At 39.2% G+C, this 144,179-nt stretch overlaps 3 protein-coding genes across 6 annotated transcripts; 1 reads left to right on the top strand and 2 right to left on the bottom strand.

The window, feature by feature from the left end:
- Positions 1-45,600: 45,600 nt before the first annotated feature.
- Positions 45,601-77,164, top strand: LOC103057634 (putative beta-1,3-galactosyl-O-glycosyl-glycoprotein beta-1,6-N-acetylglucosaminyltransferase 7). 4 transcript variants are annotated; one of them, XM_007421824.3, is made up of 8 exons: positions 57,220-57,763; positions 58,144-58,267; positions 60,894-60,972; positions 71,466-71,630; positions 72,044-72,177; positions 72,825-73,879; positions 75,841-75,936; positions 76,815-77,164. In XM_007421824.3, exons 6-8 carry the CDS (start codon positions 72,898-72,900, stop codon positions 77,009-77,011), a joined length of 1,275 nt encoding a protein of 424 aa, XP_007421886.1. In that variant the 5' UTR covers positions 57,220-57,763; positions 58,144-58,267; positions 60,894-60,972; positions 71,466-71,630; positions 72,044-72,177; positions 72,825-72,897; the 3' UTR covers positions 77,012-77,164. The 4 variants fall into 4 exon arrangements, with proteins under 4 accessions (XP_088010403.1, XP_007421886.1, XP_025030246.1 ...); XM_088154277.1 differs by lacking the exons at positions 57,220-57,763; positions 58,144-58,267; positions 60,894-60,972 and adding exons at positions 45,601-45,759; positions 48,495-48,576; XM_025174478.2 differs by lacking the exons at positions 57,220-57,763; positions 58,144-58,267; positions 60,894-60,972 and adding an exon at positions 66,560-66,668.
- On the bottom strand, positions 47,589-103,326 carry RTF2 (replication termination factor 2). The gene is made up of 9 exons (XM_007421826.3): positions 103,172-103,326; positions 102,506-102,600; positions 102,307-102,400; positions 101,341-101,480; positions 91,371-91,449; positions 52,217-52,330; positions 49,906-49,960; positions 49,205-49,291; positions 47,589-48,524 (listed from the first exon to the last, which is right to left on the bottom strand). Exons 1-9 carry the CDS (start codon positions 103,238-103,240, stop codon positions 48,331-48,333), a joined length of 927 nt encoding a protein of 308 aa, XP_007421888.1. The 5' UTR covers positions 103,241-103,326; the 3' UTR covers positions 47,589-48,330.
- A 2,485-nt stretch (positions 103,327-105,811) lies between these two features.
- CASS4 (Cas scaffold protein family member 4) lies at positions 105,812-140,769 on the bottom strand. Its single transcript, XM_088154033.1, has 7 exons — positions 140,740-140,769; positions 128,996-129,421; positions 122,105-122,209; positions 115,041-115,190; positions 112,218-113,552; positions 110,968-111,045; positions 105,812-108,046 (listed from the first exon to the last, which is right to left on the bottom strand). The coding sequence occupies exons 1-7, from the start codon at positions 140,767-140,769 to the stop codon at positions 107,633-107,635; spliced, it is 2,538 nt and encodes an 845-aa protein (XP_088010159.1). The 3' UTR covers positions 105,812-107,632.
- Between the last annotated feature and the right edge of the window lie 3,410 nt (positions 140,770-144,179).

The following is a 144,179-nucleotide window of genomic DNA, read 5'->3' as shown; positions in this document are numbered from 1 at the left end:
CACATAGGCATAAACATCAATCTGATAAAGACTTTGACTTTCCATTTAGGAAAGCTTATTTCTTAATATTAGAACCAGTTTGGTGCAGTGCTTAAGGCATCAGGCTATAAACCAGAGACTATGAGTTCTAGTCCCGCCTAAGCACAAAGCCAGCTGGATGACCTTGGGCCAGTCACTTTCTCTCAGCCCTAGGAAAGAGGCAATGGGAAACTACTTCTGAAAAACCTCACCAAGAAAACTGTGGGGACTTGTCCAGGCAGTCTTCAAGAATCGGACATGATTGAACAGATTAAAAAAAAGTCTTAATATAGTAATTAATATAAGCATTCATCTCACTAAATCAAATGATGGTTTGTTTGAGTTTTCTTTAGCATGAAGTTCACATTCAGCTATTATGGCTTATAGACTTATGAGTTATGGCATCCTGTAGGAACTAACCAATTTCTTCAGCAAATCATGGCTAAAAATTCCCAAGACTTAGTGCAATGCATGGCACCAGTCTTTATGTTGGTTGCTAAGGTAACTCAAAACTTCTTTACTTGATTCTGGGAGAAATTTATGTTCTGAGGGGGCATAGGTGAGGTTTCTTCACAGGTGAAGTCAGTGGAGAAGCTGATGTTTTCACTAAGTTGACATCAATAGTTCAGCTTTACCTTAGGCTGTGAACCCATTCAAGACCTTTTCAATGACCCATCATAATTATTTAATCAAGGAATTAAATTTAAATAAATATGAGAATGCCATGAGGGCATGTACTTCAGTCTTGTTCATGGGGTTGGTAACTCCTGTTTTACAAGTCCTTGTTCATGGAACATAAAGCAGATGTACTTGGTTTCTTCTTTAGAGATTAATATTTCTCTCCACCACTTCATTTTTTTTTAAATGCATACCTTGACCTCCTACCTCAAATACATGCAGCATCCTAGTATGTTGGACTCTGTCACTATTCCTAAGAGTAGTGGAAATTTCCTTCTGAGGATAGAGGTGACCTGGGTCACCAATTTTCTGGAGAGCCAGACAGGAGAGATAATTACACCACCAGTAGCATTTAGGTGGACTCCTTCAGAGTTCCTGCTGGGCTTTTTAAATGCAAATACAGCTGTTTCTTTGTAAAAACAACGCAAAATACCCAGCCAGTGTCATTGAAATTTATTGTGAAATATTTTATGTTGCTAATTAGGTAATAATGATGGATGGAGAGAACATTTCCTGACTATTAAGTCAAACCTTGTGACCTCTGAGGTCAGTATCGGTTAGGAAGAAATTACTGCTTTTAAAAAGTGGTGGAATTTTAAAACAAAACAAAACAAAAAACAAAAAAATGACATTCCCTTTTAAGGTTTTTGAACCTTGACCATGCTAAATTGCAAAAGATATTATTTTGCAAGATACCAAACTATTGGCTTGTAAGTTTGTAATAGATTGATGCTATTTAGAAAAGCAAGGTACATTTGATGATGATGATGATGCTAATAATAATAACAACAATAACAATCAAACAACAACATCTGCCTATCCCAGGTCCTTGGGAAGGACTTGATAGGTGGATAAAAATGCCAAATCCAGTCTAAACATCTGGATGACTGTGCAATCATCCATAATAGTAATAATAATAATAATAATAATAATAATAATAATAATAATAATAATTCCTTCCTTCCTTCCTTCCTTCCTTCCTTCCTTCCTTCCTTCCTTCCTTCCTTCCTTCCTTCCTTCCTTCCTTCCTTCCTTCCCTTGATGTTTACGAAATCATTCAAATCCAAGTAGAATGCGTTCGCTCCTTATGCTATGGATTACCTTCCCCCAAGAGGTTAAGAAAACAGACCATCTCACTTGTAGCCCCCTTGCTCTGGAATAGACTGGCCCACCAGGTTAAGATGGTCACAAAAGCCTTTGGAGCAGGAAGTGTCACGTAATCAGAGACAGCTGTGGGAGGATGGATTGGTAGTTTGGAGCCAGATAATGTTGGATGAATGAATGAACGAACAAATATATTTATATCCCACCTTTCATTCAGGAGCTGAAGGAAGTGTATGTAGAGCTTTCTCTTCTTATTTTTCCCCACAGCTTTGTGTGGGAGGTTGGGCTGAGAGAGAGAGAGAGAGAGAGAGAGAGAGAGAGAGAGACTGGCCCAAGATCACCCCATGAGCTTCTGTGGCTGAGGGGGACCAGAACATGGGTCTCCCTGCTCATAGTCCAATACCTTAAATATGACTATATCTCATTGCATTTGGGACAAATAACCACCCCAGCAGTGCCTGACACTCAAAAGGGATTCTTGCTGTAATCAAAATTTTTATCCACCTAGCCCAGTTTTGTCTACTGTGATCAGAGTAGACTACAGTTCCATGCTGGGATGTTTTCCATCACTTTCTCCTACAAAGTTGTTTGCAACGAGATCCCAGAGGTTGGGTTTTCTCTGTGCAAGCATACAGGCTTAACTCTAGGATCCAGGCCTTCCTCTTCTCTTCCTTCTGGTCACTCTCCAGTTTAAGGAATGGCCTTCATGAAGCCTGTGTTAAAAATATAGCCTTGACCAAACTGATGTCTTCCAGATGTTTTGCATTATATAACCTTCAGGATGTAATGATGGGAACTGTGATATAATATGTAAGAGAAATGCCAGGTTACATCTGGGACTCTGGTCTATTCTTGATAGGGTCTTAGACAAGGAAAACGTTCTCCCATTATGCATTGTTGGGCTGTTAAATTTCCAAGCCAACCACTGCCTTACTGGCCTTGTAGTTGTTACATCTAAAAGAAAATTCAGGGGATTTACCAAAGGGTTAAAATGCTTAATTCTGAAAAATGCATGCACAGAGAAATAGACTGAATCAAGTATTAGCTTGGCTGCAAGAGTTCTAAGGAACATGACATAGCTGCTTCAAGACAGAACTGCATCTGCTCAGTGCTTGAAGGAAAGGCCGTCTGGGAATCCCTTTCCCAAATTCCATAAGAGAAGAAACAGCCATCAAATGTATTTGTCTGGTTGTCCAGTATCCTAGATAAAACTATTTGATGGCCTCTAAACCCTTCGTATTTCAACGGCCACCAGATGCAATTCATACGGCCAATGGCAAGGACATGTGGGTGTTGTAGTTCAAAATGTCTGAGGCGTACCAGATGGCTGATAGATTTTTAGACCTCCTAGAAAAGGGTGGCCTCGTTCCTGCCAGATTTATCTGGTATGGGTCTCAGTGAATGACAATGTTGGGCAGGGCTCAAACACATGCAGGATATGCCTAGAGCCTGCATGTTCTGAATGGCCTCTTCCATGATATTAAGCCAGGGACCTATTGCTGCAGGAAGCCCACTTCTCTCCTACACCAAATTTCTCCCATCTGTCTGGCCATGCTGTCTGGAGGATTAAGGAAGATGAAGTGTAACCCACCTGAAGAGCTCCCAATTAGGAAAGGCTACCTAGAAGTAAAGGGCATACTTTTCTGTTGCATCCTGAAGTCATTTGTAATAAAAGTTGGCATCTGACTCCCTGGAATCCACTCATCCCAGACACGTATGTCTTTGGCCATTTTCCAAGAGATTTTCTGCATAGGTTGTATGTAAGATGTAAGAAGAAAAAAGGAATACAGGGAGTGGCCTTCAGTGGCATGTCAAAAAACAGAATTGTGGTGGGTCTGGGTAGTTTTAAAGGTGGCTTTAAACATTTCAGGAAACAATGAAAGCAGATGCAGGAGTGAAGTGTACATTTGATTTTTGCACATCTGAGCAAAAATAGATCAAGTTGCTCTGTACTGTCAGATTACCGGTCCATCTAGTTCAGGGATAACCTGCAGCCCACTAAATGTTGTTCAACAACAACTTCCAGTATCCTTTGCCACTGGCCATACTGACCAGCAACTCAAAATTTAACTTCTTAAGGAGCGTCACAGAATGCCTACCTCTGGTTTAAACTGTCAAGAAGTGACATGCACACACACACACACACACACACACACACAGAGGACTGTGAACAGAACTCTTTCCTAATCCCTCATAGACATGCCGTCAATCAAACTTGAGATCTTTTGCACATGAGACAGGTGTTCTACTAGATTAATCATGTTGGGTGAACACCATCAACATATAGCATCTCTTGGTTCAATTTCTCATTAAGCTGTGTCAGTCCATAGGCAAGTTGCTGTTCCCTTCCCCTCAGTTTCCCTGGCCCTCAGGCTTAAGTTGGTATGATGACATTAGGCAAACATCTGTTCTTCACCTTCAGTTTCTGCTGGCCTCACCTGAAACATGGGAGTAATAATTGGGGTCACCACCTCTGACATCTTTAAATCTCCTAATGCCAGGAGAGCATCTGACTGTCCTTATCTGGGCTTGATAGCTGAGCAGAGTTGGGCCTGGTTAGTTCTTGGATGGAAGACTATCAGGGAATCCCAAGGCTTTCTTTTTCCTAGAAGAAAGCGGTGGCAACCCACTTTTGTATTGTGGCTAAGGAAAATTCATGGGTATATCTAAAAAATGGGTAGGAGCTTAGTTCACCTCAAAGGAAACATCACCTTTCTGTTAATGGAAGATGAGCCAGAGGGAGCTAGCTCCTACCTTGTACCATGCTTTGCTCCTCTCTGTATTCTATGGTGAAGGAAAGTGGATGCACAATAGCTCTGGGAAGCAAATACTGCTGCCTTTATCTCCTGAGGTCTTCATCTGATATCCAGTGGCCATGATATAGTGGTCAAATTTACAGCATTTATTATAAGGATTATTGAGATTGTATCTGCGAGGAATCTTGCATGTTGAAATGTATGCTATAAATGCCAAGGATCTGTGATTGTAACATCAAAGGGAGACCTTTCCCCTCGTGTTTTTTCCCACCATGTTCAGCAGAAGCTCATGGATAGTTCATGAAGCAAGTGGTGAAGGCATAAAACTGTCCTATTGTGAGTTGAGGGAAGGCCCATGTTGATACCTGGACAAACACTGGTATACCTGATGCAAACATAGATATACAGGATAGGAAAAAGGTGGAAGACTGGAACATTTTTGTTTTCATGGTGCTTCCTAGGCTATGGCAAACCACCTTCAGGGTGCGATAAGATCATTTTCAAGCAGACCAGCCCAATGAAGGACAATACAGCAACAAACAATCTCCCTTTATTTATCCAATGTTGGTATCTAATTTTACCTCACCACAAGTCACCTCCCACCTCTCTTAAAAAGGTGCTTCTTTCTTCACTGTTTCCCAGAATAACTGCATGCCATGGGAGTGGGGGCATTGACAAAGGGGAGTAAGATCTGCAAGATTGCAGGCACGGTGTCATGTTCAGAATCACAGCCCTTTATTATATATATGTACACTCACTGTATCCAGAAGGGTAAGGTTTTTGTTGTAACATCCCCTCACAGCACTGGTGTGTGTGTGTGTGTGTGTGTGTAAGCATGTCAAAATCTGCAAGATGGCAGATGCAGAATTGCAATCAAAGCCTCAACCTCTTTTCTCTTAAATCCATCCTCAAAATTCACTTTTCCATCCAGAGTTTACTTTGTAAATTCTTTGAGGCCAACATCTTTAAGACAAACTTCTTTCCTGTTTGCACATATGGTACTTTAAAGAGTAATATATGTTCGCTGCTGCTGCTGATTCTCTGGTGCCTTTCCTTCTGTTTCTCTAAAGTCTTTCCAGAAGAAGACAAAGATGGAGCTCTTCCAGGCTGTATTGGCTAATTAATTTTTTGCCATCATTGTTATTTGTACTGTTATGGCTGTTGCTGGTTTGGTAATGTTCTGCCAACTATTGTAACTACCATATGTTTAGATTTCATTATTTTAAATTGGTTTATTTACCGTGGATGTGTTAATTGTATTTGTACAGTAAATGTTTTAATTATCAGTTGTAAACCATGAGTCCATGGAGGATTTGGCAGTGTAAAAATGTAATAAAGGAATACATATTATTTTTATCATCATTATTATTACTATTATCATCCCTATTGTTATCTATTACACTATTAACCATATTTAAAGTTCCTTGAAAGAGCTCGGGAGTTCATCCTTTTTTTTATCTTTACAATTTAAGAAAGCATTTTTATAAAGGGTGCTAGGAGAACTGTTGACTAGGGCAGAGTCCTCAGTGTTTTCTATAGAAGGCCCATATAGCATGATAGACAGATGCTCCTGTGCAAACAAGTCTGTTCATTGGCCTGGAAGATGTAGCTCCATTAAAATGGCATGTATTTCTGTATGAATATATGTGTTATGTACGAGGAGTGTTCAGAGTTGCACACCAGAGTTCCCATAGCAAAGTTGATGGAACTTGCTCTAAAGCGTATGGCTCATTTTTCATTAGTTCTGATGCGGAGTTTAATGTGACCTCAAAGCCTGCATCCTTCAGTTCTCCACTATCACATCAAAAAATGGTGCAATTGCCCAAGGTATCAATTTACCTACCAGTCTCTTACCTTTGCACACATTGTTACCTTCTCCAGAGAAGAAAACAACACCCATAGCTTCTAAGCAATGTTTACAGCAACTCCAGATCTAGCAACGATCACATTCCTGTAATATTTCTTTCTAAATAGCCACATCATAAAACTTGCAGCTGGAGAGCTACTTTCTACAGTGACAGTAAAAAAAATGGGAAGATATGTGGAAAGAATCTGTGGGGGAGGGAAAAAAAATTCTTTTCTGAACAAACAAGTCAATAGGTTGCACCTCTGACCTCTTTTCTCTTTTCTTTCTTGCAGGTTGAGAGGCCTGATTATTGTAGCGATATTACTGAAAGAAAATCCAGGGTTGACGGACAAACCAAGGTTCAGTCTACAGCATATAGATCAAGTCCCTCTTGGGCCAGCATCATTTTCAGCAATGGCTAGTTGATGCCTCTAGGGACATTTTACATGGCAGAGAGTTGGACTAGATATATAAATCAAAATAATAATAATAATAATAACAATAACAATAATAGATGGTCCTTGTGATCCCTTACAATTCTCCAGTTCTATGATTCAATGGGAGATAATGGGCAAGCAATAGCCTTTCCCAGTTGTTTGTCTTCAGAAACTGCCTCTACACATGAAGATTCAAATAACTTATCAAAGCTATTATGTAAGTAGCATACTAGCAACAAATCAAATAAGAATAATTTGCTGAATTGTTTACTTACTTACTCTTTTTTACAGCTATCTCCGAACAGGTGTTATCATACTGCAGCATTATGATGCCCTACATCTGCAGTCTTAAAGCTTTCTGAGCTGGTGAGCACACTTGGAATTTGGAAACATGTGGCGGTTATTCTTGCCAAATGCCTATGGAAAGGAGAGACTTTCCTACTCCTAAAATTGGGAACAGTCATTTATCAGAAAACTACTTGCCAACCACTTTTTCTTCTTCCTGTAGGATACTTCCTAAGGTCCCCACTTAACTTCATCATTGTCCTAAGTAGTGCAGCATGCTTTCAAACAAGGTGTTGGAGTGCAAACACCTGTCATTTGGGGCAATCACTACTTGAGATCACCACACCTTTGAAGAAGGATGTGATAGAACTAGAAAAGGTGCAAAGAAAATTAAAGAGGAAATCAAAATGAAAAACTATAACAATTGGATTTCTTTAGCTTGGAATGAAGGAGATTAAGGGAGGGGGAGATGACAAATGTGTCTACAATTAGATATGCATGTCATAACATGAATAGAGACAAGTTTTCTTTTCCTCTGTATGTTGGAATTCTACTTTGACACATGTGAAGACCTGGATCTCTAAAGAAGGCTCTAATGTTGGGCAAGGTGGAAGGAAAGAGAAGAGGATGACCAGCAGCAAAGTGAATGGACTCAGATACAGTGGCAATGCGTGCACTATTGGAAGACCAGAAGGATCAGGTAAGGGGCAGATCATCATGGAGAAAATCTAGGTGGTTGCTAAGAGTCGACACCAACCTGATGGCATGTAATCAATCAATGTTGGAATTCAAGGTTATTCATTGCAATTAGATGCAGAGAGATGCAGGACAGACAGAAGGAAATGTTTGTTGTTATTTTTACACAGAGGGTAGAGTTAAATGGTGGATTTTGCTGCCAGCAAGTGTGTGAATTGCAGGCAATTTGTACGGATTTAAAAGGGGACTGGCTAGATTCATGAAGGATCAGACTATTCTTGGCTACTAATTTTGATGATTGTTTACTGTCTCCTGTATTGTAGGCTGCAGATCTTAAATGCTGGTTGCTGGGAGACAACAGTTGAAGGGGGCTATTGCCCTCCAGCCCAGTCTTTTAGAAAACAATTATTTGAATTTAATTATTTTGTTACTCTTTTATGTACAATATAAGGAAAAAGAATAGAAGAATACAGAAAAGCATGCAAAAATACATGTTATACACACAGAAAAATTAAAGCTTGACCACATGAAATAAAATTCATCAGTCCTTTCATCACATCAATAAAAACCCAACTCAGAAACCATGAATTCTGGGGCAGCTCCATCTTCTCAACACTGAGCAGTGATCTTCTTTGCTATCCCTCATGCTCAATAAGTCCATGATTATTCATATCCTGAGAAACCCTGATACTTCTATGTCCTTAAATATAACGCTTCTTGTAATACCACATTAACAATCTTACTGATTGCAAACCAAAATAGAATTTCAATAGAACATGTCCATATCATTTATATAAGTCCCCTCATCCATTTTATACTCCCAGGCCTAGTGAAGTTGATAATCAGTCCTTTAAAGACATTCTCTGGCGAATCCAGTAAACATGAAAAAGAATATTTTGTTGAATTAATCTCATCTTAATGTCATGAGAAATATATTTAATATTTTAAATAACCTTTACCATTGGTTTGCTAATATAGGATATGTGAACTCATTGTTCTAAAGTTCTTGCAAATATCTAATATCCACTTTAGTATAAGCTTTGATTGTTCATAAATAATTCTGAAGGTTTAGGAGTTTCTAAGTCATTCTCAAGTAGTGATAATAATATGGGGTTTTATTGGTGCTAACACATTCAGACAAAACTGTAAAATCGAGAAGTGTTTCAGAGAAATACTTTGCCATTTTAGGTTATAAAAATTATTTCTACCGTTGCTCAGGTGGTTTGAAGACTCCATGGGAAGTAAACCAATCTAAAGTACACTCCTAGTTGTTCATGACTTCTGTTCCCCACCCAAAAGTTTACCAGCTATTTTAAAACTCTGATTATCCTAATATGTAAGTTAGTTCCACAAATAAGGGTCAACATTATATTTTTGTTCCAACAACTTCAAAATGTTCCCTGCAGCTTTTAAAGCAGGAAATACTATAGAACTATAACTAAAGCCAAGCCCTTGCTATGATTTCAAAGGAATCTCACATAACTTTCTAACTATGCCCACAGTAGCTTTTGGAAATTTGAATTCCATAAAAAATTGGTAGTAATCATAGTAGTCATAGTAGTAGTAGTAGTAGTAATAATAGAAAATAATATGATAACCACAGTACAGTTAATCTAGGAGTTCTTTCCATAAAATATTTCTTAATATTTTATCTACTGCTGGAAATAAAGTTAATTAATTAATTAATTAAACAAATTTATATGGCTGCCCAACTCACACACAGTGACTTATTAACATGGGAATGCCTCTCATGAAATCAGTCTTGAAATAATATTTTTTCCTACATTTACCTTTCTCCATAAGTGCAATACAATTTTTAATATTTGTGTTGATTTTCGTCTGAGATTTTTAAAAAATTAAGATATTTAGAGTCACAAATAAGGAATATTCCTTTGGGATAACTATTCCCAAATATTTAAAATTAAAATTATTTAAGCAATAATTAAAGTCCCAAGTATTAGAAATCTCCATAGAAACATTGCAGCCTATAGAAAGTATATGGAGCTTGCTCCAGTTAATCAAATAACATGATAAAATACCAAGCTGTTGCACAAAATCAGTAAGTTTTGGTATATAGATGTAATTATACATGACATATCATAAGTATATAATAATAGTTCTCATCAGTTCTGGTCACTGTTGTACTGACAGTGTCTAATAAAACAGGCCAATTGTAATAGTCTGTCCAGAATCTGCTAAAAATATAATTGATGGTTAGGAATTCTGCTAATTCTTCATTTATCTAGAAAGAAAGCAGCTAGTTTACTGGTGCACAAAAATGTCATTAGGAAAAGGCTGAAAAAGTCTCCATTGTAATGTACTAAAAGGAAAATTAGGTTGAAAAGTGAAAGTATTTCAGTTGCTGTAACATTATCCTCTTACCTTTCAAGAAGTTTTATTAAAGAAGACCCTATGGAATCTAGTGATAAAGGGCATCCTTGATGTGTTCCACAAGATTTCTTAATAGAAGAAGAGATAATCCCATTTGTAATAACTCTAGCAAAAGGATTAGAATACCATGTGTTGATTCAGCTAATAAAAAACAGAAAAGCCATATTCAATTAAAACTTGTTTCAGAAGTTTCCATTGCACCACATCAAAAGCCTTTTCCACATTAAACAAACTACTACTGCTGATTGTGATTTTTCTGAATTGGGCCAATACTATCAGATGCTCTATACCCTTTTATAAAACTAGACGAGACAGATGAATAGTTGAAGATAAAATTATTTGTAATCTACATGTCAGTATCACTGTCAATATTTCTAAATCAACATTTAGCAAAGAAATTGGATTTTTAATAGTATCTATTATTTTTAGGAGATATAAAGGTTCAACTATAGAGGCAGCTTCATCATCTGTGATACTAGAAAGAGCAATTTATGTAAACATGAATTAATCTCTCCTTCTATTACACTTGTTTTGTTATGATATAGTCACGAATAATCAAAGTTGTTGATCTTTGAAGTCTAAATCAATGTGTATTTTACTCTGGGTGTCTGTAATAATGGAAATAACATTACATTATTTCTATTGTTTTAATTGGGAAGCTGCTAATCTAGGATTTTTCCTCATTCCCATTATTTTTGCTTTGTACAATTCAATAAATAATTTGTTTCAAGTACGTAAAAGATATCAAGTTCCTGCTTAGCATTCATAAATCCTTTTCATAAGTCTGGTGTGGGTCATCTTGCATATATACTCAAAAGTTTCTTAGCCTTTTCCCCCCCCAGATTGTGCTTCAAAAGGCTGCTCCTCATGAGGAAACCCACAAGATCTGAAGCGTTCTACAGGCTTCTTGTGAATCTGAATGCCAGGGACTGCAGAAGAGTCAGCGAGCTCACAGCTGCAGCGGAGCCTGCAAAAGGACATTGGGTTTGCAAAAGCCCTCACTCTCTCTTTTTAAATATAACTTTATTAAAATTTTTATAAGGAAAGATAAAAACTAACAGAAACAGATATATAGAATAAAGAAAAGAAAGGAAAAAGAGAGAACAAAGCCAAAAGTGCAGGGAAAAAAAGTAAAAAAGGAAGTTTAAAGAAGTAGCTTCTGATTTTCTTTATAGCAGTTATAAGGATACATATAAATTTAACTCTTACTCTATAGTTACATCATGATTTTCATTTTTTCTATAATCTATTTTTTTAATCATCAAAACCATAAATATAAGTTCACCTTTTTCTGTTTCACACAAAAGGTCTATAAAGGGTTTCCAGTCAACCATAAACTTAGATAATGTCTTTTCTCCAATTAAAGATGTCAATTTGACCCTCTCTGCAAGTTCCATCATCTTCACCATCCATTCCTCCACTGTGGCTAATGCTGAATCTTTCCACCTCTGTTCATATATGTAATAATCTCACTGCAGTTACCACGTACAAAAACAAAGGTCCATGACTTTTTTTCCAACTGTGTATCAATCAGTCCCAAAAGAAAAGCCTCTAGTTTCAACTGTATATTAATCTTTAAAATCTTCTGAATGAGTGCATATATTTGAAGTCCCTTGTTGTTGTTCACATTTCCAACATAAATTTGAAGTACATTTATACATTTCAGACAGTTTCTCTGATCACATATACTGATACATTCTATAAAAATTCTCTTTAAGATTATAACATAGTGTAAATTTTAGTCCTTTCAGTCACATATACTCCCATTGTTCCATCTGAATATTATATCCAAAGTTTTTAGCCCACTTCATCATACATTCTTTCACTAGTTCTTCTGTCTCAAATTTCAATAGAAGTTATTGCTAAAATAACATGTTCATCATTTGTACACACTTCTATTTCAAACTCAGTCTTACATTGCTCAAAACCAAAAAATCTTCTATCTACCTTAAATCTTTCTGATAATTTTACATAAGTAAACCATTGACAAGTGTATCCTTCTGCCACTAAATCTTCTCCCAACTTTATTTTATATTCTCCTTGACAAAATTCTAATATGTAGCCATAAGTTAGCCATTTGTGTTTACTTATCATTTCTCTTCTGAAATATTCTTTCTGGGGTGAGAACCATATTTTAGGGCACAACCTGGGATTGTATCTTTTCCATATTCTCAGTCTGGCATGTTTAACGAACTGATTTTTAAAATCTACATTAACCTTAGCTTTGTTGTACCATAAATACCCAGGCCACCCAAATCTCAGGTCATGTCCTTCTAGCCCCAAAAGCCTTCTATTCCTCAGCAACATCCAGTCCTTCATCCAAACGAAGAAATAAGCTGCAAAGTATAATTTCAAATCAGGTGAACCCCATCCTCCTCTTTCTTTTACATCTTGCAACACCTTATATTTAACTCATAGTTTTTTCCCCTGTCACACAAATTTAGATATATCCTTCTGCCAATGTTTAAATGGTGCATCAGTTGTTAAGACCAGTATTATCTGAAACAAAAATAACATTCTGGGTAGAACATTCATCTTAATCATAGAAATTCTCCCCAACGACAGTTGGATTTTCTCCCATCTTGTCATATCTTTCTTAACTTCATTCCATGTCTTAACATAATTATGTTGAAATAACATATAATTCATATTTGTTATAGTAATACCCAAGTATTTTACCTTCTTAAAACCACTTTTATTCAACAATTCTGTTTGATCTTGTGTCTTCATATTTTTATTAACATCTTTGTCTTCTGTTTGTTAATCTTAAAACCTTTTAATGCACCAAATTCTTTTAACTTTCCCATTAGTATTTCAACTCCCTTTAAAGGATCTTCCAAAACCAACACCAAGTCGTCTGTAAAAGCTCTTAACTTGTAAGTCTCTTTTTTAATTTTTACTCCCACAATCCTCTCATCCGGTCTTGTCTCTATTCAAAATGTCAGGAACCAAAATGAACAGAAGAGACAGTGGGCAACCCTGCCTCGTTCCTTTTTGTGTCTCACATGGTTTTGTCCCATCTCCATTAACAGTAATGTGTGCTTTCTGTGAAGTATAAATCGACTTTACCCATTTTATAGAATTCTCTCCAGAATTCATATCTTCCAAACTTTAAATAAGAAAGTCCAGTTCAAATTGTTAAAAGCCTTCTTTGCATCAGGCCCCCACTTTCTTAAACACATTTGGAAGACAATTATTTCAAAGTTAAAGAGAGATCTTAGATGAAGCAGAGCAATCAAGCCACCTGGTGAGTGATCCTTCACCCCAGATTAAAGATAAGAGCAAAGGAACAATTTAAAGGATTTAAAAATAATTAAAGGCAAAAAGCTTGCCAAAAGTTTAAACTGAGAAAGTTTAAAATGGATTAAGGGGACAGTTGAATTTGGATTTACTGATTTTAAAGTATTTTAAAAACAAATAATATCTATCTCCACGGGAAAGAGTTTTATTTGGACTAATTGGGGACAATGATTGGACAGTTTTGCAAAACAAAAGATAAGGAGATGTTGCTAAAGACTATCTGATTACAGAATTACTGTGTGCTGAATGGGGCTAAAGACAATAGAAGAGAATATCTGTAGCTCAGGGTTGAACTGTGGAGATGTTTCATTACCAGACTAGGTAACATCATCATGCTGGTGAGTGTGGGGTTTGCTCCCTGTTTATATACAGTGGCTTGCCCTGACAGTTTTGGTGGGGGTGTGGTTTTCTCCTTGGTAGTTTCTTGATTAGAGTATTGTTTTCTGCTTGTCTGGTGTTAAACTCTGCTTATCTGGGTGTTGGCTGCTGGAAAGGATGTGTTCTGGTCTTTTTGTTTCCTTCTTAGTTTTTTTATGTTCTCTTTGGAATGGTGGATAAATGTGGTTTATCTCTATGTATCTATTGATGGCTGATTTGTCTGAATGCCAGGCTTCCAGGAATTCCCTCACGTTTTTGGATTTAGCTTGGTCTAGTGCTCATAGCTTCCCAGTTGAAACTATGATTGAGTCTGCCAATGTGTTATGAGGTTAAGGAGTTTTCATCATGTCTTCTGACTGCTAGCTGATGTTCATGGATGCACTCTGCTAGTCTTCTGCCTGTCTGTCCTACATAGTGGCTGTTACAGTCCTTACATTGTATGTTGTAGATGAGTCCTGTTTTTTCTTCTTGGGCTACTGGGTCTTTTGATTTACTTAAGATGTTTTGGAGGGCTTTATTTGGATTGTGTGTTACGATGATGCTGTGTGGTTGTAATAGTCTGTTGGTTATTTCTGATATGTTTCTGATGTATGGAAGTGTTATGCTTTCATAGCTTGTGTTGATTGTGCTGTAGTGGGTTGAGTGGTCAGGCACTTTTTGATAAAGTTGCATCGGTATCCATTTTGTTGGAAGATGTTGTATAGATGGTCTGTTTCCTGGTTCTGGTGTTTTGGATTACTGCAGTGTGTTTGTACTCCTCTGAATAATGTTCTTACAGAGCTCCTCTTGTGGAAGGTTGGTTGTTACTTTGGTAATGGAGCACTTGGTTAGTGTGGGTTGTTTTTCAATAGACTTGTGTTTCTAATTTGCTGTCATTTCCTCTGCTGATGAGGATATCCAAGAAGCGTAGTGTGTTGTTGTTCTCTTCTTCCCTTGTAAAGACTTAACAATTTAGAGAAAGGAGGCGGGAGGCTCTCTTTTACTTTTATTTCCCCTTTCTGGATTAAAATGGACCTTTGAGGAATTGGGACAGAATGTTACAGCTACAATAACAGCATCAATAACTGCTTATGTGGCTGCATCATTTAAAAAAGATCTGAAAGAAGAGATAAAAAATAACTTTGAAGAATCTGCAGGACAACTGAGTGGAGAAGTGAAACAAATTAAAATCAAGGTGGAAATTTGGAAAATAAAATAGAAATAATAAACAGAGGAAATACAAATATTAACTCAAGAGATGAAAAATGATGCAGATTATGGATTACTATTGGATTTACAAAAGGAAAAATCTTGTTTGAGACCAAGAGGACTTATAGAACAACTTGGTGAAAATAGTAAGGAGAGGGCTGTTGAAGCCTTAAAAAAATTTAGGATGGGAGGAAGATTATATGGATGGAGATCAAGTTCTACCACAACATCTTAATGTCAAGTTAAGGATTAATAATGCCAGAATACTATGTAAGAGAAAGAAATACAAAACTGACATGCTTGATCAGGGATAAGACAATAAGTACTTTTACAAAATACTAGAAACTCTTTTTTGGACTTTTTGCTGAAAATGGATAGAACTGAGTTAATGATTTTTGGATTTACTGATCGAAAAGGGTTGAATATGGGAAATTATCTATGTAATGTAATTTCAAAGGGGGAGGAGGGATACTAAGTCTGTTTCCAACTACTGTAAAGAAGATAAGAAGTCCCTTCCTTCCTTCCTTCCTTCCTTCCTTCCTTCCTCCCTCCCTCCCTCCCTCCCCTTCCCTTCCCTTCCTTCTATTTTCTGCATTTTCTATTTTTTTCTTTCTATTTTTCTTCTCTTTATTTTTCTTTTTTCTCTTAATCTTATTTTGTATTATCTTTTACTATTGTTAAAATCTTTAATAAAAAATATTTTTAAAAAAGAGACAAGCCTCTCCTTAGTTCACACAAGTATAAAGTGAAGGAGGGGGGAGTACATTCTGACTTGTAAGATTCTGTTACTACAGCTGTTACAATAAAAGCAGTCCTGATCTACGGGCAGTATATGGCATTGGTTTCTTACTCTAGTCTACCTTGGTGTGCTAACAGTTACTGAGGCATGATCTGATTTTGCCAAAATTGCAATTATTGACAGACTCAACCAAAGGTCAAGAAGAATAGAAAAAAATAAAAGGAAAAGCATGTTCTTGTTCCAGAGAATTCAAAAGTTGCCAATCCAGGTTTGAGAGCTTTCCAAACTAATCAATTCAATCCCTTTGTAATGCAGATACTGAGCTAGATGGGATGTCCTCAGAGGGAGTCACAAAAAAAAAAAAAAAAGTCAAGATGGTGGCCACCCCATCATGCATACCCTGAATGGACTTCACTGAGATTACATACCTGGAATACAGTATCTGCTTCTGGGTACCACATTTCCAGGAAGATATTAACAGGTTAGAATGGGCCAAGAGGAAAGTGACAAAGTTGAGACAGAACCTGGAAGACATGCCCTATGATGACACTCTGAAGGTACTTGGGATGTTCAGTTTGGAGAAAAGAAGATTGAGGGAGATATGATGCCATTGTTCAGGTACATAAAGGAGTATCTTAGGAAAAATTCCATTGTCACAGAAATTAGGACTAGAAATAATGGGTACAAGTTTCAGCAGAAGTGTCCACAGGGTGGGAGGTTCAAAATCTGCAAGATGGCAGGTGTGATGTTGTGATCCAGGCTATACCCTTTTTGTATATGCATCACCACATGAATATTTGTTGTTGTTGTTTAGTCGTTAAGTCGTGTCCGACTCTTCGTGACCCCATGAACCATATTGCGCCAGGCCTTCCTGTCCTTCACTGCCTCCCTGAGTTTGGTCAGTTTCATGCTCATTGCTTCAGTGATGCTATCTAACCATCTCATCCTCTGCCGTCCTCTTCTCCTTTTGCCTTCAATCTTTCCCAGCATCAGGGTCTTCTCCAAAGAGATCTCTCTTCGCATTAGGTGGCCAAAATATCTGAGCTTGAGCTTCATTATCGATCCTTCCAATGAGCAATCAGGGTTGATTTCCTTTAAGATTGACTGGTTTGACCTCCTAGCAGTCCAGGGAACTCTTAAGAGTCTTCTCCAGCACCACAGTTCAAAGGCATCAATTCTTCGGCGCTCGGCCTTTTTTATGGTCCAGCTCTCACAGCCATACATTACTACTGGAAAAACCATAGCTTTGACTATGCGGATCTTTGTCGGCAAGGTGACGTCTCTGCTTTTTAATATGCTATCTAGGCTTGCCATAGCTTTCCTCCCAAGGAGCAAGCGTCTTTTAATTTCATGGCTGCAGTCTCCATCTGCGGTGATCTTGGAGCCCAAATAAATGAAGTCTGTTACTGCTTCCATTTCTACCCCTTCTATTTGCCAGGAATTGATGGGTCCAGATGCCATGATCTTAGTTTTTTTAATGTTGAGTTTCAAGCCAGCTTTTGCACTCTCCTCTTTCACCCTCATCAAGAGGCTCTTTAGTTCTTCTTCACTTTCTGCCATTAGGGTGGTATCCTCCGCATATCTGAGGTTGTTGATGATTCTCCCTGCAATCTTAATTCCGGCTTGTGATTCTTCCAGCCTGGCATTTCTCATGATGTACTCTGCATATAGGTTAAATAAGCAGGGTGACAGTATACAGCCTTGTCGTACACCTTTCCCTATTTTGAACCAATCGGTTGTTCCATGACCGGTTCTAACTGTTGCTTCTTGGCCCGCATACAGATTTCTCAGGAGACAGGTAAGGTGGTCTGGTATTCCCATCTCTTTAAGAATTTGCCACAGTTTGTTGTGATCCACACAATCAAAGGCTTTTGCATAGTCAATGAAGCAGAAGTAGATATTTTTCTGGAACTCTCGTGCTTTCTCCATGATCCAGCGAATGTTGGCGATTTGATCTCTAGTTCCTCTGCCTCTTCGAAACCCAGCTTGTACATCCGGTAGTTCTCGGTTCATATATTGCTGAAGCCTAGCTTGTAGGATTTTGAGCATAACCTTGCTAGCATGTGAAATGAGTGCAATTGTGCGATAGTTTGAGCATTCTTTGGCGTTGCCCTTCTTTGGAATTGGAACGTAAAGGTATAATGCTTGGATCACAACACCATGCCTGCCATCTTGTAGATTTTGACACCTAACTCTACCCACGTGCAGCTATCTGGATTTCACTCAAATATAAAGAAAAACTTCCTATGGTAAGACTGTACAACTATACAGGTAGTCCTCTTTCAGCAACCATTTGGCAGTTACACTGGTGATGAAAAAGTAACTTGATGACCAATCCTCACATTTATGACCTTCACAGGCCTGTAAAACAAAGGAAAGCTGAAGGAAAATCCTAAGCACAGTCACGGTTTCACTTAGTGACCAATTTGCTTAATGACTGAGTTGCTGTTCCCAAATGAGATTGCTAAATGAAGACTACCTGTAGAACAGTCTGTCTACAGTGGTTGTGGGTTCTCCATCTCTGGAGATTTTTAAGAAGCTGGACGGCTACCTCACAAGGATGGTTTAGTTGGTTTTCCTGCACATTGCAAAAGGTTGGACAAGATGATTTTGTGGTTGCATCCAACTCCTAACTCTGTGATTCTATGGGACCCATTTGGGCTCTAGAGGCATTCATGGAATTAAAGATGATGGTAAAGACTGTCATTTTGTAGAATTTTTAATGTGTTAAAAATAACCCAGGGCAGAGCACCTGTCTGGTGCCAGGAGAGATGTCTACAGGTACATTGACACCTCTGGATGTTATGTTGGAGACTGTAGTGATACATTTACCCCTATTAAAAGATAAGCAAATTAAAATACTAGGTTTTCTAACAGAGAGACCTCTGCTGTAAAAGACATATTATTTAAAAGGCCTGAGGGAATGAAAACATCTTCATCTATGTCAGCAACTTCCCTGGAAAGGCTGTTGCAGAACTGGGATTTTATTGCTGAAAAGGCTTTTTACCTTGACGTTCATGTTATTGGCAGGAACCTGAAGAGCAGGCTCCATTGGTATATCCTTCTCACTCTGGCATTGCTTTCTGATTTCACCTACATCTTTTCAGCTTTTGAAGCTCTTGGATGTCCAAGATCCCAATGCATGCCTCTTAACTTTACAGTTCTGAGATTATAAAGTTGCAAGGGAGCTACTATGAAAAGAATAAGAGCTACAACCTTTTCTTTTGGTATGTAGTGCTTTACCTTTATGTAAAGTTGTCATTCCTTCATTTACCATTTCTCCAAGGATATCAGAAAGTCAGCATACATGTCTCCTTCTCTGTGAGTAAACATTGAAGTAGGACACAACTAAGTCCAACTAATTCAATGAGCTTTGGAAGTGAGTGGATTGTTGAACCCAGAATCTTGCTGGTTCTATCCACTCCATTCTACCATAGGACAAAACACATAACTATGGTCCACATAAACCATGGACTAGCATACTTATGAAACCAGACACAGACTAGACCTCTGTATTTCCGGGCCCATCTTTATCATTTGCACAGCTGACTCACATCACATGCTGTCAAGCCAACTTTGATCTTGGCTGCTTGAAGCAAACGTTGCCATTCTCGATCAGACTTGCCATTGACACACTACTCATCCCATAAGGCTTTCTATTCTTATGATAAATTGTCATAAATCTCTGTTGAGATGTGTTAGAAATGTCCCCTGGGGGGACAGTTTAAAGGAATCACATATCAGAGCAGGTTTGGAGCCAGTCACCATCACCCAGGGAACATCCAGCATAATTTGGAAAGGAATACAAGCTCCTAAGAGGCTCTCTAAGTGAATACTTGATGTTCTGTAATGTCTGCACATAAAAGATGATGATGAAAAAAGTACAAATAATCTAATCCCCTCCGATCCCCTCTATTGTAGAGCGCTGAAGGAGCATCTTGTTTTGTGATTATGTGCCTCTAAGTGCTAGTTTAGCTACTTAATGAAAGATAGCTCTGTTCTCACATATTAGAGAGCTACATCTGGGCAGGGGATTCAAACACTAAAAAGAGTCCCTGAGCAAAAAAAAAATCCCCTCCCCACATTTTCTGCTGTGTCTCTCAGTTTTCCCTAAATTGGCATCCTTCTGATAAGTTGGACCAGGGTGATATAGTGGTGAAGGTGTTAACGGTAGGACAGGGGAGACCCAGGTACAAGCTGACATTCCATCATTCCAAGCAAGGCACAATCAGCTGGGTTCACACAATACTTAAACTAAAACCACAAAAAGTATATCACGGTTTAACATAATGTATGAACTGAATCTATTTTAGAGAGTTGTTTCTTGGGAGATAAACCAGCAGGAGTTACTATATGCACTGCCTTGAATTCCTGGAAGAAAGGTGGATATAAATCTAACACAAGCAAGGAAGGAAATAAAAAGGAATATCGTTTCCAGCTAGTATGGACAATATTGGGGATTTATGAAAGTTGTAACTCACATCTCTGGAGGATTACCATTTACCACTGAAACTTAGACACAAGAGATGAGCAAGGAGCCTTGCCTTTGATTTCTAGATTAGCAAAGGGCGGGGGGGGGGGGGGGCTGATCATACGTCCCTGGGCCATAACTCCTATTGCCCTTGACCATGCTGGTAATGGAGTCCACAACATTTGAACGACCAGTGGTTTTGAACTCCTGTCTAATGGCATCTATTATGATCAAGACATGACAAAACATGGTGTTAGGCAGATGTTGGCCTGACCCACAAAGTCTGTTCTCACTGCAAAGTGGCTTTTGGAAATGCAGTACTGAAAAAGCAACAGAGACCTAGAAAGCACAGCATTTAAGAGTTAAAAGCACCTCTTTTTAAAATAGTTCTGAAAAGGCAGGGATTCCACATAGGCAGGTGAGTAGAGAGGCTGGAGAGTAAGTTTTCTCTCTTGTACCCAGTTCTTTGTTAATGTATTGGAGGAAAGTCTTTTTCTCTACAACCAACACAGAAAGGTAGTAACAGGCATTCATATAGGCTAAGTCATAGTTTGCTTAATCATAATTTGTTGTAGAAATCACAACTGGCTAGCATCACACAAGATGTTAAGCAAAAAGCAAACAAACCATATAAGGGCTTAATGTAATATGTGAACCAGGTCCCTGTTTCTTTGGTAGTTACAGAAGATATCTTTGAGTCACGGTGGTTGGTTATGATGGAAGTTTTAGTACAACAGATCTCAAGGTCATTTAACTGAGGAAGCTGCCCTAGGTAAGAGGAATATTATGTAGTCCACTTTGAAAGTCTGGAGGAAATATGGGTCATAAATCTTTTTTTTTTTTTTAATCTTGAATTGTTTAGTGGGAAAACAATTACCTGAAATCAGTAAAGGTTAGTGCCTAGCTGAGAAATTATTTTCTTCTGGTAGTTCTCATCCAGTTTAACAAAGGAGAATTTGCTTCAGATTTTTTTTTTCCAGAAGCAAATGTCAGTGAAGCATGGATGCAGTGTGGTATCATTGTACTGAATTAGGAGATGGCTAAGGGGTGTGTGTGTATGTCTTGCCTTTATTGTACAGTCTCTCCAGCATTCTGCAACTTTCCTGAGTTCCAATGCTTCTGTTAAATCACATAGGAAAACATCAAGGAGGGAATTCCTCTCGTGGAGCATTTTCACTGTCACACTAAGAGGGAGTTCTTGAAAAATGTTTGCAGACGTTCTCTTTTACCTGGAAAAATTAAAAATTAAATCCTTCACCCAAGGTTGCTGCTCAGAGAAGAATTTGAAGGTCACTTGTGTTTAACAATAATAGATATTAATAATTAAGTTTTGCTCATGAGAGAGCCCTGGGTAGCCTTGGACACAAACCTAGGCAGAGAGATTGGAATTCTTTGGTATCTTCCCAGTATTTTATCCTCAGGACAAATTGGTTTCACTGCCTCCCCTCTCCCCCCACTTAGGTTTCTTGAAAAGAAGATAGGTAATTACTTTTTGCTGATCTCTGAGTGGAAAAGCCAACATGAGTGTGAAGCATGATTATCCCATTTTTCTTTAATTTGGTGGCGCCCTTAATGAACATTTAATGAAGACTGTGACATTTTAAATTGTCTGGAGCATCCCAGGATGAGCAAGATAACAGGGGCAGAGCCAACTCTGGCTGATTCTCTGTGGTCTTTAATTAGAGCTGGTGTGTGTGTGTGTTTTAATTCATTTAATTTGTACTCTCCGTTTAAATAACTCCTTGGCAACAGTTGAAAAGGATCACACTTTTTTTTTTAATTTGAAGATTTAGGCAGAACCTGGTGAACACTTGACATCATCAGACAAGAGTCATGGCACAATTTTGCAAGGCACCAGAAATCCAGGTTCAAAAAGGGCAAGGAAAGGGTTGAGGAATTCAGGTCAGAAGAGTTGCTAGAACAGCTTTCCAAATGAGCTGGGATGACACCGCCTAGAATTATCTGCCATCCCATGAGGCCTCAGATTGTAAATCTAGCAACCATGTTTTAGAGACAGAGAAAAAGGAGAAGGGTGAGAGAACAAGAAAACCCATTCTCCTGTATGAATTGCAGTTAGGGATGGGGGAAGGTTGACTTCAGGCATGATGTCCATCACAGGCAACAACTTGTGGCATGAGCTTGGGGTGTTCAGATGAACAAACCCATGCAAGGATGGAGGATGGTTAAATGCCAAATGTAACAGTGGAAAAGAAAACGACACAAGAGCCTGACACACCCAGCAGAAGTCTTCTTAGAAACTTTGGCTCCTGGTTGTCTAAGGGCAAGAAGCTACCTAAACATTTCAGATGATTGCAGGAATGTGGTTTTTACCTAAAGCTAATCCATAGTTTGCTTAATTATGGTTTGTTGAATCAGCCACAATGGCAGAATTCTTACCTTGGGCCAAGAATTAACCTTGGTTTGCAATCAACAGTAGTTGGCTGCATATGTCATACCAATCCAAAATAAATCAAACCACTTTATGACTTAATCCATGTACCTGGCTATCATCAGAGCTCCTTGCCATGAAGGAAACTAGTTGGCTATATGGCAACAATAAAGTGAGGAATTCCTCCTCTCTGCAATGTTGGATGTTGGGATGAGGCAAAACCTAGTGCATTTGTGAATGCTTATCAAGTGGTAAAGCCCTATTTTACCTTGTGTATGCTAATTTACTCTCATTGTCCAGGAGCCTTGGTTCTCAGTGGCTTCCTCCAGACCTTCTGAATCAGTTTCATGACTCACTGGATGCCTATAGAGTGCATGGAGTATTATGCTAGCATTCTCAGAATATTACTCTGGGAGTCTACCTCAAGGAACAAAACAGAACTCTGAGTAATTCCTATAACTCCAAAGCCAAACTATAGCAGGTCTCTTCCTGTGACTTGTTAAGAAGGGAGCAGCCCTTTCTAATCAAGGGCCACTCTGGCTAGGAAGATGGTCACTGCAAGCAATGAAATCTGAAGGTTGCTAGGTTGGGAAAGGTGTCTCTATACCAGGAGCATCTACGGGGGCATGGAGTGTTCAAAATCTGCAAGATGGCAGAAATGGTATTACAAGTGAAGGTTTGATCCCAACACCATGCCTACCATGTTTTGCCCCCCCCCCCCCAATGGCCCTGCTCTTTACACTCAATTCTGACAGAGCGTAGGTGTTTACAGATTAAACTGCAACTCCTTACTCATATCCTTTTGTTTCTTGCATTATCTGGGAGCAGCACCTGTGGAAGGTCAGTTCCAGTGACTTGAGAACTAACTTAAGAATTATCCTGTGGTTGGATTGGGAACAATTGGTTTAGGTCTTTGTAAAGCAAGGTTGCTCCATTTTTCCTCTGTGTTTTTAAGAGCAGCTTAATCAGAAGAAATCAGCCAAGGAAGGTTTTCACAACATAGTGATCATCATTATCACTTGCTAATGTCTGCACATTCAAGTGCTGTTTCAAAGGATTTGGATCAAAGCTGGCAACTCTAGTTATAAAAGAAGCAATTTGGGCAAAACGGGTAAGAGTTTTTAAGCTGAGAAACAATTCAGGCTTTTAAGACAATATGCAACTATAGGGATCTTTATTTTTTGAGCTGTCTGATGTTTCTCAAATTACAATTATTAAAACTACTAATTTTGGAAACAATGGCATATGAAAGCATTCAGAACTGTAGTATTGTGGGAAAATTTATCCCACCTCCCCACCCCCTGCAGGACATGATGTATTTATTCCATTGTAACTGTTCACTCTGTAGGATAGGATGATCTCTAGAGAATCAGGCTAAGGGCATAGCTGGATTTAGTATCCTGCTTCCAACAACACTGATCAGCTAGCTGTTTTAGAGAAACTGAGAAACAGAGCTTGGAGACATTTTCTTCTGCTATTCCATTCCTCTTGCCTTTGATATTCAAGTATACAGCTGAGACCTTCATAAAAATGTAGCCCATGTAGCTTTTGCAGTATTCTAGTCAGCCTTTATGGCTTTTAGAATAATCCACTCTGTTTCCATGTTTATAGTTTGCTGTTCCTCCTCTCATAGGAATCAGCCTTCTGTAACCAACTGGACATACTTAGCCCTAACTGTGCTGTTTTGGGGGTCACGCAGCGCAGCCCATCACAACAGATTTGTTTATCCAGCTCTGCAACGCTTGTTAGTTGCTATTGAATGTCACCTCTTCTATGAGAGTGCTGACTTTCTAGCAACAGAAGAATTGGGACTCACACTTGGATATCAAACATAGAGAATGAATCTGGAATCTATGAATCTGGACCTTTTGTGGGGTTTTTTTGGGGGGAGGGGGGTTCATTGGAAGACCCTTCTCAATGAGTATGTTTAAACTTCTTTTAATTGAAGTTAATTAATCTGAATTGGGGGCCATAATATCTAATCTGTTCCAAATCATAGTATCTGAAGACACAATGACTAAAATTCCATCTTTTTTAAATTAAGGAAACATGTTTCAAAGCTTGAGTACCTCCTTTGGATCTGTAGTCAGTGATTTTAAAAAAAGAGAAGGATGGGAGTTTCAATTTCTGCCAGACTGCAAAATTGGGAGGGGCGGTTAGGGCCAACCTCATCTTTCAATCAAGTGTATTCACACAGTTGCTATGAAGGCAAGAGAGAGATAAAGAGAGGTCATACCATTTTCCATCTAAAATAAGGAAACTACTTATCTAGCTACCCATAAAAAACTATAATCAACTACTTATGAAAAATCATAATCAACCTATAAATATACAAGGGTTTATGTGGAAGGGACAGGGGAAGGAAAGGAGTCCACTTACTTATCAATCTGTAGATAGTCCAGCTGGATACGCATCAGCTACCGAAACCTTGAACCTTGCTGATATACTGGGATCCCATTTGCCAGAAATCTCTACCAGGCTAGCTGCAAATTCTGGATGCTTTAGACCCAAAAGTATTTGGAGGATGGCAGACTTGTGATATCAGTTCTCACATTAGGGTAGAACTTTGGGCAAAAACCTAAGGCCACACTAGAATGAGACGTGGGATGCCAAATGTAACAGCACTGAGTTTAGGAATACTGAAGATCAAAGAGTGGGAAGTATATAACACAATTAAATCCAGAGCAGGGCCTTTCCTTCTGAGACAGTGTTTCTCAAGTTTAGCAACTTTAAGTTATGTGGACTTCAATTCCCAGAATTCCCCAGCCAGCATGGCTGGCTGGGGAATTCTGGGAGTTGAAGTCCACATATCTTAAAGTTGCCAAGGTTGAGAAACACTGTTCTAAGATCATTAGATCCTTCCTTCCTTCCTTCCTTCCTTCCTTCCTTCCTTCCTTCCTTCCTTCCTTCCTTCCTTCCTTCCTTCCTTCCTTCCTTCCTTCCTTCCTTCCTTCCTTCCATTTTTGTGTCATTCTACTCTAGACAGCTCCAAGCCAGAGTCCAGAATCTAAAGTTCTCTAATGTCCCCACTGAGTGATTTCATTAATTTTCATTTTCACTCCACTAGTTTGACTGATCTCTCATCAAGAATTCCATTTTCAAGAGAAAGCCTGTGCTGATGTTGCCATCTTATGGACAAAGCTAATAATTGCAACTCACCAGTATCTTGCCAATGCTCAGTGCTAGAGAGAGGCACATTTTGGAATGTGGAATTCCTGTTTTGCCTCCTTAACAGCTGTCTAGCTTGCAGAGCTGAATTGAATTTGGGCAAAAGTCATTAACACTGTTTGAAATTTGTATATGCACATGTTTATTCCAAGCCATAAATCAGCATTTGGAGACAGCCTCCCAAAGGAACTTTATACATTCTCTCTTTCAAACACTAATTTTGGATTAAAAATATCACTTATGTTAGCATTTATTACAAAATGCAATTACATGAAAAACAGTAGGGCTGTAACAGCTATTGAAACCGGTGAAATAATCTAGTTTTGATGAGTATAACAAGAATGAAAATTATGTCCTACAATTGGACAAGGGCTGGATTCATATAACCTGCTAAACTAAAATCAATAACCATACTATGGGTTAATGTAATGTATAGACCAAGTCCAGTGTGGTTTATTCCTTGACATATGAATAAGCAAACCATGGCTTAGTGAGGCAGTTGAATCAGGTCACTGTATGCTAAACCAACTAGGCTGGTTACTCTCATAGTAATTATAGTAAACAAGCTTCTGTTGCAAATCTTAAACCCCAATAACTATGTTATTGTTTGTTATGTAGTGTAAATTCAGTCAAAATAGGCTTGCCACTGGTGCATTTAGCTTGTGCTGTCTCTGATCAATATCCAGCATGGGCAGAAGGTAGATTTTGGGTAGTACAATTAGCCATAATACTCATGCATTTAAAATTGTATGCCGTTAGAAGCAATTGAAAACTGGGCTTCTTAAATTATGCAGTGCTGTAACTCATTCAAATGATACATGAATTTGTATGAGGCCCTATATTAATAAAACTGATGGTTTTATTAGGGTTAAGTTTGGGCAAGAAATAAATGCACCACTTACTTTCAATAATTGCATTTTAACATTTAAGTGATGGAAAGGAACAGATGCTAAAGGACCATAGGCTGATTACTGCAGGCAGACCATTTTCAGGGGACCCTTCTGTTTCAATGGAAAACACATTTATTCTTTCCCAGTTCTCACACTGCAGGAATAACCTGCCCAGTTAATTACCCATTCCCATGGAAAGCCTTCAAGCTTTCTTGGAGGGAAGAGTTCTGAACAAGTGTGCTACAGGTGAGTGAGTCCATGCCAGATGTTGGAAGTAGGTGGACTTAGCAGATAGAATGTAACTGGAGCCTGTCAAAATGTGCTTCTACAAATGCTGGTATGTGCAAACCTGAAAAAAAACAACGCCCTCCTCAAATTTGTTAGTGCCCTGCCAGGGGGCTGCAATGCATAGTTTGAAACCCCCTGAGCAAAGCCAACAGTATTACTAGAAAGAGCATTGCAAACTAGTTTGGGGATAGGCATAGCAGGCCTGCCAGTTGAGAATTTCAAAAAGAAGAACATTGTCAGAAATGAACAGGGATTTATTAGAATATACTGTCATTTGTTCAATGTATTTATCTACTGCTGTTCTAAGAAAGTTGTCTCTGGAATTCATGGCTGACATTCAGAGGACATCTGTCACAACAAAGTCTCATTGAAACTGACAAGACTTGAGTTGGCCATGACAATCTGCCTCAATGATTTCAATGACACTTCTCTTGAATAACTTAAAATGAATACTGTCCTACCCCATTTTTTTTTTTAAAACAACAACTTTGAAGTGTACTGTTACAAGAAGGGCATTGCTGAATAACATCTCCACAATTCATACAGAGGTTAGATGGATTTGCACCTATGGTTCAACAACATTGAAAATAAAAGGAACACTCCATGTTAATCATTACAATGATTTCCACAGCAACACTGATTGGATTAATATATCACACTAACCACAGTGTGTCTTGTTTTGATTTATTGCATTGTGTGGTACAGCAATTGTTGTTTACAATCTACATGTAGCACTACATTTGAACAGCATCCATTGTGCTTCTTTAAACAAACCATGGTTAAAATAAGCCATATTTAGTGTGATGTGTGAATCCAAATATATACTATGGAGTCCATTATACAGATGTTAATGCAGAAAACTGGGGCACAAGTGGGGTTAGGGATTTTAGGCCTTTGTTTCTTCTGTGTCTTTGTTTGCTACTTGTTGTTGTATACTGCCCAGAGTCACATCGTTTGAGTTGGATGACCTTTTCCATCTAGTAAATAAATAAATAAATAAATAAATAAATAAATAAATAAATAAATAAAATCTTTCACATTTTATTTGCATGACCCTCTTACTTATGATTTCCCTAAATGTAATAACATTATTTTTAGTTTAGTCTAAATATCTTTATTTAACTCCAATTTCACATGTTTTTTGTAAACGATAGAGAGGCTGGTAGTCAGCTATTCAACAAATTTAATAAATCAAGATAAACCATAGTTTATTGAATTATCCCAGTTTGGGGGGCTTGTACAACACACTGAACTATAAACTAACCACTTGAGCTAAGTTTGCACAATGAGCTAAGCTAAAAATGTGGGTGGCTCAGTCTGTCATGCAAGTAATTATATACAAGTGAGAAAAAGTCAGTATTAGTAGAATTTGCAAGTCAGCAAAACAGATTCTCAGGTTAGCTTGCCTGCCCCCCCCCCCCCCAAATCTGTGAGTGAGCTCAAAGTTTGCTTACACCCACATCATTCTGTCCAAGAGCTCATAACAGAAAAATGCTTATAAGATTTAAACCTGTGAAGGAATATTAAAAGATAATTATCCCTTTTCTTCCAATTACACTGAGCTCAGCTGAGCCTCCTAGGATGAAAATGTGACACTGGGAATGGCAGTTAAGCTCCAGCAGGTGTCTGTTCTGTTTCAAGCTTTATTTAAAAGCACAAGAACATTTGCTCCTGAGACAGTCCAGATGCACAGCTTTTGCTTAAGGCAAAAATCATCTTTCTTGCTCCAACTTTCCATACAAGATAATTGCTAACAAGCAAACGTGCATTCACAGCATAACTATTCTGCATCACACAGCTATCGGTTTGATTACCAGTGGAACCCAGTGCTTCCATTCCCAGCACATGTGTGTGTGTGTGTTTAATTCTTAGTTTAAAAAAGGCATTACATCTGCAATGCAAACCTCCCGGGAATTATCAGACAGCAGTTGCAAACAACCAAACATGATACACCTGGATGATTTTAGACTGGATTTTATTATGTTAGAGATGCCCTTCTTTTTGGGTAGATACACAAGTGAGTTGAAACAGCCCTTCTACATTTCTGATTGGTTCCCTCTTATTATTCTTAGATTTATATCTTACCTTTTCTTCAGGAGCTCAAAGCAGTACAGAGAATCCCCTTCTCCAATTTTCCCCTACAATAACTATGTGAGATAGGCTGGGTGGAGAGAAAATGGTTGACACTCACACATTGAGCTTCCACGGCTGAAGCAGAGGTTCAACCTGGTTCTCCCTGGTCCAAGTTCAACAGCTGAACCACTCCACTGGCCTTCTTGTTCATTTTATTGAATGGACTTATGCCCCTAAATCCTGCTCTGAGGACCCACTGTTTGGAATCCTGGAAAAACTTCCAGTGGCCAACATGAGAAATCTATGTCTACATTCCAACCAATTTAGTATGTTTAGACTTTTGCTTTTCCTGAGCTCTGCTCATTTCCCTGTATCTTTTTGCAGCTTATCAACCTTCCTCGGCCTTCTAAATGGTTTATGGCTGAGCTGACAGTTTGGGAAAAGTAGTGGATAGGATCCTAATTTTGATTTGATTTCATTTGCATTTACAGTTAACTAAAATTAAATGTAGTTGACATGATTAATCTGTAATAATGCATTTAGCGATGTTCTCCTTTTGTTATATTAATACTCAGGATTTGGTAATAAATTTGGGAGATATTGGGTAGATGCATCCAAAGATTTCAGGGTCTGCATGCAGCTCTGGGTCCCCAGGTTGGGTTTCTCTATTGTACATCATTGTTGCTTTCTTCTGTTTGTGAATCCTGCCCACTCTATGAACTGGCTTCTGGCTCCTGTTTTGTTTTCTGAGTATCTTAGATTTATAGAATACAAGCGGCCCCTTTTTAAATTGGTGCCTGTCACTGAACTGACTACGTGGATGAGCACGTCAATAGTTCTTCCATCCGAAATTATGCTGACAGCAACTGGCGCCTCGACATTGAGAAGGTAAGCCGTGTCACTTATGAAAGAAGCAATGTTGATCCTATAATCCAGCTAAGAACTTGACAATGAAAGGAGAAAAACATCCATCTTGCCACAGTGGAGATGCATTTGACCTTGTGGGAATCTCCATCACTCATAGGAAGCAGCGAGTTCTACTTCTGTTCTCCCATAAAATTGTCTTAGGTCACATCCACACATCCCCCTAACATTGACTTGAAGATGTCTCAATAACTGTTCTTTAGGGACACCGCTCCATGACCCTTCTCTTCATCCCCAGACATAGCTGAGGACAGCTAATACTGGGCTTTTCTGAACTGATGTGGAAGGAATATTTTCCATCTTCTCCTGACACAATCCTTGCAAAATACATAATTTGTGTGGCATTGGTGGTGACAGAAGTGATGAACTGACTGGAGCTGGAATCTATCCAGCTTGTATTGGCTGCTTCTCCTTTCCAGTAGTTGCTAACTTCCCTCCATGACCAGTTTGTGCTTCTGGACTGACATAATACAAGGAAGAGCAGCAGCACCAATAGCACTAAAAAAAGTGGTAGATAAGGACATATTTAAAGAGTCTTGCCCATCAGACTGAGAGGCAGGTTGTTTAGACAGCTGCACTTTCCTTAGCAATCTTGGTGCTACTATCAGGGATGACTTAATTTAGATTCCTGAACCAACTGATGCTCTAAATGGCTCCTTCCACTTGTATGATTCAATGAACACACCTATTTCTTGTTTATATACTTGAGGGTCTCCCTGTTTGTCAGGATTTAAGTATAGAGATCTCCATTAGAGAATCTATTTTGAAAGCCCTCACTTACTGAGGGACACCAGGATGGGGCCTGTTCAGTGATAGTTCCCGCTCCATCATGGAATACTTTTGCCAGAGAAGACTTCTTAGTGCCTATTTTGTTCTTTTTGGCTCTAGATAAGTTACTTTTATCCTCTCAAGCTTTTAGTCTGAGAGACACAAAGCAGAAGAGAAAATATTTATAAACACTTTTACCTCTGTTATATTTTTAGACATCTTGTGATTCATGCTATAACCTTGATTACTTATAGTTGGTTTCTGGTTTTGATTTGTTTTGTTTTGCTGTTCTAAAATTGGACTTCCATGAGTTTTTACAATTTTGTTATACATCACCTTAAGTATAAGAGGAGCAGTACATCTTAGAAACAAATTAGTATAAAATCTGATAAATTATCATAGCCATCAAGGTTGAAAGAGTTTTAAAAATGCATGTTATTTTTTAAATACTATCTAGACTAAATTTAGGAAAAGATGACCCACAAAAAGTTTACCCAGCACTTTTCTTCACAAGTACCTTCCAAAAGCTATCTACTTACTTGATATCAATAATACCAAGAGGTCACTTTCGCTTATAAATTTAGTGAGACTGGCTTGTGTGGCCAGTGATGTTAAAAAATAATGCACAAATCAGTCCCATAAAAATAGCCAAAAACCATTTGTAAAAGCAAAGAAAATGGCTCCTCATGTCACAGTATGGAGAACACTATAACAGAATGTTACAAATTGCTCAAATTTGGTCTGGCCCAACAGTGTTCCCTAAAGCACCTGGTAGATTGACCCCATACTGAGAAGGATGAATAAATTGAATTCAGCTTTTGTTTCCCCCTGTGAGAAGGCAGGGAGAAGTGAGGGCCTCAAACGAACCATGTTTGCTAGGGGAGAGCGCTGTGCACCATGGGGCAGCCTTGGGGGGACGGCAGGAGGGAGGATGGGCAGAAGGCACACTCGCACCAAAGTGGAGAGGGACGGCAGGAGGGAGGAAAGACTGCAGGCAAGAGGCACGATCGCACCAGAGTGAAGAGAAACGGCAGGGGGCGGCTGTCGGGTCAAGTGGGGATTGGAATGTGTATTGCGCTGATTGGATTCGGAAAGTGGAATGTCTGCGGTTTTGCGGTTAATTAGCGGCGCTCCGGGGCAGTAAAAAAGGTGAGATTGTGAGCCAAGCCCTCGCAGGAGGGGGAGGACAGATAGGGGGTATAAAAACCTGTCAGACCTTGCTTCGGGGTTCCTCCATTGCTGCGGGAGGGACCCACCTTTGCAAACGTGCCCAATAAAAACTTCTGTCTACTGGACAACCGAACCCGTGTCTGTCGTTTTCTGACAAAATTGGCGAGCCAGCCAGGAGTCCTCGACGTGGACCGGACTGTGGGGAACCGGTGAGTAATCGGCCGTAACACCCCGTTGAGGTGTCTCCCGTTTTCCCCGGAGTCGGGTCCAGGACGGGACTCCAATCGCCAGTCAGACAGAAGTAAAGAGGAAGTCGGCCGACGAGGAGACCTCCGGGAGGTCTGGTGAGTACAGCCTACCCATAATCTCGGGGAGATTAGCGTGGTTACGAGGCGTTGGACGCCGCAAGGGGACAGAAGAGTCCGGGACCTTCTGTAAGGTGGGAAACGTAGTCAGGAAGGATGGGTAAGGCGCAGAGTAAGAGTGTAAGGCCAGGGGCCAGTGGGAAAAACGCAGTAGGGGGAATCCCCACGGATTCTCCATTAGGACAATTGTTGCAACAGTGGGAGACACCCTGGTTGTGTCCATTCACCAGGGGTCTGGAAAAACCGACCATGATAACTTTGTGCACTAAAGAATGGCGAAAATATCCACTAGTGGACCCCGAATTCCCTACCATTGGAATCCCCAGTAATTACTGGGTGACCCAACTAAAAAACTACATTGTGGAGCATAAAATGTTAACACAGGAACCCTATGTGGAAGTCTGGTTCCATGTTCATTGGGAGGGGCCTCGACCCAAGTTAGCCAAAATTTTTGTCCAAAAAGAACAGGAGGATGAGGAGGACCTCTGGCTGACTAGACCTCAATGGGGGCCGCTACCTCCTCCTCCTCCTCCTCTTCCTATCGCTCCCCCACCGGCGCCCCCACCCTATCCCGGGCTGCGGAAAGAGCTGGACCAGCTGAACCAAGACATTCAGAACTTGCCCTTTATTCTAAGGTCGGCCAGTGCCTTCCCCGTCCGGGAAGTCCCGAACGGAACGAACGCACAGGGGGTGACCATCACCAGTTACGTAACGATTCCCATCAAACCCAGTGAGTTGAGGGAATTAAAAAGGACCCTCCCTCGTATGCAAGAGAACGCCCATACCGCCGCCGAACAATTGGAACTTTTTCTCGGCCCGGTGGAATACTCCTGGGGGAACTGAATTACATTTTAGCCCACCTCTATACGCCAGAAGAGAGGGGCCAGATTTGGCGAGCTGCGCTCGGGGCTTGGGAGCAAAGGAATGCAAATGTCCCAAATGCCCTGGCCGCAGATACTAAATTCCCTCTGGCAGACCCAAATTGGGATCCCAATAATGCTGAACATCGGGAGAACATGAGAGGAGTTTCCCCCTGTACGACTAGGGGGGTCATGGTTCCCCAACCGGGACCCACGGGGAACCCTTGGTAAACATCACGGTGGGTCCCACCGGCGAGGAACGGCAGTTCCTCGTGGACACCAGAGCCTCTCGAACATCCCAGGGATTGCGAAATCCCGGGGCGCATCGGTATCGGTGATGGGGGTGGGAGGCTCTCTGGTCAAGGCAGACGTACTGGAGGGAGTGAGACTGGAGTGGAATGGGAAGGAGGTAACTGCAGATGTGTTACTGATCCCACAGGCGAGAGTGAACTTGCTGGGAAGGGATCTCATGGGTAGTCTAGGAGTGGAGTTGTGGAATGTGGAACAGGCAGAAAGGATGTGTTTGTTGCGGGAGGCGGACGTGGAGGTTGTGAACCCTGAGGTATGGGCAGGGGAGGGGGGGGCGGGGCGGTTTCGCATAGCCCCAATTAGCATCCCCTTGAAACCAGGGGTGACGGGTTTGCGGCAAGCCCAATACCCGCTGTCCCGGGATGGGAGGCGTGGGCTGAAGCAACAACTGAGATGGACGGTGCTGCCCCAGGGGTACACCGAGAGCCCCCTCTTGTTTGGACAGGCATTGGAAGAGAAACTCCAGGGGTTCCGGGCCCCTGGGGGTTCTCGGGTGCTGCAGTATGTGGATGATTTGTTGGTGTCTGGAGAGAAGGAAGTAAAGGTGAGAGAAGACTCAGTGGCTTTATTGAACTGGTTGGCTGAGGAAGGATTGAAGGTGTCAAAAGGGAAGGTCCAATTTGTGGAAAGGGAGGTCAAGTATTTAGGACATGTACTCCGGAAGGGCGAGAAGTTGATTGATCCTTCTCGGATACAGGGGATAATGCAGTTGAAGCCCCCTCATACTAAAACAGAGGTGCGGCGGTTTCTGGGTCTAGTAGGATATTGCAGGCTATGGATAGATGAGTACATGAGCAAGGCTCAGTTTCTGTATGAGAAGTTGAAAGGATCATCTGACAGGGTAGAATGGACAGACAGGGACACAGAGAAGTGGGGGGGAATTACGAAGGAGCCTGGTGACGGCCCCGGCTCTACCGAACTTGCCCCCCCCCCTTTCACCTATACGTTACAGCCCATGGGGGAACTGCCATTGGAGTGCTGACTCAGAGACAGGCTGGGAAATATCAACCAGTGGCCTTCCTGAGCAAAGCCCTAGAACCAGTGGTGAGGGGATGGCCGACTTGTGTGCAGGCAGTGGCTGCCGCTGCTGTGCTAGTGACAGAAGGGAAAAAACTCACTTTTGGGAGCCCCGTGATTGTCCATTCACCCCATCAGATCTTAAGTGTGCTTAGTCAGCAGGCGGCTGCTTGGATGACAGAAGGGAGGATGTTGAAATATGAGACAGTTCTCCGGATAAGTCCTGATGTGGTGGTAGGAACAGACAGGAATTTGAACCCAGCGGAGTTTCTTGCGGGGGAGCGGAAAGAATGGGAGCCGGCGGAGCACGAGTGCTCCACCCTGTTGCAGCTGCAAACAAAGACCCGGGAGGACCTGCAGGAGGTCCCGCTGGAGGAGGGTGAGGTCTGGTTTGTGGATGGGTCTAGTCGAGTAGAGCAGGGACAAAGGAAGTCAGGATATGCGATAGTGGCGGCGGAGGGAGAGACAATAGAGAAGGGGGCACTACCAGGGGACTGGTCGGCTCAGCTGTGTGAAGTGCACGCTTTGAAACGGGCACTAGAGTTGGGAAAGGGAGTGTCCCTCACCGTCTACACAGACTCGCGATATGCCTGGGGAGTAGTGCACATTTTCGGGAAAATTTGGCTGGAACGGGGTTTACTCACAGCTGCTGGAAAGGGAAGGTTGCAGGGAGGAAGCAGGTCATTGGGTTACAATTGAGGGGACCCCAGTAGTGAGCCGTGCTGACATGAGGGGGATGGTGGAGAAACTGCACGAAGGGTCTCACGGGGGGTGCAGGCTTTGGTAGACACTGTAAAGCTGTGGGAAGGGCCAACGGGGTGTTGAAGCAACATCTCACCAAACTGGGGCTGGAAACAGGGCTACCTTGGACAAAGACACTTCCGGTTGCCCTGCTTCGAATGCGGACAGCCCCTCGCAAGGATGTGGGGGTCTCCCCATTTGAGCTGATGATGGGAAGACCTTTCCTGGCTCCAATGGGAGAGCCTATCCCCGAGCTAAAGGATGCCTTCCTGAGAAAGTATCTCTTGGTACTGTCACAATCTCTCTTGTCTCTAAGAAAACAGGGACTCCTCGCTCAACGGCCCCCTTGCTGAAAGACCAACACCCCCACAAGCCAGAGGATTGGGTCCTGATAAAGACGTGGAAGGATGAGAAGCTGAAATCATCTTGGGAGGGACCATACCAAGTTCTCCTGACAACTGAATCAGCGGTTCGGACCTGACAGGGGGGTTGGACCCACTACCATCGGGTTAAGCAAGCTCCCGACCCCCGACCATGGACTGCCCAACCGGGAGACAGACTCAAAGTAAAACTTAAAAGGAACTGAACTAAGGCAGGGGAGGAGATGACCAACATAAAGGCGTAGAATTGGCACAAACAGCTTTGATCACTGGGGATGATCCCCGTGGGGGGGGATGTTCTATCATTTTGGGTCTTCTCCCATACCAAGACCCTGGACTAATCAAAGGCAAATGGCTCTAAATCTCTTGGGGATAACCAATGCAACTCAATGTGTATATTTCAACAATACCCAGAACCGTACCCCCATTGCCCTCAAAAGGTCCTGCTTTCACTTGTGGAGGGGTCTATAATATCCCTTACGCCTCAACCCCTCTATACCTACCTAAAGGTTTCTTTTTGTTATGTGGACATGAAGCTTACACCTATGTTCCAGCCTATAGTTCAGGGGGCCCTTGTGCCATAGGGCGCCTGACCTCTCTATATGCCCTGCCTCCAATACAAGCGCACCCATCAAAAGAAAAAGAAAAAGGGAGCTGCCATCTGATTGTGAGAGTGATGTGACACTCTTGTCCAAAACAGAAGCCATGGCTCTGGCCCTCTCCTTAGTAGGGGTTCCTGCACTAAGCGGAAGAACTTACCTGGACCTAAGGAAGGTGGCCTGCCTCCTGGCTAAAAGTGTCAACCTTACATCCTCTCTCATTGCAGCCCTCACTGAAGAAGTCACTGAGATCAGGAGGGTGGTCATTCAAAATCGGATAGCTATAGACTATCTCCTATTAAGGGCAGGACAAGGCTGTGAATCTTTTCAAGGTCTTTGTTGCTTTAACCTAACCAACAATGAGAATTATATTGAAGCAAAACTAGCCAAGTTGAAGACCTTAGCCTCTCGCATATCCGAGGATTCAGAGGGATGGAATTGGTCGTGGCTCACTAGTTGGTTACCTAACTTTGCTTGGTTAAAACAACTTTCTGTACTAGCCATTGGCTTCATTGCCTTACTGGTCCTAGTATGTTGCTTAATGCAATGCCTCCCTGCTTGTGGGAATTACCTGTCCCAGTGTGTGAAGCCCCGGGTCCGGGACAAGGGAGCAATCTTGTTAGTCAGGTTTGAGGCCCAACAGAGGCGTGAAAAGAAAAAGGGGGGATTGTGAGAAGGCAGGGAGAAGTGAGGGCCTCAAACGAACCATGTTTGCTAGGGGAGAGCGCTGTGCACCATGGGGCAGCCTTGGGGGGACGGCAGGAGGGAGGATGGGCAGAAGGCACACTCGCACCAAAGTGGAGAGGGACGGCAGGAGGGAGGAAAGACTGCAGGCAAGAGGCACGATCGCACCAGAGTGAAGAGAAACGGCAGGGGGCGGCTGTCGGGTCAAGTGGGGATTGGAATGTGTATTGCGCTGATTGGATTCGGAAAGTGGAATGTCTGCGGTTTTGCGGTTAATTAGCGGCGCTCCGGGGCAGTAAAAAAGGTGAGATTGTGAGCCAAGCCCTCGTAGGAGGGGGAGGACAGATAGGGGGTATAAAAACCTGTCAGACCTTGCTTCGGGGTTCCTCCATTGCTGCGGGAGGGACCCACCTTTGCAAACGTGCCCAATAAAAACTTCTGTCTACTGGACAACCGAACCCGTGTCTGTCGTTTTCTGACACCCCCAAAGCTTCTCCCAAGTAATCCAATTTATACAGTGGCATACAACCACAGAAAACTAGATTGCACCTTCATCTTCCTCCTGAAGGGTCATTAGGAGGTTAAGTTTAGCCAGTAAATGATTTTGGATATGCTGGCTAAATCCAGGACAACAGAGATGAAGGATTTGTATTTACTGGACAAAGCAACAGGAAATTAGCTTTCAATTACCCTCCATGTTCTATAAAAATGAAGATAGTGCAAAAGGAGAGAGGATAAAAGGAGGAGGAGGAGGAACAAGAGGTCCAACTGTTTGCTTTCCAACCATTCTTTCTGCAATGAAACTTGAATTTGTGCTGAAACCCAAATTCAGGAAGGTAATAAACTACCAAGGACAATAAACTACACTGCTTTTGCCTGAAATTATGAGTGCAGGATTGTCACTTTCCTTTTTTTCCTTGTATTTCTCTTTTCTAGACATAACCTTTGTATATGTAGAGATTTGGCTTAATAAGGATTTTTTTTTTCATTCAAACCTTACCCACATTAACATGGGTACATCTTGTTGTTTTGTAATTGGCATGAGTTCTGCTTTTCTGCGCTTTGAGAGCTTCTTTTATATCTTCCCTAGGGCTGGTGTAAAAGCAGAAGTCCTAAGAAGCATGAAGAGTTCATCAGCCAAACAAACCAGAACATGTCAGAAGGTTTAGCCCAACAAACGTTCAGCTAGGACGGCCTTTGCACAACTTCAGGTTGTGCACCAGTTGCACCTGTTCCTGTCTCAGGAGGCTCTGGTCATGGTCCCTCATGTCCTGGTCACCTCCCAGGTGGATTACTGTAATGCGCTCTTCATGAGGCTGACCTTGATGAGTATCTGGAAGCTTCAGGTAGTACAGAATGCGATGGCGTGGGCAGTTATGCATGTCCCTAGAGCGGCACATGTTACACCTTTGCTCTGTGAGCTGCATTGGCTGCCAGTTTGCTATTGGGTCCAATTCAAGGTGCTGGTTTTGACCTTTAAAGCCCTTCATGGCATGGGGCTGTCTGTTCCTGATTACCTCTACCTGTCCCGTCAGGTCCGGCAGAAGAAATATGTTGTGGGTCCCATCTGCTAAAGAGTTACATCTGGTAGGACCCAGAAGATGGGCCTTTTCTGTCATGGCATCTACCCTGTGGAATATAATCTCCCCCCCTCCCCCGCAGGGTGAGACTGGCCCCATCTCTGCCAACCCTTAAAACGTGGTTGTGTCAAAAGGCCTGGGGGCTGCAAGGGAATGGTGAACTGATGAGGTGGCTCCATTGTTCATAATATGTGACACTCTCTCCTAGCCTTTTAATAATAATTTTAATTTTTGTAGTTGTTGAATTGTTTAAAATTGTTTTTATGGTTTGTACGCTGCCCAGAGTCATGTTTTGTGAGGTAGGTGCCCCTAAAAATATGATAAATAGATAAAGTCTATCATAGCTATCTCTTACTTGGGAACTATGAGAAGAAGGGAGAGCCAGTTTGGTCTAGTGGTTAAGGCACCAGGCTAGAAACCAGGAGACCGTGAGTTCTAGTTCTGCCTTAGGCACAAGCCAGCTGGGTGACCTTCGTCCGGTCCCTCTCTCTTAGCCCTAAGGAGGAGGCAACGGCAAACCACTTCTGAAAATCTTGCCAAGAAAACTGCAGGGACTAGTCCAGGCAGTCACCAGAAGTCAAAAACTGACTCAAAGGCACAGGGAAGAAAAGAAAAGAAGAGGGAACTGCTGTTAAGGTTTTGAATTGTAATGTATGCATGCTGCATTTTTCTAAGTAGCCTAGTACTTCTGACAGAATATCTAGCATTCTCCAGGTGGAAAGTGAGCAGTTTTACTGTCCAGTCTTGGACAGAAATAACCTTTTTGTAGCTCTTAATAGATGGTTTTATTGGACATCTGCTTCCAAGGTTGGGCAGAAGATCATAAGCAAAACTCACCCTATATTCCACTTAGTTGTCTCAAGATTTACCAATTATGGGTTAACCCAACTTTGAAATTAACACTGCTCAGCAATATCTAGCATGGCTTTGCTACAGAGCTCACAGGTGATGAAGTTTTGTTGTTAGGATACACAGAATTTCTGGTCCTCCAAAGATAGCGAAGCTGCAATTTCTACCAGCACTCACTATTGAGATGGGCTGTTGGGAATTATGATTCAACACTATCTGAACATCCCTACCACTGCATTAGCTTGTGAACCAAAAGGTAGTTAAGTCAGAATATTACAGGCATTTTAATTATTTCTCTAAGATTAACAGGCTCTTTGGAGAAAACTTAAGGAGATGTTGTCAAAACATAACTATACTGTGAATCAGGCTGTCATATTCTGCCTTCTATAATGAGAAATTAGCTTCTGTGCTTCAAAATCAAAAAGAAAAAAGGAAGGGAAGAACAAGAGGAAAAGGTCAAACACTCATTTATAAATAGAATAGAGCAGAATGAGAAAGCCTCACAATGTTTTGATCTGGGAGAAAATTCTCAAGGACATAAAATAGTTTTTCTATGGGTTAATAACTTAGAAGAAGAAAAATATTATGCAAATGATATGACAAATCCTGAGTGTGAAAAATATGAGTAATTATGCCTATGAAACTGTTGCAGCCACTGAAGTTGGCACTTATATATTAGGAATATTGTCAAATAGTAAACACAGTTGTCTCATTTTCTAATCAATTCTTTCAAATAGCATTTTGGGACTTTTCAAAATAAGCTAACAAGCTTTCTTTCTTTCTCACTTTTTATATACACAAGGAAAAGCAATGCAGTAGGGTAATACTGAAAATCTATAAGAATCTCTTCTGAAATCCAATCTTAGTCTGACTCCTATTAGCAGCCATGGGGAATTGCAATTAATGGAGAATTTATAGATCTGATGACTGACTTGTTAAACCTTTTATCAGTTGCTTAGTACCCATTAGCTATAGGTCCCCAGTGCAAGACAGAGGGTATCAGATTTGATTTCCTGCTGGAAATCCAACGTGTGATGATAAAGCAGCTCCTTCAATCTTGTGATAAACCTGAGGGCCTGAATTCAGATTGGTTCTTAAAAGCAATTCTATCCTGCCCCTCTTTTTAATAAAGACAGTTTTACTGTATTAGGGGAAGAAACCAAAAAAGCCCCCACACACCCTTAAGGCTATGCCATTATTAGTGACATCTCAAATGTCATATAGCTTGTGCATGATCTCCAGAATTATTTCAAGTTGTTAACATATTTTTTAATTTAAGTCAGAGTTTCTCAACCTTGGCAACTTGAAGATGTATGGACTTCAACTCCCCGAATTCTAGGAGTTGAAGTCCACACATCTTCAAGCTGCCAAGGTTGAGAAACGCTGATTTAAGTGTTTAAAAAAATACTTGCTCTATTATCTGAACTTGTGACATTTTCCTCCAGTTTTTGACTACACAAATAGAAAGAATCGTCACTAGGCCGTCCAAAATTCTCACTTCATTAGTTCTGCACTAATTATCAAAAGCTGCTTCTGGAAATTATCACAAGATGGCAGCACTGGCCATATTTGAGTGCCCTTTTTGTCTGCATGTGTACTGTTCGACCTGTCACTCTTCAAAAGCATAGGAGTACAACTCTAATCATCCCCAGCTAGCATGGCCAGCGTAACTGGAAGGCAGTATGCAAAGAGTGCATAATGCCCTGGTTCATCTTTCTGGCAAAAAAGAGGTGATAAGTTAGTTCATCTGGAGACCTCCGCAATTTAGGGGTACCTGAAGAAGTACTACCAAATTAAGCAGAATTAGTTTTCTGAAAATCTCAATTTCAACTGCCTTTCTGTCCTGACAAAAAAACTGAGCAGTGCTAATCCAGGATCAGGATGAACTGGTTATGTCAGAAATCCAAAGTTGGATAATATCTTTATTAAAACAGTAAAAATAGTTGTCAGAGGGTGGGAAAAGGGACTGGAACTTTACACACACTCTCTCACTCTTCTTCTCTATATTACAATGGCTTACCATTAACAGTATTTTTCAAGTGGATAATTTGTGCTAGTTCTTTTTTTTTTTTTGAGGTTAATTAATGCAATTTAATAAATTTGAATTATTTTTAAAAGGAAAACGCTATAAAGAACAAAATGAAAAGTACCTAATTTATATACAAATATATACAATACTTTTCTTCTACAATATTGGTAAAGTCATTAGTAGAGTCTGCAATAATGTCAAAAATTAAGGACAGAATGTGCCCCCTTGTCTTTTTCCAATGTGAAATTAAGATATTAGCTACTGCGGTTAGTAAAACATCTATTAAAAAGATTCTGGTGTCTACAGAGATATGCCCATACAGCAACAACTGTGTCTTTCCCTTCTTTCAGGATGTTTTTTATTTATTTTTTAATAATAAAACATAAAATAATTCAATCAACCAACCAAAATACAACACATATAAACTTAACCTCTACGTGCACCCATCACCTATGGGACCTACCCCCTTATCTCTTTGCTCATAGATTTTTATTATTAATAATTTTTAATAAGCCCTCCTCTCCAAAAGGATGATATATAATGATCTGATTTTACTCCTTTCCCTTTAACAAAAACATATTCCAGAAATTCACCCCATATAGCATCAAAATCATTCCTTTTCACCAGACCCTTTTTATATTTTAGTTCACATGTCAATTTATCATTAAGAACAATATTCCATACTTCTTTAAACCAATCTTCAAGCTCATATTCAGAATCAACTTTCCATTTTTTAACTATTATTCATCTTAAGGCAGTAACAAAAATTATTATCTCTTTCTTTTGCCATTCTAGTTTCATATTTCCAAAATTTAACAGTAATGCAATTTTTGGACTTGTTTGCAAGTTAATAGATAATATTTCATTAATCTCAGCAAATACTTTTTCCCCTTTTTTTTCTTACCTTTTCACATTCCTACCATAAACGCAAATAATTTTGTTAATTGTCTGCATTTCCCATATTGTTTTACCCAGTTCTTAGTCCATGCCTCCAATTGCAGTACATTATATCAAGATATTTTATTTTGTTCAAATATTTCCTTTATATCATCTCTACAAGAAACTACTTAACCAATCTTTCAATCTTAACACTCCAGCTCTCTCCATATCTTTTATTAGTCCTGTCTTAAGACTGCCTGGGAATTTTTCTAAATCTACAATTTGAGTCAGTGGTGATATTCCTGGGCTAAATATTTTTTTTTATTTTTATGCCAAATCTGTAAGATAACATTACTTACTGGTTTTTTTAAATTTCTATAAAACATTTTTTGTTTTGTGTAAAAAGAAAACAAATTCTTCGGGGGGGACACACCTGTTTCTCCCCATATCTATCCATTTCCCTTCCCTCACCAGCTGCTCGACTTTCTTACATAGCTTTCCATTTCTATCCGTCTCACTTTTAATCCTCTTCTGTCTCTCTTCTGAACACCTTTCCCATGGATTTCACTCCAAAATTTTAAAAACCTTATACTTCTTGATTAATACAATCATTACTATTTAATGATATACAAACTGATCCAGCTTACTGTGCCTGTGCATACTTGTAGGTGGATTATTAGTTTTCTAACAGGCAGAAAACAACATGTGAGGTTAGGCAAAATTATTTCCAGTACTCGGTTAATCAGTACTGGTGCCCCTCAGGGATGTGTGCTTTCTCCACTGCTTTTTTCCCTTTATACCAATGACTGCATTTCAAAGGACTCTTCTGTTAAAATTTTGAAATATGCAGATGATACAACTGTCATTGGTTTAATTCAAAATGGAAATGAGTCAGCATATAGACAGGAGGTTCAACAGCTGGTCTTGTGGTGTGGTAGTAATAACCTGAAACTGAATACACTTAAGACCATGGAGATGATTGTGGACTTTAGGAAGAATCCTTCTCCTATTCCTCCCCTTATTATACTTAACAGTCTAGTATCAGTGGTAGAGTCCTTCAGGTTCCTGGGCTCTATACTTTCCCAAGACCTGAAATGGACGTATAACATTACAGCCATTATTAAAAAGGCACAGCAAAGGATGTTTTTCCTGCGGCAACTTAGGAAGTTTAAATTATCCCAGGAGCTCTTGGTGCAGTTTTACAGGGGAATCATTGAGTCTGTTATCTGCTCCTCTATAACTGTCTGGTTTGGTTCTGCAACCAAACAGGACAGACTCAGACTCCAACGAATAGTTAAGTCTGCAGAAAGGATCATTGCAATCCATCTGCCTTCTGTAGAAGAACTATATACTGTGAGGGTCAAAAGGAGGGCAGAGAGGATATCTGCAGACTCTTCTCATCCTGGGTACAATCTGTTCCAAATTCTTCCTTCAGGACGGCGCCATAGAGTTCCTTATATTAAAACATCCAGACATCAGAATAGGTTTTTCCCTCGTGCCATTGCTTTGCTGAATACCATGTGATCTTTTTTTGCTCTTATCCAAACGCACTGTTGATTTTGCTGTTATCACCGTAGATAAATTCCTTGTGTATGTTTTATACTTGGCCATTAAAGTATTGGTATTGGTATTGGTATTATGCCTTATCTAAAAAATTCTTTAAAGTTTTCACCATTTTACCTCGCTTACACTATAGGATATATTTTACTAAAAATCTTTAACATTAACCTAATTTTCCCACTGGATCCTACTAGCTTATATCAATATACATTTGCTTTTCCATCTTCATGGTATGTTCTTACCAGTTCCCTCCCTTTAGATATGAGTGCTAACTCCTTAATTAGATATTAATATACTTATATAATCTAATCTTAAATTTTATATGGGTCTAACCCATCTAGTATACTAGTTTTTCTAAAATCTATTATCCTACTTTTTCTTCCGGAATTCACCTAAAATTTACATAACTTAATTAAATTTACCCTTATAAATTCTTGCATTTACACCACTCAGTACTTTTTTTTTTTTTTTACCATTTCCCACCCTACTAATGCATCTTAACTATTGATTGCATTCCAATAGTCACTTCTTCTCCTCCTGTATCTGCTTCCTTCAAGTAGATATGCTATCTCCCACATCTTCCTGCATCTTCTCCATCTTCCTCTCATCCTGTTCCTCATCCACACTCAAACTCTGAACCTTTCTCAGACCATCTTCAGATTTTTTGGTCCCATCTGCTTCTTCCTGATTATTCTGCAACTTTCCCATCTCCTCCTCCCATTCTTGTTGTGTTAGAATGTGTTGCGCTCTCATTGTGTTTAAAGCTGCTACTGTTGTCTCAACCCTCAAAAATCTTCCAGCATGTTGAATTCTTAAGAAGAGTGGGCATCCCCAAAAATAATGAATAATGTTGGCTGGTGTGGGTCTTCCGGGCTGTGTGGCTGTGTGGGCCCGGAAGACCCACACCAGCCATCGTATGCCGGCCGTGAAAGCCTTCGACAATACAATGAATAATGTACTTTTTTTCCCTAAGAATAGTTGTAATGGGTATCAAACTTCTTCTCCAGGCTGAGGTTTCATAGCTTAAATCTTGAAAAACTTGAAGGAATCCATGTTCCTTCAAAACTCAATGCCTCTTCATGGTCCTTAATATATTTTAAGAGCTTATCTTTCTTATAGTAGCTCCAAAATTTTATCAATGCATCTCTTGGCAAAGCTATTTAAGATGTCTTTGGCCCCATTCTATGCACACGATCAATGTCAGCCATTTGCCACTCTACATCCATTTTCAAAGTGTTAAGCCAGGAGTAAATTCTTTCTCTCAAGTCTTCTGAATCCATCTCTCCTATTCCTTGCAATCTTAAATTGTTTCTTCTACTGTAATCTTTAAGTTGCACAATCTGTTTATAGTTCTCATCAATTTTTATTTCACGCTCATATATTTTTCTCATATTACTTTTAGTAATAGTATCCAAGTCAGAGATCTTATCTGTAATTTTTTGGATTTCTTGTTTAAGTTTTTGAGATTCTTCTTGGATGTTTTGTATCATTTGTTGCTGTAGTTTATTTCTCTTCTTTGGCATCTGAAAAATTCTTTATTATCATCTCACTTAAAGCTTTTAATTCACCAGACCAATCTTGCCCTTGGGCCACGGCTTCTCCCAAATCTGTATCTTCTTCCTCCACGTACTCTTTTTGAAGCCTTCTAAATTCACTATCTGAAGGTTTAGGATGCTTTAGCTAACTTTTTTTCCAACTGGCTTTATATTTTCTTTTTCTGGTCATGTGTTAAGTCTTAATCACAAGAGGGCGCTATTAACAAAGAGAGATCTCCCTCCTCTTAGACGCCATTTTTCTTCCTTTTAAACTATTCAAACCAATTATTTTTATCTCTTTTTCTTTTGGAGGATACAGTCCTTTTAGTTCAACTTAATAATATTATAACTTTCAGTATTCTGAAAACAATCTTTGGGAGTGATAGTGGTGCTTCTAATCTGTGCGCAACCAACAGTAAGTATTCTCTTATTTATTAGTCTAGAAAGGGTAGCAAAAACAACATTCCTTCAGTCTCTATTTCGGAAGCGTATATTAAAAGTTGATTAATTGCTATAATTCTTAAAAGTCCGTTGTCCAAAAAAAAAAAAAAAGAGGCGTGATTCCAAGCTGATAAGAAAGAAAGAAAGAAAGAAAGAAAGAAAGAAAGAAAGAAAGAAAGAAAGAAAGAAAGAAAGAAAGAAAGAAAGAAAGAAAGAAAGAAAGAAACTCACTCCTGGCAAAGCCAGGAATTTACTTTTGTTCTAAGCTCTATCACTGCCTCTTCCTTAGCTCTGTCAATATTTGTTCCAAGTCTTTCCACTCCAATTTTTCAACTGCTATTATTCAAGCTTCCCCATATCTAACATAACACACCAAAGAAACAGTTTAATTAGGCCTTTTTTCCCATAAAGCCGAGCAGCAGCTAGTTTCTGCTAGTGCTGTCCCGTGGAGGGATCGGAGGCATGTCCTGTGCTAGTTCTAATAAACAGACATTTCTTTACCCAGGTGTATTTTTTACATTTTAACTTGCTCTCTCCCTTCCTCTCTGACTCACATGAATGTTCCTTATCACAACTTTGATGCACTCATGCCGTTAGACAGCTACTTACACTGGAAAGGGGGAAAAATAACTCTCTTCTGAGTGCTTTGGAATTTCAACACCTTTGTCAAACTGTCCTTTCTGACCTCTAGTCTGTCTGTCCTTTCCAAACGCAGTGGTCTGCTCTGTAGACCTCCCTCTGATCCTGCTTGCTCCCACTGTGACCTCAGCTGCAGATTTCTCCTCCAACTATACCTGGATTCACAACCCACTGCAATTCACGTAGCACAAATATAACTCCAGCAATGTCTAACCACCAACAAACACCTCCTCCACTGCTGATCAGCTCTGCCCTTTATAGATTTTCATAAAAAGCATGAGTATTGATTAGGCAGGAAGCTTCTAGGTGTCTATGTGACCCTTTGCAGGGAGCTGGCAAACAGGGAGGGAAGAACCACCACCTTATGACCTGGAGATAACTTCATAATGAGAGCATCTCCCCACGCTACAGTGGCACATAGTGGGGTAGAAGCTCTCAAGTTCTCTAGAAAAAATCTTGAATGTTTATACACTCACTTGTGCATTCTTGGTTATTCTAAAAAAGGCATTAAATAACAATGGTGTGTGTTTCCTTCTCATGGAGTTATCTTTGAGTGTTCCGATTTCTAAAATGTTTCTATGACATAAGATGGAGGGGGCAGGATGAGACTATCCTCTGGTGTCCCCAACCCTCTGAAGAATACTCCCTATTTTAACATTGATGAGATACTGCAGCAACTGTACATTTCCTTGGATTATAACTCCAATCTAACACGAGAAATTCTTTCTCATAGCAATCTGAAGATCTACACTGGAGGTTTGTGTGCTTGCTTGCCAAAGCAATGGACACGTGGATGTGGAAGTAGGGCTTTTTCAGTATGGTCTTGGGGATCCTGGAGGAAATCTTTTGTTCAGAGGAATGTAGCATTAAAAGGCCTTTGTCAGAGTGTCACACCTCTATTCAAGACTGCTTAAATTCTTATCAAGAACTTTCTGTGTTCAATGAGGGAATATTCTGTTTCATTCATATTTCTCATTCAACTTCTAATAAATCGTGGGCCTGCACTTTGGAAAATCTAGTTTGTGCAAGAGTTCAGAGGTCACAATTTCATCTTCTCCTTCTGCTTGCAATTCTTTTGATCCAAAGCAATCTCCAAAATCTAAAAAAAAATGGAGTTATGCTGAGCTTCATAACTCTGATTCACATACTAGATTGCAAGACAAATTATTCAATTATTGTATTTTATTTGAACATACAAGGTGTCAGAATGTTACAAAACAGTTTGCTCTTTTTAGAAACTACAGAATGAAGACTATAATTTAATATTCAGCAATATAAGAACTCTTAGATTAATAAGAGCTATACCTTGAAAAAGGAAGCTAGAATAGAGACTGCAAAAGCGTTGAATGTGGGTTATCACCCCACAAACATTCTTGAACATGTCATTCTTGTATCTGCTTCAGAACTAGGACCTATTAAATTAATCTCATATTTGGAAAGTAAGATGGGGAAATGTCACAAGTGGCATCTGTAACAAATCTAGAGAAGAACTGAGTAGGGTGATGTAATGCCGGCCTCTATCTTTCTATTCACAATTTTGAAATTTCCCACTAAGGTTGGGTGGGTAGAAAATACTTAGAAGATACCAACTCTGCCTGTGCACCCAGGTGCAGCCTAATTATTCAGATTAAGCAGAACCCAGTTGAAATACGTGCAGTTTACAGCTTCTGAAAAAGGACATCAAGCAGTGATGCTTACAATGATACTTACTCAGTTATACGCCCTTTAAAACTCAAAGCCAAGTTCAGCTATCTTTTTTATTATCTCCTGTTCAAAACTATGTTGGCTTGTATTCAAAGCTGCTTTGTTATTAAAAAGGGCAATTTTTAATAACAAAAGCTTCTCCTATAACAAAGCAACAGGTTGGAAAAAGAAGGGCACGCTCCAAATAATACAATTTTCTGTTTCAGAAGTAGTATGCTGTGTGTGTAATCCAATTGGAAGACTCTTCCTTAGAGCGTTTGGCCGAGCTGTGGGAAGTAAAAATAGACTTGTATGCTTCTGATTTCTCCTCACTGGTTACAAAGGACCTCTTCACAGGTTCTGATGCACTTTTGATGCTTTTTCCAGAGGAAGATGGCACGTTTTCACTGACTGCCACTGAACAGAGGACAAAGAAAAGAGGAAACATGGATTCTCCATCCATAAAATGGTATGCATATATAAATAAACAATACATATCTTGCTAAATAATCATGCCCCAAATTTTAGGCTAGTTCAAAGTGTTAGTTCTTCTATTTTTAAATTTTTGTACCAAAATATTATTTTAAGGACAAGAGAATTTTTTATTCAAGAAGTTTGATAATCATGTGAAGATATATAATAATCATCATCTCTATCACTACCTAAATGTGGATGCAACACTCTTTACAGAAATGTTTACAGAATATCCCAAAGGTTTGGTCCCCTGAGCATAAGAGGGAATCTTTCAGGTCTTGCTAACATAAAGACACCACAGAACCTCAATTAATCTGCCAAGAACCAAGTTCAAGCAAGAGGCCCAACACAGTTAAATACTTCACTTTCAAATTTTACTTAAGAGGGAAACCTGGTTTATCTATGGTTAAAACTCAACACATAATACTTGACCATGATTAAGAGTAGTAGGGAAAGTACTCTCAAAAAGAAAGGAACTTAATCCTGTAAGTTTTCTCATCTTTCAGTTTATGGATGGGGGTCTCTTCGAAGAAGACACTTGGCTGGAAGAGCTTAACAAAAGATTACCTACAATACTATTGAATGGAATATTTATAAATTAGGTTTGGAAATGTTATACCAACCTGTACTCTTGCAGAAGGTGATGCTTCTCTTTTCTCCAGATTTTGTAGCATCATTTGCAGCATTTACTTGAGATGACCTTTGTGAATCTGTGTAATATTAAAAAAAGTAAAATGGTGCAACATAGATTAGTTTTATTACTGAAACTTTTATTTCGATTGGACTAGTTTGTTATTGACAAAGGAACACAAGTCTCCATCATGCTATTTCCTGAGAAGGAACAACTTGCTGAATTTTAAAAGAAAAGGAAAGGGAAAAAATGAGGACATTTGTGTTAAGTTCTAATGGCACATACTTTGTGGCTACTTTTTTCCAAACTCAACACTAGAGATTTCACTATCATGTTTTCACAAATACATTCCATGTAACACTAATAAATCAGAATAGATGGGATAGCTGAAGACATAAATATTTGCATAACTTGCTGATCTTGGTCAGTGGTAACTTTGGCATAGCCATGTGTGAGAACCTTCTGGTTAATTTATGATTCAGTGTATTGTGAGAAGTTAAAAAATCAGTTAATTCAATAAGAAGGTTCTGTAAACTCACACAATATATGGTTTCCTTACAGCTAAACAGCTACATGATCATTGCAAATAATAACAGAATAACAACATAAGTTTTATTTATTTATTAATTTTGATTTATAACATTTTTAATTTCTTTTCAGCATTAAAAACTGATCCCAATGTAAACACTTCACCTTCAGTGGCTTCTGATTTCACACTGGTCTCTGCTACCTTAGATTTTTTGGATTTCTGAAACAAAAGGGACAAACTAGAAACAATTTAAAAAGCTCAAAGACTAACAATATTCAAAGATGCATATGATAGCTATGAATATACTTGACACTGAGATGCTTTATGCATTCATTTTTTATCCTTGTTTTTGACTTACAAAGTTATGCAATCTACTCAGCTAAAGGCAAGGCTAGATATTTCCAAGTCCGTTTTATGATCTTTAAAAGCAAGTACTGTATATAAATAGGTGCTGGAAAAAAAATTATGAGAGAAACACATTTGTCCAAAGAGGAGATATCTGTCCTGAACCTAAATGTTTTGACTGTGATTTATGAAACAAATACTAAGAGTTTGTGGCAGGGAGTAAATATTATTAGCCACATACTTAGAATAATTATTATATGGATATTAATCTATATCTGTACCTATATCCATCTATGTCTACGTTTAGATCTACTGTATATCTATATCTGAAGAGGCATTACATCTTCTCTTCTGATAAATCAAAAGAAATCCTGCTTTTCATTTGTCATGACACACATTTTCGGTGGTAGTAAGATTTTTTCTTTAGGAGAGCCACCTGTAGGGAAGTTCACTGTCTAATACCTTTCAGGCCCTTTTGAATATAAATAAATTTCTTATTTATTTATAAATAACTTATAAAACTTATTTGGAATCCAAGAAACTTGGTGAACAAAATCCAAAGATATGTTGGATGTGTGAAGATATTTCAAACTAAGCTGGTGCTGAGATACTTATCATTTTATGGAAAACCAACATTCTATGGAACATAAGGATATAAGCATGCTATTTTTAAAATTACTTTTTATTTAGGAAAATTAATTTAGTTTGCAATGTGTCTTCTGTCATGGTTTATGGTATCTTCAATTTCTCCTTTGTTTTTATGATGTTTTAAATACTGTTATATTGTTGATATATGGTACTATGAAAGTTAGGCTTTTTCTAGTTGGAGGAGAAATATATTTAAGAACAGAGATCACCCACATACCCCAAAATACTCATATATTCACTAAGACACTAAATCATGTGATGCTTATTGCCAATATGCTGTGCATGTATTCCAGTAAGGTGTTTACAGGTCTAATTAGTAAACTCAGCATAAAATATATTCAGTCTGTGTATTTCATTCTCTGGGCCAAAGAAGGGCAACTCCTATACTCGAGTTTGGAAATATAGATAATTGTCTCCTATATTAGGTATAAGTTGTTGCTGTTTTTAACATAAGAGAAAACCACTCAACAAAACCAAATATACTATAGCAATGTATCAAAAGTACACACAGAAATATATCAAGCAAATTATCTTCTGGGAGATGGATAACATTGTATGTTTGTTCCATCTGTCATCCACTGGGTGGCAAAGTTTGCTACCTTTTCATTCTAGTGAAAAAATTAATAGCAAAGAAGATGGCTTTTGATTTTCTTTTGTCTCTCCTTAGTAGGTGGATAATTGACCTTAAAAGGGTATTACTGATCTAAAGTCAGTGAGATCACTAAGTACCTTACAACACCTTGAAACCTTAACAAGAACCTAAACAAATATTCTATTTGCATTTTGGAATAACAGAAAACATTTCTTCGGTGGAGTGGGTCAACTGCAGAATGTTAGACTAGTCTCAGCAGTCTCTTCTGAAAGTTAAGACTTATTTATTTGTTTGTTTATAATTTCTGATACTCTCATAATTTCCTGCTTCCTCTCCCTGATGCAGTCTTAAAAAAAATGAGTAGGGAAATAAAGCACAATACCTATATAACTACCTAATGGTGTAAGTGCTGAAGTTTTTTTTTTAAATAAAATTTTGAAAACCCTCATATAGCTTACTAAAGATTCTGTCTCTAAACAGAGTTCATATATTTTGTGATAATCAACAGCTGCTACATTTTGTATGGATCAAACACTGGAGAAAATGTAATCAAGGATCTAACAAGCTGTGAACATGTATTGGTTGAAATCCAACAAACCATGTTTAGTGATTGTGTCTTGAATGGAAGATCTCCACTGCATATAAAGTTGCTTATTCAACAGCTATTTGAAAGGCCATTTATATTACATTATGGTGTTCTGTTATGAGTTCCACTGGTCACAGCAATGTTATTGGGAAACAGAAATTATCTGAATGTTATTTATTATAGTAAAAGCTGAAGTGTTCCTGGTAATTCCTACTGCGCCAGAACCAAGAACTTGCATGCCAACCCTGTTCTTATTTTATCCCTGTATCTGCATATAATCTCAGAAAATATATTAAGACCTTACCTTGCCTAATTTACATTTCAGCCTTCGCTCCTCCATTCTTTTCTTTAGCACTTCTATGTCCTCTTTACTGCCATTAAGGACAATCACATCATCATCTTGAAAAGGGATCCCACACTTTAATAAGAAAAAATGAGACATTGCTTATGATATAGTACAATTCCAAACAGAACCACTAAGCAGAAGATGTATTATTCATACTGCAGGTATTTCATTAAGCAAAGAACACAATTAAGCTAGATTTAAATGTGTGTCTTGTACCACATTTCTGTAATTAAGGTGTTTGCTTTTTCTGCAATTCAGGTGTTTGCTTTTTCTGCCGTAAGAATTATTAATTCATTAGGAGGAGCCACATAACTTTTTATCCACTTTCATCCATTAAGAAAGGACACTTAAAAAGAAATACCTATAGGGTTGGATCCATATTCATTCATTCATTCATTCATTCATTCATTCATTCATTCATTCATTCATTCCATTTCTCACCCGCCCATCTCCCCCCAAATTAGGTTTCTCTCTCTCTCAAAACTTTATTAAAATTCTACACATAAAATAAACATAAACATATAATACATAAACATATACAAAAGCATAAACATATACCTGCAAATACAAAACTAAACTTCTAACTTAAAAAACATGTAGTCCTCTTCTACCCTTCACTTTCCTCATGGATTCATTAACCATTTCTTATTCTTTTATACTGCTGCAATCACAATTTAAATTTTCCATTATCTCCCCTTATTTAATCTATAAAACCCTTTATTATCAAGCTATTTTTCTCTACTTTTATACTATAATCAATAAACGGACTCCAGTCTCTGTAGATTTCTCTCTCATTAGACATGTCAGTTTTGCCATCTCCGCCAAGTCCATAACTTTAAATATCCAATCTTCAACATTTGGAGCTTCTAACGGATTGCAATTATGGAATTGTCAGAAATGGCAAAATTCACCTGTTTGATCAGGGATAAGACAGCAAGTACTTTTATCAGAGATTGGAAACTTCTTATGGACTTTTTGCTGCAAATGGAAAAAAAAATGAACTGGCGATTTTTGGATTTGCTGATTGAAAAGGGTTGAATATGGGAAGAAAAGATGTAATTTTAATGAGGAAAAATGAGGATAAGATTCTTTGTAACTGCTGTAAAGAAGATGGGAAGTTGCTTCTTTATATATATTTTCTTTTTTCTATTTGTATTTCTACACTCTATTTTCTTCACATTTTTCTTTTTCTTTTTCCTTGTCTTTATTCTTACTCTATATTATTTCATGTTTATCTTTGATTGTGGAGTCCTTGGGGTTCTTTGAGCTTGGTTGTTTTCTTGCAGATGTTTCGTTACCCCACTAGGTAACATCATCACTGAAGAATTTACCTAGTCGGGTAACGAAACGTCTGCATGAAAAGAATCAAGCGCAGAGAACCCCAAAAATGCCACAGTTCAACCCTGAGCTACGTATATTCTCTTCTATTTAGCTTTTATTTCTATTAAAAATTTTCAATTAAAATTTAAGTATTTTTTTAAAAAAACCATTTGGAGCTTCTTTATTTTTCCATTTCTGTGCATATAATAATCTTGCTGCAGTGATCATGTACAATAATAAGACACCCTGCTTTTTATTCAGTTCTTCTTCTATAAACCTTAATAAGTACAGTTCAGGTTTCCTCTGAAAAGGGATCCCTATTATTTTCACCAGTGTTCTATGGATTACCAGCCAAAAATTTTTGGCCACTTCACAAGTCCACCATGTATGATAATAGCTTCCATCCACTTTTCCACATTTCCAACATCATATTACACTACTCCTATTTAGGATACCATAAAATCAATGTGATTTTTATGACTGAGGTAAATCCCATGGATTTCGGTGGGCTTAATGTAACCTGAACTCATCCCATAGGCCTCAGTCCAAAAAATAATAGCACTTAAGTACGTAAATGGAAACTAATGAGAAATGTCAGCCGTAACTAACATATTTTGTAGATTTAACAGGACTTAAAAGTAGTCTCAAGTTCTACTTTTTCTAGGACCCAGCATCCCTTCTACCAAATACATAAACTGCCTTATATCAGGTCAATATATTTGTCTTTCCAACATTACTATAGACTCTGCCAGATAGTGGATTCTCCAGGGGAAACTACTTGTTACCCATGTGACAAAGTTTAAACAATCTCTCTGAAAAGGCTAGCACTATACCTAACACCACCATTATTTGAAGGGGAGTGCATTGCATTCCAAGGAGGAATGAAGAGCAAAGGCAGGTAACTGAACAATGAGGAAACTGGCTGAAGTAATTTTAAAAAATTGGCATCACCCAATTCATCAGCATTGTGTACAGCCAATTCCTGATTAGCAACCAACAAACTATAAAATAGACATAAAAGGAAAACCTTGGTGGAGGATTCCTGTTCTGGATGGAGTTTCTCCCCATTCTCTCAAACTCTCATGTTGCTGGGAAAATGAGAAAGAACGGGGGAAAAAAATAAGGGTAGGAGTGCATGGAATTGTTGGGCACCTATCTTGTTACATCAATTAAAGCTTTATTGTTGCTAAAACTGAGGGTGCTTTCTCCTCCACTTGTCTAATGGGAAAGTTAGGGAAAGGAGCCCCATAGAATGTTGTGTACAGGTTCTCCTTTAATAATTCCCTGCCTCCTTACCAAAGCTGTGCAAAAAATAAGTTTTTTCAGGACACTCAATTGCAGTCATGAACTGTTGATCAAGGCAACTTGGAAAAGTTTAAAGAGGAGAGTGAAGGTCTATAAGTGGAACTTACAACAAGCAGCCAGTTAGATTTTTAAAAGGAAAATTGTATAACACCTGAATCTTCCCTCTCTTTCTCTTTTAAAATGGTGAGGCCCAGCACTGAAAATGACCCATGTTAAGCAAATGATATGCAAATTCAGGATGACTATCAATATGACTGCACTGTCCAGAAGCATGTTAAAGCTGAATTTGAAGGAGACATTATTGGGTACAATTATTAGGAATTAGGAATTTGAAGGAGACATTATTGGGTACAACCCCACATTATATACAAAAATATGAAGTTATTCCAAGCTATCCATATTTATACCCTTGCTAAGAACTACTGTTCCCAGAACATCTCATGGTCCTCATGTGAAACCTATGGCCAGGAAGCCATAATACAGATGGACCATGGAACAGACTGGCTCCATCTGGCAAAGGGCTGTATACTCTTCCCATATTTATTGAACCTGCAAGCTGAATCCATATTGAGAAAAGCTGGATTGGAAGAAGATTAGCATGTTTTTAAAACTGAAAGAAGAAATGTCAATAACTTGCACTACGCCAATGGCACTACCCTGATAGCTGAAAATGCAAATGACCTGGAAGCTCTAATAATGAAACTCAAGGAACACAGTGAAAAAATAGGAGTAAGATAAATTTAAACAAGACCAAACTAATGACACAAGGCTGTATATTCTCCCCTTATTTCAATTATATGCCAAATATATATTAAGGGAAGCTAGATTGAAAGAATATGAGAATGGTTTTAAAACTGGAGGAAGAAACATCAATAACCTGCACTATGCTGATGACACTACTTTCATAGCTGGAAATGCAAATACTACTAATAAAAGTCATGGAGCATAGTGAAAAAAATCGGACCAAAATTAAATATAAAGAAGACCTAACTAATAACAACAGATATAACAACCAGCCTTAGAATTGATAATGAATTTATCAAAGTGGTAGATAGCTTCTGCCTTTAGGATCAACCATCAACAGTGAAGGAACAAGCAGTCGAAATACACCGCAGACTAGTATTTGGTAGAGCAGCCATGAAGGCCTTGGAAAAGATATTCAGATGCCATGATATGTCTATATGTACAAAGATCAGAACAGTACAAGTAATGGTATTCCCTGTGATACTCTATGGAAGTGAAAGGTGGACTTTGAAATCAATCCAGAGTTTTCAATCAAGGTACAAATGACCAGGCGCAAATTATCATACTTGGGACACAGTATACACAGATCTAGCTTTCTGGAGACGTCTATAATGCTGGGAAAAGTGGAAGGAAAGAGAAAAAGACAACAAGCAGCCACCAGGTGGATGGACTCAATTCTAGCAGTGATGGGTGAGCCACTGGAAGACCTGAAGGATCAGGTTGGGAACAGATGGTGCTGGAGAAAATCGATCTACATGGCTGCTAAGAATCAACACCAACTTGATGGCACATGATCAATCAAGAACCACTGTATTGCACTGTACACTAAGTATACATCAAAAGGATTTATTTACAATTTAAATACTTTTGTGCTTCCTCTTAGAAGTGTGATTTATTAAAAATATATGCCAAGATACTGAAGTTACGCAGAATTATGTGTTATCAGCATAAATCGATTCATCTTCACAGAATTCAGCTCAATTGACTTTCACAGAATTTCCTGCTAAGGATGTACTGACATGCACTAGTCATCAGCTAATATCTATGTAAGCTTTTTCATGTTCCTCTAACCAGCATTAATTAAACATGTATATATCTGAAGCACACACATTCAGAGCTGTTGCTTTTGGACCTACATTTCTGCAGATTCACTGTTTACTTAATTTATTGTAGCCTTGAGGTTTTTTTTTCTTGTTCCAGTGTGTCCATACTAGCTGTGGTCTATATACAAACTGGATTTAAAATTTGTATATCAGAATACACATGCACAGTGCAGGAGATGAGTTGAAAGTCAAAAGTAGGGAGGAGTTCCTGGTACAATCTATTCATCTGAAAGGAAGAAACACTGAATATTAAAACAACCTTTCCAGCCACCCACAAAAAGAGATTTGGGAAGAAAAAAAACCCTGCTTCCATTACTGGATCTTCATCAGCTCTAATAGAATTGTCCCATCTTAAAAGTAAAGGCTTTGGAGGAAAACCTGGTCTTTGCTTTGATGAATATACTGTAAAGCTGTATATGAAAAAGCATGGAAGAGGTATTGTGAAAAATTGTGGGGGGGGGGGGGGGGGGAAGATACAGGCAAAGAAGAGCAATGGCTTCTGTCAACAAGTAAATAGAACTCACTTATCTTCAGTATCTAAATTATATTTTCAATTTAAAGAAATGTAAGAGCCAAAAGACTTTGAGAAAAGAACTCTGTTAACAAAATAAAAAACCAATAGCTGCTGGATTATTTGCTATCGTCACCTGTTTTGTTTTTGCTAAGATCTGGTTTCTGTTTCATTCATGGCCAACATTTTGGAAAAACTTGAATGCCTGCTGTAGCTGAAAGACTTGAAATGAGTGTACTTCTGTGGACAGCCAATGAAAAGACATAATGGGGAAGATCAAATAACCCATTCTGGGTTCTGTGCTCACCTTTCCAGCTTACTTTTGCAATATCCCCTCTTTCCCTTGCCTCTGCAGCAAGTATTCTTCAAATTTATACAGTAACTTTATTGCAGTTATCAACCAGCACAAGATAAATTTAACATTGTCAGATGCAACAGGAAACCACTGCAAGAGAACTTTCAAGTGCCGTACGCTTATTTCCTCTGATTGTTAACGGATACAGAAGTGGTATATTCTTTGGGGTAAGTGTTTTTTAGAGAGATTTTCTAATAGAACTAGCTATGTTTGCTTTCTATATTTTGGAGTAAGCATTCTGCTTTATTTATTTTATCACAGAATAATAGAATTGGGAGGGAGGATAGAGGTCATTTAGTTCAGTCCCCTGCTCATACAGGGTCCACTAGAAGACCTTGTATTTATTTTATATAACTAAAACATATTTTTCTGGCCCCAGATGAGGAATATGATAGCAACAGTGCAGTCATAGCACAGGCAGTAGAGATGCCCTAAGTCATTTGCCTAGAATAATCAAAACCCTGGGGGAAACTTGGATGTATATGGTACTTAAGAAACATATTTTTTCCCATGAGAACTTGATTCAACACACTTCCATATATTTCAGTTACACAATTTGTTCCGCTTGTGGATTTTGCTTGATAACATTACAAGGGTGCTATTCAAATGGAGAAGGATACAGAGGCTGGGTGACTGTACAGACCTGCAGAACAGACATGATGGGAAATAGGGTAAGTGCCGTACATTTGCTATTGGGAGTTTAAGGTGGCTTTCAGTAAAGACTGCCAATAGTTACCTATACTTTGTACATCCTTTTGTTTACTACCTTCAGAATCCTAGGCAGCATATCTTAAACAGCAGCTGCTGGGGTGCAACAGTAGAAGAGACACCCTTCTGTCTGTGCTTGAGAGCTTTGCAAATGTATCCAGCTGGTCATTTTGCAGAGAGTGCAGGACTAGTCAACTGGCCTGAACCAGTAGGGCTCAAAATGCCAAGTTCAGGCTTGAGCTGTAAAGATATGGTATGTCAAAATGTGATAGGAAGCATTCAGTTTTTGTCATTCACTTAAATATCTCGAACAATTTTACATACTCTTTGGTATTGTCATTTCCTCAAGCTCCATACATACTGATAACATTAATGCAGCATTTTACCCAGCTGGGAAGGCAAAAATAGATAAATCTCTCAACAAGACACTGTCGTTCAACAGTAACCTTAGAGCACCTAGTCCTGATGCCATTAAACCAGAACAGGCCAGGTCTTTGTTCTTGAATGTACATACACACTTAAGCAGCTTATCAGGTAGGAACCAGCTAGCAAAATACTGGATAATATCTAATCTCCTTTAAAGAAAATGGTGACACAATAGCTTGCAACAAGAAAACTAACTGAAAAACAGCTGGGCTACTTCAGTTAAAGGTTAGAAAATTGATGAGTGTTAGGCAGGTTTCTCCAAATCTCTTTAAACTGCTTCACATGAATTATATTGCTTCTCTCTTCTCATCCTGCAAATCTACAATTTTCAACTCTGGTTTTTCAGATTCTCTTATTATTTTAAAAAGAATGTAAATCAAAAATGTTATATCTGAAATATGCACCATTTTAAAAATATTTTATATACACACAAAGACATCGCTCCAAATTGCATCATCAAGCCTATTAAGGCTTCTTCAAAGGAACCTAAATAAATTCCTAACTGAAGCCATGGCCTTTTTTCCCTCTCTCACTTTCCCTAATGCATTGAAATTTTAACAGACAGACATACAGCTTCATATGTGGAACAGCAAGGAAGTCAGAGCCTGCCTTACCCATACTGTAGAAACATTTATTTGATTGAGTGACTACATGCCATCAAGTTGTTATTGACTCTCAGCAATCACACAGATTTTCTCTATGACGATCTGTCCCTAATCTGGTCTTTCAGGTCTTCCAATGGTGCACACTTATTGCCATTGTAACCGCGTCCATCCACCTTTCTGCTTTTCGTCACCTTCTTCTCTTTCCTATCTTTCCCAGCATTAAGGCTTTCTCCAGAGAGCTAGGTCTTCGCATAATGTGTCTGAAGTAGGATAATTTGAGCCTGGTCATTTGTGCCTTGAGTGAGAACTCTGGGTTGATTTGTTCAGTGATCCATTTGTTTGTTTTCTTGACTGTCCATGGAGTCTTCTCCAACCCCAAAGTTCAAAAGCATCAATACTCTTCCTATCCTACTACTTCAGAGTCCAACTTCCACTTCCATAGAGTGTCACAGGGAACACCATGGCTTGCATGCTTCTGATCTTTGTAGATTTAGATTTTAGATTTTTTTATCCTGCCTTTCTTATTTTTATAAATAATTCATACCCATGGAAATATACCTACAATTCTTAAATATTATGCTGTTACAACTGACAGTGCAAATAATCAAAATCCCAACAAAAGGATTTGCTTAAAAAATTTGGGAATCCAGCAAGAGCACATTAACAAAATCATACTTCAGAAACTCTATTCAGGTATGTTAATTTATTTTTTCTACAGTGGAAGAAAATTCAGAGCAACTTTTATGAGTCAGTTTTTCTTTTTTATATTTTAAAGGTAGAACTAGAGTTTTATGGTGGGTGTTTTTTTTGGAATAAATAAACCTAAAATAGGCTGTAATAATGCCATACAAATCAAGCTCAGTCTCTTATTACTCTGCAAGCAGGTAATGAAACAAACAGAGTGAGTTTAGACAGAGTTGCCCAATGGCTCATTTGTGCTTTGTATAATGCGGGGATAGGCAAACTTACTTTTCTGTTGTCCTGTTTTGAAATATACTGGGTTTTGCAATCTCACACTGGGTGAAACCTGCTAAAAACGAACAGGGCCATGGCAGAAAGGGGACAGAAACATGGTGAAAAACAGGTGGAACCGATGATCAGTTGTGGTAGTTCTCTGCCAAGCCACTAGGAATATTATTCACGCTCATTGCTAGCATATGCCAGTCATAGCATTCTATATTAAGCAGAATATAATTACTATTAAAGTTTGTAAGAGTATCATTACTTATTACCCCGATTAACCAGTACTTAGCAGTGTATAATTACTGTTAGTATCATGACTACCACTCATAATTATCATTGCCAATCAGTGCTGTTGTTGCTGTTATAAAAATAATACAATTGTTAATACTTTTATATTGAAAAATGAAGCATTGTTTAACGCTACTGCTAATCATTTTTCAAAGCAAAATAGTTTTCATTTTGGCTGAAGTTAAATCAGCAACTTTGAAAAGCATTCTCTATGTGCTTCCTTATCAACAATGGTTCGCTGTGTTTGCAAGCTGATATTTCCATAGAGAGCGTCCCTGACTGGATGCTTGCCTGTCGTTTGCTACAGTAAGAAGCGAACGGGGAAGATAGGAGTGATTTGCTGTGTCCAGGAGCTCCATGTAGAAATCACCAGAGTCTGTTCCATGGTAAGTCTGTTTGGGCAGGTGCAGGATTGGGAACCTGGCTTTTGGGAACCTGGCTTTTTTCCAGGTTTAAAAAGGGGTCTTGTCTTTGCCATCAAAGAAAAGTCCAAGAAAAGCAATTTTGGAACTTAAATGCTACCTAATGTGACAGCAGGACGCAGCAGCAATCCAAGAACATCATTTGTTGGGCACTGAAACCCAGAAGTTGCCCCCCAGAACAGCTACAACTTGTAAATAATTGTACACATAGTTTTGGGCTGCACAAGTGTCTTAGGAACTGTGTGCAACCCACATGTCGTCAGCTTCCGATTTTCTGCAAAACAAAACAGCATTAGTCAAGGGTAGAGTAACCTCCTTATTTAGGGATATAAGGATTCCTGTACTTCTTGGAGAATACTAGCATTTCCCAAATGGCACTTTCTACATGAATTGGCTACAAAACCCCATCATCCTTAGCAAGCACCAATTAATAAAGGCTACTAACATTCTTAATCCTTTGTATGTATAATTTAATCAATATTTATATGTATAGTTTAATCAATATATCTTTTCAAAACTTAATGAGAGTCTTACCACAGATAACTAGTTTATGGTGCACGTTAAGTTAAAAAATGAAGGTTGCTTTGTGTACGTGGAGCTTTGGCTAATCCAGGACCTCAAGGTAGGTTAGATGAAAAGGAAAGTAAAATAAGGAGGGGAATTGGAATCACTCTAATATTGTATCATATAGTTTCTATCCAAAAGAATATCTCATGTAGATTTAAAACTATCAGGATCTTTGCCATTTAACTACTCTCAAAAAAACATGGGAAAATGAATGAGGAAGAGAAGGGGAAAAACAAAATCAAAAAAGCAAGCTAGTAAGGAAGGTTGAGTTATTCATACTTGGAGTCATCTTCATTTAATTTTGCCTTCAAAAATTATATGGAAGGGATGCTGTCTTAAAAAAGGTATAAAGAAATTAGGAAATTGTGAGCAATCCTTTGTGGTGAACTTAAAAATTGCACAATTCTTTGCAACTTCTTATTTGCCCCTAAAAAAAGGATCTCCTAACTAATTTTTCTTGACTATTTTTTCTCCAGTGGACTGATAAAAACTACCTGTACATATTGTCTATCTTGAACTGTAATTACAGGTAGTCCTCGGTTAACAGCAGCAATTGGGACCAGAATTGTAAAATGCGACATCACATGACCGTGCCACTTGGCAACAGCAAATCTGGGAGTCTCAATTGCCACTGTTATGTGAGCACCTCACGTAACCATGACCTCTGACTTCCTGCCAGCTTCCCCATTGACTTTGCTTGTAAGCTGGCAGTGAATGTTGGAAATCACAAACGTGTGTCCATGGCTCACTGCAACACTGCAATCGCAAGCCAGGTGCTGAGAGAACAGATTGCGATCACGGGACTGTGGTGATGCTGCAACGGCCGGAACTCTGAGAACCGGTTATAACTGCCACTTGTTCAGTGCCATTGTAAGTTGGAATGGTTGCTGAACAACTGGTTGTTAACTGAGAACTACCTGTAATGAGAAATGAACTTTCTGTATTTATCCTGAAGTATCAGCATGTCCCCACCCAAAGGTTCATGCTATGTGGTAGTAGCAGTTTTGTGTCCATTAGCAGCCATGCAACAATGAAAGTTTCTAGCTTTCAGAAGCCTAAAGCATAGAGTTGACCAGTTTGGCTTCACACAGGATGCGGCAGCGTCTGTCATCTCAGTTCTGGGACTGAGGTCTCAGAAGCTTAATATCCTGGGCAGCCAGGACATGGAACCCAGATGACCTCACACAAGATCAACCATTCTGTAAATAGTACAAGCAGACTGAACCCTGTCTTCAGATGAGATGAAAAATATATGCACAATTTCTATTATTATGGTTGGTTGCACAATCAGCCAGATGTTTAGCATTTTTTTTCACCTATCGAGTCCTTCCCAAGGACCTGGGATAGGCAGATGTTGTTTGATGTTGTTAAAGGTATCATTGCAGGATAGAAGCTGTTCCAAGTAAAGCTGCCTTTTGCAATTGACGGATGGTGATTTTGTCAATGCCGATGGTGTTCAGGTGGTGCTCCAGATGTTTTGGGATTGCACCCAAGGCGCCTATTACTAGTGGTATTATTTTTGCTTTCTTTTGCCACAGTTGTTCTACTTCTATTTGCAGATCTTTGTATTTTGTGATTTTCTCCAGTTCTTTCTCTTCTATTCTGCTGTCTCCAGGTATTGCAATGTCCACTATCCAGACTTTTTTGTCTTTCTTATCAACAACTGTTAAGTCTTGCGTGTTGTGTGGCAGGCGCTTGTCTGTTTGAATTCTAAAGTCCCAGAGCACTTTAGCTTCCTCATTTTGTATTACTTTGTTTTGTGTGGTCCCACCAGTTCTTGCTTGCAAGCAAACTGTATTTCTTGCAGATATTTTTATTTCTTCCAGATTATTGCAAGATGCATTTCTTGCAGATGATAATGATGATGATTTACAGTATTAAGCAAAATCTTAAGCCTTAATGTGAAGGCTTCTTCTTCTCCTCTTTCTTCTTGCCATAATATGCATAGCAACAGAAAAAGGCAGACCTAGCTGATTCCCCCCCCGCCCCCCCTGCACAAAGTGGAATTTAAGGACAGGGAATAAAGCGAAAACATCATTTCAGAATAAGCTCACCCATTAGGTTCACTATTCTTTCTTTTTTTCTTTCATATTAACACACGGCTCAGTTAAACACCTACCAGGAAATGGAGTTTATCAACTTGTGACTCCACAACTTAAGTTTGTTTCTTTAAAAAAGATGGGGAAAGTTACTTCATAGGTTGATATCTTATGCATTCTATCCTTATTCGTTTGCCTGAAACCTGTAATTCGCAGCGTTCCTATCTTGCATGGCCAATGGCTTAGTGGTCTGGGGATGTTGTGAGGCATTGTTTGTGTTGTTTGACGGCCACCATTCTGAGAATGCACCCTGTTTGGATGACAGATTTGTGACAAACACAAAAATTTCTAGTGGATGGTGTTTTCTCCAATGTAAGTTTGTGTGCCATCTGCTGAGACAGATTACCTCCCATTTAGCCTAGTGCTTGTCACTATTGAGAACCAGGATGTTGTGATAAAAATAGTTCTGCAGCATTTTAAAAAAATCAACCACCATTTCAGGACCATTCTAAAAATTTTTTTCAGGAATATTGAAAGTCCAAATCTTGGCGGGCGGATGCTGCCCTTTTTAAAAAGAAGCACCAATTGCCAGAAACTGCTTGTTTATTTATTTATTTATTATTTATGAGACTTATTTATGACACTTAAATGGCTGCCCTTCTCACCACAGTGATTCTGGGCAGCAAACAAAAGTTTTAAAAAAGCCACAATATAAAACTTTTAAAACATGCAATTCTAATTATATAATTCCAAAAAGAAATGGCAGCTGAGAAAAGAAACAATATAATATCAAACCACCCAGCTTCACTAACTTCATGACCCCGATGTCTGGGCAGACAACCATATTTTCTGTTTTTTCAGAAGGCCAGTAGAGTTGGGACTGATCAGATCTCAGGTGGTAAGATGTTCCAGAGGGTAGGCCCTATAATAGAAAAGGTATTCTTTCTGGTTCCCGCAAGATAGCATTCTTTAAGTGACAGGACCTGAAGCATGCCCCTCTTGCTGGATCTAATAGGATGGGTATAGGATTGGATGAGACCACTGGAGAGAGGCAGTCCGTTAAGTATCCTGGGCCCATGCCATGAGGAGCTTTATAGGTGATAACCAGCACCTTTAATTGCACCTGGAAGTCTACTAGGAGCCAGTGCACCTTGCAAAATAAAGATGTAACATGGGCAAATCAGGAAATGCTCATAATTGTCCATGCCATTGCATTCTGAACCAACTGCAACTTCCAGATGTTAAACTCCTCCTGGCCATGGCTGCTACATGCTTATGAGTCATGAGTCCAAGAGATCTCCAAATTTCAAACTGGCTTTATCTGGGGTAGTGCAACCCCATCCAGAACTAAAGATGGAACATCACCAAACTTGGCTATAAAATTTATCGCCACTCAGTCTTGCTAGAGTTGTACTGGAGCCTGTTCCTCCCTATCTAGACTCCCACAACCTCCAGACACTGGGACAAAGTCTCCATGGTATTGCTTGGTTGGCCCAAGATGGAAACGAACAACTGAGTATCATCTGCAATACCTCATCCCATGCCATTGAATAATCTCACCAGGGGCTTCATATAGAGCTTAGGTAGGAGCAGGAAGAGTGCTGAGCCCTGTGGCACTCCACAGGGCAGGGGCTATGGGCTGGATCTCTCCTCTCCTATCAATACCGACTGGAGCTATCCTGGAGGATGAAGGAGAAACTGGGCCAACCACACCTAACTTCCAAAGCCGGTTCAGAAGGATACCATGATCAATGGTATCAAAAGATCAAGAAGAGCAAGGATGGATGAAGTACTCCTGCCAGAGATCATCTTCAAGTGCAATCAATGCCATTTTTGTCCCATGCCTGGACCTGAAATCTGACTGAAAGGAGTCCAGATAATTACCTTCTTCCAGGGCTCTCTGCAGCTGCAGTGCAATCACCTTCCCTAACAAGGCAAGTTTGGAGACAGAATGAAAATTGTCCAGAGCAGTGTGGTCCAGTTTCTTAAGAGGAGGCAGACCACCCCTCTCCTTAAGTGTTGGCAGAACTACCCCTTTCTCAAGGATGCATTTAGCAGCACTAGAACTCACACACACACCATCTTAGCCAACCAGGAAGGGCATGGATCTAACACATAGGTCGCCAAGCTCCCTTGAAAAGGAGGAACAGTAAGAGTTATCCTCTAAACAGCTACCAGGAGTAAACACAGCCATTTGAAGGAAGGTTCAGCTAATGGTCCCGACAGCTGAATTGGGGTTTCTCATTTTTCTGGGTAATATAAATATAATATGCATATAAAGTATGCACATAAAAAGCTATTTTTATATAATGGCATTAGGAAGTCTACATCCATTGCTTTTGATCATGGCTTTGAAAAGCAAGCAAAATAAATTCCACAGTTGTAAAATTCTTCACACAGACAATTACATTTCTCCTCCCATTTTAACCCCTCATTCTCAGAATTCATTCTTATACCTTCAAAGCATTGGATTAAATAAAAAGAAATGTTAAAACCAAAATTATTGAGATGAAGAAGGACAAAACCAGTTTTTTCTAATTTTTCATTTCTAGTTTGGTCAGAAAGAAATCATTATGTTATTCTCTTATACCTATCCTTTAGTAGCTAAAAAGTTAAAATGGAAAAGAAAGAAAAGTACAAGTTTTTTTTTCACAATGTCTCCTATTCACTGCTAATAGCCTAAAGGCTGAAATAAGCCTATTTATAATCAACAGCACAGTAGTATCTACACATCTTGTTTACAAAAGCTGGTTCACTGCCTTAAAAGGTCATCAGAATGGCAGAGAAAAAAATCAGGAAAAAAATCATTTTTTAATTATACTATTTGATTTGTTATTGCTGCTGGATGCCAAAACAAGGGATATAAGTGGTTAAGGAAATTCACCACAAAATACTAACATTTCGTGTTAACTATTAACTCCTTTCATGTGACTGAAACCACATAAGAAATGGACAAGCTTAAAGACTGAACTTGCCTGAAGGGCAATGGATCCTAAGAATATTTCCCCCCATTTCTTAAGTTTGGCTCCAAAATATCTGTCCTTCCAATAGTGGGTGAGTTTATGATTTCTGAACTTTAAGAATGTTCTGTTTTAAAATTAGAACCAGCTGTAACATTACTAGAAATTTTTGGTACAATCATTTATATTGGGACTAAGCCCCACTGAACTCAGGAACTACTGCTGATGATTGTGTTCAATACTGGCTTGTATTCAGATTCAATTAATCCCTACTTAATTATAGCTCAAAACATTTTGCTGAATATAAGTGTTTTAAAACTGTTGCTGATTAGAAAAACTACCTTTTAAATTAAATAGGAGGGACATGTTTAACCAAATTGTAAGGATTTTAACCATGAAATAGACATATCTACATCCTTGGGAAGAACCGTTGATCTGCAAATTCCTCTGTTTTTGAGTTCTTCTAAATAACGAACTCCTTTGTGTTAAGTTGACAGATCAAACTCTTTGAATACAAGTTACAATAATTTATTTTGGTTGTGATTAAAAGGGTTTGGCCCCCCTCCCCCAACAATTAAATGGTTAACCTTTCTAAAGCTCTTGGTGTCTAATTTCACTTTTAATTGTCATGACAGAAGAGAAAGAGCAGAGAGAGAAAGAGGTTTTAAATGACAAGCAGAAGTATACAACACCAGTGGTCATCACTTCTGTTGAAGAACTCAGCAATTCTTATATACCTTTTTATATCAAACATTTTTCTTTATGCCAGTGATTTCTTTAAAAAAAATATAAACACTTTCATTTGCTCCAGAATTCAGTAATTCAGCTCACTAATTTTAGAATAGTGACAGTATGGTTGCTTATAACACCAGTCCCACAACCAAATTCTGTTTTGGAAAATTGTTCATTGTTAATCTCAATTTGGACATCACTGCTAAATGTCCCACATTACTTAGAGAATACATGAAGAAGCTCATTGAATCTGAATTGTGCCATCAGCTTATATGTTCTAAAATATAAGTAATCAAAATTAAATCTTAATCTATATATTTTAGACAAAGTATTATGCATATATAATGCAAATAATCAGCCCAAAACTGATTATGTGCTTTATAAGGAAGCTAAAAAAGATAGTTATGATGAAATATTTCCATTAATTTTTTTTTATATTTTATAGAAATTTTAAAGTTACAAATTTAAAAGTTAGAAATGAAAAAGAAAATTGGAAATACAAAATATAAAGAAAAGGAAAAGAAAAAGTGAGATAATGTAAGAGAAATAAAACGATATGAAAAATAGATAACTTCCAATCTATCTCTGGTCTTAGGAATAAGGCTATCATAAGTGCTAGTTTTTAATACATTAAGTAGGAATAATTCTTTGTCTAAACATATCCCATTACATTTATAATCTAATCTTCAAATCCCCATGTAAGCTGCACCCCACCTGCATTTTGCAAATAGTCCATCAGTGGTTTCCATTCTTTAAGGTAATAGTTATTTGAGTTTTCTTTTAATAAGCAAGTCAGTTTATCATTTTCTGCCATTTCCATCAGTTTTAACAACCATTCTTGTATTGTTGGTAGTGTCTGGGTTTTCCAGAATTGTGCATAAAGAAGTCTTGCCGCGATAATCATGTATTGAATAATTCTAGTAAGATGTTTTCCTATCTGAAAGTCCATTATCCCCAATAGGAATAGTTCTGGTTTAAATGGAATCTGTAGTATGCTCTGCATCAAGGTTTGTATTTGAGTCCAAAATTTCTTTGCAATTTTACATGTCCACCACATATGGTAAAATGACCCCTCGAAATATTTCCATTAAGTTTTCATCAATATATGGACATGCACTGTACTGTACTATCAGATGGTCTCTACCTAATCCAATACTGTTTGCCCTGACTGGCAACAGCTCTCCAAAGGCCTCCTGAAAAATTATGTAACAGTATTTGCTTAACTGAAATCCTGGAGAAGCTGCGGATGCAGTCTGTGATTTTCTACATACAAACCCATGCTTCACCATTTGCTCCTTTTTTTTTTTTTTTAAATCTGCGCTCAGTCGTTACCGACTCTGCAGTGACTGCTTGGACGAGTCCTTGCAGTTTTCAAGGCAATTGTTTTGGAAGTGGTTTGCCAGAGCCTCCTTCCTAGGGCAGAGCCCAGCTGGCAAGCACAGGAGGCAGGGTTTCCGTTGCTTCGCGCCCTTTTCGGGCGTGTGCGGTTTTTCGCGCTTACCGGCAACTGCTCCCAACTCCTTTTTTGCAAGGCGCCACCAGCATTTTTCCTCCCACTGGAGTGAGAGTACCCATTTATCTACTCATGTGAGTTTTCGAACTGTTGGGTTTACAGGAACTGGGGAGGAAACAGGAGCTCACCCTGCTAACGCGAAGGCTGGACTCGAACCGCTGAAGTGTCGACCATTTCTGGCCAGCAACTTTCAGCGTCATTAAGCCGCTGTGCCACCGCGTCCCCATTTGCTCCTTAGTAAACATTAATGCAATCACTGAAAATTCTGATAGTTAAGAAGGAAGGAAATTAGCACTTTACTGGGTTATACAAAGGTTTGCTTCCCTGAGAAGTTCCAACCCCTTCAATACTGTCAACGGTTGGGCTGTTAGTGCAAAATTATGCCAGGCAACTTCATAATTCAACAGAGCCTAGGACAAGCAATAGAGTATGATGAAACTCAAGGACACACACATTTTTAAAAAAAAATGTCCTCAGATGTTGTGAAAAATAGTAGCAATATAATCCTGGTAACTGATGACAGTTTCCCCAAACCTCAAATTAGATTTGCTGGAAAAAACTGGGTGCATGGAAAATGACAAAGATTATAAAGATCTAAGTGAAAATAACAATGGCTGATGCCGAGAGTCAGACTGACACTAAAGCACAGTACATTCCAGATATCACAATTTATGAAGAATGACTTCCTTTTATTGTTTGGTTTGAAAGGAAGGGGGTGTGGATCAAGCTTTGTAAAATGTTTTAGGTCTTCAGTTCTATATCCATTATCTAAGTATCAATTCTTATTTATTTATTTATTATCAAATTTATATGGCCGCCCATCTCACAAAAAGTGACTCTGGGCGGTGTACAACACTGAATTAAAAAACAATCAATATATAAAAAACCATCATGATTAAAAAAAATATTAAAAAGCACAAGGTACAAGAGAGGATAAATGTTAGTTGCAGTAAGAGAGCCACCTCAAACTGGTCCCCTGAGACCCCCAAGCCTGATGACATAGCCAGGTCTTGAGGGACTTCCATAACGTTAACAGGGACGGGGCTAACCTCCCTTCAGGGGGAGAAGATTCCATAAGGCAGATGCTGCAGCAGAGAAGGCCTGCCTCCTGGAACCGGCCAAGTGCAGTTCCCTAACAGACAGGAGCCACAGCATGCCTTCTTTGCCAGATCTGATGGGACAGACAAATATAATCGGGGAGAGGCAGTCCCTCATATAACCCAGCCCCATGCCATGAAGGGCTTTAAAGGTTAAAACCAGCACCTTGAATTGGACCTGGAAGCAAACTGGCAACTAATGCAGTTCACAGAGCAGAGGTGTAACTTGCTCTTTTAGAGGCACATATAACTGCCCATACCTTTGGACTGATGCAGGAAACTTATCTCATTCTGGCATATTTTGAACTACTGATCATACCTTAGATGACACCCTCCTCAAACCTGGTGTCCTCCAGATGTGTTAGGCTTTAACTCCCATTATTCCCAGCCAAGGCTGGCTGGGAATGAATATTTAGGCCCAACACAGCTGGAAGATACTAGCTACTCAAGCACAATTATGTTTTCTAGCACATCTTTCTGCAAAACAAAACAAAACCTTTTTTTTAAAACAGATGCATAACAGAATACATTAACATTGCCTTAAGAACTAGGAAAGACCTTCTGCAATTTGCTTTTGGTGCTATTACTAGTGGAATACTAATAAAGGTGTTCTCGTTTCTATCTTTGAAATGGTGGACAGTGTCCAATATCAGTTATTGGCAGTATTGCATGGGTGTAATTTGTGCCCTGCCACAATGTGTTCTTAAATGCATTCATTATTGTCTCTCTAATCTTCCTTCTTTATTTTCCATTTTTTAGCTTATTCTGTGCAGGGGAAAAAAAAAACTATTCCTTTTAAGCGATCAAATTTATGAAATGTTGCTCTTCACACAGAAGGTTTACTAAGGCATGCTGAAAACCAGATAAGCCATGAATTCACACTTCTGAGTTGCACAGGTTTTTTCAATGATGAAAATGCTGAGTACAAACACAAGAGGTTTCAGGTAGCCTACATTCACGTAGTGGACGTGACAGATCTTAACCATTCAAACTGTACCCCTGTACTCTTTCAAAATCAAGATTTTTAAATTGGTTTGGAGCACAGCATTTGTTGCCTTTTCATGTTCTATCTGCCAATCCAATTCCTAGCAACCGGCAACAACATCAACCACAGACCTCCTACAGTGATTTTGCCAGCTCATTTTTTAATTATTCACTGTCACACAGCCATTTCTGACTCCTGCACGGGAGCCAGTAACACACAACTATACTTCCCACCCACCCCCTTCCCAGCTCCTCACCCTCATTACAGTGTACGTAATGTCCATTATATTAATCTAGTCTTGGCTGTGTTAGTCATTTTGCAGCAGGCTGCAGTTTCTTTTGCTCAGAAACGCTTGCATTCATCTTCCAAACACTCCTTCCTCCCCCTTTTCTTCACATCACTGGTGCGAGAGCTGAACGTTTGCTGATCGAATGGATGCATACAGCTTGTCCTATTAAGAAGATGCTGGATTCTATGCAGATGTTTACATAGTAAACCTAACTCCGATGAGCCTCTAGGCAAACACTAGTCTATTGGGACTGATTTTCCTGATGTTTTTCTTAGACCTGCAGAAGCAGCCCCACCGAAGAACACTGTGGCTGAAAAAAAGATAAAACTAAACAGCAAAATGAATGCATCCTTCATCTAAGCCCTCCACAGAAGACCCAGCATCAGCACAGCAAACTTCGGAAAAGAAGAATCTTCTGTCTTGAAGCCCAGGACTTAGCAGTAAGGACAATGAATGACGTGCTGTATATTACTGTATTATTTTCAAGATTTGTGCATTTTAAATGGGAGCATGTTATCCTTAACATGCAGGTTGAAAAACGGAAGTGATTTAAACCAAAATAAAGCTTTGAGATATACGGGTGCATGGGTGTGTATGCAGACACATCCATGCACACACGAAATTATTAGAGAGGTACAGTTTTTGGTATTGTATGTCATGTCATAAGATTAAAAAATCATTCAAGTTAAGATGATGAGGACATACACATAATGATATAGACTATGTGAGTGTAATCTCTGTTGAACACAGTGGTTCAGTGTTTGTTGAAGCAGGAAAAATCAATACCAGATAATTGTAGGTTTGCATCACAGTATTTCAACAATCTGTCCCTTTTACTGAATCTTTTTTCTAGGGTTGCATACACTTAGCATCCAGGAATTCAAGGATGAAGACTTTATTTCTGAGCTCTAAAGAAATATATTGCTGTACTGAGGTGCTTCCAACATTTCAACAAAGCCACGCTTGTGGAAAAACATATTCAGAAAGGTAAAAATATGCAACAGTATTTTTTCTCTAAAACTGGCCTGAAAGCCTCCTTAAATAGCAATGCAAGGCAATGCAGTGTTGCTAAGGTCACAGTTTCTTCCAAGCAGAATAAATATGAACTGTGTTCAAGAGTACTTCCTTTCATTTTTATACCATGCGTTTGAAAACATAATACTAATTCAGGCAATTCAAGGAAAAACAAAATAGCTCATGTTTTAGATTTCATTAAAGTGATGGTGATAAGAACTTTGATCATTTCTGCCATCCCCCCCCCCCAAAAATCATCAGTAAAAAACAGACTGTACTGGTTATGCTTAAAATGTATTTTTGAAATCAATAACAAGATTTCCATCTAATCCAAAAGATTATCAGCTAGCTACATGAAAAGAACAGTTTATCTCTATACATGTTGGTGAAACAGAGAGAAAGAAATGTTCCATAATCAAAACCACAAAAGGTAAAAAAAAAAAAAAAAATCAATTCTTAAAGCAGAGTTAAGCCAGCCTTCTAGAACACCTGCATTTGTAAAATAAGACTTTAGCAGCACTGAAGTATTTTTTTTTCTTTCAAGTGAAATGGATGAAGCATCAGACTGAATTTCATTTAAATTAAAGAATTTAAATGCTATTTTTTCTAACCTTGCCTAGGTAGAACCGTTTCACTGATCTGTGGCCAGACGAAAACTCCAGAGAACATTTGGAGTTCCAGGAAACATCTGGAATGCCAAAGATGAACCTACTTGAGGCAGCAAAATCAGGGTTTTTAGTGTGTATTGTGGTTTGCATCTTCATCTTTGGTGTTTTCTATCTACGGAATACAATCTTCAAGAATGACAGAGAGGAAAAACTCATCCCCAAAGAGTGTGGCTTTTATCCAGATGAACTTTGCTCAGCCTTCTTTGATGGGAAAGAAGTTGCTTCTCAAATCGGCCAGTTATGCCAGAAGGCTCTAGGGGGAAAAGAAATGTCCACTTGCGTACAAACACCGTGCAACTGTTCCACATTGCAGAAGAAACTCCACTTCATTACAAGACCACTGTCAGAAGAAGAAAGGAACTTTTCCTTGGCCTACATCATCACCATTCACAAGGAACTGGACATGTTTATAAAACTACTCAGAGCCATTTACGTGCCTCAGAATGTTTACTGTATACATATTGATGAGAAATCATCAGAGGATTTTAAGCAAGCTGTGCAAACCTTGGTCAACTGCTTTGAAAACATTTTTATTGCTTCGAAGATAGAAAAAGTTGTCTATGCAGGATTTTCTAGACTGCAAGCAGATATCAATTGCATGAAGGATTTGATCCATTTAAAAAAACAGTGGAATTATGTTATTAATCTATGTGGCCAAGATTATCCCATCAAAACTAACAAGGAACTTATACAGTATATTAAAAGCAAATGGAATGGTAAAAATATAACTCCAGGAATTGTTCAACCACCTCATATGAGACGCAGAACAATTTTCAGTTACCAAGAATTGGTACATTCAGGAAAATCATACGTCTATCCAACTAATAAAGTGAAAAGTGAACCACCCCATAATTTGACTATATATTTTGGGACTGCCTACTATGTACTCACAAGAAAATTTGTAGAGTTTACACTGACTGATGCACGCGCAAAAGATTTGCTCGAATGGTCAAGAGACACATACAGTCCAGATGAGCATTACTGGGTTACCCTGAACCATTTACCAGGTAAGCAGAATTATAGAATTATCTTGTCTACTCTACATTGTTCACAAATATTGCATATGTAAGCTAAGCAGAATCTATTGGAAACCATTAACCAAATTCCAAAATCTATTTTCAGTTTGCCTTTCAGATTTAGAACATAACAAACCCTCAATACACCATGAATTGGAGAGCTTTTCTTTAACCTGTGAGTTAAGGGGAAAAAATAAACAACAATTAAAAAAAAGTGAGATCAAGACATTGTTTCAACCCCAAGGGATTATTTAAATTATATAATTAAAACAAATTCAGAAGACATCAAAAGCTTGGTTTATTTATTTATCTATTTAATTCAATTTGAATGGCTACCCATCTTACTGTAGCGAGTGTAGGTGGCTAACAACAAATTAAAACACAACTAAAATGACATCAAAACAGCACAAGAAATACTGTAAGAACAGCCAAGATAAAGCACCAATAACCCAAAATTCATAACCACATGGGTTCCAGCTTACTGCCTGATTCCTAAGCCCAGGAAAGTTTTTCAGCCTTTAAAAATAAAATAAAACCCATTTTGTTACTGATATAATAGCTATCAACTATGCAGTTATAAGTTCCAGATTTTTCTTGACAAATATTATATTCCCATCATCGCTGACTTTCATCCACATCTGGTGGTTGGGGGAACATGTAACTATCATGTTGACATCTCTAGAAATTAAAGACTGGGACTGGACAAGTTCTGACCAGTTGCGACTCAGAAGCATGCAGTGCCTAAATGGTACAATTTCTTTCAGGGTGGTAGAACCTGTTCCAGATGTGGTGCTGTAGCCTGAGATTAAGGGGAATGAGTTGAGTTTGGGAAAGTGGACTGGAGGTCTTCCCATAGGTACGGTCTCTCAAATCCTCAATATATTTGGTTACCACCCTGACTACAGAAATTGGAGAGCTTGCAGTATTCATCTGCATTGCCTCTAGAGCAATGTTTCTCAACCTTGGCAACTTTAAGGTGGGTGGACTTCAACTCCCAGAATTCCCCAGCCAGCATGGCTGGCTGGGGAATTCTGGGAGTTGAAGTCCACCCACCTTAAAGTTGCCAAGGTTGAGAAACACTGCTCTAGAGCTTCCTTTTTTTTTTCCTTCCATAGAACAGCCCCCAGAAAGTCACTGGTTTTTATAATAAAGGCCATAGCTCTGGCCTGAAGCAGTTTCCCCAAGGGCAGGCATCATCAAATCCATCTGGATGGAATGTGCAATGAGAATTTGCAATTTCGTTCTTGTTTTAAAATAGGAATGTACTTTTTTTCCCCAGATCAAAGGCTGTACTAGTTTTGATTGATGTGCTGAGGACTGCACTCCAAAATGTAGGGGAGACCAGAGCAATTTAAATTTTATATTATATTAATGTTGTGTTGACACATAAGAAAAATGCAATTTTGTAATGACTTGATAGGGTTCTGGGGACAGCACCAAAAATTTTCTAGGGACCTCAAACTGTGCACCTCATTTAAAAAAGAACACACTCGTATTTGCAGATTTTCAGAGCTTTCTTTTTATGTTGGAACTGCATGATCACACCCTTTGCTAACCACAACAAAAACCTTAAGGCACCTTAAAGACTAACACATTTATTACTGCAAAAGCTTTCATGGCCCATAGTTTGTTTAAAAATAACATCTTCATAAATGGTCTTATTTACTTCATTGAGCTAAACTAGAATTAATTTTATTTAGCAATGTTTTTATGCTGCCCACTTACAGGATTGACAAGATGGTGGATTAATGAATAGATATTGCCTTAAGAGGCAGTATAATCATATATTTAAAAACAAGCAAATGTAGAAAGAATCTATGTTACAGGGAAGCTCGCTACTGTTTGTCATCTTGGGAACAGCAACATTGAAGGGTGATACATAAATCCAAGAAATAAATCTGTTTTTTAAAATGCAAAACATGTATAACAATGCTTTCAAATTGGTTGCTTAGATGCTCCTGGTGCTACACTAAACACAACTTGGCAAGGAAATATACGAGCAATCAAGTGGAGAAATCAAGAAGGAAAAACCCACAATGGCTGCAAAGGTAATTATTGAACATGACACAATCCCAGTTCAAGAACCACTGAGAAGTCATCTGCCAGATGCTCAAAATGTGCAGTGACTGTTCATTCTGATGGGAAAGGATGGATAAAATCCACAAAAACCCACTGAAATAATGCTGGGAAGACTAGACTACAGGTAGTCCTTGCTTAATGACAATAGGGACCGGTAAACTGGTTGTTAAGTGGGGTGGCCGTTAAGCGAGTCACCACATGTCTGGCCGCAACTTTACAACCATTTTTATGATGGTCATTAAGTGAATCACATCATTAAGCAAATCCAGTTTCCCCAATGGACGTTTTTTGCTGGAATTCACTTAATGACTGTGGTCATTTGCTTAACCACCATCATAAAAAAGGTTACAAATCATGATCATGTGACTGCGGGAGGTGGTGCAATGGTAAGTGCAAGTATAGGTTGTAAAGCACTTTTTCCAAGGCCATCATAACAACTGTTCATCGTTAAACGAACAGTTGTTAAGCAAGGACTACTTGTCGATAACTCAACAAGTTGTAATACAGAATAATCCTAATACTTTTTTTTCCTTTGATTTGTTGTTCACTCTATACTGATCTATATTTATATTTATACTTCCCAATTTTTTTCAAAGGAAGCCAAGACTGTACACATAGATTTTTCCTTCTTATTCCCCCATTTTGTACACATATGCGTACATGGCCACTTCACATAAAGACATATCTGTGATCAAAAGCAAATTAGGGTAAAAAGTAATAACCAAAGGGCCATTCCTTTCCCTTCTCCTCCCCCTAATTCTATTCTATAACTCCTACAGCATATTTCATTTGCTGAATGGTAACCAGCCTGCAATGATCTATTTACAGTACAATTTCTCTTTTGCAGGGCATTACATCAGAGATATTTGTATCTACGGTCTTGGAGACTTAAAATGGATTATTAACTCTTCTCATTTATTTGCCAACAAATTTGAGTCAGCAACATATCCACTTGTTATGGATTGCCTAGAGAGGTATTACAGAACGAAGGTACTCCAGCAAGCTGAAGTTCCTTTGGAAGCACACTGGTATTTGGAAAAATAGCCTGCTTTGAACATCTGGACTTTTGCCTTTATGGAGGGCAAAGCAGAACAAAGGACACACCACATTTCAAAATGTATGTTAGAAAGATGGATACTGCATCATAAGTATATGGATCTGAGGGCATTAAAAAAGAAAAATTCTGAATAGCATAAAGAGTCAATATGTACTGAATCTAGTCTCCTTACCAGCATTGACTTCTCTGTGCCTGTTTTTTTTCCTCCCATACAAATGGTTAGAAACACATAATTGGTGTATATTGTCTTAGATACTTACAGGTAGTCCTTGTTTAGTGACTGCCTCGTTTAGCGTTTGCAGTTACAAAGATGATATAAAAGTAATTTTACAACCAATCCTCGCATTTATGACCTTCGTAGGTCTGTAAAGCAAAGCTGAAGTAAGATCATAAACACAGTTGCAGGTTCACTTAGCAACTACTTCACTTAACGGCTGAGTTGCCAGTCCCAATTGTGGTCATTAAATGAGGACTACCTGTACTCTCTTTCACTAAGAGGACAAATCTCTTTCTAACAGAATGCTTGCTCTTTTAAATGGAGTATTTAAAAAGGCTCACATCCTGACTTAAGTCTAGGCCACACACTCTGAAGTTAGTTACACCTAAATGAGTCGTGACTAACTTGTCCCACTTACACCAGTGGGTCTATTTTAAGCATATCTAAATCCATATTTAAATATAATTCATATGTAATTATATTTATCCTTCTTAATATCATTTTTCTACATGCAACTTTATGTAAATTTAACTAATAAACCACTGAACAAACACATTCACAGTATTAATCAAAATTTTCTGACACTGGATGACACTGTCCTTTCATCCAGTCCAACCTGGTAAAGTTACATGTAAAACCAAGTAAAAACCTATCATTTATATTTTATGACATATCCTGGTGGCTAAATGAAAATAATAGTAGTAGTAGTAGTAGTAGTAGTAGTAGTAATCATCATCATCATCATCATCATCATCAGTGTTCCATAAGTCTTAATTCAGACAGAAGAGAAAATTAAGAAAAGACAAAAATAAAAGTATATGTGGGGCTGAGCTAAGTCTTTATACACCAATACTTCAGATTTCACTTGAGTCTGTATCTCTTGAACTGAAAGTTTACACCAAGTTTTACAGGGAGAATAAAACTGTATTAATGAAGATATATTTTATATTATTACTGTTTGAATTCCTCTGTAAGATATTGAAATAGAAAGTCTGAAAATATATCCACAAGTGTGATTAGATACTAGCTTCCTGTTGACCAACAAAATCTCAACCAACCAACATATAACTGTTTTGTTCCAAGTGGGGAAGGTACAATATGAAAAACACTCTATGTCACGGTTTATACAACCCACCACCACCACCACTACACTCGTAAAGGAAATTTTTTTGCAGATTTCTGAAGCAGATGAGCTCAACCCTTTAATGTTATTTGTCTCTGATTTGCTTAACAAATGACTCAGCCATACAGATGTACACAGGTGCTGTTAAGTAAGGCTCTACTATGCTAGTTTGTATCTTAACAATGTGGAACAAAGTATTTCTCTTCTCCCAGGAACACCGAAGGTGGATGTACCTGCTCTAGTGTGATCTAGTTAGGCCAGTGAAATGTGCTCTTGAGTGGGTCTGTCCCTGAAAAGATTTTGGAAACCAGGAACACAAAAAGGGGTAGTCAGATAAACTATCTATATTTGTACTTGACCCAACTGGACTTTGGTTCATTTCCAAGCACAATGCAACTTATGGAATTTGATTCATAAAGCTATAAATAATAGAAAGGATGGAGAAGATACCTGAAAGTCTGCTTCTTCCTATACATGCCTGCTGTAATTTCTATTCTTCAACAGAGAAAGTAGACTGGAATGAAGCTTTAGTTTAATTGTAGAAAAGTTGGGTTGGGTCCATCTCCACTGAGTTTTTAAATGGAGCAAAATATTCAGTAGTTTCCCAGAGATTGTAATGGCTTCTGATGGATTTGATTTATATACATAGTCATCATGCTGTTCCCTTTCAGAATAAGCAATGGTATGGAAACCACAGGAAAAAAAAGAAGCATTAAGCAAAGGAAATTAAAGGCAGTAGACTGGAGAAAGGAAAGAAAATCCAACTAAATCTACTTTACACCAACACCATTCACTATCCTCCACAATTATCCTTGCAAACCATTCCATCTTCTACCACATCAATATACTCTTTCATACACTGCCTTTAAACTTCTGACTTCCCTCTCTTTGAAGATCTCATTAACTCCTTAGGGTCATGACTTTCTTAGTTTTCTGCTTCCTCTCAGCCAACTCCTACTTCTTTCCCAAGGGAAAGTGACTGGTCCAGTGACCATCAGTAGCAGAAGTGGACCAAAACCTGGGCCCTCTCAGTCATAATCCACAGAACATTTTACCATGCTGGCTCATTCTCTTCTTTCCCTTTTTTCTTTTTCTTTTTCTTTTTTTTCTTGGGAAAGAAGTAGAATGAGCCAGCATGGTAAAATGTTCTGTGGATTATGACTGAGAGGGCCCAGGTTTTGGTCCACTTCTGCTACTGATGGTCACTGGACCAGTCACTTTCTTTTAGTCCAAACTACCTCACAGGCGTACTGCTGTGGCAAAAATGAAGAGAAAAAAGGACTATGGGACCACCTTGTCCTCCTGAACAAAAGGTAGGGTAGAAATCAAATACATTTATTTTATATTGGCCATTGATTTTAATACATAATCAGTCCACATTTATTCAGCACCCATTCATTCTTGATCTTATTTCTTCTTGCTTTACCATGTAATCCATCCCTTTTTAATTCAACTTACTTTAATCTTTTTCCCGACACACCCAAATCTCAGTTTCATGGGCAGAAGTATGGTCTTATAAACCAGCCATTTTCATTGCTTTCAACATTCTTTCTTCACAACCACCAATCAAGAATCTAATTATAATGTAGACTAAACTATGATGAGCTTTACTGTTGAGGATGGCGCCTTCATTTTATGGATGAATCTTGCATGAGCAGAAAGTAAACCACCAACACTGCCCACCCCTGACTTAGACCAACTCTTCCTCAAAGCAATACAGATATTAAAACATCAACCAGATTAAGAAGCGGAAATGTCTGTTTTTACATCCAGGCTGAAATGGACAGAAAGACATTTAATAGTACCAAATTCTTCCTTCATTCCTTTATTTATTTTGAATGAAGGATGTCATTTTGCAATTCAGTAGATGTTCCTCCTTGCCAAACACTGAATAATTTACCAATTCTTAATGCCTTCCACACTGTGTACCAGTAATGAAGCTTATTCCACTTTTATAGCTGGACACAGCGTTATATCTTTTCAATGGGGCTCATTCACAGCTTGAAAACATCTCATTACAAGAAAGATGGGTAGTGCCATGCCTAGCATACAGCAAAACAGTTAATCAGCAGTGAGAAGTTAATGAAATCTCCCACTGCAATGACCTCTGGCTTAGCCAAAAGGCCTTTAATTATTAAACATTTTCCCACAGCTATGAACATTTTCTTCAGCAGCTGTGCTTATTTTAAATAATCTCTAACTTCACTATTGGTCATTTGTTCTATTATTTATGTGGGAAACTGAGCCCAAATAAACCTCAGACAGATGTTTCAAAAGGAAAGTTGTTGTTGTTGTTGTTCTTTAAGTATCAGCATATAAATCATGTGTATTTCCTGCCACCCATAACTGTAGATTTAATTTGGAAGGATTTTCTTCTGGAAAAACAACGGATGGCAATGATTGCTCCCCTGGATTTATGTTACAGAAACTGGCTGGAAGCTGATATTGCAATGGAGAACTCTTCTGATGTGCAACAGTAATTTTGAAGTAATTTTCATAATAATATACCATAAAATATCAGCAATGCTTTAGACATCAATATGGCTTTCAAGAAAATACATATAATGCAGGCTTTCTTGAGAGAAACTGTGAAAAAGAATGCACAATGCTTAGTTTCAAGACCAAGAATTTAGAACAGAGGAAATGAAACAAACAGAAACGTTAGAGGAATAGGAAAATATTCATCAGGATGATGGGTACTGTTTATTTTCTTCCTCTGAAGCAAATGGCCATGCTTTTAAAGTAGCTATCTGTAATAGCAAAATGTATTTTAAAAATTGCGCGTACCTTTCAGTATGCCTAGCAACATCTCTGGGCGAAGTTCAACAATTAAATTAGACATTTTGCTTAGTTATTTTCAAGATGACAATACATTTCCAAGATAAACCTTGATTACCAATTCTCCTCCCACTGCACAAATTAGAGTTCAACAACTATATTTATCCTTAATACACTAAGGCAGAGGAATGGATAGATGATACAATTAACCCGCAGGACATAATGGGTACAATAATCCAGTTTTCTACCATTTTCTCAAATCAAAGTAAGTTGATTCAGGTTAAAAATTTGTGATGGGCTCTCCCAAAGAGCAACTGATAGCTTGTTCCTTTGATAGAAACCAACTTGCAGCAATTAATTACTGATAGGTGATATATCAACATTTCTATTATTTGACAGTAGATAGTTTGGTATTACAATAGGCACACTGTCCATGTTGCACTGAAGTTTAATGGAAGTTTACCTCCAAAATATACATAGGGCACTGGGTTGCCTATTCCTGCTACACAGGCATTTCGTTTCTGATTAAAAAGAGACCAGTCATGTTTACAGAACATGTCCCTGCCATAAATAGAATGTTTAGAACATTTCAGTTTGTATTCCCAGGAAGAGAAAGATGTCACAGAACTTCTATTTGACAAAGCAAAGCTGAGGTGATTTAGTTCCCCTTGCCTGCTAGCAAACCTAGCTGGACAGACTACGATCTTGCCTTTGCTAAATGAGTCCCCAGTTCATATAAAAAAGTAAAATTCATAGCAACAAAGGTTTTGCAACATTTGAAAAGCGCACACTGTTCTGTACACATGTCTAGAGGTGAGAAGTTTCATTCTACCTTGATAACAGCTATTTTAGGAAAAAAAATCTGTACTGTAATAGATCTTATTATCTCTATAGGAATGCATCTTTGCTGCTTGTGTACTGTAATATTAATCTGTCACTGTACCCTTAAAAGTGGCATGTCACAGTCACCATGCCTGAAATGTTTCACATGTCAACACTTCTCATTTACATCGTTACAAAGATTCTGGTTTGGTCATTGGGAGGGGTGGGCAGCATAGCATCCCAAATTCTTGACAAAATGTTTTATAAATAACTGAACAGAGGCAATGCATGGACCATCTGAAGAGCAAGGAAGGAACAGACTCATATTAATTATGAGCAGATATTATTTGTACTTGTTTATTTATTCATTAGAGACATTTCTATATTGCTTCCCGTAAGATATCCCAAATCAGCTTGGTTTAAAACCAATAAGATAACCATGTTAAAGCATTTAATAGAAATATATATAAATCAATCAGCTAAGAAAAGCATGGAGAACATGGGTTCAGAATTCTTTCCAAAAAGGTAAAACAGAGCTCCACCCTGGGTCATGTGACCAGGAAAGAAGTATGGAGAGGACAGAGTGGTACATTGTGAACCGCTGCACAACTCCGTCTCCCACAGGGATATCTTGGGAGCTTTTTCCTGGAACTGTTTCCTCTGCAGCCAAATCTGGCTCATTCTCTCTTTCTACTGATTTCAAAGATATGGTTTCAAAAGAAATAATATCAGCAAGCGGACAAGTTCTGTCTTGAGCTTTCTTTCGCTACCTTCTTTCTCCATGCCTGATTAGTTACTGGTCCACTCAGCTTTCAGAGAGTTATTCTGGGGATAGGCAGGAAGACGGAGTCCTGAGCCTCTTTACATAATTTTTTCCAACATTTTGTTGGACTGGAAGGAATACTAATTGACGGGAGGAAAAAAAAAATCTTCACCATTCACACAGGAAAAGCCTGGATAAAAGGATGATCTTCAATAGATGTATACTGCATATACTAGCAGGCACTCTAACACCAGGGAGAAAACTCTAAAGACATATGTTACCTGCAAGAAAACCCAACACAAACCACCACAAGACTGACACTCTGCAATTCATGGGACTTTTGTTAGAACCTCTCTGGATCATGCAGCTTTATAATGAGGGAAACAAACTACTAGGTATTTTAGTCCCAGGTTTTTAAAGGTTTCATGTGTTAATAATAAAACTGGAAACTGGCACAGTTGCTCCAGCTGATGCATAAAAAGTGCTTAGTCATGGGTGCTACCCAGCAACCTGGTTGCTGTGTTTTGCACCCACAGCGAACAGAAAGCTCAAAACACTACATGAAACACCCAAAATAAATATCATAAAACACAAAGTATAAAAATAAGAGGAAAAAAACAGAAACAAACAGAAACAGAAACAAAAAGCAAGATAGCATCAAGCATAAACTTAAGAAAAAGCCCTCTGAAATAATACAGTGTTTAACATTTTCTGGAAAGCCAGCAAGGAGGGGGTCCACGTGATCTCTGCCAGGAGTCTGTTCCAAAGCCCCAGCACTGTCACATAAAAGCAGCACCTTCTCGCTTCAGCCTCCCCAAACAATGTGGGACTATAAGTAGTCTCCCCTTGGATGTTCTAACAGGCCAGGCTGATGCTGGTTGGGGTACCAAGCCATAAAGAGATTTGTAAGTCAAAACGAACATTTTGCAATTGTAGAGAATCAGCCTGGGACAGGAAGAAGACGTTAGGAACTTGAAACAGGCTCTGTCGTAACTCTATCTGGTAACCCAGAGTTTCAGTAAAACTTGTGGAGTCTGTTTCCTGTCCACGGAAGCCAACGGGTAGCCAGTGGAGGGCCTGCAGAATCAGTGTTATATGCTTCCCACAGTGAGAGTCGGTAAACACACAGGCTGCTATGTGGCAGAATTCATTCTTAATTTATTAGCCCCCATCTAACTAATTATCGCACCCAGTTAATAGTTCAGTGCATGGGCAGTGCACGGATAGCTTCAAATGATTCAGATTATATGGTAAATTAGAACTGGATGTCATCAACATAATGAAGACCACCCCCAGCTGCTTCACGTGGACATTAAAGAGCATTAAATAGCACACTGTGGCAGGATGAAGAGGCACAACTAATAGTCTGAAACCATCCCTGCAATTAGGGTTGGAATCAAAGTAGGGCAGCACCTCCAAGCTCTACTTCATGGAGACAATTCAGAGGGATCGCACAGTTGATGGCACCAGAAGCTCCTGAAATATCTCACGGGATCAACAAAATTGCAATTTGTCTCTTTTCTGTGGCATAATAGCCATGAGGCAGTCAAGACTGATTTACTCTCCAAATCACCGGGCAGGGCTGGAAAACTGCTGCTTGAGGCCCCAGTTGGTGTCAACTAAGCAACAGTTGTATGGTTGGGGCAATGGGGGCACATGGAACAATGATCTGATTCAACAGATATGATCAAAAAAGTACAAAATGGAGACCAGAGGCAAACAATACAAGCTGAGTCAAACAACTTAATACATATGTGCCAGAACAGTACTAAACTGAGTTATTACAACAATGAACTTTAGTCCAAATCCTCATCAGTGTGCCTAGAGGTGATAAATAAAGCAAGAGTGCTTAATAATCCTCTAGTGTCCCAAGTACTGGAGTCTTTTAGTGCAGCTTTGAACTATAGTCACAATAAACAAACGTAGCTGTCAGTAAGTAAAGTCAATGTCTAACTATATTCTAAAGGATGCATAATTTTAAAATAAAGTTCAATTTAAAATTGAGACTAAAGAGGTTGGAGATGCAGCATATAAATATTACATATCATTACCCAAGAAATGAAGTATCTCTTAAGTGTGTATATGCTTCATTTCTGTGAGGGTTTTTTTTTTTTTTTCCTCTTAACAAGTTCAGATTGGGCTGAGTATATGTCCATAAAGATTTAAGAGACAGCACACTTGGGGGAAAGAGCTAATTGCTGCTTTAAATAAAAAACAAACATTAATTATCAGAAACATAGCAACCAACTCCTTTAGGACCCATTTGTCTTACAAATATGTCAGCAGTCATACTTTTGTAGATAACTAGTGGTTTGTTTTCATCTTAACAGAGCAAAAGAAACCGAAGAAATTACAGGTATTTTGATATATTAATGTGTGCATTTGACACCTCTGTCTGCATTCCTCTGAACCAAAGCAAGCCCATTCTTTGCAAGGCCAACTTGGAAATACAGGTTGTCCTTGACTTATGACCATTCATTCAGCAACCGTTTGAAGTTACGACAGCACTGAACAAAGGGATTTATGACCCGTGCCTGAAGTTATGGCTGTTGCAGCACCCCCACGGTCATGTGACAAAAATTTGGGCGCTTGGCAACCTGCCCACACTTACGACCACAGGAATGCTTTAACTTCCCCCCACCCACCTATCTCCTCCCCCATCTATGCCCTTTTGCCCCCTTGCTGACCTGTGCTCCACTGCCCCAGGTGACCTTCACTGTCTTCTTGCTCCCGCTGCTGATGAGGCTGCTGGGCCAGGCTGGGGCTGGGCTTCCCGCTACAAAAGAAAAAAGGCCAAAAGCAGCCCCTCTGCAAAGAGCTCCTGAGTGGGGCGGACCTTCATGCCCCTGAAAAAAACCCAAAGGCAAAGGGGCTTTTTGGCGTGCCGCAGCTCAGGGGCTGCTTTTGGCTTTCTTATTTTCCTCGCAGCATGAAGCCCTGCCCCGCCCAGGAGCTCTTTGCAGGGGGACTGCTTTTGGCTTTTTTTTTCGCAGTGCGAAACCCAGCCAAACCCGGCCCAGCAGCCAAGCAGGGCATACCTCAGCAGCAGCAAGAAGACGGTGAAGGTCACCTGAGGTGGTGGAGCGCAGGGCAGCAGGGGTCTTTGAGTGCTGGGTGGCAAGGGCTGGGACTGGACTGGGTTAGCTGTGGCTTCCCAGGGCGTGGCAAGCAGCTCCAGAGCTGCATGGTTATGGGGCTGCTTACTCCCCTACAAGGCAGGTGCAGGGCAGCCAAAAGGGCAGAGATGGGGGGAGATAGATAGGTGGGGAGTTGGAGGCAGTCCCTTACCTTTCTGAGGCTTGGGGCTGGGAGGGACCAAGCCTGGTATGGCTTGGATTGGGGTGGGTACTTGCTTAATGGCTTAATGACCCATGATTCTTGGTTAACGACAGCAATGGGGAGTGCCAGGATTGCAGTCACTAAGTGATGCAGTCACGTGACATCTTGTTTTATGATTGCATCGCTTAGCAACAGAAATTCCAGTCCCAACTGTGGTTGTAAGTCGAGGACTACCTCTACTCCCCCTGCTCAAATAAAGGATAAAGCCGCAAAACAATTTTGTGAAAATAAGGACATTCAACTTGGGCTAGGGGATATTACACATATGTTTATGCCCTGCACATTGCAAACCATTGGTTAGTGTGTTTTGTGAAACCCACCATTGTAATTTACTCAATAAGCCATGCTGAAATATACATGGCTTATTGTGATGTGTAAATCAGGACTTTGTCTTCAGGTGTCTGATTTTTTTGAAAGGTGCAGGAGTGTGAGACAACTGTGCTGAACTACACAATTGATTTTAAAAAGGCCCATCTCTGAATTTCTATCTGAAGATCATAATTACATTATGAATTATTATTAACAGTATACTGTTTTATATCTGAAAGAAGAATGTAAGTTTCTTAGATTAACATTTCTTATTTTAAAATAATTTACAGTAAACCTACTGCCAATTAAGCATTGCTGACTTACTTGAGACAAGACTGGCTCCAATTCACACGGCAAATATACATTTGAAAATATTTTGGCTCAAAGGTCTGCAAGTGCTTGACGTGAAAGTATCTATGAAGAGACAATGAATGCCCTATATAGCTTCAGAAATGTACATTTCCCCAGGCTCAACTGATAACAGCCCAGCACTCTGCAGGAGCTTTATCACTGTTAACTCTGTGATATGTCTTCTTTTGCTTTGCCTTATCAGCTTTTGCCTTTGTGACACTACACTCAAGAGCCACAAAGAAACAGGGAGATAGGAAAGCTTTTGTTTGCTCCACCTTATCTTATCATCCCTCACTCACAATTAATGCAATATGCAAGCCTACATTACAGGGTTGTGGGAAAAATTGCTACAATCACAGTCCCTTCAAATACTTCAGATGGACTGAATACTCATTTATATGCTGCTGTGTTCCTCAGGCAGCATCTCAGTTAAGGGAAAATCTTTACTTTAGAGAGTTAGGAATGAATCAACACATATTTGCTCACAATAACACAACTGGTTTGCAGGAATCTCTTAGTGACTAAACTGCTAAACAATTTGAGATCTGTTTTAAGAGTTTTTATATGTCCTTGTCTGAACATAAACCTACATAAAAGATTTAATATCTAGATTTTTTTCCCAAGAAGCTCAAGTCGGTGGACATAATTCTCTTGTCCAATCATTTTAACCTTATTTAAACTCTGCAAAATGGGAGTATCATTTCTGCTATTTAGGAAGCTTTTACTGTGCTATTCCTTCAGTTTGTTCTAAAATAGTTTTTTATGTGAAAATTATCATTTCAAATGAACGATTTGAACTCCCAGTTTGTGAGAATATATTGGAAAAAATGATCATACTGCCTTTCAGGTAATAGTACTGCAAGATTTTGTAAAATGAAAGGATATATGAAAATGTAAACAAGCACCAGGAAGTTTACAGCAGAAGACAGCATGTCCTGCATATTTCCTGGAATTCAGTAATGTTTGGATAATCTCTCCCACATTTACTGAAAACACAGATATATCTGGAAGAAGACAAGACTCCCAGAATGACTTAGTATTTTATTTAATAAAATCCAGAAAGAAGATGAATTAGCCAGTCGTTCCCCTGCCTACTGTGGACATACCTAATTTTCAGAGGGGCACCAAATCCATGGATGAACTGACACAGAAGAAAAAGAAAGCTTTAATTTATATATTGTTTTTCTTTAGAAGAGAAACTGCCAAGTTGCCAGGTGCCAAGCTGTTCTAGCTCCTCAGCTCATTTCCTTAATTCTCAGCATACTCTGCTGCCAAGCATGAGGAAGCTGAAGGGAGATGCCTGGAAAGATCAAGAGTGAGGGAACACAACTAAGGAATCCCTGAAAGGGGGGGGGGGCGGAATGCATTAACGCTTATCAGGGCTATTTTGAAGTCACCTGGTAGCCTTTTATTTCACATATTGATGGCAACAGACCTGTTTTATTACCATAATCTTTGCATTTCTCTTTCTTGGAAAGATATACGGAAAAGAATATAGAAAAATATTTCTAAATTATTATAAAATAGATGATGCTTCTGAGAGTACTGTCTATTCTTTTATTTCTGCATCATGCACAATGTGTTTTATTCTATATGTTAATATATTCAACTTTAATGAAAAGAAGGAAGAATAAGGGGAAAAAAAGAAGACAAAAAGGGGGAGGGCAGGACCTTCTGCCTGAATTTTATTTTTTTAAATGTATTTATTTATTTATCAAATTTGTCACCGCCCATCTCGCTGAAAGGACTCTGGGTGGTTTACAGCAGAGATAAAATCAATTAAATACAATATAAAAACAATCTTAATAATAAATACATTCCAAGAAAGATGGAGAATTGGCAAATAACTCAGGGAGCGTCGTCAGGGCCCTAACCACCCCCAGGGACAGATCATGAATGGATGGCTGTTGGTTGTTTCTGTATTAGATTTGATTAATTTTAATGAAAGATCCTTTTGTAAGCTGCTTGAGAGCCTCTGAGGCTAGATAAAAACTTTTTAATTTAAAGATCTACTACCATATAGATTTTATCTATCACAATGATCCTCTCTGAAATAAAGTTTTGACTGGGGTCCACAATCAGTTTATTATGCAATCAACTGTAATACAAACTGTAACAATTCAGAAATGCTACAAACCAAAAACACTGGCATCCAGATGTTTCAAATCCGGCCCCTGCACAACTGCCCTAATCCAAACCAACAACCACACATACTATATTTAATCATTTCTTTTCTCCCCGAGGGAGTGCAATCAAAGTAGTTGTTAACCCTTTTCTCTTCCAAATGAGAAAGCAAGAGCAGCCTGGGCAGACCATCCCTTTTGCGCATACCTCCTTGCATATGTCCAAGGCAAGTGGTTAAAGAGACGGCTCTTTCAATAGTTCTTGCAGGAGAGACCATGAAAGAATCTATACAGCTCCTGTTCAAGGGAGCTTGTTATTAGGGCAATAAGAAAACGGGGGAGGAGGGGGAGAGAAGAGAGGAAAAAAATGAATGGCTTTTACTTCATATGCACTATATACTTACTCCACAGTTGCAATCATCAATACAAGTACAAGAATGACTTGCAAGTACAAGAATGACTTGCATCCAAGTGCTACAGTTGTGGGTGCAAAAACGTAGGCCAAGGGCTATGTATAGCCTGCCAGCATCCCTTTGATGGCCCCAAGAGTTCTTTCCCCAGAACATGTAAAACCAATATCTTTGGCTTTTTTCTCCTTTTCACTTTTTGGGAGTTTGGGGGCTTACAGTGGAAAATGGGTGCCAAAAGCCATGCAAATGCTTAAGATGTGCATTTGATCTCTAAAATCCCCCAGCAAAACAAAACCTGCCCTTGCTCACTGTAGAAGTATAATATTTGGTATGTCACACGAAGTGTGGTATGTTCCTCAAGGTTACAGGAGTTGCATTCCCCTTTGCTGCAGGGTCGGTCGTTCCTGTTAAGAATTCCTTCCATCCATCCATCCATCCATCCATCCATCCATCCATCCATCCATCCATCCATCCATCCACCCACCCATCATCTCCTTTCCCATTTTTTCCAGGGAAAATAATTGACTGAAAGTTTTGGAAGACATGTCCATTAGCATGCCCATTGAAGCACTTCCTGGGTATGAAGAAGTTGCCCACTCATGTATTAGGACATGTCTCAGGAGGGAGACCCACAATTTCAGACAAGGCCTTTCTCTTTTGGCTATCTGCCTCATCTCAGGAAGAGAGAATACTGAAAAAGGCCCTCAATAAATTACTTAATCAAGGGCCAGGAAGCACTAGACTGATAACATTGCATGAAAGGCAACTAAAGGAATTGCAGAGCTCAATAATTTTATACACATATATTGTACACATATTTATTTTTAGCATTTCTTCCACAACCCTTGAGCCTAGATATGCATGTGCATTAAACCAGACTCTGTCAAATCTAATTTTCATTTAAAATATAGGCATTGAAAAGAATTTGAAAAGAAAGCCAAACTTCAACATCATGTAAAACAATAATTCCAAATACATTTAATGATATACAAGGAACATTCAAAATCTATATTACCAAGAAATATTTTGAGCTCATAGCACAGTAATTATTTCAACAATCTCTGTAACTCTGATTCCTTTCTCCTAATCACCTAATAATCAAGTGGCCTCAGCAAAGAGTTCAACTGCAAAGCTTGTTTTGTGAAGGATCACCAGAAATAAAGATGAGAACTACCATGGTTAGAACAACCACCCCTAAAGAAAATCAGTACAATAAACAAAACTCGAAATATTAATAGATCATCTTCTAATGACATTTATATTCCAAGCCCAAGAAGCATCACCATGTCAAAGCTGAATTTACTGCAGTAGTAAGAAGGAAACAAATTTGAAAACTGCACTGTTCAATGCTCTTTTCATTTTGATGTGGACAATCACAGGGTTTGTCTTACTATGAATAATTAAGAACTATGAAGAGCCAAAGCTGTCCATATTGCAAGGTTATTCATTGGGTTTCCTGAGACAAATGAAGTCCCAAATATTACTGTTTGATAAATATACAGTTTCTTCAGCTGCTGGAAAGATTTCTAAGAGGTATGCTTGGGAAATGGAGGATGTGGGATACAAAAGGGGACTCTATATGGAGGAGCTAGAATGGTTCAAAGAGTTGTAGAATCCAAGTGACAAGAGATCTACAGCAACCATATATATTACCAAGAAGAAAATATCTAGATTTGGGGGAATACTGGAACTTTGGAATGAAGAACAGAGCAATTTTGTCAGTAGAGTTCTTTAAAGAGTAGGGCCACGTAAATGAAACTGAAACAACAAGAATACAAAATCCTAGTTCTAGACACAGATGTCAATTTGGCCAAAAGTAAAAAGCTTTGCACCTGAATGAATTTCACTTTGCTGCCAAGAAAAAAGACAAAGATTCCTATTGAATAAACAACTAATGTCTTTTATTCAACAGCCACATGCATCCAAAATCAGAACAAGCAGTGAGGATAAGTATTTCCCCAACTCACAGCTGCAATCTAATTAGGCAATATTCAAGCTTTGTTAAAGTCAACAGGATTTAAGATAAAGGAACACAGGACAAAGTTACCCTAGAAGAGTGTGCAGTGTGTGTGAGACAAGGAACAATTGGGGGCAGGGGGAGGGAAACATACCTTGTGACAAGTTTCAGTTTTAACTTCTTTGAGAGCACGTTCAGAAAACACACACCCACAGTTTCGCAGGAAGCAAAAGCTGACAAAACCAAAGGAAAAGACATTTAGTAGATTCAACACATAGGTCTTAATCCAGCTAAAGCAACTCTGGCTAGAAATACAATTTTAAGCTGGTAACGAGACCCCATGGAATTTATGCGTACTTATTTCTGAGTAAACATGTATGGGATTACACCATAAGTAATGTGATGGAGGCTAATTTTTAACTAATACACCATTTGTTTCAAAGGCATTCTAGCTGCAATGTTGCACAAGCCCTTTTAGGAATTAAATCTTGTTGCAAGGCCAGATATTCTAAGCAAATCTCTGATTAGCTGCAATCTGCAGATGGGAAGGGAAGTCATATCCTGTTGCAGCAAAGATTCCCACAAAGCTTACTGGAAAGAGAGAACAAAGGAATATTACTCCCACATTCCATTTGAGATTGTAACAATGGGGCAGGCATAACTTAAATAATGCTAACACTAACCCACACCATCTTACCAGATGAAGAGTTTCTGGGAAATCAAATATGCAACACTACTTTTTTTAACATTTTCAATTAGCCTAATCAACTAATTGCTTTTGAAAAATACAGATTTTGGTTCATGATCAACTAGGAAACTTTTACTTTCAATTTGTATTCAGAAAAACATTTTGTATGTTTTTGACAAAACTGCCAACTGACCAGCTGTATTCCCAAAACACCTCTGTGTAGTTAATATATGTGGGTAATAACAACATTTTAAGAAGAAAACATTGCAAGACTGCAACATTTGCTATTCCATTTCAGTAAACAAATAAACACCAATACCTATTTACTTTCACCAACATGGATGTTTCTTAGATTTGACATTTTCCTCACTGACTCTTAAAATATCGGCTTATACACATACCCAGACTTTTCAAACCTAAGCCCTATAAGCCATTCTTGGATGAGATTCACAAACTGTCATAAATAGGTTTGATTTCTTTCTTTTTAACGACTTTGGTAATTATGCATATGTATTTGGAAAAAAGTCCTATTGAATACACTGAGAGATAATTGTACAGCAGCAAGTTCCAAGGCTGGTGTAAACAATCTACTGTAAATACTTACTAATGACTATATAATCATATGTTATGTTTGGCTCACAGTGAAAGGAAAAGAGGTGTTACTAGGATCTGAATGAAATAAGGAGGAGCCAAGCATGACAGCATTTTCCAGGAATTAACAGTGAAACGAGTGAGAATGGCAGTTATACTGCCGCGTACATTTATTTCTGAAAAAGTGTATTCAAAAGAAATTGGGAACTGGGCAGTTTCTCAAGTTTGTGAGAATAGAAAGATGCATGAAGGAAACAAATGTAAAATCACCGTCAGCGTGCATATATACTGCCCTATCTTGTTTGGGGCTTATATTTTGTATCCACATTACTCTTCTTCATTGTAACACACAATTGTATAATTAGGACTATTGATAATAAATTGTCTGCACTTGCCCTGAAGTCACTCCGGGTTTTTTAAACTATGCTCCATGGGATTCATGAGGGACTAAGGACGAAAAAGGTGGTGGTGGAGGAAGGGGGGGGGGGAGTTCACTAAAGCACAGCCAATTTTCTATTACTAGAGCTTTGCTCCTTGACCAGCAGTTCCAGAATTTTTTTTAATAGAAATTGTTAATTTAAAAAATTAATCCAATAAAAACTTGAAAACCCCTGTCATAAGGTATTGCAAATGTGCTCTTCACTGCTGTGACACACTGGGCAATAAATCTGTCTGAGTAAATATGCTTGTATGCGGGCTTCAGACAGGCCCAGTGTGCTTTTTCTCCACCCCTCAAACCACAGTATCAATAATTCTAACCTGCTCAGAGCTGGGGGGCGGGGGGGGAAGCACTGCCATGCTAAATAAGAACATGAACAGACCCTTTGGCCCCATCTAGTTTAGGCTGCAACCTTGCACGTTGACTAGGAAATAAATAAAACTGAATTTAAGGGACATAAAATAAAGCATCTTTAGACTAAACATCCAAGTGGATTTTTTTTAAAAAGAGCCTTTCCTCATTTGCTTAAAATATTAATACTGAATATTGAATATTGATTTACTAGCCAATGTAATCAAAAGCTTCTTAGCCAAGGAATCTTGTATAGCAGGAGTGGGAAAAGTTTCAGGTGCCAGGAACCAATGCAATGAAGTAAATACTGTAACATAATTGGACTTTTTAAGGTGCATTAAATCTTGTAAGATTTCAGCAATCTTACCCTCAAGATCTCCCATGTGAACTGTTTAACACATGAACATCTAAATCTCTTGAGATATGGAGATCCTCCAAGATATTGCCCGTTTTTGGGGAGGGGTGTGTGATAGTGCTGAAGCAAGATAATAGTTTGTGGCACCACAGTTCAAATGCATAAATATGTTTGGGAGAGTCAGCAGATGGTGATGGCTGGGGAGGACAGGAAGATCTTCTGATACCGCTGGATCTATGGGCAGCTGTTAATGATTTTGTCACCAGTAGTGGTGAAGGCTTGAATAATCAGAGCCTTCAAAATAGTTGGTAAGGAGTAGCACTGTGGGGAGTAGGCTTCCAGGTGCTTCTGATACCATTTAAAATGGTCCAGGAGCCAGAGAAGACCTTGATATGTTAGAGACAGATCTGACTGACCAGTGTGAGGTCAGCTATTTGGTGGCATCAACAGCAGTGTCACCAGTCAGTTGTGGAGTGGTGGCACATGCTTGCCTGGATCAGCTGCTAGAAGATGGGGGCAATGGTGAGTGCTTGCTCAGTGGTAGCAGCAATTGTTTGGCAGTGGTGACAGACAGCAGCTGTTACTGCTTGGCAATGATAATGGTGGCAATCTAGATACACTGGCCTCCATCTGCCAAAGTAAAAAGTGATTGGGTGCTGCTAAGAAGCAGCAGTGAGAGTGGGATCAGGCAGTACCTGAGCTGAGCACTGGCCTGAGTCCTGTGCCTGCAATGGAGTCCATCAACCTTGGCAACAGCTATCTTGCCTCCCTCAGGTGTTATCAGGACCACAAGCAAGTGAACAACTGGCTACCTGTTTCAACCACTGACAGTGTTTTATGATGTGTACATTAGAGTAAGCTGCACCTGAGAGAATTAGGACTTTCAATCCATTTTTGGAAATATCATGGTGGATGTTCTTTCTGGATTGGAGACAACAGAGATGGAGGGCTTTTGTTTTCTCTCTGGCTAAGAGATGGAAGGGGGCGTTTGTGGCCCTCTCAAATCACCCCAGTCTGTAGTCTGATATTGAGAAGGCTGTTTTTATGCTCCTGATTAGTCCTGGTGAGACCAGGTATGGAATTGGAGAGTGGTGTGTGCATATGTTGTGGTACTTTTGGTGGGGGGCAGCTGGCTTGACTGGAGTTGAGGTACCACTGAGTGCAGAAACAGAAGTGGGCCAAAGGATTCTGGCAAACTAGTTGGGAGATGGATGGGTTTGGGGATCTTGGTTTGATGGGGGAAGGAGCTGGCAGTAACATCCTCCTGGCCATGAGCAGAGGGAGATATGGTGGGAGATGGGGTGGACCATTCTTGGTGTAGGCATATTCTGTGTCTGCCTTACAGCCCCCTGTGCTCAATGCCTATACCTGGTCATGGGATCTTCAGTGGTCCTGGTTTCAGACTGTTGTTGCTTAATGTCAGGTCAGCTTGTAATAAGGCGCCCATCATCCAGGTACTTATTATTGATCAGAGAGTTGACCTGCCATGTATTACTGAGACTTGGTGGGGTGCAGAGGGGAGGGATCCGCTCTTAGAAATGTTCCCAACTGGGTTTCATGTGTGGCATCAACAATGACTCCAGGGCAGAGGTAGGGGACTGACTATTGTCATCTGGGAGACTCCTGTGGCTTTCAAAGAGACTATTCCACACAGATAATCAGATGTGAGACCCTGTTAATGAAGCTGGGCTCTAGGAAACAGATTGCTGTTACTGTATTGGCTTCCCTGTGGCATAGCAGCTTCCCTGACTGAGGTGCTTGATGCCATGGCTAAATTTTTGGTGGAGTTTCCCAGACTTATGGTATTCAGAGACTTCAACTTGTATTCCTTGGGCTGAGGTGGCTCTGGAGTTCATGGCCACCATGGACTTGTCTCAAATCATCAAGAATCCAATGCATAGAGGGGGTCACATGTGGATCTTGTTCTTTTTCTTGGGGAAGTAGCGAAGTGATCTGGACTAGGAGAATGTTATCATTTGTCCCTTGTCGAGATCCCTCTTTGATTGCTTTTGGAGTTCTCCATACTAGGTACCCACTGCAGAGAGTTAGGACCCATCTGATCGTTCCATTCCAGGCATCTGATTGACCCCACTGGATTTCAGAGGCATCTGGGGAAATTCCTCAGGATCTGGAGCAAAGTCTGACTGAGGCTTTAGTGACCAACTGGAATGATAGGATTGCAACAGCCTTGGACTGGATTGAGCCTGCATGGCCTTTCTCTCCACACAGACCCCAAAGGGCCCCTGGTTTTCAGAGATATTCAAGATGAAACAGTAGAAAAAACAGCTAGAGTGCCACTGGAGAAAGATGGGGAGCAAATCTGACCAAACAGCTTTTATTAAGAATTTCTCCATGGTAATAAGAGTAGCAAGGCATTTTTCCCCCCCGTTCTATTGTATCCATGGATTGCCATCCAGTGGCCCTGTTTAAGGTAACCCAATCCTTCTTAGAGAGCAATAGGTTAGAAGATAATCTGGAGGGCTGCTGTGAGAACTATTCCAGGCTTCTGTTGGATTAAGTCAGTTACATTTTCTCTAAGCTGGAATCAGCTTTCCAGGTCGTGTTGAGATGGCTGAGGAAAGGCCTAGATTGGTTACCTGGGAAGAACCTGAGCCTACAGTCCTGAGGAAGTGGACCATTTTAAGACTGATTGTGTTGGTCAGACCCAAGCCTATCTAGTACAGTATTCTGTGACCACAGTGGCCTACCAGAAGTCTCTGCAAAACCCATAAATACAATATGATGGCAATAGCATCGCTTTTGTATTCCCCAGCTACAGCTATTTGGAGGCATGTGCTTTCTGATAATGGAAACATAACCATCAAAACTAGAAAACATTAATGGACCATTGCTTCAGGAAGTTCTCTGGTGCTTCTTTAAAGAACTCTCCATATAGGTGGCAGTTATTATATCTTGTAATTGTAAGAAGTTCAACTCTATGCTGTATGAACTATTTTTATTTGCCCTGCGCCAGGGGTATTATAATTTGTTGGCTCAAGGCTTTGCATGGCACATCGAGGCACAGAGTTTGGAATGAGGGAGTTTTGTACCCCTGGGCTGAGTTCTAGTATTTTACAGAAGAACCTCTCCATAACGACAGTCTCCACTTCATGGGTAACCTTTTATACTGTACCTCTATTAAGTCCTTCCTCTGGCCTTTTTCCAAAGCTATCCAAATATTTTCTCATGAGAAAACTGCTCGAAGTCCCTTGAACATTCTAGTTGCTCTTTCCTGCATCTTTTCCCGCTATACAGTACTCTTTTTGAGATGCAAATCTCCATTTCAAAATAGCACTCAGTTGACCTTAGCTGATTTTAGAAAAACTAATAAATATTTAGCCTCTTCTTTTTAAAAAGCTTATGTAACAGTAATACTGAAGCCAGATAAGAATTTGGCAAAGTGTGCAAGCTACTGCCAATTTCAGTGAAGATGGAAGCTCAAACATTGATAGCAAGTTTGGCAAGCTATACTACTATTAATCATTCATCCTGTGCAATGTAGTTTTATAACAGGGCAACAAGCTTCAGATTGCCAATGGATATTTTAGAAATACAACCAGAGAAATACAGTCAATGATAGCCTGATTAGATATAAAAAGTTTGTGATAGGGTGCAGTTACATTTTTGTAATGTTTTGATAAAAATGAATATTAATATTAATTGCCTTAAAATATGAGTATTTTAATCCCTCAGAGAGATTTTTATAATTGGAATAATGTCTTCATCCATTAAGATGTTTTGTGGATTTTGTTAAGGAAGTCTTCAGTCCACTCTTATATTTAATTTGGTCTTAGAAAACTGGACTTATTTCCCAAATCTGTTGCTATTATAAAACAGGTTGGTAAATTATCATGTTATTCAATTAACTGCAATAAGTATAATATACTTCCAGATGGACCTAAGGTATTTTTTGTCACTGTATTTTTTTGTATGAATTTTCTTAAATATCCTGATACAATTATTCCTAGGAAAATATTTTCATTTGTTGATTTAAATATATCAAACTATTTAACTCAGATTAATAAACAGGTGGTTGAAAATTCCAATGAAATTACAAGAAAGAATAAATGTTGAAATTAGTATTACTTCTAGACTGATATAAATACTAAGATGGATCCTGATATTAATTCCTCCTAGGAACCTTAAACAGATTGATAAATTACTGAGATTTTTTATAAGATAAACAGACCCCTAGTTTTGTCTATCTAAAAACCATGACTTCCATATAAACATGAGGATTTTAATTTTCTGATGTTTACACTTTAGCCCTGGCTTATATTTTGACTACTTCTTCTACCTCACCCACCATGTTTGTTTTATTTTGGTGGTAGCCAAGTGGTTTTTCCCCCTCAAAAATGTGTATAATTAGAAAATTAGAAAAACTATTAATTTGACTCCTGTCTATCTTAGGAGGAGCTTGGTTTGTCCTTTTAGCAAAACATCAGTTGCTTTTCCAATACTAAAAGCTGCAGAACAGATTTGGAAGATTTGGGAAAAGAAATTTTCATCTGATCACTTATTGGATGAAAAGCTGACTTTTAGAATGATCTTCATTTTAATATTGTAGCCAAATGGTTATTTGCTTGGAATACTTGGACAAAAACAGTAAAACTCTAGACCAGCTTATTGTGAATCATTCTTTCAAAACATTTGATATATTGCAAAGAGAATTTGGAACTGCTGAATGGGAGTATATTCAATTAAAACATCTTTGCCTTCTCAGGTTGGACTTGATATGTTAGCAGGTTCTGAAACCCACCAACTACTTGGTACAGTGGGGCAAAAAAGTATTTAGTCAGCCACCAATTGTGCAAGTTCTCCCACTTAAAAAGATGAGAGAGGCCTGTAATTTTCATCATAGGTATACCTCAACTATGAGAGACAAAATGGGGGAAAAAATCCAGAAAATCACATTGTCTGATTTTTAAAGAATTTATTTGCAAATCATGGTGGAAAATAAGTTTTTGGTCAATATCAAAAGTTCATCTCAATACTTTGTGATATATCCTTTGTTGGCAATGACAGAGGTCAAACGTTTTCTGTAAGTCTTCACAAGGTTTTCACACACTGTTGCTGGTATTTTGGCCCATTCCTCCATGCAGATCTCCTCTAGAGCAGTGATGTTTTGGGTCTGTCGCTGGGCAACATGGACTTTCAACTCCCTCCAAAGGTTTTCCATGGGGTTGAGATCTGGAGAGTGGCTAGGCCATTCCAGGACCTTGAAATGCTTCTTACGAAGCTACTCCTTCGTTGCCCGGGCAGTGTGTTTGGGATCATTGTCATGCTGAAAGACCCAGCCACATTTCATCTTCAATGCCCTTGCTGATGGAAGGAGGTGTTCACTCAAAATCTCACGATACATGGCCCCATTCATTCTTTCCTTTACACGGATCAGTCGTCCTGGTCCCTTTGCAGAAAAACAGCCCCAAAGCATGATGTTTCCACTCCCATGCTTCACAGTAGGTATGGTGTTCTTTGGATGCAACTCAGCATTCTCTCTCCTCCAAACACGACAAGTTGAGTTTAGACCAAAACGTTCTACTTTGATTTCATCTGACATATGACATTCTCCCAATCCTCTTCTGGATCATCCAAATGCTCTCTAGCAAACTTCAGACGGGCCCGGACATGTACTGGCTTAAGCAGGGGGACACGTCTGGCACTGCAGGATTTGAGTCCCTGGCGGCGTAGTGTGTTACTGATGGTAGGCTTTGTTACTTTGGTCCCAGCTCTCTGCAGGTCATTCACTAGGTCCCCCCGTGTGGTTCTGGGATTTTTGCTCACCATTCTTGTGATCATTTTGACCCCACAGGGTGAGATTTTGCGTGGAGCCCCAGATCAAGGGAGATTATCAGTGGTCTTGTATGTCTTCCATTTTCTAATTATTGCTCCCACAGTTGATTTCTTCACACCAAGCTGCTTGCCTATTGCAGATTCAGTCTTCCCAGCCTGGTGCAGGTCTACAATTTTGTTTCTGGTGTCCTTCAACAGCTCTTTGGTCTTGGCCATAGTGGAGTTTGGAGTGTGACTGTTTGAGGTTGTGGACAGGTGTCTTTTATACTGATAACAAGGTCAAACAGGTGCCATTAGTACAGGTAACGAGTGGAGGACAGAGGAGCCTCTTAAAGAAGTAGTTACAGGTCTGTGAGAGCCAGACCTCTTGCTTGTTTGTAGGTGACCAAATACTTATTTTCCACCATGATTTGCAAATAAATTCTTTAAAAATCAGACAATGTGATTTTCTGGATTTTTTTTCTCATTTTGTCTCTCATAGTTGAGGTATACCTATGATGAAAATTACAGGCCTCTCTCATCTTTTTAAGTGGGAGAACTTGCACAATTGGTGGCTGACTAAATACTTTTTTGCCCCACTGTATATTGAAATGTGACCTGGAAGAATCTAAATTTACAGTTCACTTCTACAGACAAATAAAGAGTATTATTGAGATAGATACTGGTAATTTGCAATAACGTTGCAAATTCTTTATAAGAGTTGGAATATCTTAGATTAATAAATCAACAATCTTATGTTTTAAAGAACGCTAAAATATGCTTATGAACTTAAGATAACTTGAAGTCATCGTAATATTCTTTTTTCATGTTTATTGGACTCCTCTTAACTCCTTCTGTTTAAAAAGGGTTGGATATCAACCTTTAATGCTGAAGACATACTATACTTGGTAGGGCTTTGATACACATGACTTGGGCTTGTCCTAAGGTTGTCCTGTTTTGGCTTAATGTTCAGATTATTAATAAGATTTTGAAAAGAGATGTAAGATTTAAAGATGTTAGTGTGATGCTTAATTTATACCCAAATTAGAGAACTTTTCAATATATGAAGAACTTTGGACTTATTGAACTTGGGATGTAGCTAAACAGCTTTGTGTTCCAGAATGAAAATTAAGGTTCTAGACTGAAAATCCTGGATTAAGAAATGTGTTCATTCTCAGTTCCTGAACTGGTTATTGACTTAATGGAAAGGCCAATATGATTCCATGTGGGCAAGACTTAATTCAGGGTTTAAAAACTGAGCCATTTACTTAGTTATTATAATATACTAGTGTGCTTTATTGTTCAGGGTGTTTATTTTTGTTTTATACTTTGTACTTCCTTCTTTGTATATTAATGCAATAAAGAATAAATAAAAGGAAAGGTCTGGTTTGGCAAGTAGCTGGATCAGAGACCAGCAGGAATTCTCAGGGCAGTAGGCTAGATTGGGAAGTCAAAAAAATATCTCACAAGAAGGCAATTGTCAAGAAAACTACATGTCATCACCAGAAATGGTAGTCTCTACCTTTTAAGCAGGAGTCTACACAGAATTCGAACAAATCTTTCCACAGATTTGTACAAATGCATTGTCATATTGACAGTTTTATTTTTTATTCTTTCCCTAATGATGCCCAACATGGAATACTGTTTTTCAGAGGGCTATTGTTATTTTTACTGAGCTATTTATTACTACCACATCAAACACTTGGAGTCACATGGGATTAGAATTTTTTGCATTAATGCATATTACTTACTTCTACTGAACAGTTTCTATAATTTTAACATTCAATTATATTTTATATTTTAATTACTAGTTTGGAAAGATTATAGAACAGAGCAAGCAATCATTTTGTGACACAAGGCCACACTTAAAAAAAAAAAAAGGTAGCAAAGCATATTATTTATAACCAAATTAAATTGGTAATACTTACCGATGCCTTCCATTCATTTCCAATCCAACTATAGGGCAAATAAAACGTGCACTTTGGATGTCGTCATATTTATCCCCTTTTGTATTACCCTTGTCACCAGTCCAAGCTGGATTGTCTGAAAGATTCAATTCTACAACATTCTGTAACACATGAACAAATAACAATATTTTATGTAACTTGAGTTTGAAACTGTGACAAAGGAAGCATCATCCAAATTAGAAGACCACAGTAGTGTATGAAAAATGCAAATACTCTCCAAGGAAATATATTTGATTGCATGGTATAGATGCAAGCAAACAAAGTTTCTGGCAAGACAGTGACAACAAACTGCATAGAAAGTATTCTATGTTCCAGATGATGCAGCTATGCTTCAGGGTTGCTTGGAGCATTTCTAACACATAGCACTGCTTTCAGGATCACCTCCTGCTCCTTTCATGGAGTTAAGAAAGCGATTATGGAATTGTCCCTGACTTCAGACTGAGTTTGAAGGTTAAAATAATGTCTGTTGGGAGATAGGCAGTTTCTGGTGATAAAAACATCTTTCCTTGATTAGGTTAAACAACATTTATGGATCTTTATAAGGATAAAAAGGGTCTAATTCTGGAAAAAAAAACATTAGGGAAGGATAAAAAGTAGTTTTTATAGGAAGAAGAGTGAGATTGTTTAGGCATAAGAAGCATTCTGAAAAAAGGAGGTAAAGTCAAGCAATGGGGGCAAAAGGAAGCAGTCTAACAGCATATATATAAAATATATCACAGAAGCAAAAAAGATATTGCCATTTGTTACGTAGAAGAGAATGCATCTGATGTATGCTGTTTTAAAAAAACATACTACAGAAATTAGGTGCTTTAGAGTTTTATTAATATCAATGAAGTTTATGTCAAGAAAATAAAGAGAACTTTTGTGGATCTCTGCTTAACTTGCATATGCTAATCCTTAGAACATATTATAAACATGTTAATGTACCTTAATACTCTTGATATGGGATGCAGCCTCCACAAGGACTTTATCAGAAGATTTATCCAACAAAAATTCAATAACTGCATCTTTGTTGTAAAGCCTATAGCAGAAAATATATAACCAGAAAAACAGGTTAACTTTCTAATTAAAATTTATTCAAACATGTGATACTTTGCCTGAAAAAGAATTTAAAGTGTAATCTTACCTGCCAAGTTCACAAGCTACTATGGGCCTGCTTAATTTTTCTTGACTCAGAGTGCAATAGTACCATTGGGCCACTAACTCTGCATTTTTGTCAACCTGAGAAATATAACAAATTATATACAATTTTAGAAAAAGCAATTATACTTAAATTCAAAACCTTTGTACTTACTTTGCATATTATTTTTCTGCCCTGTTTGAATTTACTAATCTACTAATATTACATGTCCTATATATGGGAAAATTAGAGTTGGTCAACTGTTGGATCAGAATCATAGAATGTCCCAGCTGGAAAGGACCTTGTGGGTCCAGCCCCCAGCTCAATGCTTGAAACTATGTGGAAGAAAGCGAGCAACTTTGGAAATGGATTTCTGTCTTGCGTTTGCTACTCCCGGGTAATCAATCAAGTAAAAACAAACACAGCAGATCCCCCCCCCTCAAAAAAAAGCTTGGGGTTTTAGTTAAGCCGATTTCTAGCTCCCTCTTCACTCTTGGAACTACTTTTCCCGTAAGCAGCTTAACGTTACAGAACTCGAGGGTGATCCTGCGCGTTATACTTGCAGGAAGGACAAACACTCCAGGTAGCGGATCTACCTAGGTTACCCCCTTCCTCTATTCCAGAACGGAATACACGACCAGCCGGGGCCCTCCTTTCTGACCCCCGCCTCACCTTCTCGACCTTACGAGGGCCCTTCACCAGCTCGTGCCTCTTCGGGATGGTTCCTCCATCGCAACCCATTTCGCCCCCGACTCGCTTTCTGGAACTTCCGGGTTGCCTAGCACAAAGAAACTTCCGGCCAGATGAGAGGAGCCCTTCCGGCGCAGGACCACAAAACAGAAGGCCAGGCGTGATGACGTTGGCAGTCGTGTTACTGAGGTAACCTGGAACGAAGCGGCTTCCCAAGACGGAGGTCTCTACTTAGGACGTGTATTCGCGCCACACACTGAGACACAAATTAGGCAATCACGCATGTTACCCCAGGGCAGTGTTTCTCAATCTTGGCAACTTGAAGATGCGTGTACTTCCACTGCAAGCCTGGCTGGGGAATTCTGGGAGTTGAAGTCCACACATCTTCAAGTCGCCACGGTTGGGAAGCACTGCCCTAGTGCATTGAGCACGCTCAGTCGGTGTGTTCAGATTAGGATTCAGCATTTCGTGCGAATTCACTAACCTGGGTTGTGTGAATGGGTCAGTTTGGGGGTTGTGATGTAGAAGTAAGATTCCGATCCTAGCCATAGGGCAGATTTGCTAGGCAACCCCTGTGGCACTCGCAATGGAGGAATCATGTGGAGGATCTGGCGATAAGTTGCGGTTGTACATGATTCTGGTTGGCAGTCAAGCGCGATTGAATTTAAATTTCTGTGTATGGTCTGTAAAGCTGAACTTTACAAATAACAAAATATTTGATTTCTAGCACTCCGTGTTTGGAATTCTTGGTGCTGAGCTTGGTTGCTTCCTTGCAGACATTTCATTACCCAGCTAGGTAACATCATCAGTGCAAATGAGTGTGGGGTTTGCTGCCTGTTTATATACAGTAGCTTACCCTGCTAGTGTTGGTGGGGATGTGGTTTTCTCCTTGGTAGTTCCTTGATTTGAGTATTGTTTTCCACTTGATTGTTTGTCTGGCGTTGAATACTGATCTGAATGTGGGGATGTGTTCTAGTCTTTTTGTTTCCTTCCTAGGTTTTTTTTTATAATCTCTTTTGAATGGTGTGTAAATGTGGTTTATTTTTGTATGTCTATTGATGACTTGTCTGAATGCCAAGCTTCCCGGAATTCCCTAGTGCTTTTGGATTCGGCTTGGTCTAAGATTCTCAGAGTTTCCCAGTTGAAACTATGGTTGAATCTGTCCGTGTGTTGTGAGATTAAGGAGTTTTCATTATGAAAGGAAACAGTCAAGCTTAGAGAGCACCAAGAACTCCATAGTTCAGTCCTGAGCTACATATATTGTCTTCCATTGGGATTCAGTATTTGATTCTCAGCATTAAATACCACTCAGTCTAATGAGCTTGAAAAGAACACTTACATTCACTTTAATGATAGGATTCCTTTAAACACCGGCATGTGGTACCTTCTGGCAAAGCTTGTAAAAAAAAGTTGGGATGTTTTAATTAATAGAGAGAACTGAAAATCTTTAGTAAGTTTTCTATGCTTGAAGGTAGAAGGAGCTGTGACAAATGGGTTACAAATTTACAATACCTCTCCCTCTTCCTTGAAAAATGTGAATTAGAAAAGACTGTTGTTGCACAATAAAAGATACATCTCCAATACTTGTGGCTGTATTTACATAATGTGTTTAATCAGGGCAGGTAATGACCTAGTGGATGCAGTCATATAACATACTAAGCTCAATTAGTGTTAACCTTGGTTACATTCCTTGTAAGTGTGTTCAAACACAGGCCATTTTGTTAGTTTGTGGTTCAGTGTATTATGTAAAGCTAGAAAATGGGTTAATTCAGTAACCAGATAAAACAGGTGTGATATTCCTGAATGTTTGGTAAAACTGCCTTTCTACCTTTGGTCCTAAAAAGAACAATATTGCTGTTGTGTGAATATGCTGAAATTTTGAAAGCTGTAGATGTTTAAGGGACCCACTGAAACAAAAAAATTATATTCCAATTATCATTCCTATAGTCTGTCATCCATATCCTGGAATCACAGCAAATTTTTGAAGAAAGTTGTGTCTCTTGGATTAGTTGATGGGTTTCTATAATTGCCAGGGATAGTCACAGAAGCATCCTGCAGAAGACAATAAAGGTCTAGTGGCAATAAATTCAGTTGGCACTTTGCTGGACTGTAGCAGGAGCTAAAGGGGAGTTAATTATAGGAGATGATACAAGATTGAAGACCAAGCCAATGGCTCCAAGATATATCAAGCACTGCATCAAATTTAGGTATATTCCAGCCAGTCAGTCCAGCCTCTGGTGACTGTATACCCAAATGCCCATCATCTCCACTTGTCCCTGATGATAACTCATAGCTCCTCCAAGGATGTCCCGGTGATTTTCTTCATCCAGTTGTTCTATCTTCTGTGATGTATTCCTGTTCTTGTATTTCCCATAAGCTTGCCAAGGGTGGGGGTTGTCCATCATTTTATGAGCTGCTGCTTACTGTTCATCTCCTTAAGAAAGCACTCAGCCTTTTTCAAGGACTGATTTATTGTTTGTTCTTGCAGTTCGTGGGGCTTTTAATAACTCTCTTCAAATCCATAATTCAAAGATATCTACATTCTCATGCTGGTTGCAGTAGACTGAGCTATGACTATTTGCAGTATGAATAGCACAGTGCATTCATCGTAATATAGTGCACAAGAAGACCTGGTTTATTGGTAAGGTGATTATAACTTTTGTTTAAGTTACAAGGATTGAAATAAACAGTTAACATCTGGGAAGATGTACTATGGACCCTTGTTATGTGGAGCTGATTTTGTCTAGCTCACAGATAGCAGTGTACCCATCCAAGCCTCCAAGACATGCTCTTGCCCCAGATGAAACATGGTGCATTTATGGGATGATAGGATATTTTGCACACATTTAGTGGTTTTTACCTATCATAGAACAAGTAAGCCATACTGATCTTGAAATACACCTTTCCAATTGGCCCAAAAGTGGTCAGATCTGGTATGAGTGGAAAGTGGAATGAGCCCTCTTTGAAGCCAAACCATTTAAGAAACATATTCTGTGATGGAACATTTTGCACACCTCTCTGCCTACCAAACATCCAACCAATTGTTTTGGTTTTGAGATCAGGTAATAAAATGTATACTTGTCCTCTGTATGCTTCACCTGTAAATCTCCACTCATTTTTTTCAAAAAGGTATATCTGACCACTATCAAATCTGGGAATATACTATCTCATTCCTGAAATGTGGGATACCATTCCCATACATAATGAGAAGAGGCACAAGTACATGATTCTGATGTTGGGCTAAGCAACCCTACATGCACAAGAACGGATTAACTGTAGCTAGTACCTTCTTAATATATATGTTAGGCAGTCCTCAGAGGTTGTGAGGCTGGCTGGGGAATTCTGGGGGTTGAAGTCCACCCATCTTAAAATTGCTGAGGCTGAGGAACTCTGTTCTGGAAGATTCCCTTAACCTCACCCTTTTGTTTGTTGTCTCTGTTACTTTTCATTTTTATCTCTCATGGTATGATCACACAGAATAATGTATTTTCACCTATTTGCTTGTGAACACTGCTATTGTTTGAACTGTAAGTAAAATACATGTTTGTTTATATGAAGATAGTGTAATTCTTTAAAAGAAGCAATTGGCTCAAGAAGGAAGTGAGAAAGAAGAGGGGAGAAATGAAGATGAATAGCAGAGCTGAGACCAGTTAGTAATCACAAGACCGTCCAATAATTTCTATTCTTTACCACGCATTTTGCTGCATAGAATAACTCATACCACACAACACCTGTAACCATGGTTCATCACAATAGCATTTGCACCATCTAGAGAGTCTACCAGCGTTTGTCCAACCAAATGAATGGTTGCAAGAATAACCTTAATAGCCTGCCCACTGTTGCAACTGAGCACTCACAAGCCCTGTGAACAGTCTTAGTCTTTTTATATTAACTGACTTTCAAGTTATTACTAAATGTTTTTATTTATTCTCACAACATCCCTATGAGGTAGGATGCTACAGTACTGTTATCTTCAGGCAGACAGACACACATGCTTTGTAATGTAATAAAAAGCCTATCACATCTAAAAATTCAACACAGTTCTTATGAACACACTAGAGTCCTGTTGAAACATTATACCTCCACAGAGCACACAAAGAGAAGAAGAATGAAGCTGCATACACTGAACCTGGATCTCAAGCTACCTATGCAAGATGGATGTCCGTATGGATGTTGAGGATGAATGTCAAGTTAATTGATGCAAATAGAAGCTTCTGCTCAGAATACCGTTGTATCAGGATTCTTGACAATAGAAAGGGTTTTAATCATGTTTAAGCATTGAGAGAAGACACTCTTGCAGGCCTCTCACTCAACATTGGCTGGAGTTGTATAAAAGGACACAGAGAGGGGAGTTACCGTACATCTCCACTCCCACACCTATGTACACTTATCCTGTCCAAGTATTATATCTAAAGTTGCCTTTTGAACTGTTCCAGTATGCATTCATTCCATCGTATCGCGAAACTGGTGTGTGAATTGAGATAATTCATCAACTTGATCCTGAAGTTCCTTTACTGCCTCAGGATTTGGATATTGCATTGCAGCATTTTTGGTTGCAATTGCCAGGCTTTTCAGCAAGCCACAAAATTTGCTGCTACCACACAAGATATCGTTTCGGTTGGCCTTTTCAAGTGCTTCCTGACACAAGGTGTCCACCAACTTTTGGCCCACCATAATGATCAGTTTGCTCTTGGCAATGAAGATTTCAGGAGTCTGATTATCACTAAGGGTTTTGTGGAAAACACCAATGGCTTTATGAACAGCTCCAAAATACAGTCTGGAGAGGCTGGAGAGCATCATTCTGTTGTTTGGATCCTGTTTGCTGAGACTCCTTTCTTTCATTGTAGGTGGAGAACTCTAGAGAAAGAAGTGAAAACAAGAAACACATTGAGAATTCCTACTATAGATCATGTGTAGCTTGTCCTGGAAATCCTTTCAATGGTTATGCTGGTTATGGGATGATATTTACTCTAGTATAAATGCATCAAGATGGGAAACGCTGTTTAAAATGCTTAAAATCCTCTCATCAGTATAAATTACATGGAAATACTGTAATTAGGAAGATGCCTTAGGTCAGACTATTTGTCCAACTAGACCAGTGTGTTGGCAGCAGCTCTCCAAGGTCTCAAGGAACTGTCCCTTGCTTGTTAAGTTTTTATTAAGTCTCTGTTGATAGAACATGGGAGCTTCTGCATGCATAACATGTGGTTTAACACTAAGATCATTTCCACATGCCATTGTTTGGATTTTCCAGTCTCTCCTAAACCATTCAAAGGAAATCCGATTGATTTCCTGCAGACCTCAGAACACTGAGATTATATGAGAACACAAGGAACCAATCAACACACTCCTTTAGGTGACCAGTGAGAGGGACAAAGACTCATTCAATCAGTGCCCTACCCAAAGCACTGCAGGTCTTGCAGCAACACAAATTCCTCTCATCTTCATTCCACCAAAAAAGAAAATGACATCACCTGCTAGCACCCTTCACCTGTGATGGACTGGAATGGTGGGAGGGGAATAAAGAATGTGCTCTCATCTCCAGAGGAGCGAGGAAGAGATAAGCGGAGGAAACTGGCACCTCCCTAAGAAATTCCATCGGTGTGAACTGACTGAGCCTGGGAACTGGTTTTCATTCTGGGAAGATTCTTGTAAATGGGTTGTAGCTAATAAACCTTGCTGGATTGATTCTGTATGGTCTCCTGGAGTTCCTTGGGCTAGGCCTGACATCCACACACATATTCCCATCACTGGTTATGCCTATCTATCTAATCTTTCCAAAAGTAAAAATAAACATCTAACTAATTGTGATGGAGTGATACTGTCCAGCTACCCTGCTGTCCTTCCTGTATTAAAAATCCTGCAGAGAGCTTGATAGCATCAGTTTTTCAGCCAGGCACTTTTCTCACCATCTTTAACTAGAATTTGGCTACACTTGTAATGGTCTGTTCCCAGCCTGATAAGGATTCAAAAGATGGTTGGGAAAGATGCCTGTGTGTTCTTCAGTTGTCTGGGAAATGGGCTAGTAGCCTGCTGATTCAGGAAAAGTGTGAGAGAAAGAAACTGAAGAAGTCTCTGCTCTAGCAAGATGAAAGAGAAATTAAGTTCTAACATTAACAGAATCCAGTTGTTAGAATTTCTATAATGTTATCCCTTTTTCAAGAAATCCCATTAAAAAAGAACTTGGTGGAAATCTTGCTTTTGGCTTCCAGGAGCCCAACAGAAGCTCTGGAGGGAGGGAGGTGGTGATAACATTGTATGCAACATGTATACAGTGGTACCTCGGGTCACGAACGCTTCTGTTCACGACCAATTCGGGTCACGAACAGCACCGTTCGCAAAATTTTGCTTCCGTTCGTGAATGCCGGATCGGGTGATGAACAGGATCTGTGGCCATTTTCCCTGCCGTGACACATGGTCGTGGCTTCCTGTAGGGAGGGGGACTCTCCCTCCAAGCAATAACCGCTTCCCCACCCGCCTTCCTGTCCTCCACGCCAGAAGTCGGTTGAGCAAGGTTAGCGTTCTCTCTCTTCGTACTGTATTTTGTTTCATATTTTTGTGGTTTTTTAAAAAAAAATACATATGGTTCAGAACGGATTAACCGTAATTACATTGAACCTTATGAGAAAATTTGATTCAGGACGCGACCAAAATCGGGTCGCGACCAAATTCGGAGGGGTCAGAACGGATTAACCATATTTACATTGAACCTTACGGGAAAATTTGATTCAGGTCGCGACCAATTCGGGTCGCGACCAGAGTCACGGGATGAATTAAGTTCGTGAACCGAGGTACCAGTGTACTTTTGGATTGGAATTCATTGTAAGGGTACTTCTGCACTGGCTCCAATTTCAGCTCCACTGAAGCAGTCAACAGTCTCCCAATCTACACAAAAGAAAAAGGGGGAAAAAAACTAAAAAAGCCTAATTAATCTATCACTTACAAACAGGGGAAACAGACAAAACTCTGATAAATTTTGCTCTGGTATGTCAAGTCAGTTTTTCCATTAAAGACATGCAAAATCAACTGAAATTCAGGAATTCCAAGGAGAGATAGAGGTAAGAATGTCCTCCACTATGGATCACTTACAAGGTTTGTAGAGCCTTACCTACAAGCTAGGAGTATTTTGCAATTAGGGTTATACCACAGCTGAGTAAAAATCAATAGGCTCAGCTGCTATTCAATTCAACCAGTATTGTAGAATCAGAGATCCAGTGATGCTTTGGGAGTGATACCAAGTAATCTCCTAAGAATACCAGTAGAGTATAGTTGGCTAAAATCCTGATGCCTTTAACTCAGCTGTTACTGGCCTTAACCCAATGAGAATACTGGCTTGAGTATGTGTGTCATACAATAGATTATCAGAACCCATGGGTGTACAATATTGCAATTACTTCTATACCACTAAAAAACCAGAGATACAACAGTTTGACAAATGTTTTTTACATGAAGCAGCCTCTGTGTGGTTGAATTCCAGATGGTAACCACACTTTAGGTTGAACATATCAAGCAACCAGTCATCATTCCAGGTAAATTAGAAAGATTTTCAATTAGTTCTTCATTCTCCTTCCCCAAATCAATGAGGTCCAAATGACAAACCATAATCCTGTGTAGTGCCTATTCAGATGTAAGTACCAGTGAGTTCAATGAAAAATTATGAGTACAAATAAAAGTGTCCACCAGCAGGTAGCTGATGTGTTTCTTTGAAACAAAAATCCAATTTCAAGATTTAGGTAATGATTGTATCATAATAATTTCAGTGTTACAAGACATTTTACCTTTAATTTGAATTCTTCATTCTTCTTTATCTTGCTAGTTGAATGTGACGGTTGTGTTTGTTCCATTTCTAATTGTTTCTGCAAAGGGAAGACAGCTATATAATACTCAGAAAAGTTAAAGGTGGCCACAGTTAAACAAATAAAGATTGTGGGCTATATGATCACAACACATTTTGCTTCCAGAACATTGGGAATGCTGCCTACTTCCATTCCTAAAATTTGTCAGGTAAAATTCTTAACAACTATGGTTTATTCTCAAGAACCTCAGTAGTTTTTAGAAAACAAAAACTGAGATTCTCTGCATGACAAAATTCTCTGTAAACAAGGAAATGACCCTATGAAAACTTTTTTTAAACTTGGTTTCCCAACTACCTTCTTCACCTCCACCATCCCCTCCAGGCTGGCTTTTTCATTCCTATGGGGTCTTGGAATGCTGGCAAATGGTGGGGTGGAAAAGAAAAGAAGCTTTGCTGTCCACGCTACTCTGGGACCCACTGCAATTTCTTTTCAGGAAGCCTTGAATAGCATATGCAACATTCATCTTAGTCACTGATCACTGCTGCTTCTCAGAAATTATGTTCCTAGTAGGACATCTAAAACCTGTCATTCGCCCAGTTGTTGGTGGATTTGCATGGTCCCAAGCCAGGAAGAGCTTTAGAAGAGCCAAAATCATCACACTGAATTGAGTCCATAAACAATCCACATACCATTACAGCTGAGGAAGCACTGGTAAAAATCAGCTGTAAAGCCAGCTATACAGTAAATTTTCGTGAACAGTTTATTGGTCTTCCACCAGGCTATTTGTGTGGCCAGGTTCCAGCTGAGTACTTTTACAGTTTCACAATATGCAGAAAGGCTGCAGGCAGGCAGGTAGTCTGTGTACTGTCCCAGATGCTCAACCAGCTCCCATTACCAATGGCTCCATCCCTGGCCATTGCAGGTGTGTGGATTCAACTTTTTTTTCTTTTTTTTTTTTTGGTGCCTTCAAGTCAGTGTTGACTCCTGGGAACTGTCTGGAGTTTTCTTGGCAAGGTTTTTCAGAAGTAGTTTGCCATTCCCTCCTTCCTAGGGCTGAAAGACAATGACTGGTTCAAGGTCACCCAGCTGGCTTTGTACCTAAAGTAGGACTAGAACTCACCGTCTCCCAGTTTCTAGCCTGGTGCCTTAACCACTACACCAAACTGGCTCTCGGCCACATTTTACTAACTTTAAAATATTGGCATTTGTGCTGTAATCCCAACCACACTAACCTGTATATGAGTAGTGCAGTCTTCGGGGACACAAAGTCTTGTCTCTGTTGGAGATAGATTATTTTCTTTTGGCTTGTCCAAACTAATTACAACAGAATCATTTTCAACTTGCTTTTCATGACTGTATTTCTTCATTTTAAGCTCTACACCAGGTTTAGAATTTTTGCTATTTTTATCTTTGCAGCTCTTTCTGAAAAGTAGCTTCCCATTAGCTATAATAATAGATGCAAATCTCTTAATATCATCTGGAACGGTACGAGCCACCATAACAAACCGATCCAGATCATCTGGGTTACTCTGAGGTTTCTTAATAGCTAGAATCTCAAGTGACCATTTGCATTTATTTAATGCGTCTCTGGTTTGCACCAGAATCTGAAAGGAATCTGAGAGAATATTCAGTTGTTTTTTAATTCTTGCCTGAAGTTTACTGTCTGATCCCAAAACTGCATTTCTTTCAATAGTTTGAGCAAAGTTCAAAAACTCTCCTAAAGAGACTTTTATGTGGTCAATTGCTCGGTGGATTTCCTCAATATTTCCTTCCAAATATTCTAGGTATCGCCACTTACTGCTCACAAAAATCATTAGACTTGCAATTGAACTGGATACACTGTGCTGTAGTTTAGTCAGGGTGTCTATAGCCAACTCAAGCTCCATAGTTGTCTCTTTTATGAGTTCTTCAGAAAATGTTGATGACATTGTAGATGAAAAGGACTCGGTAGAAGAGTTTGACAAAGTTGATATGCTGCTGGTCCTGCTATTTCCACTTGAAACAGACAATCTGTCTTGGTCCAATTTGCATTCTGTGGATGATGGTAAAGGAATAATGTATGGGTTATCTCCTGAATTATAACTATGTGTATTTTCTTTCTGTTGTGTCAGAGCGATAGGTGTTCCTTTTGGAATATCATAATGAGTCAATTTCTGGTTCACCTTTTCAGTCCTGGTAGACAAAACATTGGAAGGAACATCATAGTTACCATCTGGACGCTGCACAAATGTATCATGGATGGATGGTACATCATAAAGAGGAATCTCTGGGCAAGTTAATTTCCTGTGTATAGGTGGAATGTCATATATTTTTGAATCTACTGATTTCCCTTTATTGTTTATTGGGAGGATTTTTTGTGTATCAGAATCAGACCTATTGGGTGGTATATCATAAAGTGCGTGTTTCTGTGGGGAATGATTCTGAGAAGTTTGTATTAATTTTGCTTTTTCAGGTGTCACGGGTACATCGTAGATCCATTCTGATTTCCAAAGATTTGGTAAGGTTTTGTAATGCTTTTGTACAGAACCAGAAACAGGTTTAGTTGAAGCGGTTGGGATGACGTATACCTGGAAATTAGAACAAAGAATGATATATTACTACTACTACTTCATATCTCTTCTCTTCTTCTCTAATATTTATACTCAAAATATACAGTAGGAATGCACAGTAAGAATAAAACAAAACTAATAATAAACCAACATATAAGAAATGTACAAACACAGCAAATAATCCTATGTTGAAGCAATTAGTAGTAGTATTCCCCCTCTTTGCTCATTGTGTAGAGGATCTGCCATGGGCGTGATGATGTGAACTTATAGGACACATCCTGACTACCAGAGTTTCTGTAACCCAGCCCCTGTGATTCCACTTAAAATATGGTCAGGATTGACTGAGGCTATTTTAACTATTTTGGTCCATCCTGCTCACAGAGAACTTTTTTCTTTTAATCCATTCAATCATGTCTGATTCTTGGATGCTGCCTGGACAAGTCCCTGCAGTTTTCTTGGCAATGGTTTTCAGAAGTGGTTTGCCATTGCCTCCTTCCTAGGGGTTAGATAAAGTGACTGCGGTCACCCAGCTGGCTTTGTGCCTAAGGCGGGACTACAACTCACAGTCTCCTGGTTTCTAGCCGTAACCCCTACAACCAAACTGGCTCTCTTCACACAGAACGAATAGTCATCAACTCTTGCTGTTCCTGGCCAACAGCTGAGGATGAAGAAGTGTCAACCAATCACTGCTAAGCTATTGGCAAGTAAATGATGACTCCTCCTGGCTCCTCAGTTTTATACTTAAACATACCCATCTTAACAAGAAGTCACAGTGGATTGTTTCTACATAGCATGACAACAATATTTCATTGCCTTCAAATTGCCTTATTCCGGCATGATGGCTGTTTATTATTCAGGCATATCAGGATCAGGGTGCTTGTTCAAGGTTCCTCTTAAACAACATCACAGACCTCAATGGAATTTAAGATTCTCACTCTTGTGGGAAACAGAAATTCCTTGTTGAAGATTAAATAGGGACACGCAGGGCAATAGTAGAATGTTAAATGCCCAGTCATGAGGTTCTGTGATCAGTTAAGGAGCTCATTTAATCCTGTATCAGACCTGCATCTCTGCCTGGAAGAGCCCAAAGTCCACAGTAAGTCCATATTCCATAATGTGTTTGCTTGTGTTTAAGGGGATAGGAGATTTCAAGTTTTGTTTTGAGAAAACAGCTTCTTTTTTTTTGTCCTTTATCTTATTGGTGTTACACTCCACTTGCTCTTTACAGTATTGGGTCCTGTGATTAACAGGCACTAGGTGGTGTTTGGGTTTCCCAGGCCTTATATGAATCTAAGCTTACACCGCAGCCTTTTGCAGTTCAGACTTTAAACACTTGTACCCAGTCCAAATCCCGCCCCCTCTGAATTTCAAGAGTCATACTCTGTGTATGGATCTGAGTTTAGGCATTCACAACCCCACAGTCTGCCTCTTGAAAAGAACAATCAGCAGAGCCTGACATCGCTACGATTCAGAACAACGTATTTACCTAAGTACGATCAAACTTACATCTTCCACTGCGGATTCTTGCCACGTGCAAGATCTTGCCTTTTCAGCGTTTGATGGGATATCATAAAGTTGCTGCACCTTTTCTGGGCACCATTCCATGAAGGGAAAAGTTCTGGACTCCTTTCTGGAAGGTGGTGGAGTGGCTAGGCCCTAATGAAACAGTTAAACATAAAAAAAATGTAACTTTACCACTAGCCGTTCAGTTATGTGTTTCCTTTAGTCAATAAACAATTATACAGAGTTTCTTTGATTTGGCCCTCATCTGCATTCTTAGATGAAAACTGGACCAAAGGAATGAAAGCAAGGATATCTAAGGCACCCACAACAGCTTTTCTCCAGCCTGGGCTCCTTTAGATGGGTCAGTTTGCACATCTATCAGATCCAGCCATAGTTGAAAGCATCAGGTGGGGAAAGATGGTCCTTTAGTCGGTATTTGTGGGATTGCTCCAAGCAAGAATTTAAGATGGAACAGGATTTAGCAATCTAAGTAGGAAGGCAAAGTTCACCAGGCAGTAACACTGGGATCCCAGTGCTCCAGAAAGGCCCATCAACTATGGCATTACTTTATTTCCATTCCACCTACTATATTACTTTGGGCCATAGTGAAAGCCTAAAATGGCAACTGCCTTTAGAAAACACTGTCACTGACTAAGATCATGGTGGAAAGGCTGGCATAGAGGGACTAACCAGTGGCCACTACCCTAGGTCCCGCTTAAGCCTGGAGCTGGCTTGTTAGGGACTACAAAGCTGAAACTTAGAAGGGGGAAGGAGGATTTAGTCGAGTGTACCCTAAAAAATTGGAATCAAAAATAAACAAGACTGTGAAATATTAGCCTGTAAGATTGACCGGAGGGAATTGACTCAATAATTAGTAATCCGGCCTTCTCCTTGCTATTCTGTACTTCACATTCCACTTGCTGATCCTTGCATCCCAACTACTGGTATCAAGATCTGCACATTCTAACAGTATCCTGGCCTGGAAAGGGAATTCATCACCACACAAGCAGGGTATGAAGAATCAGTGTTGGTAGAACATGAATGTGGGCTGGGTTCTCATATTATGAAGTGGGACATGTTTGATTCTGTCTTGGTGTGTTGTGTGAACTTAGCCTTTGTGATTTATTACATATACAATTAGGTCTAAAACCATGGCTCATTATGTGTATGCTGTTTTTGTGGCTTTGTGAGAAAACAGAGTTTAGCATGATGTGTAAATCTGGCCTGGGAAAATAGACGGGTGTGTGGAGAAGCCTGGTGGAATGCACAAGATACGGTGACTGCGTGAATGGATGCTGAGTTCTGTGGCTTACTGAACAACCCTAGAGTTTGTGAGAAAAGCATTATTGCACAGCATCTTTGTTGTAACCTCAACCAAAATTCAGTACAGTATATTTCAGCAAAATAATGTGGTCTTTAGGAGATTAAAAGTTTGCCCATTCCTGTCTTAAAGAATGTGTTCTAAAGTCTCTGGATTCAGCTTTGCATGTCCAGTTGTGGATTCCAAGGTTTTCAGTTCTTTGCTTCTTGAGATGTTCTTCCTTATGGAACTAAAGATAAATGTGCTAACTTACAAAAATAGCCTGATAAAAGCTAAGTAGAGGTTTCAGTAGATCTTAGGGAGAGAGCACTGAGGTTTACCTGGCTCCTTAGTATACAACAGTTTTAAGTTCGTCCCTTCCGGATACATGATTTTCATCTCCAACCAGAATAGCCAGGCTGGAGAAGGCTACTTAAGATGGAAGGGGATCTGTTGTAATGCTGTATTGAAAGGAGATGGGCACTAGATGGCAGAGCATCTTAAAAAAACAAAATAAAAGATGAACCTTGGAGATTTAGATCCAAACAGATTTTGTAAGTGAAGTGTTACAAAAGGCATGTTCAAGCTCTAAAAACAAAATACAACTTTAAGAAACTTATCCAAAATTAGTGCAAATGTAACATGAATATGCTACAACACCAGTGATGTCACAGTTTGTCATGAATAGGTATCCATGATACTTGGCAAAAAACACCAAGCTCATGCTACTCCAGTCTGAAATACGTATCAGCTGTTGGGGCAGAGGCAGGGATCCCCATTTTTTAAATTGTAATAAAGACAGCAGTTTGTTGAATAGTGTCATAACAATGCTGCATATACTTGTATGGTAGTTTCGGGTTCAAAGACAACATGCTGTTGTGCAGTTCATCTGTGCGCATGGAGGTGGCTCTGCAGTCCCAGCCTGGAAGCGCAGAGTCTAGCACAATGGGGGCACTGGAAGTCCATTGTTGTAGTAACTGTAGGTGTTATTCTGTGATGCCATTTGCAATTTTCTGTCAGTTTTTGGTGGCGCCTGTCTTCAAAGCCGATGGAGGCTTCATAGCACAGGACTCACCAGCGGGTTCTGTCAGCAGCTGCAACTTCTAGTTGCCTTGGCTGGATATCACAGTGGCATAGGTTTTCTTTCACAGCATCTTTGTAGCACTTGCATGGTCGACCTCGAGGTCTCTTTCCAGACTCCAGTACACTATAGAGTAACTGGCGAGGCATTTGGTGGTCATCCATACGGATGACATGTCCCCCCAACTGCATCTGGGCTCTGCAAATCAGGGATTTAATGCTGGTGGACTCTGTGCAATCCAAGACTTCCAGGTTGGAGACATGGCCTTACCAATGGATGTGGAGAATGGAGAGCACACATGTGAAATTTCTCCAGCTGTTTGATGTGCCTTCGGTTCAGAATCCAGGAATACATCCATATAAGAAAGAAGGGATAACCACAGCTCTGTAGACTTTCAGCTTTGTGGAGATATGGATCTTATGTTGATTGAGCACTCTAGTATGCAGCTGCCCCGGTGCCTGGCTGGCCTTGCTGATCCTGGAATCAATTTCTTTGTCCAAAGACCCATCGCTCAAGATGATGCATCCCAAATATTTGAAGCTGTTTACATTTGTCAGCTGGGTGTCATCAACAGTGATTTTTGGTTCTATGAGGTTTGTATTTGGCATGGGCTGATAAAGCACTTCAGCCTTATTCAGGCTGATAGTCAGGCCAAAATAGCAGCAACTGAGAATTTGTTCAGCATCAACTGTAGATCACTGTCTTTGTGCACCACGGTCATAGCAAAGAGGGTTTCTTGGATGACTGTATGGAGGCACTTCATTCATGCATTCAAGCAGTGAAGGTCAAAGAGAGAACCATCCAATTGGTACCTGATGTATACTCCCTCCTTCAGACCTTGGAAAGCACATGATAACATGCAAGCGAAGAACAGATTGAACAGAATGGGGCTAGCACACAACCCTGTTTTAATCCCATTGGAAATGGCAAATGCAGCTGATATATCACCGTTGTAAAGGACCTGTCCTGTCATTCAGTCGTGGAGTAGCTGAATCAACTTAACGAATTTCTGTGGGCATCCATAACATCTCAGGATGATCCAGAGAGCCTCTCTGTTTACAGTGTCAAATGCTTTTGTCAGGTCAATGAAGACAGAGTAAAGAGGCTTGATCTGCTTGATGCATTTCTCCTGGACTTGCCTCATGGCAGATATCATGTCTGCTGAACTCTGTTCTGGCTGAAAGCCATAATGCACCTCTGGGAGTTTCCTTTCTGAGACAGTGACAAGTCTGCTCAGGAGAATGTGAGCAAAGATCTTGTCTGCAACGGACAGCAGTGAGATACCCCTCTATTTTTCACAGTCTGATTTGCTTCCCTTATTTTTGTAGAGAGCCACAATGAGGGTATTATGGAAGTGATCAGGCAGCTCCTCTGTGGACCAAATGTCTTCCAAGATGTCTTGGAATGCCTGTAAGGTGTTTGGTTCTAGTGCTTTGTAGATCTCAGCAGGAATGCCATCCTGTCCTGTTGCTTTATTTAAGCTCATCCTTGAGATCACTTTCTTGCTTATCAGTAGAGGGAGGCAGGTCTAGGACACCCAAGACTGGCAGCTGAGGAATCTGCTGTAAGGCATCAGGATCAACTGTAGACGGCCTATTGAGTAGATTGTGAAAGTATTCAGCCCAGCGGTTTTTCAGTCCTTCCTGGTCTTTGATCAGGCTTGACCCATCAGAGGACAGCAAGGGGGAGCATCCTGATTTAGAAGGACCATAAACTGACTTTATGGCACTGAAGAACTCTCTGGTGGCAGTATGTCTGCATAGTGTTCCACCTGCTCAGGCCTTCTCTGCCACCACTCGCCCTGGGTTTCTCACGGTTCCGTCTGTACTTTGGACTGCAGATGCTGAAACTTGTCTTTCTTTGGGACTGATGATGGATCGTTCTGCCAGTCTGCATAAGCCTTGTTCTTGGCCTGGAGGGCTGCTGAAATGGTCTCAGGGTTTTCATCAAACCAGTCTTGATGCGCCCGGGTTTTCAGCCCGGGTATAGTTGTTATAGTCTGCATGATGACATCTTTAAACTGCATCCACTTTTCAGAACAGGTTCCTACAAGCAGTAAATTGCCAGAAAGTTTTTCATTAGGTACTTCTTGGAAATGCTGGACTTGGCCTGGGTCTTGCAGTCTGCCGATGTTAAATGACTTTCTGACAGTCCTTGGTTGCTTTTGATGTAAAGGGACTATGTGCAGGTTGAGGACCGACTGGACCAGCCTGTGATCTGTCCAGCACTCAGCACCTTGCATGGCTCAGGTGATAGTGACGTCTTTAAGGTTGCACTGACATACTATGACATAGTCAAGTAGGTGCCAGTGTTTGGACCTGGGATGCATCCAGGTAGTTTTGTACTTGTTTGCAAGTATGAACATTGTGTTAGTGATGCACAGGTTGTACTTGGCACATTTGCTCAGAAGCAGTAGGCCATTGCTATTTAGTTTTCCCACCCCATGTCTCCCAAGGACTCCATCCCAGTTGTCACTGTCTGTCCCCGCCCTAGTGTTGAAGTCACCCAGAATGACAAGTTTGCCACTGGCAAGGGTTGTTCAAATAATCTTGTCCAGGTCCTTGTAGAAACCTTCCTTGTCTTCATCTGGACTCATGAGAGTTGATGCGTAGGCGTTGACAATAGTGATATCCAGGGACTTGCTGAGAGGAAAGTGGAACTTCATAATGTGTTCATTCATTCCAGTGGGTAGAGCAGAGATGTTCTTCAGCAAAGCAGTTTTGATTGCAAAACCTATTCTGTGAGTCCTGTTGTCAGTCTGTGGTTTCCCTTTCCAAAAGAATGTATATCCACTCACTGTTTCCTGTAATGAACCCTCTAAGTTCACTGCGTAGAGCAATGTCAATGCTATAATGGTGAAGTTTGGCTGCTATGAATGCTGTTCATCTTTAAGGCCTTGACATCTTGTCTCTATCCAACAAGGTACAGATGATCCAGGCTCCAAAAATGAGTTTTCTTTGATTCATTTTTCTTGATCCTCTAACCACTAAGGAGATGATCTGCCAGCCACAGTTAGCTAGTCAGATGTTGTGGGGCAGGCAATTTTAGGATATCTTTTCTAACCCCCTCCCTCATGCAAGGGTGGGCAGTGCTATCCTAGAAGGGCTGCCCAGTCATCCTGGATGCTGCCGGACATCTCTGCTGCCCCAGGTACTGAGATGAACAAGGGCCACCCACATGCAGGTTTGTGACTACAACTGCCAGTGGTCATCTCCACCTGTTGCTTTGCCATTCCCCCATCACCACAGGGCTCAATGAATTAGGTTTGGACTGAGATGTTTGCCGATGAGTTGTAGATGAAGATGAACTGCACAACAGAAACCTGTGTGTGATAAAGTTTTAAGTGGAACAACTGTTGCACAGGGGCAGTCCCACTCTCTCAGCATGAGAGACCTTAATTGAGTGGCATGGCTGGAGACCTTCTGCTGCTGCAGTAGATGACCAGGACATCTAAGTATCTTGTCGAGCTCTCAGTACTCTTCTTGGCCATTGGACTGTTGATCTGTCTCCTCCACTCAATCTGCCAGGGCCAGACGTCATACACTGGGACAGATAAATCCCCTATCTCATCGAGAGTCAAAGACCCGTCGGCTACCTTCACCTGGTTACACAACTTAGAAAGGATGTATTCTGTTGAAAATAATGAAGAAGTAGCAGCCTATAGACAATCCAGCAAGCAATTACATAGTAAGGTTTGATTTCATAGTTCCAGCAACATTGAGCAAAAATAGTTCAGACTGAAGAGATAAGCAAGGAACAGTACTTTTAAATAGCCAAATGAAATCCTATAGACAAGCAAGAGTAATTTTAAATAGGGATTTAAATCTAATTTGAATCTAATTTGTTCCAGATTTGAACCATTATTTCCTGATTTGGATGAAGCAGGAACTTTTTCTTAATTAAGACTTTTAAATTTATTCACAGCATGCTGAGATAGGAGAAGGCATATATTTTCAGTTTCTTGAGCTTTAAAACAATCATTCAAACACAGCCAACAAATGATCTAGTGCCAATCAAACTGGGCAACTTCAAAACCGCAGTTAACTTTGGTTCAGGTGATTGTCATTAAGTTGTGCCCAGTCCACATTTATACCTCTTTTTCACTGTGCTAAACTTCATATGTTGTTTTTGTGTTTTCTTTACAAACAACAGCATAAAGGAAGTATAAAGTATTGACTTGTCAAGTCTTAAACATTCATATCTATATTATAAAAATAGTTTTTAAATAAAGTCCTTAATTTTTTTCTTGAGCAATTAAGCCACATTTGCTGTAATTCACTGAAGTTAATATATTACTAGATATTTTACCTTGTCTGTTTAACTGCTGGAAAAATGTCTGATAGAAAGCAACCACGTTGTACTTACTTCCTATATTTTGTTTACTAGCCATAAATCAGACACACTAGATTTGATTTGTAATTGATTGTAATTACACTTGATTGTAATTTAGGGCTCTGGAAAAATTCTGATTATGACTATTTTAGAAAACCTGTGTAATGGTCTCAGGATATAATAGGAAGTGTGTCCCATTTCATCAATTGTCTTCACCATTATAGAGCAACTATAAATCGAAATCTACCCAATTTTTCAGGTTTCCTCCATTTTCTTTTCTCATTAGTGACTTTAATGCAACCTTACCAATCAAGCAATGGCTGACCATCTGCTTGTCATGTCCACCATGCTCACCTGAGTCAACAAGGATCCACAATGCTGGGGTGATGGAATGTCGTAGACATCATTTCTGCTCTCCAGGGCTGATGCCCAAGTTGCTCTTGGAAGAGTGAAGAGGTGCTTGGGAGAAGAAGGGGGAAATTATGAAATCAAAATGACCTGATATTACCTGTGAACATGTTATGAGCTGCTGTTCTTTCAAGTGATACTGGATTAATCATTTAATAAACAGCTTCTCCTATAGATAGTTATTAACCTTGCAAAATATTTGTTGTTTGCCCATGACATTGCCATTCATTTTTCAACTGCTACCAACAGTTGCCTCTTTCCATAACCTATTAATTACTGGTGGATGAAACTGTGGTCACATAAAAGGAAGCAAGACATCTTTTGTGATTATTGAATAGTATGTAAATTAAAGAATTCAATCTACTGAAAAGGTACCAAGAATGTATGCTTCTTCATTTTGTCCAAATAATTTGCTGATTAGTCAAGGAAACTGTATAAACCTGAGATATTTACAATTTGGTTTGTTATATCACCAACTACCAAAATGTCTTAGTAGTTTAGAATAAAAACATAAAACCAGAATTTAAACCTGAGATATTCAAATTCAAATGATCAACAAATAAAGTCTCTATATAAAGATGCATTAGAGTATTTTAAAAGATGACTAATAGCAGACTGTGACAACCATACACAAAATTCCTTAGATGATCTTTAGCAGGGTAGATATTCATACAGAAAAGGTTATTCCTTCAACTAGGTGACATAAGTAACCCATTGCCTCTCACATCCCTTTTCTATGACCAAAGTACAGCAGATCCATGCTTACGTCTATAACTATAGAAATACAGGTTTTCAAATGAAAAGGACACAATTCACAATTGAGTAATGTCCATTGAAAACTAAGCTTTGCCCAGTGATTTACAAATCTTTTTTAATTACAAAGAAGTGGAAAGGAAAGACAAATACAAATGTCTTGATTATAAGTGTTTCCTCTCCCTTCTTCCCCATTCCAAATTAAAAGTGAAGGTAGGGAAATATTACAGATCTGAAACTTATCACTCTTTGACGATAACATCTGCTATGAATTTCTATGTAATTCAGTAATGCATGGAAACCACAATCATCAACTAAAAAAGCTATCATGATGAAGATGGGAGGGGCAGGGGTAAGAGGAAACCAGTATCAAGAAAGCAGAAGTTGGAGTGTGTATAAATGAGCTAAAAGTTGCAGCATTGAGGAAAAAACCTTTGTGTAGACTGGCCCATAGTTTACCTCATGAATGAATAAAGGTTTAAACCCAAGATCTCCTTGAACTTATTCTAGTATTCTAACAATTGTACCACTTTGGTATTAAATAATAGTGACTCTAAAGCTAGATTTTGAATAATTCTCAGATACTCCAGCCTCTTAAAATTTTGATTGGGCCTATAGAGGCTACGGAATCTGATCTTAATAAATTCAAAGATTACACACACACACACACACACACACAATTTCTTTTGCCTTTCTTTTATCACATACAAAGCATCTGATATGAAGTCAATATCAAACATTTCAAGCAAGAGTCTGAACAATAGATTAGATGTACACAAGTTAATTTCACAGATGTTCAGCAGTTCAGTTATAAAGAAGCGATAGTTCATTATTATTATTTTGTGTGTGTGTGTGGGGGAAGCAACCAAGTCCCGGGGAGTGGTATACAGGTTTCATCAGTTCAATGTCCATGTTGGATTTTGCATAGCATGTCAGAGATTACACTTCCAGAGTAGGCATAGCTAGAATCCCAATCTAGTGGAAGGTACAATACTTAATTGATAAAAAGGAATTGTAACTCTTTGCAAAACCCAAGATACCAGTTTTGCCCCTTAAAACTCCTGACAACCCCCAATTGGAAAAAAGTCCAAATCTTTTAGTCTCACCTCCTGTAGGACCCCTGAATCTGCAAAAAAAGATATTGGCAGGCCACACTTCTTAAACTCCTGCTTCAAAACTTTCCTCCCCAACTGATTCATGCTAGATTTCGGCTGGAGAATCTTAAAAAACAGAAGGCACTCTTTGGAAGCACATGTCCAATAAATAGGAATATTATAACTACCAGTCTTGGATCTGTATCCTGGATGGATTTAATGGATTATGTTTGGGAAGGTTCTACTGTAGCTGCCATCCTCAAAACTACCAGGTGTGGCTCAGCTATAGATTCACACTATGATCTTGGAATAATTTGACTAGGAACAGTGTGTATGTGTGTGTGGTACCACCTTTTTTGACTATCATGTTTTATTAAAAGACATACACTTCAGCTAACTTTGTAAGGTGCATAGAATGGCTAGACTGATGCAGGATTTACATTGGGGTGAGGGAGGGGAAGGGAGGGGAAGACTGGTTATGCAGGTGCAGGTGCATGTGAAACAGATTACTTGTGTGTATATTTATTGGGACCTGTGAAGGTGCTGTTGGTGTAGACGTGGGTGCAAAGTAGACATCTGAGTTTACTTTGCCCTTCATCTACATCAACAGCATCATCACAGGCCCCCAATAAGTACACACACAAGATGAGAGACAGCAATGCCCCTCTGGATTCAACATAGAATGTAGGTCAAACAGAACAAACTGGGCAAAAGAATTAATGGCCACAAATTTGACATCAGGACTCAAAAGGACAGAGTAACATCAGAGCATTTCAACCAGCCAGGACATTCTATGGCAGACCTCAAAATGACTATTTTCAAAATCAGATTTTACCACCACCATTGAACAAGCAATTGTTGAAATTACATACATCAAAAGGTTTAGGTACTCTCAGAAGATCTGAACAAACACAATGGGGTTTTAACCCATTACAAGTTCTGGTAATCTGTCTCATGTGTAACATACAACCAAACAGAAAATTTAGACCTTGTCAATTTGAAAAACTATTTTCCAATCTGTCACTTTGGGGCAAAATTATGGCATTATATCTTCAAGGGCTTCTGGATGAAACTGATCCTTATTTGCCTAGTTCAAGACCTGGTTATCTAGACCTGGTCTGGAGAACAGCATAATTCTTACAGATGTTGTATGCCAGGAGCTCTGGAGTCCTCCATTAAGGGAGGAGCTTGACACTTTCCCCATTCCTGACATTGAAATGAAATCACTAAGGAAAATAATCCATCAACACAGTGCTAAGTGTAACTAATATGTTGTTGATACCCAGTTATATATCTCAGTTCCAGACCTAACAGGCGATGCAGTTGAAATGCCGTTGCAGTGTTTGGATGCTGTCAGGGTCTGGATGAGGAGGGCAAACATAAGGCTCAGTTCCAGCAAAATGGAGTAGCAGTATATTCAGAAGCCACTCGATTCCAGGGATATTCCCTCTCTGAACAGGGTTGTACCCCCACACACCACACTGACTCATCATTTGGGCGGCCTCTTGCACTCATAACTCTTACCCAAAGAGCAGGTGGCACCTGTGCTCAGGTGTGCTATGATCTTTTCTAGAGTGGAATACCTGTCTTACAGTCACTCATGTTTTAGCCACATCTCATTTGGACTACTGCAATTAACTCTGTGATGGGCTGGCCTTGAAGTCCATTCAGCAGTTATAACTAGTCCAGAATGAAGTAGCTCAAATAATTATGGGTATCCCTTGGGTTATCCAGAAAAGACTATTACTCTGATGGCTGCACTGGTTACCAATTAGGTTCTAGGTCAAATTCAATGGGGTGATATCTATAGGACTGCCTGCTCCCAATAGTTTCTTTGTTTATTTTTTATTATGGTCAATGGCTACTCAGACATAATCAAACTAGAAGGTGTGAGAACTGTGTAAGTTATCTGGCCAAGGCCTAAAATCAAATAAAATTCTCATTAGTTATCTTTAAACAAAGTAAAATAAAAAGTTGCTTGTCCCTGATGCTTAAATGAAAACTATTTCATTGTTACAGAAACCTATACATCAGTTTCAGCCAGTACCTGAGAATAACAATCCAGATTCCGCCCTCCACTTTTGTGATACCCAGTTCCAATCTTATGGCAGCATTGGAGACCCATTTAGGAAGCCACTGAATTCATCTTAGGAATTTGGGGCTTAGGGACTCAGTTGTACACAGTAGAATAGCTGTGCCATTACCTTGGGCTCATAAAGTTTCAGTGCAGCTGGAATGAACTGGCCTTCTCTGGTATTAAAAAAAAAAAAAGAATAGCTATATTGCTTCTTTGAGCCACTCGGAACAGATGGGCATCTCATCTACCAGATTCCTCAAAGATTTAACTGTGGTGGATAGCAACAGAAAGCAAGGCTATCAGGAAGGAGGGGGTGCATTGCAGGAAGAGCAAGGAGACAAATGACAATATAGTCCAGAGGTGGAACGTGGGAAGAATCAGAGGTTCAGGATAGCCACTCCCTAGAATCTCCCAGGTATATCCACTAGTTGCAGTAGTATAGATTTAGTGTGGCAAGATTCTGTCTATATGGTGTAAGCAAATAAAGGAACTTAACTCAACTGGACTGTTTCACCAATGTTCTTGCCTGACATATACTTAGGTAATTAAAGGACTTTACTTGATCTATTTTGTAACCACTGATGGTCCAATTATACTCTTTTGTTTTCCTAAGAAAGATCTACACTTTAATTTTCTGGTAACTGTTTCTATGAACAGTTCCTGGTCTTCACAGTAGTGTGTGAGTGCTTTTATTGCTCTCCTCAGCTCTAGGACTGAGTGCAAGAGGATGGCTATATCGTCAGCTGAAAGGAGGATTGAGATATGCCTGTTGGCCAGCTTAGAGAAATGGAAACCCAGGTTGTTGTTTACTGAATTTATATAAAAAGTAAAAAGTAGTGTGGCAAGGACATATCCTTATTAACACCCCAGGCTAGGAATCAGTTAATTGACTTTGGGTGCCACATGTAGCCCCCACACTGGTATTACTGTAAGCATTATGTATCAGTAAAAGAAGTCTTCTATCTATAGTGGTTTCTTCCAGAAAATTTCTCTGGTGATAGAATCAAAGGCTGAATTTAAATCTACAAAGGCAACATGCAGTGAAATTTTAAGGCCAAGGGCATATTTCTCTGCTAGATGGTATAAGATCATTTCTTGACCAACTGCCAGTTTGGTAATGTTGGAGGTGAAACCAGTTGGGTTCCTCCTCACCCACCACCTACTTTTAGTTAAACCTGCAAAGAGGGTCATGCTATCACTGCATTTGTTTGTTTTGAATGATTTGCTGTTTAGAAGGAAATTTCAAAGGAGAAATGCTAAGGATTGGGGCATATGAAGTGAATGTTCAATCTTCCACCGCCAGATTCCATATTCAACTCTAAAAGAGATGGGCAACAGTCTGGCTAGCTGTCAGCAACAGCTGATCATACTACAGCTGACTCTGTGTGATTCTAGTCTACTCTATTTCTATTCCTGCACTAGCTGGGCATTTCACCCTGTGCGTTCTTTAAGCATATGTGTTGTGGTGAAGAACTGTTACAGGACATTTGTTCCCTGTGGAAACAACTGCAGTGATAAGCAAGATGTTGCCCGAGAAAACTTTAAATTCCCAGGATTAACATTTGAAAGCTTGGCGTATTATTATTATTATTATTATTATTATTATTATTATTATTATTATTACTACTACTACTACTACTACTACTATTACTATTACAATTACGACTACTGCTCTTTTAAAGAACTAATAAAGGTGGTTATAATTACCATTCTTTACCAGTTTTATCAACTGCTTAAGAACATGGAGTTGTCTTATCAGATTAGCCCAAAAATGGCAACTGACTCTGCATTTTATTTCCAATAGTGGCTCAAATAAAGAATTCTTGAAAGCCAAGCTGATGGTTATGGCAATGTCCTTTTGCTCTTGGTTCTGGTTGTCCTGGTGCTCTTCAGTAATTTTGCATTGCAACTCTCATATCATTGCACATTGCCCAAAATGTATTTGGAGTTTATGGAAAGTATATTCCAAAATATCTGGAAGGCATTAGGCTACATAATTCTGTCCTTTTGTTTTTCCTCCCCCAGTACTTGATACTCAGAGCAGAGGGGGCTCCTATTGCTGAATGTGGATATTAAACATTGGGCTCCCTTGAATTTATCTGAATTTCACAAAGACACTATTGCCCATATGAAGTACTTCCTTTTTAATTATTGTAAACCAACCCTCCCCAATTTGCCCTCTCCTTCCAGATGAGCTGGGATTACAACTGCTAGACAACTACTGTAGTGTGGCTGTTGGCCATATTGACTACAAATTTGGGAAGATATAGTCTAAACACATTTGAAGAATGCCAGGTTGTCAAATGTGTCCTAAACGTGTTGCCTCTAATTTTTACTGAATGATACACCAAATATTACTGACCTAAGACAGAAACAGATTGTGTTCTAGTTACACTAACTTTGGAAAGATGTGTTTATTATTATCCATTCTATCTTTATCCATTTGACATTTTATTAACTTCTAAAACTGACTCAACTATCATTCATATTTGTAAAAGAAAACACATCCTCTGTAAAATAGCTACTCAAAGCTAAGAATAAATGGTCCATTGGAAATTATGAAGCAGTCTATCAGTGGACTGCAATCTCTGTGTATAATAAATAGAATATTTATATGTCTAACACAGCCGTCTTCAATTTGGTGTCCTCTGGATATGTGGGATTACAATTCCCTTAACCCTGTAAACACATGGGCAATGGGAGTTGAAGTTCGGCATTTTCTAAATCCAAGTTGGGGTCCTCTGTGACAGAGGAATAAACCTCTGTGTCTCTATGTGTGCATGCATACAAGAGAGAAACAGATGGAAAAGAGATGAAAAAGGAAGCTTTAATCTATTTCTTCCTACCTTTATTACATTATCCATTTTCCCATCCTCAGAAACTGGTCATTTGACAAGCAGCATGCACCTTTACCTGATTTGATGAAGTCTGAGTCTTTTCACTGAGCAGCTTGGCAGCCAAAGCTGGCCCTTGGTACCCTTCTTGTGTTGGCAAGAATGAAGTAGAAGAAGATGATGAAGGAGAACTAATCCAACCATCCATTTTTTCATAGACAGATAATGGTGCAGGAGTTCTATGTGCTGAAGGAACCTGGTAGGTAGTCCAGGGGTTGGTTGGCAGTCCTTGGAAATCTTGCTCAATGGAGGGAGCCAGTGATGGAGTAAGAAGTTGGAGGCGATTTGCTGGTGCCAGACCGTGCCTCCCGTGAAGGGAACATTTCCACCAACCTTCACTCCCAAGGAGATTCTGTTCCAGAACTGTAAGGATGTCTCCTCTACGAAAGGCGAGCTCATCTGGACACTCAGCTTTGTTGTCATATAAAGCCTTGGCCAAGGTATTCTGAAGAAGAAGAAATTAAATGTGAAGGAATATCTAAGCTCCTGCTTTTGTAATTACTAAACTTATATTTAAGTCACAGAGAAGGTTTAAATAGGACAAGGTTCAGTTCCATATTGTTCTAGAAGCCATCTGAGCCCTATTATTTACTTAAAATATAACCACCTAGCTCACATAAGTTTTGGGGTTTCAGAGCTGCTAATTATCATTCTTACTCAATTGCAGATGCAAGGCTGGTGGAGATGCTCTCACAAATAAATGATCTTCCATTACAAAAAACACATAGTGCTTCCTGTTTTAAATATACAGTAACATGTGCAAATCTGAAGCCCTGGGGCTGTGCGTAATCTACAAGATTTGGCCTGATCCACAAGGGTTGTTCTTCTATTTAGTTGTGTTTTCTACTCCCAATTTTCCTGTTTGTAGGAGGCAACTTGAAAATATATGAAGATGAGAATATGATCATACATAAAAATGAATAGGCAATATCTGCAGAAATCCTTAGTTGTGCATCATCTGATACATGAACTTTTAAATCTAACTTCATAAGAGATGCTCTAAAAGCACATTGTTTTCCAATGTAAATTTGAATATATCAAAGCTTTTGGGACTTCCCAAATCTTGTTGCATGACTATAACAGCGTGTATAAACAGTTATTTTGCCCTAGCGTTCTCTAGTTGTCTGCATAAAGGAGGAAATGTTTCTTGGTTGGTTTCTACATTGCCCAAAATTTCTTAATTGTCTTTCTCTTATATGGGACCTTTTGAGAAGACAATGCCAATTCAAAACAAAAAATAGGAGAAACACTGGAAATGAGTAGAATACTTGAAGATGCTACTATCTAACATCTCTGTGGCCTATGTGAGAACTCCCAAAACTAAAATAGATCAGACTCCCAGAAAGAAAAAAGTCATAATCTGTTAGAAATAAAGTTCTGTTAGAGATAAAATTCATCAACCATATGCAGAATGTGAGAGATGAGTAATAGAAAATTATTATCATAGGATGTGAACTTCAACACATAATCTTTACTAGGTACTAAACATAGTATTAAAATATACCACTGTGTGAACAACTCAGCCTTCATATCTTTTTCCACAAGTCTATCATGCCTTATCATTAGACAGGAATTTTTCATTTGTAGGAGTGAAGACAACTCTCAAGAAATGAAACAGGTGTGCGAGGTCACAACTGGTTGAACAATTTACACATTGCCTGTTTTTACTAGAAACGTAGTTATTCCCTGACTGAGTGAAGAACCTGTATTTTCCCACTAGTTTTCAGTATAATGAAAGAAACTTTGATTCTGAAATTCTACTAAAAGAGAAGAGAATGTGGGAGAATATCTTGGGATTGGTACAGCGTTGGTGGTGCTGCCCTTACTTAGTCACCCAGTTGTCAAAGAGCGCTCTTTTGCACTGAAAAGTTCTCTCTCAGCCCTCACGGGCTTTCCCCACTTTCATTACATTCCAAAAGAAGAGATCAGGAGGTTGTTCTTTCTATGGGGCTTTTTCCAGTTGAAAAATACAGACAGCTAGAAAGGCTTCAAAACCATGGAAAAAGTGAAACAGAAAAAAAATGAGATGCAAAGTAGCTGGGGAATACCCCACCTCTGAAGTTTGGTGTGTAGCAGTTGTCTTAGATGTGGCACGTCCTTGGGTTCTTCCTAGAAGAGGCTTTATTTATTCTTATGTCTCATGTCTGGTTGTCATGGATAAAATCTATCTATCTGGGTGCTAGGAGTCAACAGGGACTTGATGGCACATAATCAATCTATCTCATGTCTGGTTTTAAAAGGAATGCATATTCATATGTATATCCCTTCTTTTCTTCCAGATAGGGAGGATAGCTCCCAGCTTCCTAACTGAATGACTGAAAACTTCAGCAATAGATGGAGTACAGAGGACCAGCCAGCCAAGTCTGCTGTCTATTGGAGACACTTTGCAGTCTCAGTGAGCTATTGTGGGGCTAGAGCTCAATGTCACCATTGAGAAACAGTTGGAGAACTGTTCTTACCCTGGAGAAATTCAGAGAAATCTTCCATCCAACTTTTCTCTCCACAAATTTGGGAGAGAATTTCAAAGAGCCATTTATGCCCAGATCTACTTCCTAGCAGGTTCTCTTTACCCCATGCTGTCCAAATGAGGAGGCTGCCAGAGATAGCAGATGCTGAGGGATGAGTCCCCTAAGCCAGCCAGCTGCTCTCAGGTAGGGTGGAAGAAGCTGTTCTTTTGCTAGGATTAAATAAGATTTAATTATCATACTGACTGGTGATCGACAATAAAAGGAGGAAGATGGTCATCTTGCCCTTGGCTTCAAGCTGCAAAATAACTTGGGCCAGCTTAGCCTATGAGCTATTTTTATTTTCAATTGGCAATGAAATCTAACATAGTGGAAGATGTTGATACAAGCAATAAAGCCAAGGCTCTTTAATTTGGGTTCTACCAAAGCAGCTCATGGCTGAAGGAATTACTATCAACCTCCCTGGAAGTCACATTTGGAATGGAGAGAGTGCATACTGCCGTTCATAACTAGTCAAGGCAACCTTGAACTAATGGAATCTGATCAGCTCTGCATCAAGCTAGGCCTGACTTCTCAGCCTTGTCTTATTGAGTTACCATAAAGATCATCTGGCTTTGTTTCCTACCTTAGGCCTTAGCAGTCTTTACTTAACAATGTGAATACTTGTTCTCAAGCAATAATTGAACGTGTACTAACCAGAATCACTGGCTGATGAAATGTGCCATTTGCCACAAGAACTGATTAAGAATGTGAAAGAAACTTCTAGGACTGATTAAGTTTATTTCATTTCATTTCCTCATCAGATTCACTAAGTATTATTCCTTCCTGCTCATGATATTGTCAAGAGCCATTACATCCATATCACCATGGACTCTGAAGATTGAGGAAGGAAGTTCAAGAACTGGGGAACTCAATTTTTCACCCATCCTTCTAGTTCATGGAAGAGGAGTGAGTGGAAAGCAGAATTCATGAGAAATTTGAGTTCTTGCACCATGGTCTGCTTTTTTTTAAGGCTTGCTGGTAGAAGGCCCAGAAAGAATATGCCTAGCATGAACATGTTGACTTTGAGTAGGAGAACTTTGAATCTCATGTGGGTTGAAGATAAAGATCCTAAAATAACAACATCAGACCAAAATTTGACTGTTGTAGGAGGAAGTGAGAGTGTTGCTAAGTGGGGCCTAATAAGTCACTTAATGAAAAATTAGGAAGATCGCTGACTCATAAAGTTCATGGCCTTGTTGTCCATGCACTAATGCACAGCATAAGGAAAATAAAAAGATGAACTTTAATTTTCAATGAAGAATGCAAATATGCCTTAATAGGCATAAGACAGACTTGATGGGATATTGCAGCTGAAGGATACAGCTTGTTAAAAAGAACAGAAGCAATAGAAAGAAAGGAATGGCACTATATGTTAAAATATCTGCACCTATTCAGGTGCAGCTAACTTGGTGTTATCATTAACAGAATCAGATGTTTGTTAAATAGCCCAACTTTTGTGGGGCTTCCATGTAACCCTGAAAAAAAGATGCCACTTCTTGAATTTTAATCTAAATAGATTAGCAAGCCCAATGTACATTCAGCCAACAAATCCTGACCTGAGCCTGCTGGTGCTGGGGGACAGTCTCCCTTATCATTCTGGTACTTCTCCCCAAGACATGCAGATGGCCTTGAAGGGAATATTCAGAAGCTGTTACAGAAACAAGAATGGCAGAAACATGCCTTTAAGCCCTGATCAAGAGGATAGTATTAGTAAGAGTTTCAGGCTGGCTCCTCCCTGATTCACTGTGGTGGCAGGGTGGGAGTGAGGGGCTAAAATACAAAGTTGCAAGGCTCTGTTATTGTGGCCTATCTCAATAAAGTAAAGTGATAGCCTTCCTATGGAGTTGGTTTCTTGATCTGGTTACTCAGGCTGAGAAACAAGAGTCAGGAGACAGAGGGCATGGCCGACAGGCTTTCCAATTAAAACAACAACAAAACCCAGCACTCGCAACCCTAATGAAAAAACTTCAAGGAAACATATCTGCCAGTCCCTAAAGTATGGGTGTGCGTGGGTGAAAAATAACCTGCTTTGCTTGGGGTTTCCTGCAGCTTTCACTGTACTACCTCTGGTTTGCTAACAGCCCCTTGTGATTGACAGGGGCCTTATTAGCAGCAGGGGTGTATTTCAATTCAATCACCTCATCATGTGATATGGCTCAGCAAGAGCTGCATCTTTATTTCCAGTATTCTTGATTCTTCTCCCATAAAGGACGTTATTGCCTGACTACTTACGAAGGATTGTCCAATGTAATCCATGTGAGTATTCCACCAGGATTAGAATTCCATGCACTTTTACTCTTGGGCTGTTGACCCTTCAGAGATGTGTGGCAGAGTGTCATGAGGCTGATAATAGCATCAGTCCTAGAAGCAGGTCAAAGGGTACAAGATGACTTCAGGGATCATCCAAATTCTGGATGTTTTCCTTTCAGCATGGAAGAATTAATGGTATGAAAAGCATGACATGGCTTCTCAGAGGTTTGCTGAGGACATCTGGTCAGAGAAGGTGGTACTGCTAGAACTTCTTGCTGTTACTGTCCCAAAGCCCAAGACAATAAAACACATTAAAGGATGGAATATTGATGCAGAGAAGCAGAAAACTGGAGGCAATGCAATGCTGCGGAGCTGCAACTAACCCGTTCATCCCACAACAACTATCACAGCATTGGATACATCATCCCCAAATTGTATCCTCCATGGAGCAGAATCAAGGAGTGATCATCTAGTATCCTATTTGCCATCTCTATTCTGCTACTCTTATACAGTATACATAAAAGAGTTCAGGCTGCAGTAACCGAAGGCCATTCTCTTTGGGATAGTCCATGCTAACTATCCACAGTATTGATTCCAGTGGCTCTGGAAAGCTCTGTGCCTTTTGATATAGAGAGAGATGCAGATATGTAAATTCTTGCCTGTTGTTCATCTCTTCTCTGTCCCCCCCCCTTTTTTTTTGCCCACCTTTGGTCTCCTTTTTGCCAGTTAGCTATTTGTTCTGTTTGCTGATGTTTAATAAATAAACATCAAGCTCTATTTTTTTCTAGCTGAACTGGGTGGTGTGTCTGCTTGCTCAGATCTGGATATAGGGAATAATTGGAGTGTGCTGCATGCAAACTAAACTGGAAATTATTACCCCCAGTTGCCCTTCCAACACAGAGGAATAGGAATGCCTGTCTTAAGTTTCTTAGTGGTTTGCAACCCTTCTTAACTGCTTCCTTTACTGCTTCCTGGGGCAGCGGGGCAGGAGAGAGCTTACTCTAGATACAGAAGCTGCTGCTTACAGTGCTGTATTTGTGTCAGTATCACCATCACAAATAGAGCAGAGTGTGTATATTAGGGGTGAATTCCAGGACTTTCTAAGAAACAACTAGGAGGCAAACCATGAGAGCTTTCCACTAAACCAGTATTTAAGTAAGAGTACAGCATCGGAATGTATTACCCGAAGTGCAAGTTCTGTTGAGATTGGTAGCTTGCATTCGAAGCACATGGCTTATATTTTTACCCACCACATTTGCTGAGCATGAACAGCTGCTCTGGAAAATTAAGAGGAGAAATGTATTTGCCAGCTCAGATGATAACAATGTCCTGTTGTTGATAACATCCATTTCGTCTGCTGAGATGGCTTAGAAACAATGGGCTGCTTCTTCTCCCTGCTTGATCATTCTCTCCCTCTTTGCCTGTCCTAACAGCTGCTAGAGACAGACAACAGGCCTGTTTCCCTCGTGGAGTAATTATTTTAAACCAATTCAGGCCTTCTAACAAATGTGTCAGTCTAATGTTCTGTTTTTCCAATTCAAAAAAATACCTTGATCTAGCCAGATATTGCAGTTGCATTCAGACTAACCCTCCATGCATATTGCACCAAGGGAATGAAAAGTCAAAATTTTAGTTTAAGAATTAAATTTTTACAAGGCTCAGGGGATGTGTGATGATATGAGATTATGTGGTTATTTGGATGGGTAATGGAATGTCTGCCAATGAAAAACCAAGCTTACAGAACTTCTATAACCCAACACACCAACCCTGAGCCACATAGATCCTCTATCATTGTTGCTTCCCAGTTCAAGACACACAAATAGCGGAGAAACTGCTAGCCAACAGGTTCATTCTTTTATAAGCCAAGTATATGTGTAGTGCAGTGACAATAAGAGATACCTATCCTTCTTCCAGATCTGGTTCTAAGAGCCCATCTTATATGTTTCCAGGTTTTCTGGTTTCCTTCCCTCTAAGAACCAGTTTCACTCACTGTTACCATTCCTAATTTTGCAATCTTACTATACCATTTTATGTCCTCCTGATCCTATGCATATTCTTACACCAAACATAAACTTTAACTGTCTGTATCTGATCTTCCATGGGATCAATATGGAGGTCTTCTAAACCTATGAGCTAAGTTACAGCAAGCTGTTGCAAGAGAAGAATCTGCTTCTAGCCCAAACTTGCTTGGTGCAGGATCCACTAAAGCAGAATCAACCAGTGTTCTTGCCTTCCTTCCCTTTTTAGGTATAATGGTAACTGAGCAAAACACTGCCACCAACTTCATTATCTCATCACTCCAGAAGTAAGTAAAAAAAATTATTAAGTTGCCTGCACAAACTTAATTATATCTGAGAGACACTACAAGATGAGCTAAACTTTAAAAGCTTTTTGAACCCTAGGGGTATCTAAAGGGTGTGGTAAAAAAAAGTTAAGATGGTGGTCACAACTGTGCAATCAAAGCTTTGTCTGTTTTTTGTTTGTGTCTCTATGTGTACGTGCAACACCCCTGTGGACCGTCCTGCTTGACCAAAGGCTGGCATGAAAGTTGACCATGCCTGGGCTTCTGCTAATATTCACAATGGTATAGAATATCCTCTGCTAAGAACTCCCTGGCTGATGCTACTGCCTTCTTGTTCTTGCACTTTCACCATTTTTTACTCTTCCCTTAAAATGCTGCCATTTTGACTAGTGCCTTATCAACAGTTTAAAATACATTTTATAATGGCCCCATGGTTGAATGTCCAAATTCCCTTGTCTTTATAATCTTACACATGACATAATATCTAAAGTAAGCTGTGCATGCTTCAGAAATGATTTGGAAAAAATGCTTTTTACATGAATCCAGGGTCTCTCTGCCATAAAAGCTGGGTGGGGGGGGGGTGTTCCCCCAACCTTCTACAGCAGGCTGAAAAAAAGATGCAGCTGCTTTAAAAAGTCAATTCATTAACTTTGATGCAACTCTTAAAGCAGCCATACCTTTTTTCAAGCTGGTTTGGAAACTTAAAAGAAGAGGGCTTTTTCTTTGAATAGTAGAGAAATATTGTGGGTTTTGCTCATGTAAGGTCCAAAGCCATTCTTCCAAATCATTTTCTAACCATATACAGTCCTAATATAAAGTCTGCAGTCTAAACCATTGCTTAGAGCAAAGCAACTGTGTACCAACAGTGACTATTGAATTCTGGACTTCAAATTTAGCATCTTAATCTCACTGACACCACTGGTTGAGGCAAGCTTCTAAAAATCCAGTTTGAGGAAACCTGTGTCTCTTTACATAAAAAAGTTGCAGTGGGACCCTTTATGGACTTTTTGCTGAAAAGGAAGAAAATGTGATTTATGGCTTTGATGATTAAAAAGGGTAGATTTTGGAAGGAAGGGAGTTCTATAATATACTTTAGAGAGGATGACATTTGAATGCATTTATAACTGCTGTAAAGAAGATCAGAAGTCATTTCTTTATCAATAGAAGAATCATAGAATCACAGGGTTGGAAGAGATTTTGGAGGTCTTCTAGTCCAACCAATCTATGTCATTTCTTTATATTTCGTCTTTCTTTTCTTTTTTTCTATTTCTCTCCTTCCTCTTTCACTTCTGTATTCTTTTCTCACCACTTTTCTTTTACTTTCCTTTATTTTCTTTTTCTCTTAAATGTTTTCATTGTAAACATTTCTTTAATACAAATTAATTAAAAGAGAAAGAAAAAGTTGCAGAGGGCAGGGTTCGTGCAGTTCTGGTAGGTTTGAAAAGCTGTATTCAGTTCTAGTCACTGGAGTGCATGAAAACAATACAGAGGAGAAGCAGTAAGCAGATGGCAAAAAGCGGCAGGCATTTTATAAAGCGTTTTACATAGGGCAGGCTAAAGACTATGCCATGGATATGCTCTCAATAGAAGCTAATAGCACCAGTGATCTCCATAAGGCCAAATTATTTTGCTACCTGGGAAGAAAATCAAGTTGGTTTTTCTTCCCCTTTCCCATAAAACAAAGCAAAACAAACAAAACAGTGTCACACTTAAACAGATCCCTCAACCACACTGGAGGGCAATTGCAGCATGGAGATAGGGCACACTGAATGCTTCCATCTTTATTCCCTTGTCATTTCTCCAAAAATTGCTAGTTTCTGCCACTTATGGCAACCACTTCATTTTGCCTAACAGGCCTGCGATGAGCCATCTATTTCTGCCGTAGCTTAATCACTTTTTCCCCCATGCTCAGACTTCCTATTCAACACCAGCTTATTATCTTATGAAAACACAACTTTCTCCCCAGTTGCCAGAGGGTTCAATTTACTTTTAGAATCCACAAACAGCACTACTTCCAACAAACCCACAGCTGTGTCCTGCAAAGTAAAGAACTAGACCTATGAAGACTGCAAATCCACTAGGTTGATGTGGCAGAATTCCTCTTTAGCTGTGATGAATCCTGAAAGGATGGTGCCTATACCACCTTTGAGGATTCAACAACTGTAAGCATGGAGGACAGAAAAGTTGCATCCTGAGCCCTCATTCCCATTTTCCCCATGTTCCACAGATGTGGAAATGGTACCATATTTGCAAAGCTCTGAACAATTTCAGTAGGCTAAGTCAAGATTCCTGATTGCACAGAGATTTGGAGCCATGTTTAGCTAAGCGTAGGCACCTCAACCAGAAGGTTTTTGCAAGAGGTTTGAAGAGCTTCAGGCTTGTCCAATCTCTGCAGAGCTTACTGGAAGGCTGTTTCCCCATTTTTGCCTCACTAGGCCTCCTGGCTTCAAGGCAACTATTACTGTACCCAATCTCCAAGCTTCACTATCCTGTTCCTGGTGCCTTTCTGTAGACATTGGCATAAAATGTACCTTCACCAATTCTCTCTCCTGCTAGCCACCAACACAAAATGCAATCAGGCTTGTAGCTATTAAAAAAAAACTGTAAACCAACGTACATTTAAATGCTGCAGGAGGCATTTAGATTCAAGAGAAGAATAGTATCATCGCAGCTTACTTTTTTTTTTTTTTTATGACCCAACATGCATGCACACAACCTGAATTGAAAATATGGATACTTGTCACTAGACATTTTATGGGTTGTTCTTGTGGAATCCAGTATGAGATTTTTCTTGCCTGAGGACTTACTTAGGGAGAAAGTTATTGATTGGATGACTTTTTTAGCATTTTGCTATAGGTCAGCTTTTCTACCAGTCTCTGGAAATCATGCTCATTCAATAAGCATTCAAGAATCTTCACAAAAGCAAGGCTGACGTACAGAATTTGCTGCCACAAGACAGGTTAGGAGGGCCACCAACTAAGATCACTTTAAAAAAATTAAATTGTATGAAGTAAAGAATCAAATGCAGGATACTTCAATAGCATTTGCTGGAAAATGTTAAGTGGGAAGCTGCTAGTGGTTTTGTTTTCTGCTTGTCAAATACTTACTAGCATCTGGATAGCTCCTTTGGGAACAAAGTTCCAAACTAGATGGTCTGAAGGGTTCTCGTGATGTTCCTAAGATTCCTCCTCTAATGACCCTGGAAAAGGAGCCAAACTGCATAAGAATATTGACTCGAAAAGCTCATAGTAAATATTTTAATAAACTATTCCATCAGGATAAGAGTAGTGATGATGCCCAAAACAGGGATTCTCCCTGGAGCATGAAGAGAGATGGCCATTGGACTCTTTTGTCAGGAATAATTAAGCATTAAGGTTCTTTTTCAAAAGTCTTCATGCAGTGATGCAATGAATCAATCTGCTTGCTTGCTTGCTTTCCTGAAGTATCAATTAAGCGAAGGGATGGATTGATAGAATCATGTTCAGAAATAGCCAGGGTGACAAGCTATGGGTGCAGCCCACTGCTTGGGCAGCTTGAAAAGCATTCATCCTGGGCATCTACTCAAACCATCCAAGCCTGCTTCACCACAGTGAAGAGTGGAGAGTGACTGATGATGATGGTGTTTTTTCCTACTGGCTGCTAATGCTGGTTGGGAAGAGAAGCAAAACCAGGATGAGCTACCAATGATTCCCCTTAAATTATCCTGCAACAAAGCTGTAAGGATAGGATCACTCACAAGCCTTGTTACCAAATGTGTCTACTGGGTGTGATCAAAACGTCAAGCTGGTGGCTGTGACAGTGCAACTGAAGCTCCACCCATTTTTAGTGCATTGATTGCACTGTTGTGGTGACCAGCTTGACTTTTTTGACTATACCCTGTGGACATCCCTGCTGTTTCTGAGACAGATTAGACCTTGGTGGTTGGGGCAGTGCAACTTGCGCAATGCTTTTTCATACTGAATGAAGGACAAAAGAATGCACACCAACATGGCTGTGAGAAGAAGTCCAAAAGTGATATCAGGAGGGCATGTTACACAGAAAATATTTAGCAGCTTTCATGCTGTGTGAGAAGAAGGTTAACAGGAGCACAGAGGTGTTTTTACCATATTATCACAGAAACTCTTTGAGATATATAACAATTATACTTGTAAAGGAAATGGCAGTGTGGTTGCGTTCTGGGCAGGAAGACTTGGTCTCATCACCCTACCTGGAACACAGACCATCTTCCACATTGTCATTCTATTAATAAGAATGGCAAGTCAGGACCTTTTCTTCCTTCCTCTCCCCACCCCCATTTCCTATTTCCCTGAGCTTAGATTAGCAAAATGACTCATAACAGGGTGACAGCAAGAAGGAATGCAAGAACAAGAAATAGTTCATCCTTTGAAGTACAGATCCTCTCTTTGAGCAACAGACTGACTCAGTTGTGACATACAATTACATGCAGCTTCAGCAATCTCTTCCGTTAGGCAAAAGTTATTTAAAACTCACTTTTCTTTTCTGGTCTCAGGAGCTAAGCAGGGTTAGGCCTGTTAATGCATGGATGGGGACTAATTTCTGGACTGTACACTAGACTGGAAAGTCAAAGAAAAATTCCAAAGGAAGACAGTAACAAACCACTTGCTATTGCTGCCAAGAAAATTGTATAGATGTGTTTACATAAACACCAAGAGTTGAGCCACATTTGAGGGTGTTTTACCTTACCTTATTCACACGTTCTACATCTGTTGACATCTTCCTGCCTGCCTGCCTGCCTTTTCCTTCTCCCCACAAAACTGGAAAGTGACTTTGCAAAATTGTACGTTGGAACTTTAACTTGCCCAACAATAGTTATTAAAAGGTCCAATCAAGAGTCTTTTTAAATGTATTTCCTTCAAAGCATGTAACGTACAACTGAACACAGAAAGAATGCCCTAATTCTACAGGTATATTTAATATAATGAACGGAGCTCTTACAAAATATTTAGTTGTTAACGCATCCTATTAATAAGTATAATAAATTCCAAACTCAAGCAGGAGATTGTGGACTTATTTTGCCTGTCATAATCGATTTTACCTGCTAAAAGTAATATAAAATCAGGAATAGGGCAGAATTGGTACAAAATTTCATATGCATAAACTCTTTGGCTAGAACTGTTAAATGGTACTTAAACCCAAATCTTTGAAATGTGAGTTTTCCAAAACAGTTTGGGTGGTCTAGGTTCAAGTAAAGCTATCATGAGGGAACTCATCCAATGGTGCCTTTTCAGACTGAGAAGCTTCAGAGTGATCAAAAATGTGTCACAAAAAACAGTTGTGGTAACACCTTCTAGCACTTCCAGTAATAAAGTTAGTACAAGAAGAACACTAAGGCAAGCTCTCTATTAGTGCCATATCTTATACCATTTTCTATTTTTATATATAATTTTATTAAAAGTTTTGAATACAGCAATAAAAGATAATACAAACTAGAGGGGAAAAAAAGAAAAAGAAAAAAGGTATATAAAAAGGAACCTCCCTCCCCCGTAAGAAAGTGACCTCCCACCCTCATCATGGCAAGTAAAAACAATTCCTTAATCATTTTACCTCCTCTTAGCTAACAAATATAAAACTCTTCATCCCATAACCCATTTCTTAATAATAAGCAAATCAAATAAGTACCGTCTTCTTAAATCCAGTTACCAGTAAAAGATCCAAACAAAGCTCAACAAAATCCCATTTAAAAGGCATAACATGGTCCCAATATCCTGATATAAATAAAAAAAATTTAAAAAAAGTTTAACATGACAAAGAGAGGCCATTTCTCCTTTACAAAAGACAAGCTCCAACACACGACATTCCAAATAGCAACTTATCCCATTCAAATACACATTCCATTTGTTGTCCAGTCTCCACTCTAAACTATAAGCACATCCACATTTCACAGATATAGAGTAATCCCAGTATCCTAATATAAACAAAAGATTAAAATTTAATATAACAAAAAGAAATAATTTCTCCTTTAAAAAGACAAATTCTCCAAACTTCCTTACTTTGAATAAAAAATTGCAAAGTCAGTTTAAGTACTATAAAGTTAAGATTACATAAAGTAACTATAGGGGAAAAGAGTTTTACATCTTATTAAATGTAAGCAAATCCAGTATAACACATTTTTCTAATTAAGATATCAATAAATCCAGAAAGAACCACCCAAAATAACAACATATCCCATTTTATCCCTGGTCAAATAAACCAACTATGTAGTCCTTTTTTCTTCTATACAGGGCAGTCTTTCTCTGTTATCCACTTTATAGCTTTTTCTGGAGTCATCCAGCCATTGTTGAGCCAACTAACAACAACAAGAACAGACTTTCTATCACTTCAAGAATTACTGGGTGAAGCTACAAGATGCTATCAATCACTGGGGAGAAATGGCCAAAGAAGAGAAATTCATTTAGATATTTTAAATTAATTTTAAAAACCATCTTCTGTAAGGAGAAAATAGGATTAGGGAACCTGAAGAATAGATTTCAGAACATAATTAACAAAAATGGAGGTCAAAGTGTAAAGAGAGCTATTTCTGATTATTCCATAATATAATATCTGGTCACTAAATGTGGTATGCCCATCATTACTTCAGATCATTATGGAGACAACTTCTGAATTCAGAGCAATCATAGCACTTACATGTCCCTTTACATGATTTTTCAATATGCCATGGCTGATTTACAGCATCTCCCACTTATTTTAATCATCTGGGTTGAGATGTGTTTATCTGTGTCGAGCTTCATATAGCTTGCTAAAATGAAAATGTGGTCTCTCTGGAATTGACTTCTTAGTATGTTGTCTGATCATAATTCCTACAGTTTGCAAACCGTGTTTCTGGTTTATTTAATACATAATAGTCAAGAAAATATGACCCAGGTCCTAGTGTGAAATATATACCTTTCAAGCCATATTTCAGACATCTGATTTGGGGTGGGGATTAGTATGTAATCCACAAAAATATAGGCTGTAGGCTCTATTATTCATGCTGCTATCCTTCTAAAGCTGATAGAACTAATACTAGTATAGCTTATCTCCTGTGAACATATAAACACATCTTCAGTCCTTGCTGAGACCAAACTATTGTTCTCTGGATAAGTCAGCTGGAAATAACATCCTGAATTGTATCAGTTTGATTGAACAATTCTCAATGAAGGCCAGACTAGCAGTGGCCCTTCAGTTTTATAAGAGTCAAAGAAAAGGGAAAGGAAGCCACAAGAGATGGATGGAAAGGGCAGGTGATTACTGAAATGCTGTTCCATAGAAATCATTTACTGACAATAACTTTTATCTGTCACGTCCACAGTATATTTCCTTCTTCTCGTACCCAGGCCATGAGTAAGACAGACTTAAACCTTCTTTAGCTGTACTGGTCACTGCAGGTTCCCCTCATTCATTCAGAGCCTGCTTGGCAGCTGTGGTGCCCACACCCACGACCAATCAGCTGGTGTAAGTCTGCATGCCACCTCAGTCCCCTGCCTTCCCATGTGTGCCAACCACCAGCTGGTGAGAGTCCTGGTGACTGTCCTGAAGGCCAGCTTTTTCTGGAGAATGGAGCAGGAGCAGAAAACTCTTCACTGAAGTATCAGAGTGATTCAGGAAGACTACAATTCAGAAAACGATTGATAGCAAAGAGGTCTTGAGGGTTATGTTAAATGGAATGGTGATCTTCCACAAGCAACCCGAGAAGAAAAGTGCAAATAAGAGAAGCGTTGATGAATGTCTAAAAAAAGAAATTTCATTGGGCTAGAGATCTGCTCACTTGAGCCCTTTGGGGCTCAGAGGTTTTTCCAAAGAACATTCTTAATCAGCAATTTTGTGCTAAGAATTGTTACTACAGCATGCGGCACATGTAATAATTCAAGGGGTAAACAAACCACTTTGAATTAAATGTTTGGCCCAACATTTAGTTTTAAAAGACCATTTTAAAAAGGAGAGGATGGGAAAACATACAGAAATTCAACCATAATAATTCACTCTGTTCACCAAAAAGTATGAACTCCCACAATGTTAATAATGTAGAGAGCAGTGTTTGTTTAATTTGATAGTCTTCCCATTTTCCAAATGTTTATTTAATGGTCATGACTGCAGAAAGTTTCACAAACCCTGATAGAAGATATTAGGGTTTATCCTCCATCACC

The sequence above is a fragment of the Python bivittatus genome, unplaced genomic scaffold, assembly GCF_059951505.1.
Source record: "Python bivittatus isolate LINGU-HERP-01145 unplaced genomic scaffold, Pbiv_v1 ctg000700_np1212, whole genome shotgun sequence".
Classification (NCBI taxonomy): Eukaryota; Metazoa; Chordata; class Lepidosauria; order Squamata; family Pythonidae; genus Python; species Python bivittatus.
Note: the sequence above shows the minus strand (reverse complement) of the source record. Positions and strands in the feature narration are given on the sequence as shown.

Bases quoted from the DNA above. Each gene is read 5' to 3' on its own strand.
- LOC103057634 (XM_088154277.1), top strand. From the start codon at position 72,898: ATGCCAAAGATGAACCTACTTGAGGCAGCAAAATCAGGGTTTTTAGTG. The intron at 73,880-75,840 runs GTAAGCAGAATT...TTGGTTGCTTAG, and splicing joins TACCCTGAACCATTTACCAG to ATGCTCCTGGTGCTACACTA. The intron at 75,937-76,814 runs GTAATTATTGAA...TCTCTTTTGCAG, and splicing joins AACCCACAATGGCTGCAAAG to GGCATTACATCAGAGATATT.
- RTF2 (XM_007421826.3), bottom strand. From the start codon at position 103,240: ATGGGTTGCGATGGAGGAACCATCCCGAAGAGGCACGAGCTGGTGAAG. The intron at 52,331-91,370 runs GTATGTTTCCCT...TTCTTATTAAAG, and splicing joins AAACTGAAACTTGTCACAAG to TGTGGGATCCCTTTTCAAGA. The intron at 49,292-49,905 runs GTGAAGTGTTTA...AATATTACACAG, and splicing joins GAAATCAGAAGCCACTGAAG to ATTCACAAAGGTCATCTCAA.
- CASS4 (XM_088154033.1), bottom strand. From the start codon at position 140,769: ATGTCAACAGATGTAGAACGTGTGAATAAG. The intron at 129,422-140,739 runs GTAAGGTAAAAC...CTTCTTCTTCAG, and splicing joins ATGTAGAACGTGTGAATAAG to AATACCTTGGCCAAGGCTTT. The intron at 122,210-128,995 runs GTAAAGGTGCAT...TCTTCTCCCAAG, and splicing joins CTCAGACTTCATCAAATCAG to CACCTCTTCACTCTTCCAAG.